The sequence below is a fragment of the Schistocerca gregaria genome, chromosome 7 (assembly GCF_023897955.1).
Source record: "Schistocerca gregaria isolate iqSchGreg1 chromosome 7, iqSchGreg1.2, whole genome shotgun sequence".
NCBI lineage: Eukaryota > Metazoa > Arthropoda > Insecta > Orthoptera > Acrididae > Schistocerca > Schistocerca gregaria.
The window spans coordinates 217,100,521-217,244,699 of record NC_064926.1 but is presented as its reverse complement, the minus strand read 5'-3'; the positions used below and the strand labels follow the sequence as shown (position 1 = coordinate 217,244,699).

The 144,179-nt window shown below is 39.9% G+C and overlaps 2 protein-coding genes and 1 long non-coding RNA gene across 3 annotated transcripts; 1 reads left to right on the top strand and 2 right to left on the bottom strand.

The window, feature by feature from the left end:
• Positions 1–14,545: 14,545 nt before the first annotated feature.
• On the bottom strand, positions 14,546–34,630 carry LOC126281497 (NADH dehydrogenase [ubiquinone] 1 alpha subcomplex subunit 9, mitochondrial). The gene is made up of 7 exons (XM_049980504.1): positions 34,287–34,630; positions 32,424–32,635; positions 28,636–28,929; positions 27,763–27,896; positions 22,407–22,568; positions 15,400–15,586; positions 14,546–15,311 (listed from the first exon to the last, which is right to left on the bottom strand). The coding sequence occupies exons 1-7, from the start codon at positions 34,324–34,326 to the stop codon at positions 15,132–15,134; spliced, it is 1,209 nt and encodes a 402-aa protein (XP_049836461.1). The 5' UTR covers positions 34,327–34,630; the 3' UTR covers positions 14,546–15,131.
• Positions 34,631–51,084: 16,454 nt separating this feature from the next.
• LOC126281496 (uncharacterized) lies at positions 51,085–52,585 on the bottom strand. Its single transcript, XR_007551278.1, has 3 exons — positions 52,512–52,585; positions 52,010–52,144; positions 51,085–51,388 (listed from the first exon to the last, which is right to left on the bottom strand). It is a non-coding gene; the product is annotated as an uncharacterized LOC126281496 (long non-coding RNA).
• A 30,705-nt stretch (positions 52,586–83,290) lies between these two features.
• On the top strand, positions 83,291–137,745 carry LOC126281495 (mitochondrial genome maintenance exonuclease 1-like). The gene is made up of 5 exons (XM_049980502.1): positions 83,291–84,474; positions 113,959–114,181; positions 122,129–122,264; positions 124,766–124,939; positions 137,542–137,745. The coding sequence occupies exons 1-4, from the start codon at positions 83,691–83,693 to the stop codon at positions 124,937–124,939; spliced, it is 1,317 nt and encodes a 438-aa protein (XP_049836459.1). The 5' UTR covers positions 83,291–83,690; the 3' UTR covers positions 137,542–137,745.
• The last annotated feature ends 6,434 nt before the right edge of the window (positions 137,746–144,179 follow it).

Sequence of the window (144,179 nt, the reverse complement as noted above, 5' to 3'; positions counted from 1 at the left end):
TTAGTATGTCATCCTTCATCTCATTGCAAAGTGTAATGAGGTTTCCAATGACCTTTTCATGACCTCTCAGTGCATTTCCTTGTCAATCCAGGAATCTGATAGAAGTGGTAATTAGAAGTAAAGCAGCTCTAGCTTTCTATTGATTGGCAAGCAAATGTTGCGTATGTTGGCAGGTTGCAGGTGTGCTATTTTTCGCTTGCTGAATTATTGTAACAGACTCATGATAAAAGGCAGTCGTAACAGAGAACACCCTTTTTTCATAATGTAAACACAAGTAAGATACAAACCATTTTGATTTGCAAGGTCTTCAATTCCTTCAGGGAAATTTATGACATGCTAGAGGGTTGTTCGAATTGTAAGATGTGTGGTGGCAACGAGCTTGGCAATCAATATACACACAAAATTGACATTAAGAAAATGAATGAGTTTATCTCTTTGTGTTGATTATTGTCTTTGTTTTGGTGTTTCATTATTGTTTCATATGTTTATTTATTAGCCATTCAGCATGTTTGCCATGCAATTAGCTCCTTCAAAATGCATTTTACATATTCATAATAGCTGTTACTAATTTTTACATTATGCATGTATACAGGGTGTTACAAAAAGGTACAGCCAAACTTTCAGGAAACATTCCTCACACACAAAGAAAGAAAATATGTTATGTGGACATGTGTCCGAAAACGCTTACTTTCCATGTTAGAGCTCATTTTATTACTTCTCTACAAATCACATTAATCATGGAATGGAAACACACAGCAACAGAACGTACCATCATGACTTCAAACACTTTGTTACAGGAAATGTTCAAAATGTCCTCCGTTAGCGAGGATACATGCATCCACCCTCCATTGCATGGAATCCCTGATGCGCTGATGCAGCCCTGGAGAAAGGCATATTGTATCACAACCATCCACAATACAAGCACGAAGAGTCTCTACATTTGGTACCGGGGTTGCGTAGACAAGAGCTTTCAAATGCCCCCATAAATGAAAGTCAAGAGAGTTGAGGTCAGAAGAGCATGGAAGCCATGGAATTGGTCCACCTCTGCCAATCCATCAGTCACCGAATCTGTTGTTGAGAAGCGTACACACACTTCGACTGAAATGTGCAGATGCCCCATTGTGCATGAACCACATGTGTCGTACTTATAAAGGCACATGTTCTAGCAGCACAGTTAGAGTATCCCATATCATGGCAGTGAATCGAGGAAGTACACTACATACTGACGAAACTAAAATGAGCTCTAACATGGAAATTAAGCGTTTCCGGACATATGTCCACATATCATTTGTTCTTTATTTGCGTGTGAGGAATGTTTCCTGAAAGTTTGGTCGTACCTTTTTGTAACACCCTGTATACATAGTCTTCTTAGCAGTTAGTAATTCTTTACATTTTGCACACATCATCATTTTACATATACATAAATACATATAAATATATAAACTTCTTACTAATCAGAAGATTTCAGTAACACTCATTATACAGTTTAGATTCATGTTTAGACATTCCTTAAAAATTACTTCAAAGATATTCTTAAACTAAGTAGTTTGCTTTATTTTTAAACCATGTGTCTAATACCTCCTTAAATTTTAGGGTGAGGGTTTTGACTGACTGGGGCAGTTTATTACAGAACTTTAGAGTTAGGTGTTTCTGACTTGTGTGTCAATGACAGCCTATAATTTGGTACATAGAGCATGCTGTGCAAATGTAAATTCATTCTCTGTGTAAATTATTGTATATTTTTATATAATAGAGGGAAACATTCCACGTGGGAAAAATATATCTAAAAACAAAGATGCTGTAACTTACCAAGTGAAAGTATTGGTATGTTGGTAGGAGACAATAAAAAACACACAAACACACACACAAATTTGAAGCTATCGCAACCCATGGTTGCTTCATCAGGAAAGAGGGAAGGAGAGGGAAAGACAAAAGAATGTGGGTTTTAAGAGAGAGGGCAAGGAGACATTCCAATCCCGGGAGTGGAAAGACTTACCTTAGGGGGAAAAAAGGACAGGTATACACTCGCGCGCGCGCACACACACACACATATATATATATAAGCCCAGGCTATCCGTGATCTGAAAGCTGACCGATCCATCATCATTCTTCCGGCTGACAAGGGTTCCACGACCGTGGTACTTGATCGTCGGGAGTATGTGGCTGAGGGACTGCGCCAGCTTTCAGACAACTCTACATACAAAGTTTGCCAAGGTAATCCCATTCCTGATGTCCAGGCGGAGCTTCAAGGAATCCTCAGAACCTTAGGCCCCCACAAAACTTTTCCCCTGACTCCATCAAACTCCTGACCCCACCGACTCCTCGCACTCCTACCTTCTACCTACTTCCTAAAATTCACAAACCCAAACATCCCGGCTGCCCCATTGTAGCTGGTTACCAAGCCCCCACAGAACGTATCTCTGCCTACGTAGATCAACACCTTCAACCCATTACATGCAGTCTCCCATCCTTCATCAAAGACACCAACCACTTTCTTGAACGCCTGGAATCCTTACCCAGTCTGTTACCCCAGGAAACCATCCTTGTAACCATTGATGCTACTTCCCTATACACAAATATCCTGCACGTCCAGGGCCTCACTGCAATGGAGCACTTCCTTTCACGCCTATCACCTGCCACCCTACCTAAAACCTCTTTCCTCATCACCCTTTGAAGGCCAGACATATCAACAATTAAAGGGAACAGCCATGGGTACCAGGATGGCCCCCTCATATGCCAACCTATTTATCGGTCGCTTAGAGGAAGCCTTCTTGGTTACCCAAGCCTGCCAACCCAAAGTTTGGTACAGATTTATTGATGATATCTTCATGATCTGGACTCACAGTGAAGAACAACTCCAGAATTTCCTCTCCAACCTCAACTCCTTTGGTTCCATCATATTCACCTGGTCCTACTCCAAATCCCATGCTACTTTCCTTGACGTTGACCTCCATCTGTCCAATGGCCAGCTTCACACATCCGTCCACATCAAACCCACCAACAAGCAACAGTTCCTCCATTATGACAGCTGCCACCCATTCCATATCAAACGGTCCCTTCCCTACAGCCTAGGCCTTCGTGGCAAACGAATCTGCTCCAGTCCTGAATCCCTGAACCATTACACCAACAACCTGAAAACAGATTTCGCATCCCGCAACTATCCTCCTGACCTGGTACAGAAGCAAATAACCAGAGCCACCTCCTCAACCCCTCAAGCCCAGAACCTCTCACAGAAGAACCCCAAAAGTGCCCCACTTGTGACAGGATACTTCCCGGGACTGGATCAGACTCTGAATGTGGCTCTCCAGCAGGGATACGACTTCCTAAAATCCTGCCCCGAAATGAGATCCATCCTTCATGAAATACTTCCCACTCCACCAAGAGTGTCTTTCCGCCGTCCACCTAACCTTCGTAACCTCTTGGTTCATCCCTATGAAATCCCCAAACCACTTTCCCTACCCTCTGGCTTCTACCCTTGTAACCGCCCCCGGGGTAAAACCTGTCCTATGTACCCTCCCACCACCACCTACTCCAGTCCTGTAACCCGGAAGGTGTACACGATCAAAGGGAGAGCCACGTGTGAAAGCACCCACGTGATTTACCAACTGACCTGCCTGCACTGTGACGCTTTCTATGTGGGAATGACCAGCAACAAACTGTCCATTCGCATGAATGGACACAGGCAGACAGTGTTTGTTGGTAATGAGGATCACCCTGTGGCTAAACATGCCTTGATGCACGGCCAGCACATCTTGGCCCCCAGGGATCAGTGTTGGGACCACTCCTGTTCCTTATTTCTATAAATAATATGTCCTCTAGTATTACGGGTAACTCTAAAATATTTCTGTTTGCTAATGACACTAGCTTGGTAGTAGTGCAACATTGGCTCAGTTTCAAATAGTGCAGTTCATGACCTAAGTTCGTGGCTTGTAGAAAATAAACTAACGCTAAATCACAGTAAGGATTTGTTTTTACTGTTTCTAACACACAATTCGACAAAATCTGACATTTTAATTTCACAGAATGGGCATATGATTAGTGAAACTGAACAGTTCAATTTTCTAGATGTTCAGATAGATAGTAACTGTCTTGGAAAACCCATTTGCAGGATCTTGTTCAAAGACTTGATGCTGCCATTTTTACTACTCGAATGGTATCTGATGTAAGTGATCATATGACATGAAAATTAGTCTACTTTGCTTATTTTCATTCGCTTACGTCATATGGTATTACATTTTGAGGTAAGTCTTCCCATTCTAAAAGGATATTTTTGGCTCGGAAACGGTTGGTTCGGGCAATAAGTGGTGTAAGTTCACGAACCTCTTGTCCACCCCTGTTTACAAGTCTGGGTATTTTGACATTGGCCTCTCAATATATATATTCCTTACTGTCATTTCTTGTTAGCTTATTCCCAAGAATAAGCAGCTTTCACTCAGTTAATATCCAGCAGAAATCAAACCTGCATTTGGATCAGACTTCCTTAACTCTTGTGCAGAAAGGTGTGCAGCAAACTTCTGTATCCATTTTCAACAAGCTACCACTCGAATTCAAAAATCTTAGCTGTAATCGATGCACTTTCAAATTGAAACTGAAGAATTTCCTCATGGGTCACTCCTTCTATTCTGTCGAGGAGTTCATTGAAAAATTAAGCTGATTCTTGTAGTATTGTTCATTGCGTTTACATAAACTTATAAACTGACTTTTTTGGGTTCATAAACATTTTTTTTATCCGTTGTTACACTTATGTTGTAATTTCATGAACTAACACGTTCCATGACCCCCCCCCCCCCCCCCCCACTTGATTGTACCCCACTCAGACCCCACATCACAGCCATGCTCAACATTGCAAATAATGAGCTTTTGCTGTCTGTGAAATGAAATAGAGGTGTCAAAAATGCCAGCGGAGGTGTCCTCAGATGGGTTGTGTAATATGTCAACCAGGGGACAGTGATCCATGTAAACAGTAAGAGGTATGGTGATTAGCTCATGGTCAAAGGTTGACCACTTACAATGCATATCTGAAAGTTTGAGAGAAAAACCACAGAGGCTAGGGTACGCTGGTTACCTTCTGTCTTCACAGAGCACTAATAGCGCGCTCATTCTCGCCCACTGTTGTAGTAACACTTGAAGTCCGGTATGTCATCTTCCACCATGGGAATCAGGAGGTATGCTGTTTTACAGTCAATAACCCTGAATGTTTTGGTGGCAGCTAACATTTGAGTGAAGTCCAATAAGTTAGGTACTGGATAACTGTCAATCATAGTCCGGTCACTGACCTACAAGTAGTCGCCACACAGGTGCCACGATTTTTATTTATAGGGGACACCCAGGGACTGTCTGAAGGGCAGGCAATGTCTGCCTCTATTAGTTTGTCCACAGCAGCCGTTGCACCTATTAAGTATGTGGGGAGGGAGGTGTTGAGGTCTATGTCAGACAGGCAGACCAGGTGTACTGTTTATATGATAAACAGTACCACTGCAAACAGCACAAATTGCTTTTGGCCTGATAGTAGGGTGCACAGCTGTTGCAAGAAACATGCCAAATGTAGAGCTGTGTCACTGGGCAGAGCAGTGGGTACATTGTCAGAGTCACACGTTGAAGATGGATACAGCATTTCATTAATCTGTTCAGATTCCTTACAGATAGGCTCTGGAAGTATGTTGGCATCCTCCAAAGAGACAGACATGCAGTATGGCTGTTGCAAACATTGTAGAACAGCAAAATTGTGCTTGACAGCGTGAAGTGTGTAGTGTCAGCAATGCGCTGCTGAAGATCCATGTGTTTGCATCTCCTAATGTCATTTGTGGTGCGTAGCAAAGAATGGTTGGACATCTGAGAGCGAAGCTCATTGATGAGAACTGAGCAATTTATGAGGTGGTCCAGTGTTTTATCTCAGTGTGATTAAGTGGACAGCAGTGTTTGGTGAGAACTTCGCTGATAACACCAATGATTGGCTGCTGACCATTATGGCATAACAACAAACCATGGGCAAGGTCAGGAGGCAGGTGATAGTAATGCAGAAAGTCTGCTCCCAGGACCAGCTCAACCATCTCAGCGACAAGGAAGCAAGGAAGGTCCAGTGCATGTGACTCTGCCCCCAAGTCCAATGTGATTGAGTCAGTGCTGGTAACCATGACGACAGTGTCATTTGTGGCTCTTAATTGGAGCTAAGATGGCAAGAGAGTAGTCAACGCTAGAGCTGGCAGGAAGATGCTGATGTCAGCACCCATGTCGATGATAAAGTAGATTCAACAGTAACAAACAAATAAGCATGAGACATTGAAAGGGCAATTTGAGGTGGCAGAATTGTGCAGGTGCGGTCGATTAAGGTGCCTTGTGGTTGTAGAGTGGCCTGATGTGCCTACAGCAGGCCACTGCTTGTTTGGGTAAGCACAAGGTGCTGCATATGCTAGCACCCTGATCGAATGTTCTATGAAACCAACAGTATCACTTGGCCATCTAAGGGGTGGAGGCAGGTGGTGGTGTTCTCTGAAGTGGCATCTGTTTGTACTTAGTGACATGGAGGAGGAAGGGACAGCAGGCTGGGAAAGTGAGCGTACTCACTGTATTGTTCGGCGATTGTTGTGTGTCGGCACTGAAGGTCGCACAGCGTGACATTGGGAGGGGGCCTGGGCCGGATCGGCCAGTCAGTTTACCTTGGATGTGCCATGGCTGCATGGAGCAGACGCAGTGATGGCAGCCGGGTGACTGGGGAGCTTGATCCGGCTCAGCAGTAGGATGTTATCGTCAATCATGTCAGAGTAGCTATTGTTGAAAGTAGAGTTCAGTCTGTGAGGCATAGTCTGGCATCGAAGGTGTCATCCTTGTGAGACAGCTTTACGGTCTGGACATGTGTGGGAAGTTTCAATAGCCACAGTGTCTAGAACATGCAGTCAGCGTAGGATCAATCTGTGTCCATAGGTAGCGCCAGAGTAAGGACATGAGGTTGTCTCTGAAGGTTTCTTCGTGCATAACTACGTGTAGTTGCTGTTCTAGAGAGTGTGAGATGTGCTGGAACAGCAAAGTCTTAGTTGCCTTGTGCTGTTGTCAGTAGGTGATGACAGGAATTGGTACCGGATTGACTGCATTGTCGCATTGGTGGCTGAGTAAGATCACAAATCTTGCATCATCATCAATTATCCCATGAGTGGACATCAAGCAATCTCACAGAGTGAACCATACAGCTGGTAGGTCAGTACAGAACAGGGGCAGTTGAAAATGAGGCTGGGTGGTGTGGAGCCTGGGTTGCATATGCCTGGCCGGCCAGAGCATGGCAATGACTGACACATGAGTGACAGAGCATATAGTATGAGGGTGCAGTTGCTGCATCACTTGGAGGTGCCTGTCAGCGACAACGTGGAAGCACGTGACGTGGATGGTGCGGATGGCACATTGTACATAACATAGACCTTGGGCGACGTACCATACTGGTGGGGTGAATGCAGAAGTGTGGTGTTGTGTGGGTCAAAAACTGAAGTAGCAAGCATGGGTTGTATAATGTGTCCTGTCTTCGTGAGCAGCATACGAGATGTCAAAAGTGCGCAGCACAGTTGTGACGTCAAACATGGATTGGCATAATGTAGATAAAACCTGAAGTGGTGGATGCTGCAGAATTTCTGGTCTGTGGAGCATTTAGCACTGTATGCAGAATGCACCTGAGAGGTGTGAGGCGGTGGTTAGTTAAAACATTGTATGTGGCATGGGAGGTGCAGCAGGAATGTTCAATGGACGAGGATCACTTTTTAGCAGAACGAAGAGTGTGGAAATAGTTGTCACATGAAACTCAGACACTACGGCACCATTGGCCATTGTAATTTGCTGTTTGTACATTGAAGCAGTAGATGAGATAACGACAGGAGTATTTGACAGAATCTATTGTTGATGCGATGGAAAGGTGCCATTAGGAGTGTATGTATAGCATTGTGACTGGAGAATATCACTCAAGAAGTCACTGGAAAGTTTAGGAAGTCTGTGGGTAGCTGCAGGAGCCCAAACAGAGGAAAAACTAGGAACACATGAGGTAATAGTTGCAGAATAAAGAGTATGTCATTGTTCGTTACTCTATTCGGCATTGTCTCTGTCTAAATCACTGCACTGAATTTCCTTTAGTCCAGGTTGAATGTTAATTAGTAAATTGTCATACGGAATGTTCGTACCACATTGTGGTACCATTTGCGAAATACTGTTGGCGCTGTCAATGATGTGGTGAAGCAAACAATGGCAGCATTGTCTAGCACCCAACCAGCACGGCAGATTCACACAGAGTCATGATGTGGCGCAGTAAATGGGGTCCCCACTAAGAAATATGGTGCCAGCAGGAATGCATATGTAATAAACGGTACATGGAGTGTGGTAAACAAATCCTTAGTTTATTTGCTTGACTGAATTACATTGTGGTCCACAATAGTCAGAATTTTGACACATACTAAACTGTCACAGGTAGTATTGTTCACTCTATTGCACAGGGCAGCGATGTTTATTTTGTCAGACAGACATCACATATAGTCAACACTATGTCACCACACTGTCAACCAAGATAAGTGTTTGTCTACATTACTAGTGAAAAGTAGAGTGAAGTGTTTAACAAAAATAGTTTTGTGAATCACACCATGTAATTAGGAACACATCTGGTATGCCCTGCAAAACAATTCAATATTACTCTGTTGCAAAAGGAAAACAAATACACAAATTGGAAGGTGGAAGACATCACGAGTGAGCCTCTTTGACGTCACCACAAAGTGACATACAACATGGAGCACATGGGTTTTGCACAGCTTTTTAGTGGCGTTGCACTTAAGCAGTGGCTCCGCTAACCAGAACATGACCAATAGTATGTGTTACTGTCTGGCCCTGTCCTATGCTTCGAGTACATGGCTCGCCAGGCCGATCCACCACTCTGATTATCACTTTATTAATTGATGGTCATGCTGTAAGGATAAGAATTTCTGACAGCAATACTTGCATATTTTCTAGATATTTGTCATCCCTTACAGATACCTCATGCTGATACCTACTTGCCAATTTAACTGGTTGCCCTCTGATCCCTGGATTATTCAGTGCTTATTGTGACACCAGCTTGTATACCCTTCCCAGTAATCTACCTGAATGACTTGACTCAAATAACAGATATTTTACACGACATGGTTTTATTTAAGTAATTTTGTTTCTGGAAAAGTATTAAAGGCCAATCATGGCACACTTTGTTCTCACTCCCTTGTTTCTAGAAACTGCTTCCTTCAAAAGAATAGTCTTTTTTAATTTATTTTTTATTTTATATTTTATTCAACCTATGTCTACGAAGAGTAAGGTTTCCTCAACTTTCATAACAATGACGACAACTTTGTTGATCCTTATTGGGATTAAAAGATGTTGATAATCCTGCAAGTTCAGGATGCTTTATCTGTCAGCCATACCAGGAGTTTGCAGAGGTCCATGTGTCAGTGAAGATTGCTTCTACAATACATATTTTTGCAAGTGCACATGCTATGTGTGAAGAAAGGCTAATCCGTAGACCCCGCGTGGAAGTTTTGACGCCATGTAAAATTCCTTCCATGGAAATTTCTTGTACCTGCAACTCTGTCCAATAATATGCTAATACCACTTCAAGATTTTCATCTAAATTTGTGGGTTTAAATGGGAAATCTGCCATACCAAAGTGAGGTCTGTCATTTATTCATGCTATTCTTGTCAAATATTTGGGACTGGTACGTTTCCAGTAGGGGATCAATATAAATTTCATTGTTCCATTAGGGATACTAGCTTTGTGAGCTCAGAAAGGAAATATTCATATGCTCCACCATGATGCCTTAGCTGCAGTTAATAATTATGCCCTTGAACCTTTTGAAGATTGATGTCGTACTTTCATGTACAATTGTACTTGAGAATTAAGTGAATAATTTCTGCTTACTACTACGAACAAGTATGGGTCCTCTGTTGTTGAATGAGATAGTGCCAGCAAGATCACAGCTACAGACTGTGTGGCACGGGCACCTCGTGAAGTGGTGCTGAGCCAAGTATTCTTGTGTCCTGATAAGTGACACATTGTGCCACAGAATCACATTACAAACTTATAAGACACTGTACAGTTCACTTAAGAACATATAGTTGTTAAAATTTCCATATGTCCACATAACTAGACAAGTCATTGCTGTATTTATTACTGGTCCAACTACCCTTAACAACAAACTCTCCCTCTCTTAGATTTTTGCAAGAATTTTACAACTATGTAGTGATTCTGTGTAGGCAAACACCATTTAGCCTCGCACATGCCATAGACTTGGAGCCAACCTTGTTTGACCAACCTCCAACGGGGAAGGCCACCTGTGCCAGTTGTTTAGATGAAATGCAAAGCAGCACAGCTGCGCAGGTGAGATGAGACAGTTGCCCCCTCTTTGTGAAAGAGGCACCCTGTGTTTTTCTGCAGTTTAACACCGGTATCAGATCCCGTGGTATGTAGGGAACCACCCCCTCCCCCTTTCAAGATCTGGGGACCATGCTGTGTGTACCTCATGTTAAAATGTTGAACATAACATTGAGCTCCAAGACCAATATAGCATTAAAGTAACTACCATAAAAGTATTAGTTACATGCAGGGACAGTGGTACTACTCACAGTATCTCGTATTATTGTAAAAAAAAGTGCAATACTAATAACAAGACATGGAATGTAACTACATTCAACAATCACATGGACAAGTCATATTCATGTTCATGTGTCTGCTCCTTGCTGCACACTGTAGGATATTGCCCAAGAATTTGCATGAATTAGACCAAGGCAATTTGCAAGTGTATATGCTACTGCCTGTATAATGAGTTTGTGGCAGTACCAGAAAGTGTAATTTGGCTCGGGCTACCTTGTCTGGAAGCTGGCCACTGCACAGTTGCATCGGGCACTGCCTTTTCACACAAAGTGTACAAGAGAACAGTTTCAACTTATTCATTTAGTTCCATCAATAGTCATTGAAACAAAATAAAGACTGACAAAAATAATGATTAACATTCTTGCCGATGCCCCTCTGAGGAAGATACCACACTTTTTGTTAAAAATATATTGCTCTCTACCTCTCACCTAATGTACTATACCTGAAACCAAGAGCATCACAGGTAAGTTTGTCATCAGAAGAATGCTACCGCTGCACATGGAGATCACCAACCCAGAATGATAAAAAATGGAGGAAACTTATGAAAGTACACAATTAAGGACTGAATTATAAAACACAGGTGACTCACCAAAGAGATGAGCTATACATTTAATTCAGTATTATTGGTGACTTCGTTCATTATCAAGAGGGGGCATTTAAAAGTCACTAAAGATATTAAAGTCATGAAAGTTAGTTTCTTAGTGGCAAAGTACTAACACTGAATTTCAGACCATTGTGAGATGTTTAGGTACCAGCCATCTCACAAGCATGAGTCAAACACCTAATGTACCTTCACTATCTTAACACAAATAGGAATTAGTGATCATGGCTAAGCTGAAACTAATGATGGTGAGCTAATTGCTCACGCCACTGTTCTGGTTATTGACAATGTGTGTTATATTTACATATATATTGCACTCTTAGAGTATGACTGTTGAGCTATACACTTATTTTGTATAAAATTTTGCTGCATTTTTTACAAAGTAGTAGTTGTGGTCTTCAGTCCTAAGACTGGTTTGATGCAGCTCTCCATGCTACTCTATCCTGTGCAAGCTTCTTCATCTCCCAGTACCTACTGCAACCTACATCCTTCTGAATCTGCTCAGTGTATTCATCTCTTGGTCTTCCTCTACGATTTTTACCCTCCATGCTGTCCTCCGATACTAAATTGGTGATCCCTCGATGCCTCAGAACATGTCCTACCAACCGATCCCTTCTTCTAGTCAAGTTGTGCCACAAACTTCTCTTCTCCCCAGTCCTATTCAATACTTCCTCATTAGTTATGCGATCTACCCATCTAATCTTCAGCATTCTTCGGTAGCATCACATTTCCAAAGCTTCTATTCTCTTCTTGTCCAAAATATTTATCGTCCATGTTTCACTTCGATACATGGCTACATTCCATACAAATACTTTCAGAAATGACTTCCTGACACTGAAATCTATACTCGATGTTAACAAATTTCTCTTCTTCAGAAACGCTTTCTTTCCCATTGCCAGTCTACATTTTATATCCTCTCTACTTTGACCATCATCACTTTTTTGCTCCCCAAATAGCAAAACTCATTTACTACTTTAACTGTCTCATTTCCTAATCTAATACCCTCAACATCACCCGATTTAATTCGACTACATTCCATTATCCTCGTTTTGCTTTTGTTGATGTTCATCTTATATCCTCCCTTCAAGACACTATCCAATCTGTTCAACTGCTCTTCCAAGTCCTTTGCTTTCTCTGACAGAATTACAAAGTATTTAATGTTTATTAAGGATAAATTGATGACAGTCCCTCTCCCCTAAGCCTAGCCATAACTAGTAGAGAACGAGTTATAGTATATTTTTGTACCGTGCTATGAATATCACTATGAGTGGAAAGTTAGGTTTCACAAAGTTAATAAATGTAAGGAAGAATCCTTGATGTCAGATAAGGTGTATAATTTACTAATTGTTTAAGTGAAGTAGTGGGAAACTCGATACTTACAATACTTCCTCCTGATTGTGGTTTTACCTCTTTTGCTGTGAATAGTTAAGTGATCACTATTTGACATCCCTTTAGGAAAAATGCCTACTGTATCCACTGGAGTGGTGTCTGCTACCTTTCTATTCTGGTACCAGGAGATCCATAGTCTGTAGTCACATGTCGCTGCAGTTAATTTTTGAGTCCTCTACCGTTATTCCTTATTCTACTGCCAAGTGACTAAGGTCCACTTTTTCCTTTGCCATCTGTCAATGAGAGGCTAGTCTGGATTGACCTGGGCTACGTCAGTGACAGTACCAGTTCTTTCTTACTGCATCAGCCAATAATTGAGGTATCATTCCTCCCTTGTCACAGTATCCGTCATATACTCCCCGAAGATCTATTGTGAGGTATGAACAGTATCTCAGGCGGATAGTCAAGCAAATGGCTTATGTTAAACTAGTTTATCGATAATTAATCAGTAATTGCTTGAGCAACGAAGGACATATTACTATACCATTCATGCATTCTCCAATTTCATGGACACCACATCACTTGTGGACGAAACTGTTCTTAAACAGTTGACAAACACCTCTGCATCTTTGTGAAAATGTGGTGAACCTTTAACACCCTGCAGCTTGCCACTCAATTTGCAGTTCGTTTGTAACACCGTTACTGGCTCTACATCCCCAAGCCTATGACAAGACAGTCCAGTGTCACTATTTAAGTGTGTTTCATTTACCTAGGGCAGATACGTGGTTGCTGATTACACTGACCCTCCACAGGCATGCACCTAGCACAGAGTCCCTGAGATTTTCCTAGCACTTACCTCCAATTCGTCTTCATGCTAAGATCTGCCCTACCACCTTTCATCTTGTCCATACAGAAACATCCACACCTCATTTGTACACTAGTCACTCCATCACTTCAAACAAGTTGTAGTGACACTATTCACACGTAACACATCCTCCTATGAACACACAAGTCCATTCTGGGACACTTTACAGAGATTCCCAAATGTCGGTAACCCTTCCCCAATTCTCGTTTCCATTTTTCGGTCCAGTCAGCAACATATGAGTTACAGTTATCAATTCCAGTACTGATATGTGAATCAGTGCCACTATCAGTGTGTCCTTGTGAGTTACCATACCTGCTCCACTGTAACTGCCAGCAATGCTTCAAACTACTTGTTTCGGTTTTGCTGTATGCAGAACTGGAATAGCACTTTGCATACTGCGCATCAGGGCTCCAAATGCCTTTGCACCTCCTTAAGGACCCATTGAATAGGTCCCCACTTCACTGAGACAGTAGACACTGACTTTTCCACAGGTTATCTGTCTACACTTTAGTTTTGATAGCAATGATAAAATCTGTCCAGCTATGAAAGCCTACAAACAATGTCAGAATATTATGAGAAGGATATTTGCAACAGAGATGCTGAATCAAATATTGGCAAAACAAAAAGACTTGTCAGAAAGTAAACATTGGGTCCACAGGGCCTTTATTGGAGGGGTGGGGGGAGGGAAGGGGAGGGGGGAGGTGGGGGTAACAAATGCAACTCTTACACACATGACCACAGCCTGGCTGCTGAGGCAACGAAAATCAACAGAGATGTGGGGTGGCAGCAGCCTTAGTGATATTGTTGAACCTCATGTTTTGTTTGTTGAGCAACACATCAAGTGTTCTGTGCAAGTTTATTTACACAAGAATTTGTCACCTGTAGAACTGTAAGCTGTTGTTGAGTATATGTCCATTTGTAACATCAGTTCAATTCTGATTACTTCTGGATTCAGGTGAACAGCTGTTAAAGCATGGTAGATGTTCATAAAAAACACAGGACAGAAAAATATTTCTACAGCTGTCAACATGACTTAGTTTTATTACTCACCTTCAACGCCACAATCTGAAATCGCCAATTTAAATCTGTGCATGACATCAACTACCAAAGCTTAATCTGTGAATGTAACATGAATGCTTTATTCAGCTATTGCAGAAATAAAAGTGCTGACCTTTGTAAATAAAGCCTAATCTGTAAATGTGTGATGATCCTGTAGATTCTGAATGACAAATCTGGGGGAAAAACTGTCACATAACCAGGTAAATATGGTATGCACTTTTTTCTCAACCAGTGATTTCTTCAAAGTAACAGAAAATTTTTTTTATAGTGTTTTTTATCTTGTCCTTGTTCACTGCTCAAAATTCCAAGTGAAATATGGCATGCCAAGCAAGCTAATGCAATTCCTTTCACTACTTAACAAACCTCAATCTCTTTGGGATCAAAATATGTGTTATTACTATATACACCACTTTGTATTTATCATTTAATATCACAACATTAACATAAGATTATTATATTGTGGAATCAAAACTAGATTTTGGAAGAAACTTCTGTAGATTTTCCAGGAAAATTCAAAGTGAAAAATCAAATTCTCAATGTGTTAAATACCATGGTTCCAATCAGAAGGACCGAAAATAATTTACAAAATTAGAACTAGGTACAGTCTAAATGCTGTTAAAAGTTGTTCTGGCAGAGCACTACACAGGTATAGAATTTGGGGGAGCAGGAGGGGCAAATTCACCCAATTCTTCATGGTAGTAAGCTCCAGCTCTGAAAGGTCTTAACTCCCATGGAACTTTATCTTCCATGTGTGTCAGTGTAACGCCCAAATCCTCTAAAGTGGGAACCCCACTCTCCAAAATATCTGTTGTATGCTCCTAGGGGAGAAAAGAAAAACAGTTCAGAAAAAAATCTTAACATGGATGATCAGCAAAGGGCATGTACAAACATGAAATCACAACTCACCTTTTCAATACCCTCCCAATGCAGATACCCCACAGGCCAACTAGGACACAACATTTCTGTTAAAGTTACTCTCAATGAAAACAGGGGATCGTATCGCATATCATATCGCCAGTAGCCCCACTCTTCATCGCGTCGCATTACACGATGAAACCAGTCCACCAGCTCAGACAGCAAATAGCGTTTTGGACTGTAAAGAGACAAGAAAAATCTATCTCAGAATATGTACTTTTATCCCTGTATGTGTTTATGCCATTAATTGACACACACCCTGCACTTATGCATAAAGAAAATAACAACTGCAATCGATAATGCATTTAAAATAGTATAAGAAATGTTTTGTACGGTAGGTGAAGGTAAGTAGGCTTTAGATAAGTCACATTTAGTACCACGATGTGTATCATCTTAATGAGACATGAAACAATTCACATTAATTTACAGGGTAAGAGTATTAACAGCAGTGAAAGTCACAACCATCACATATGATAAGGATGATGTAGAAGGTAAGCTTTCGCTTCCCGCAACCACCCTCCCAACCTGGTACAAAAGCAGGTAACCAGAGCCACTTCCTCATCCCCTCAAACCCAGAACCTCTCACAGAAGAACCCCAAAAGTGCCCCATTTGTGACAGAATACTTCCCGGGACTTGATCAGACCTTGAATGTGGCTCTCCAGCAGGGATACGACTTCCTAAAATCCTGCACCGAAATGAGATCCATCCTTCATGAAATCCTCCCCACTCCACCAAGAGTGTCTTTCCGCCGTCCACCTAACCTTCGTAACCTCTTGGTTCATCCCTATGAAATCCCCAAACCACCTTCCCTACCCTCTGGCTCCTACCCTTGCAACCGCCCCCGGTGTAAAACCTGTCCTATGTACCCTCCCACCACCACCTACTCCAGTCCTGTAACCCGGAAGGTGTACACGATCAAAGGGAGAGCCACGTGTGAAAGCACCCACGTGATTTACCAACTGACCTGCCTGCACTGTGACGCTTTCTATGTGGGAATGACCAGCAACAAACTGTCCATTCGCATGAATGGACACAGGCAGACAGTATTTGTTGGTAATGAGGATCACCCTGTGGCTAAACATGCCTTGATGCACGGCCAGCACATCTTGGCACAGTGTTACACCGTCCGAGTTATCTGGATACTTCCCACCAACACCAACCTATCTGAACTCCGGAGATGGGAACTCGCCCTTCAGTATATCCTCTCTTCTCGATACCCGCCAGGCCTCAAACTCCGCTAATTTCAAGTTGCCGCCTCTCATACCTCACCTGTCTTTCAACAACTTCTTTGCCTCTGTACTTCCGCCTCGACTGACATCTCTGCCCTTACTCTTTGCCTTCAAATATGTCTGCTTGTGTCTGTGTATGTGCGGATGGGTGTGTGTGTGTGTGTGTGTGTGTGTGTGTGTGTGTGTGTGTGTGTGTGTGTGTGTGTGTGTGTGTGTGTGTGTGTGCGCGCGCGCGTGCGCGTGCGCGCCCGCGCGAGTATACACCTGTGCTTTTTTTCCCCTAAGGGAAGTCTTTCCGCTCCCGGGATTGGAATGACTCCTTACCCTCTCCCTTAAAACCCACATCCTTTCGTCTTTCCCTCTCCTTCCTGAAGAAGCAACTATCGGTGGCGAAAGCTAGTAATTCTGTGTGTGTGTGTGTGTGTGTGTGTGTGTGTGTGTGTGTGTGTGTGTGTGTGTGTGTGTGTTTGTGTGTTTTGTTCATGTGCCTGTCTGCCGGCGCTTTCCCGCTTGGTAAGTCTTGGAATCTTTGTTTTTAATATATGCTGTTCAAATTTGACATCATTCTGAGCACTGTTTTAATTATGTGCACCCTGTACTTATTCTGTTCATCACTCATCAAAGCTCTAACAGACCGATCTTGTACTAGCAATAGTGCATTTCATATACAGTTCTCACTGTTTTGTTCTTAGCTAATGTTACATTAAACAAATATTTACCACATTGTAATGTTTCTCATGCTGTATTTTTATTGGCTTGTGTGACTTTTAGATTGTACCAGTGTTAGTAAATTACCAGAAGTTATTTGAACTGGTGGGTGATTCTATCTCAAATCATACAGACCAAGAGTGAATGTTTGCTGAAAAAAATGTGTGTTGAAGTTCCACTCCACAGGATACCTCTCCAAAACTACAATATTTTGATTTTCTGACGATTTGTTAAAATGTTACAAATCTCTCTAAATGAGAGTATTTGTGAAAATGTCACAACGAAAGGGAAAATTGAAAAATTGTAATAAAGAAACCAAAAGGGACAGATCTGAATTTTGACTAAATACTTTGTTCCAAATACTATGAGACATGATTAATACATACACACTTCCGAGTTTTTTTTTAAATAAACTATAAAAATGTGTAACTTTTTGCGAATTTCAAAATTATGTTTTGAAAATATGAGTAGTCACAGGGTGTCAACTGTCTTGAAAATGGTGAAGTGGAATGACTGCTAACTGTCAGCTATGACATTAATGCATGAAATTCTTAAACTGTCAAAATATTTGTATATTTGTACATAAAGATGGAAGAATCAGAAATTTTTTGGTTATTTAGAAATCATTTTCGCCAAAATCTCGCATCCTAAATGTTCTAAAAATTTCATTGTATGTTAGTTTATCATTGTACCAAGGGAATGTACAATCAGAATGGGCAATACTTGTATGTACAAAATTTGAGATATTTTTTAGATAGTCCTAGCTCTACTCTCAAGGTAAAAAAAGTCATGGACACTTAAATATTTCAACTGAGTGCTCATTTTAAGTAAATTTCATGCAAAACTGGTATTTCTGAATCAAAATAATTACTTTACAATGTTATAAGTGGGTGGGAAAGTAATTCATAACCTTGTCTGAAAGCATTCTATTACACAAATGAGATATATACTCATTGTTCTTTTCATGATATTATCCACAAATTATTATTGTCTTCTGTCATGATTTTACTTCTTCATGACTTTCTATGAATTAAAATGGCCTACACTGTAACAGTCAACACTGCACTGTTGAAAAGAGTTCATTCTGTTTTGTTTTTTTTCATCTGTTTCTCATTGAACTAGTAGAGCCGAGCTGAATTTACACATGGACAAGGATGATCCAAAAAGAGCAGTACTTGGGAAATGGGAACTGCATACTAATCTTTTGATAATGGCCATTTGAAAGCTTAGCACGACCGAGAGGTGTCAAAGGTGGCAGTTGTATCCTGCAGCTCATGAGAGGCATTTGTTATCGGTCCCACCCAGCACTGATTCTCATACAAAAAATGAAGTGTCTCATTACAAAGTCTTCTAATGTATAATGTGGTCTCTGCATTTCAAACACAGTAACAGACTGCATTTTGTGGAGAACTGTGGTTGCAATGCATGTGCCACTCCATGATGCATCCCACTAGTGACTTGGTTGAATTCCTACCACAGGCTTCATAGCAGACCACTCTTCTCTCTTTTTTAAACATAATTCCCTTTATGTACTTTCATTTAGAATTAAGAGTTTCTTGTTTGTCACTAATGTTGATATGGTGTGTATAAATTCAGTAGCATCTCTTATAATATCAACAGCTTAATGCTGAAGATTAAATCTTGTTGCAAGATGTTTACAGGTACCTACCCCATCACATGCACTTATTCCATGACATGTTGCTAAAATATCCATTTTTTTTCTTCATTCCTGTACTACATTGTTGACCAAGCTCATAGAGCTGAAAGCACGTTTTAAAATGAGATGTTGCACCATCAGCCACATACACTTCATGAATGAGATCATCACTGACAATAACAAAACAGTGTGATGTTTGAAGGAAATGAGCAACATGTGAATATTGATACCTGTGATGTATGCCAGTGGTAGCTTTGAATTTCGTTCTGCAAAGAAACAGACCAGTTCTCAGCAAAGTCGAAATGAACAATTAATGTGTCAGTATTCTGGAATGTAACTGATTTCACTTCTCGTATGGCCTATCTCTGACTCCTCCAAATATGATGGTGAGCTATTCCTTTCATGACCCAATGCCTAACCTCTGTAACAAACTTCTCTGGCTCTACTGTCTTCTTCACTAACTATCAAAAATGTGTGTGAAATCTTATGGGACTTTAACTGATAAGGTCATCAGTTCACCAACTATCCTCCCTCTTGCAATGCATAGGTTACTTGCTTCAACAGTCATCACTTCAGCACCAGGACACATTGCACACTCCTGCAACCAAAATTTTTCTTGTGGTTCTTGACATATGCACAAAAGCATCAGGTCCATTTTGGTGTACTACTTTCCTATGACACTGCTTATAGTGAAACAAACAAGCTTCAAATTAGTGCAGCAAATACATAAGCATACTGCCTTCAATGACTGGCATTTTACCTATTTTCGTTGTAAGGAGTAGAATTTTTTGAGACCAACTTTTAAATTCAGTTTCTCGGTTTTCATTAGGAGATATGGTTCTCTTATTGGTCTTGTCACATATCTTTTTACCTTTTTAACTTTTTCACCATTTTCACCAACAGAGATAACATCAGCCTGGTTAGGACTTTGCCTGCTGAAATCTTTGTCATCACTTAGGTGATATTCCAGAGCAATCGTAATCGTATCACCTTGCAATGGATGCCCACAATAAGAATCTGGGCATACCCAAATATCATTCACAATATTTCACATGCTTTTGAATAAGGTGATGGAATGGATATGTATTTCTGTATCTGCTGCTCAGAGTAACTGCCTGGTATCAATGTCAGTAGCTGTGCCCTCTTAGTATAGGTAGCTGCTGAGATAGCAGTATTTAGGTTTTGAAACCACACATTACATTTCGTGCACATATCACCAAATGCATCTACATTATACACTTCACAAAGTTTTGAAGATGTTGCTTGTGTAAACCTTGTTTCAATTTCTTCCACTTTTCTTTTTACATACTGTTTTCTTCCTGGAGATTTATGGGGAGATATACAATAGGGGTTGCAGGAGAAATGCTTACATTCAATGCATTAACAACTTCACACCCATGAATATAAACATCTGCACTGTCTTCTTCAGTTTCACATTTGGGTTTTGGTGATCATTTAGGTAGGGTTGTCACTAAATTTCTTCTTGTAATGAGTGTAGCAATTCCTGCACAATGGTGTGATGCTAATGACGTTACTTGAGGACAAAGATATTTCTGCAATACATCTGACGGATTCCAACAACTGTTAAGTGTTTTTCACTTTTCTTGAACACCACCTCTTTGTGTCTGTTTTATAGTCCACACTACTGTATTTCTACACTGACATTGTGTCTAACAAAAGGTACAAACCAAACACAAAACTCGTTGCAGAATGGTTTACGTATAAGTTCTCATTTGTTTGTTATAAACAGAAGATTGCTGGAAACAGTGTTGCCAACATGCATATTTTACACTAGAAATTTAGTGATGCGAAATATGCAGAATGTTGAAAACTTTTAAGACTTTGCACAGAAAAATATCACCCACTGTGTCTGCACTGATTAATAACATATTAGCCAAACAATATTTTGTGTAGTTCTCAAAAGTTTTTGAATGGGGGTTTTCAAGTAAATAATTTGTAAAAACTCATAAAAATGCAATTTTTTTACATTTTTTGTAACAAATATTTACATAATACAGACAGCTGGAGCAGAGATGATACTGTTTATAATTACATTAGTAGCATCAGGTAATACGATAGAAAATATAGTGTTCTACGACTTTCCAAAATTGGATAAAATAGAAAGAAACTTCCACATGGGAAAAATATATTAAAAACAAAGATTCCAAGACTTACCAAGTGGGAAAGCGCCGGCAGACAGGCACATGAACAAAACACACACACACACACACACACACACACACACACACACACACACACACACACAGAATTACTAGCTTCCGCAACCGATGGTTGCTTCTTCAGGAAGGAGAGGGAAAGACGAAAGGATGTGGGTTTTAAGGGAGAGGGTAAGGAGTCATTCCAATCCCGGGAGCGGAAAGACTTCCCTCAGGGGAAAAAAATGGACAGGTGTACACTCGCACACACACACACACACACACACACACACACACATATCCATCCGCACATACAGAGACACAAGCGCTTGGATATGTGTGCATGTGTGTGTGTGTGTGTGTGTGTGTGTGTGTGTGTGTGTGTGTGTGTGTGTGTGTGTGTGTGTGTGTGTGTGTGTGTGTGCGCGCGCGAGTGTACACCTGTCCTTTTTTCCCCCTAAGGGAAGTCTTTCCGCTCCCGGGATTGGAATGACTCCTTACCCTCTCCCCTAAAACCCACATCCTTTAGTCTTTCCCTCTCCTTCCTGAAGAAGCAACCATCAGTTGCGAAAGCTAGTAATTCTGTGTGTGTGTTTGTGTGTTTTGTTCATTGTGCCTGTCTGCCGGCGCTTTCCCGCTTGGTAAGTCTTGAAATCTTTGTTTTTAATATTAGAAAAATTAACTTAAATTTTGTACTTTTGTCTTAAATTTGTAAGCTAAAGGAAACCCATAAGTGAGCACGTGTCAACTAAATTTCAACATGCCAAGAGGGAGCTTTAACTCAAACCATCGGCCAGGTCTCCAGTACTTTTGGTTTAATAGTCAATTAGGACAAAACGAAAATACTTTATTTCTTAACACTAATGATATAGAGCTCTAATATATATTTTTTCCAGAGAAATTCATGGCCACGAGTTGACATGGCCTATATGATTTGAGATGAAATCACCCTGGTCTGCAAAATGCAATGTAAGCAATTTACTACTACAGAAATTTCATCACAAAATACGTATTTAATAAAACACTAAAATTCTAGTTTTTCACAAATAGAATGAACTGAATTAATACATTTGGGAACAAATTCTTCATGCATCTGGATTACTAAAATTCTAAACAGAGTATTAACATGAACTGTCACAAGGCCACCTACACCAGAACTTCGCGCCTTGTGCTGACAGCTGAATTTTGTCAATGTGCTCATAACGTTTAGAATAAGCACTTACTGAACTTGCAATTAATATACTTACCCAACAGCCTGGAACACTTTCCCTGCAGCATCTGGGTCTTTCACAGCATTGATAATTCCAGCTGCAACATCACTGACAAATACTGGTTGCTTTATCGTGTGCTCACCCTTCTTCCACAATGGTAAAGCTTGGAACTGTCTTCTCCAAACATGAGCATAATACCTACAACAGAAAATCCAACAACTTATGAGTACACTTAACCTCTTCAACCCCACACGTCATATACAACACGCAGAACTCTTCGCTTATGTCTGCGTACAGATACCATGTAATGTCCAAGATACACATGCCAATAGTTTGCTCACCTTCCATGAGATACCATGACCTACCATCGCAAGTTTCAGCACTCTGAGTGATCAGTTATTGAGATCAGCTATAGTTAACATAACATCTGCAGTGGAAGAAAAATAAAAAAATGTTGAAAACGTGTAAGTGTGTGTTTTTATTCATGCCTTAACTACGTTGAACTGATGCTACTTTATTGTCAACAGACTGCTGATGGAATATTAGCCCTAAGCACTAAGACAGCACTTTCTAATATTTTGTTACAAGTGTTTAACATGTGTCACATATGACAGTGGATTTGTATTTCATAAAACTGTTAGTTCATTTGTAAATATACAGCAGTAATTTGTTATCAGTACTGGTACTGTTGAGTGGCGGTAAGTGAAGTAGACACAATAATAACACACAACAATAATAATATTAACAAAAGAATAACGACTTGATTGGTGACAAAAGAGTAAAAATTTTTCGTTAGTGTAAAGAGATGAGATGCATCATGAGCTGGAGAAGCCATTCAACTTGAATGGAAATCTACACAACTTGATGAAACGTCAAGTAGTGATGAGGGTGGTCAGATCTTTGTCCCACCTACAGACAAGTCAGTAGTTTTTTCCTCTCATGACAACTCAAAAGTCAAGGATCCACAATTAATTTGGCCACAATGATGAAGTAATCCTCCTTGGCACAATGCAGATGTGTCTAAATCCCAGCCACTTGCTCCAGCATTTGATGAAATATCTTTTTTTATTTTAAATCTACCCAATAATTTTTGTAAATAATTACATTTTCTTAATATTGTTGGTCAAGTGACTAAATGTGATAGAAATATTAGATTGACATGCATATTTTTCTGCTAACAAATCAGAAGACGTTAATAAAGATCTAGAGCTTTCATGCTGCACAAAAAATAATATCTCTGAAACACTTTAAAATGGTCCATTTGGGAAAAAGAGATCCAGTAATAAAGCTGAAGGTACATAGTCAATTGTGTTGAGATAGAAATAACATTCGAACAACCATCCAAAATAATGGGACCAAATATAAAGTAATTTCCCACAAACTAAGAAGCAGAACTGAAAAAGCTTGATGTAAAATATTATCTGCACTCTCATTTTGTAGTCAATACAAATGACTATTTCAGATGCAGAAAATCAAATTATTGATAAACATACCTTCATTACATAACAGTATCATTGGAATTAAAAGGACGATTTACACTCCTGGAAATGGAAAAAGAACACATTGACACCGGTGTGTCAGACCCACCATACTTGCTCCGGACACTGCGAGAGGGCTGTACAAGCAATGATCACATGCACGGCACAGCGAACACACCAGGAACCGCGGTGTTGGCTGTCGAATGGCGCTAGCTGCGCAGCATTTGTGCACGGCCGCCGTCAGTGTCAGTCAGTTTGCCGTGGCATACGGAGCTCCATCGCAGTCTTTAACACTGGTAGCATGCCACGACAGCGTGGACGTGAACCGTATGTGCAGTTGACGGACTTTGAGCGAGGGCGTATAGTGGGCATGCGGGAGGCCGGGTGGACGTACCGCCAAATTGATCAACACGCGGGGCGTGAGGTCTCCACAGTACATCGATGTTGTCGCCAGTGGTCGGCGGAAGGTGCACGTGCCCGTCGACCTGGGACCGGACCGCAGTGACGCACGGATGCACGCCAAGACCGTAGGATCCTACGCAATGCCGTACGGGACCGCACCGCCACTTCCCAGCAAATTAGGGACACTGTTGCTCCTGGGGTATCGGCGAGGACCATTCGCAACCGTCTCCACGAAGCTGGACTACGGTCCCGCACACCGTTAGGCCGTCTTCCGCTCACGCTCCAACATCGTGCAGCCCGCCTCCAGTGGTGTCGCGACAGGCGTGAATGGAGGGACGAATGGAGACGTGTCGTCTTCAGCGATGAGAGTCGCTTCTGCCTTGGTGCCAATGATGGTCGTATGCGTGTTTGGCGCTGTGCAGGTGAGCGCCACAATCAGGACTGCATACGACCGAGGCACACAGGGCCAACACCCGGCATCATGGTGTGGGGAGCGATCTCCTACACTGGCTGTACACCTCTGGTGATCGTCTAGGGGACACTGAATAGTGCACGGTACATCCAAACCGTCATCGAACCCATCGTTCTACCATTCCTAGACCGGCAAGGGAACTTGCTGTTCCAACACGCCAATGCACGTCCGCATGTATCCCGTGCCACCCAACGTGCTCTAGAAGGTGTAAGTCAACTACGCTGGCCAGCAAGATCTCTGGATCTGTCCCCCATTGAGCATGTTTGGGACTGGATGAAGCGTCGTCTCACGCGGTCTGCACGTCCAGCACGAACGCTGGTCCAACTGAGGCGCCAGGTGGAAATGGCATGGCAAGCCGTTCTACAGGACTACATCCAGCATCTCTACGATCGTCTCCATGGGAGAATAGCAGCCTGCATTGCTGCCAAAGGTGGATATACACTGTACTAGTGCCGACATTGTGCATGCTCTGTTGCCAGTGTCTATGTGCCTGTGGTTCTGTAAGTGTGATCATGTGATGTATCTGACCCCAGGAGTGTGTCAGTAAAGTTTCCCCTTCCTGGGACAATGAATTCACGGTGTTCTTATTTCAATTTCCAGGAGTGTATATAAACTATGGATCCTTAAGCACTACTTTACACAAAAAGAAAAAAAAGGAAGCAACTTCGCAGATACATTCAACATTGGAAACTGAGTTGTGAAGCAGCCACTGAAATTGAGCCTGTTGTTCTCATCTGTGGGATGTGGTCAACTTCATTGTGGCAACAGTTTGGCTGTGGTCGTTCATCCTGAAGGGCAGTCTTTGCAGCAGAGTTGGTATACGACATGCCTGGTGGCTTGACCTCTGATGGGGATATGATCCCTGTGGCAAAGAGCTAGGATGGCATGGGAAGGACCAGTATGTTGCTGCATGGGAGGATTTTTTTGGTGTGGGATGGATGGCAGCTGTCAAAATCAAGGTACTGTTTGGTTAGTGGGTTCAATGTTGACAGAAGTGGGGATGGAGCCATCAGTGAACAGATGGTCAACATCTACGAAGGTGGCACACTGGGTTGAGGAGGACCAAGTGAAGTTGATGGGAGGGAAAGTGTGGAGGTTGTGATGGAATGGGGACAGGGTGTCATGATCACCAGGAGGAATGGACATCCCCAAACTGTTGCCAAAACCAAAGTTGGACACCTAGTGGCACAAAATGCAGCTCAGTATGACATGCCACCTCATTCTTTAAATGCCTCCCGACTCACAGCTACTTTTCCTTTGAAGGGAAGGTATACAAACAAATCTGCAGCACAGCCATGGGCACCCATGTGGCACTCTCCTATGCCAACCTCTTTGCAGATAATGTAGAGGAAACTTTCTTAGCTTCCCAAATCACCCAACCAATAGTCTGGTTCAAGTTTATTGACAATATCTTCATGATCTGCACTCAGCACCACGACACCCTATCTTCATCCCTTCACAACCTCAACACTATCTCTCATCCACTTCACCTGGTCCAAAGTGGCAACTTTCTTGATGTTGACATCCACTTCTCAGCTGACTTCATCCACAGCTCTGCACACATTAAACCCAATAACCACAAAAAATACCTGAATTTTGACATCTGCCACCCATTTCACAATGTCCTAGTCTATCCCTATGCCACTACCATTCCCTTGTTACAATTCACCCAATTAGCACTTCCTGCTCCAGTCCTGTCACAGGTTTATTCTACTCCATCAGAGGCTGGGCTACCTGTGAACACAGCCATGTAATTAACCAAATCTGCTGCAAACGCTGCAGATGTTCTTATGGCAGTATGACTACCAATTAACTATCCACCAGGAGGAATGGACATTCCCAAACTGTTGCCAAAACCAAAGTTGGACACCTAGTGGCACAAAATGCAGCTCAGCATGACATGCCAAGTATCAATGGCTGCTTCATGAACTTTGCCATCTCAATAATTCCCTCCATCTCTAGCTTCTCTGACCTATGCAGACAAGAGTTATCCTTACAACACATCCTCTGCTCCTGTAATCCTCTTGGCCTCAATCTCTGGTAACCAAATGTCCTTACACCCTCCACCCAAAACTTTTCCCTGCCTCCATCCTGCCACCAACTCCCAATTCACATCCTGTTACCTTCAGCGTATGTCACTCCCCACAAACTCCAACACCCACGCATCACATGCGTAGCTCATGTACCTGCCACCTCTCCCTCCCCACATTCCTAGCTGGCAAAAGACTGCCTCCCTCCAAGCTGCTAGCCACTCACCCCCAGTCCCTCTTCCTGCCTCTCCTCCCTTCGACCTATGCCCACCTGACACAACCTCCACCACAACTTGGCCGAAATTTAGCACTGGCATGTTTGTTCACCAGGTGCCATGTAGGGACATCAACTGAAAACAGTGTCAGGTAATACAGACACACAAGATACGGCAACCTTCGAGCAATGCCATGTCTCTTAACAGCATTTTCCTGAACTTGAGTCACACCATACTCAGAATTTTTTATAGAATTACAGCTTCTGTTTCTGTTGAAGATCTGCCAACCTATGGCAATCTTTGCCTTTCGGGAGGTGAAGAAATGCTAAGCCTATAATTGTGTATAGATATTTTTCAGAATACTTTCAACATAAGTAACTGTAATGATTTGTTAGTTTTTTCAATCACTAACTGTTAAAGAATGTGCCATTTATTTTGATATACAGTGACAGCAAACACAATTATCTTATGGCATATCTCTATCATGTGACAATGAACACAATCTAGAGAGAATAATACAACGCATCACTATAAATGATTAAGAAAAACAAAAAAAATAAGTGTGATGTTAATTTAACTATGTGGACAAATGTACTATAGTTCTCAACATTTATACTATGAACATGAATGACCTTCAAAATCAGTTTCATCTAAATTACGGAGGTAATGGTCTAGCTATAAATTAGTATGCCTTATTACTGCCGCAAATTCAAACATGACAGAAAATGGCTCAAGATACCAAGTATGAACAAAATTGTAGTGTCATTTCAATCTGGCAATAAGAAAAACAAATACCTGAGGAATCTGTCTTCTTGACCATAAATGACTGAAGGACGAAATATAATTGCTTCAGGAAATGCTTCTCTTACAGCACATTCGCCTCTCCATTTGCTCTGATAAAATTTTGAGCCTTTTGGGATAACAATAGGCTAGAACAAAGAGAGATTAATATATTGTGTTAACTGTTGACTACTTATTAGCAGAATGGTTATGCTGTTTCTGCTAGCCCTGTAATATATTTATGCACTTTATAAGGTAAAAGTGGACTTAATTGTGTATGTGGCTTTTCGGCTAAAGTGCATTTATGGTGTCTTTTGTAACATGCTGCAGTTGGTAACTGCATGATGCATTATAGGAAGTGAACACCAGCATTTGTATTCAATATGGAGAGCAGGAAGGAAACTAGATGTGGTGACAGACTGACCTGTAGCAAAGCCTGAGGCTGAGCTTAGGCTCGACTGTGATAATTTGGTTTTGAGCTGGTGCGGCCAACAAATCTCAACACAAAAAATGACAATTCATTGTGTTCACTTCCCATCATGCAGCATGCAGTTACCAGCTGCAACATGCAACAGAAGACACAGGAATGCCACCTCTGCACTTTTGCCCACTTGTCTGTCCACATCATTTATTCCAAACAAATGATATGACGAAAGCACCTCCATTTCCATAAAATGCTTAATATGAAAATTAGCATGGTCAAAAACGAACGTTCATGATTGCACCTGTAAAGAAACTTATTAACTGCCATTACCAACATTTCCCTAGTGGAAGACCACAGTTAGTATGGTAATGTCTGTCAACTTTAACATCATCATCATCTGTTGTGGAAGATAATGTAGCTAAATCATTTGACCACCATACATTATTACTGAATATTTAACATACCTCCGGATTCTCCGTTGCATTCAGTGCAGACAGGTGGATCAATTTTTCTACTCCAGCTTCACGGGCAGCATTTGCAATAGTTCTGGCGCCTTCCACATTAACATCATCAAACTTGAAATTCTTTGTCTCCCAGTCACGGCCAACAAGATTAATGACCACATTGGAATATTTTACAGCTTTGAAGACAGATTCCTTATCTCTGAGATCATAAGGCACAAACAGCACTTGACCTAAATCTCCAACAAGTTTCAGCCTTAGTACATCATAGTGGTCCCCACGATATGGTATTATCAGCTGTGACAAAATCATGAATTATGAGAAACAAATCTGACACAAAGGAATATCTTCACATGGGATTGCTTAAATAAGTAAATACTGCAAAGAAAACCATAGAATGGTTTGTAGAATAAGCAAGCTGTTGCTTACTACAAACTAAATGAAAGCTATACTAACACACACATGAAGGGAAACAAAGTGAAATGACAAGCAGCATGTCTCAGTGCAAATAACCTAGCAGATGTTGCATTTAGGAGTTACATCAATTAATGAATACAACTGCTAAGTTACGCATTTTGTGTTGGAAACAGATCTACATGATGAATTGGAGCACTAAAATTCATGTCTTATTATGTCCAGTTTTAGCTATTACTAATCCCTCAATTCATTTCACTCACTGATATGAGTAAAAATGCAATCATCGCAATTATTCTCTGGAGAATACATAATTTAACAATTAATAATTTAATCTAAAAACAGACAAATCTATTAGTTACTGAAATCATGGTCCCATTTGCATGTCTATAAGAATGAGGTCTTGTCGGGAAAACAGAAGAGTGCGCCAATAATTGATTTTATGTATGTAATTACACACATGTCACAGTGACAAATTTTGTATCACCAGTCTTCTGACTAATGCAATGAAGCCTGCCAAAAATTCCTCTCTTGTGCCACTCTCGTCATCTCAGAGTAGCACTTGCAACCTATATCCTCAATTATTTGCTGGGTGTATTCCAATCTCTGTTTGGCTCTACAGTTTTTGCCCTGTTCAGGTTCCTCCAGTACCATGGAAGTTATTTTGTGATGTCTTGATAAAGGTATTGCCATTTTGTCCATTCTTCTTGTCAGTGTTTTCCTTATACTCCTTTCCTTGCCAATTCTCTAGAGAACTTACTCATTCCTTGCATTATCAGTCCACCTATTTTTCAACATTCTTCTGCAGCACCACATCTCATACGCTTCAATTCTCTTCTTTTCCAGTTTTCCCACAGTCCATGTTTCACTAAAATACAACACTGTGCTCCAAACATACATTCTCAGAAGTTTCTTCCTCAAATTAAGGTCTATGTCTGATACTAGTTGACTTCCCTTGACCAGGAATGGCCTTTCTGCCAGTGCTAGTCTGCTTTATATGTTGTCCATGCTTCGTCTCCCATGGGTTATTTTGTTCCTTGATAGCAGAATTCCTCAACTTTATCTCTTTTGTGGTCACCAATCCTGAGGTTAAATTTCTCACTGTTCTCATTTCTGTTATGCTCATTACTTTCATCTTTATTCGATTTACTCTCAATCCATATTCTGTGCTGATTAGACTGTTCATTCCTTTCATCAGATCCCATAGTTCTTCTCTACTTTCACTGAGGATGGTAATGTCACCAGCAAATCTTATTTTTGATATCTGATCACTTTGAATTTTAATTCCACTCTTGAACCTTTAAAAAAAAATATATTTATTTCTGTCACTGCTTCTCCGCTGTTTAGATTGAACAGTTGGGGCAAAAAGACTACATCCCTGTCTTACACCCTTTCTAATCTGAACACTTCACTCTTAGTCTCCAACTCTTCTTGTTCCCTCTTGGTTCCTACGCATATTGTATATTACCCGACTTCCTCTATAGTTTACCCTTACTTTTCTCAGCATTTCGAACATTTTGCACCATTCGACATTATTGAACGCTTTTTCCAGGTCTACAAATACTATGAATGTGTCTCGATTTTTCTATAGCCTTTCATCTATTATCAACCGTAACGATAGACTTGCCTCTCCGGTGCCTTTACCTTTCCTAAAGCCAGACTGATCTTCAACAAATCCTCAATTTTCTTTTCCATTCTTCAGAATATTATTCTTGTCAGCAACTTGGATGCACGAGTCATTAAGCTCATCGTGTGATAAGTCTTGCATTTGTCAGCTCTTGCAACCCTCTTGCAACCTTCGGAACTGTGTGGATGATGTTCTCCCAAAAGTTAAAAGGAATATCGTCAGGTACACACATTTTAGATACCAATGTGAATAGTTGTTCTGTTGCCATTTCCCCCCAATCATTTTAGAAAATCTGATGGACTGTTATCTATCCCTTCAGCCTTACTTGATCTTACATCTTCCAAAGCCCTTTTAAATTCTGATTCTAATACTGGATCCCCTATCTCTTCTATATCAACTCCTGTTCTTCTTCTATAGTGTCATCAGAGAAGTCTATTCCCTCATAGAGGTCTTCAATGTACTCTTGTCACCTATCCACTCTCTCCTCTGCATTTAACAGGGAATTTCCATTGCACTCTTAATGTTAGCACCCTTGCTTTCAATTTCATCGAAGGTTTTTTCGACTCTTCTACATGCTGAGTTAGTCGTTCCAACAATAATTTCTTTTTCGATTTCTCCACACTTTTCATGTAGTCATTTCATCTTAACTTCCCTGCACTTCGGATTTATTTCATTCCTAAGTGACTTGTACGTCTGTATTCCTAAATTTCCTTAAACATTTTGTACCGCTTCCTTTCATCCATCAACAAAGTATTTATTCTGCAATCCATTGTTTCTTCGCAGTTATCTTCTTTGTACCAATGTTTTTCTTTCCAACTTCTGTGATTACCCTTTTTAGAGATGTCAATTTCTCTCCAACTGAATTGCCTGCTGAGCTCTACTCATTCCTGCAAAATCTACCGCTTCAGAGAAATTCAAGTGCATCTCTTCATTCCTTACTACTTGTATATCCATATCCCACTTCTTTGCACATTAATTTTTGCAGACTAGCTTCTTAAAACTTGAGCCTACTTTTCATCTGTACTAAATTGTGACCTGAGTCTCTATCTGCTCCAGCGTGCACCTTACAGTCCAGTATCCGATTTCAGAATCTCCGCTTGACTGTGATATAATCTAACTGAAATCTTCCTCTGTCTCGCAACCTTTGCCAAATATACTTCCTCCTCGTGTGATTCTTGAATGGAATATTCACTATTACTAGCTGAAATTTATTGTAGAACTCAGTCTATCTCCTGTCTTGTCCTTGGTATCAAGCCCATATTCTCCTGTCAAATGCCAATATATCTTCTCTCTACCATAACACAACCCAGGGGTAAGCAATGGATTTGAATAAAGCAATAGTCAGCAATGCATTGCAATAAACTCTCCTGTCCCCCCACATAATCACAACTTCATGCCAGTCAAATAAAAATAAAAGTTCTAAATAAAGGTGGAGAGCATGGAATGGACTCTGGACAATCTTATAATTTTGGCAGAAACAAAAGTTGCATTTACCATGCCTCTAACTGGTTACTCTGAAATTCTCCTCTCCCACCTTCTTGTAACAAATGTATTGTCATCCTCGATGCGGTAAAAGCTGTCCTGGCTGGCAATTATACTACTCTCATCACTTGCTATTCCCATATTATTGGTTATTTATACTACACTAATAAAAGAGTTCGACAAAAAGATTATAATCAACAAATGAGATATTAGTAACTAATATACTGAAATAATATGGTACTGTGGCCTACAGAAGAAAGATATATACCTGTGTACCTATTTTCCCCAACCGATTACAAACATATCTGCCTAGAAAACCACTGGCTCCAAACACTGTTGCTACAACTCCATTGAAGCTTGACCTCCCACCAGTTCCTCTTTTCAGTTGGGATAATTTTGGATTCTTTATTGTATGGACATCACTACTGTATGAAGCCACATGAACAAGGTTCACCGATGTTGCCGCACCAAGCTGATGCCCTACAAAACAAAAAAATATATATATACCATTAGTGGATATGTAATGCCAATCATAAAACCCAAGACAAACAATGCATTTTGATAGCGGAAATCTCAGGATGAAAACACATTAAAACCAGCTGAGACAGGTAAATGCTCACCTGCAGGTAAAACAAATTGAATGTGTGTGCACACACAAAGTTTAAATAACCTTCAGCTTCAAAAATTTGAGGAAGTGTTTTTACTGCATCCAGAGAAAAGACAAAAGTTCAAAAACCAGTCGATTATTTCATTTTTATGTGCATCTATGAACTGCACTGCCTTTCCTTTGTAGGGTTTTTAATTGACGTTAAGTAAATTTGAAATCATCCCATACAGACATACAAAATAAACAGCAATACCAATATTGGAATTCTGCATGGTATATACTTTCCCCAATTAATCTTATAATCAGAACATGCCAATAGTCATATAGCATCCAGTCTCTCTTGTAACATCCTCAACCAAGATAGCATGTTTAATAAAGTGGAATATTTGTGCTTATTATCATTAACATCTTGTTAGCAGAAGTGTCACTAAGATAAAAAAAAAAGATAACAATTTGGATTACATTTTCTATGCACCTTTGTAAAATACCTTTTTGCATTAGGATTGCCATGGGGCTTCAGTAAGAAATATATCACCAAGTGTCTCGTCTGTTAATGTTTGTTACACCTGCCAGCTCAGCTGTTTGACTTGGGGGAAATACCAAACCAATAAAACTTTTATGACATGAAGTTTCTAAACACATACTGTTACAAACAAACTATACTCCAGGGCTCATCTCAAAACTTTCAGAATGCACTGCAATAATTTGCATGTAGCAATGATAACTCCTATTTACCTACATTTTGAGAAAATATGTTCTCTTAACAAAACAGAACAATCCATCTGCAAAGTTCAAATATATACAAGAATTTAGACAGAAAGAAACATTATAGTATGATAAACGTACTTTATTAGATTTGTAATGTTGATGTTGGGGGCGTAGGAATATATTACGATTAGCAAAATCCTTGGGTATCACATTCAGCCTATAAGGCTGACTGATAGTTTTAAGCAACAACTGCTACAATTTTATTTTCTTTCAGCATGGGAATTAGGGCTATCAATAATAGCACATTAGCTCCCCCACACACCCAAGTCTGTTTTCTAGCAAATGTGTCTTCCAAATGTAAAATGTATTCCCTATGTCTGAAAACAAGTGGAAGAAACAAGTTTACAGTATGTAACAGATGTATTTCTACAGTGCTGTTTGGAAGACTGATCTGAAACACAGTTATTTACATCGCAAGTGTTAAGGTAAAGCAACTTTAAAAATCGGTGTTTCCCTGGGCCGGATTAATGTATGATACTTGATCATATATTTCTTGTACCATCAGAAACGTTGGTCGGAAGCGTAAACAGTGGAATGGAGCTCGTGTAACTCTCCAACTACTGTCGCACTTTACATTCTGTCGTGTTCTTGGGGAAGGAAAAGGAATAACCATAAACAAAATCTTCCCATATCGCCTACTATTATGCTCAGAGGTGATCATCCTGTACCTTTCTCAAGCGTAATTACGTGTTTACGAATGGTCATTTATTATGTCAACAAACCAATGCGCACAGATTTATTTTCGCCCATACTCACTTGCGCTCAGCAGAACCGTCTGCACGGCAAACCCTGCCATTTCTGTCAAAGATACCGTGGGTCACCGCGGTATGGAAGATAACCTTCTCGTATGAGAATCGTATCGCTATCGACTCGCTCATCATGGCGACCAAGGTATCTATCTATTAAGGTCAATTCACACTGGTCCGTTCGTCATGCTACGACAAAAATTCCGTTACTCAAAGGAAAATCTATTAAAAATTAGAAAAAAAACAGGACAAATGTGCAATGTGAACAGAACTTCCCTTTAAGTCATTGTTTTAAAAAGTTGTGGTAAGATTAGTTTTTGTGTGATGTAATCTGGAACGCAATCAAACAAGAAACTGTAAATGTTGGACAAAAACATCTCGAAACACATATTAAGACCAATTAACACTCTCCGTCAACGACACCGTCACGTCAATGTGTATTCGCACTTACTACGTTTACAGGTGACATCTTCTGAAAGACGAAAACCGAATTTCGCAAACCGTTTTCCGCTGTCGTGTTTACTTGTTAAGATCTGAAGGGGTGATGCTAGCCGAATTAAATATGGTGCCTGGAAAATAGCTGACATAGTTTGTGACTTAGCCAGCACACTCGCTATTTACTCGTATCTTCAACTAGATGAGGTGCCAACAGTTTCAGTCCAACATTTCCTCTGATCCTTCATTGTACAGAAAGCCACTCCCTACAAATTTGCCGAAAATTTTTAAAAACAAAACGAAATCTGACACCTGAGCATGTTTCAAAACGGGTTGGGTTTGCATGGAGGCGAAAATCGATTGCGGGATTGGAGAATAGGCAATCAGAAACGGATTTCCAGAATCGATTTTGAACTGTTTACGTGACCACCCAGAAGTGGTATTGGGGAATCTGTTTACGAAACCCGGTTTTGGGAGCCGTATGTAAATGGAGTGACTGTTCGCCACGTCACTGCGCGTCGATTCATGTCACGTGATCTCAACTCGCAATGCTGCCCTCAATTGTTCTTTTCGCGAAAATTACGATCTTCACCACAGACCACAGATAACATATATTGGGCGTGACGTCCTTACACTGAAACCGAGGCCCACGAGAAAGACAGGCTGCGGCGCGTGCGTCACGAAGGTAGGCTGAGTTGACTCGCTCAACTCAGCAGAAAAACTGCGTTACCATACCTTTTAACTCGGAATTGGGTTTGTAAGTACAAAAGAGAAGTGCATCTTCTACTGGAATCCACTATTATGGAATTTTACTGTTATTAGTCCTGCAATGATAGAAAATGCATGGGCCTAGTAATAATTTGTCACAGCTGTACTGCTGCATAATAAAATTAAAATCATGTTAAAATCATTATCAGTTGCATGAGGCACCACATCTTGCATCAATTGAGGACTGTAATGCAGAAGAGACTAAATGCTACCAACAAGACTTTATACCATTTATGACGAGAACTGATTTTAAATTTTGTTGTGCAAGTACCAATCAGTAAGACTTTATAACATCAGATTCCAGTAGAAGATGTAATTCTCATTAGTACGTACATACCCAGTTAACAGATTTAGAAACGTATTTTGTCTGCTGTGTAAAGCGAGCGAGCGAGCGAGCCTGCTCTGGCCTATCTTCGTGACGTACATGTCGCGGCCTGTCTTTCTCGTGGCCTTGACTGAAACCAACATCTAAGTTATGAGACTCAGGGCAAGAAGCAGAGTTTCTGTTATTAAGCACTGTGGGAGGTTGAGCTGACGCAGTGTTTCTCATTTATAGCTGAAATGAAGCATTGATTTATACAAGAAAATAATTTGCCTTAGTGTTGTTGCAAATGTATTAATGCATTTAATCAGATTTCTTCGAAATTCCTAACATTAATGAGATAGTTACCATTTCTGCTTGTGGCCTGGTGAAACGTACTGACAGTTCTGTTTACAAGTAACAAAATTACAGTTCTTCATTGAATATATCCCCAGTAAACTCTAACCTACACTTTTCACAAACAGATGAAAATTTCAGTTGTGAAAGGGAACTATTTCGAAATACTTGCAGAGGTATTTCCATGAGTTGAAAGTTAGCATGGATTTTGGTCCTTGGATGCAAAATTTGATTATTGATTATGATTTTAAGACAATACATTGGTAATATCTAGCTCACTACACGAGTATAATCAACGTTTTGTAATATATTACGCTTCCTATCTTGATATCGTTTCGGTATTTGTACTGGATTGAGAAAAAGTCAGAAAATATGTGAACTTATTTAGTGTAAATATCTTACATTGTGCATGTAAACGAATTTCCTTTCTTACAGAAACATATAACATTTCACACACATTCTTGTGAAATCGTTAGAAAACTAATGGTGTATGCCGAATTATTATTTTGTCTTCCATTCCAGTGGACATGGCGAACTACAAGAACTCACAATGCCAAAAAGAGTATTCACTAAACAACAATTATTCTGTCTCTTGTTAACAAGAACTGTCAAACATGTAAAAACGATAACCATTGCTTTATTATCAGATATTTCAGAGAAACCACGTTCATTGCAGTACTACATGTGTTACAGTAGTACGATGGCTCGTTGAATTGTCAAAATCAGTGCTTGATTTCAGCTATAAATGGGAAGAATTGTAACTGTCACCTCCACTTCACACAGCGTTTAAAGACAGGAATTCGACTTTCTGCGCCGAGTCACGAGACTTAAATGTTGGTTTCGAGTCTTTAACACGCCAAAGATAGGGTCATGCGTTGTCTATGTTATATATGGTCTATAATCTTCACACTATGATTTCCAACTGTTTTTACGCTCGAAGTACACATAGCCAACGCGGTGGCTTACATAAGTGGATGCTGGAGTCTCCATTTGTACGAAAATGACATTTATTGGACTCAAATGGTCTGCAGTTTGCAGGGCTAGCATGTATATTAGACAAGGGAGACAGAAGGGCAAAACAACACAAAGCAAGTGCATGGGTAAGCAAAAAATGTGATTATGTGGTACAGAAGAGGAATTTTGTGCACTGTGTAAGGAGTGTGAGAAAGAGGAATCTGCATTTTGTATTTTAGAGAGTCGTAGCATCAGTTTTTCCATTTGTTATATCAAATTACAGCCAGAATTACTAAATCGAACACTGTTACGAGCCACCATCGCATCCTATCAAAATAGTTCGAGTGCCTTATTTCTACTGGGGTTAGCTCTCCGCCCCGCTAGTTGACTTGTCAGCGTAACGGATTGTTAATGCTCTGGGCCCAGGTTCGATTCCCAGCTGGCTTGGGGAATTTTCTCCGCCCAGGGACTGGGTGTTGTGCTGTTATCATCATCATCCTCATCGACTGCCGGTCGCCGAAGTGGCATCAGATTGAAAGACCGGCACCTGGCAAACGGCCTGCCCAATTGGGGACCCAAGCCACACGATTAAATAAAATAAACTGGGGTTAGCTAGTGAAACCACGCAAAAATTAGTGTAGTGGCAGCCGCGAGCCGAGAAGACGCGCAGCAGTAGCAGCACCTGTCTGATAAATAGCAAATTAATCTAGTCTTTTTTTTCATGCGCTTCCACAAAGAAGTGAATTACATATGTGTATTTTACTGTGCGGACTAGTGGTTAGAAAATTAATCGTAGTTCTTGTTTTTGCGTAAGTCTTGTGAATATCCTTGTGAAGGTGGCTTCCTAGTGTAAATTTTCCCTTCGCCAGAAACTTCGTCATGCGACAAAGTTTTAATTTTGCCCTAGTAGACAGCATATAGTTTAGATCAGTGTATTCTAGTTTGAATATTTAACTCATGCAGTAACTTTTCGGTAAACAAGATTTCTAATAACAGGTATCTGTAGATACATTGACTTCAGTAGAGAAATATATTTCTGTTTAATAGCTTGCGGTATAGGAGTACAGTGAGAAATCTGCACAGCAACTTTTGGTGTTACTTAATTCTCCTTTGGCATATTTTGTACACATTTCAAACTCAGTAGCGCCATTTGAGACCTTATATCTATTTTATACTCAGAACGGTATGGCTAGGGACTCTGTTTGTTGTGAGCTGACAGAATTAGAGTTGGCTGCTGTCCGAAAACAGCTGGAAGCTGCGTTGACTACCGTCGACAAGCTTCTAGCCAATGCTCTAAGTTGCGGTGACGTCGGGGCGCCAATGACGATACCTGCGACGCCCTTGGTGCCACTGGAATCCCCTGGCGACCCCAACGTCACTGCGGCTTCTAATACGCAACATCTAAACAGTCCAAACTCACTCCAGAGTGGGTGGCAGACAGAGGTTGGTTCGCATGTCACTGGGCAGAAGGCGAAAGAGATAGCAGGCTGTGCGACTGGCTCCCTACATCTTAGCGATAGGTACAAGGTGCTACCCAGTGTTGGGTCGATTTTCCTGTCCAGTCCAGACAAGTAAAGAGGATGGGTACACTTGTCATTGGGATCTCCAAGGTTAGGCTGGTGCTGCAGCCACTCAGGGAGATAGCAGGCAAGGCGGGAAAGAATCCCAGTGTGCATTTGGTATGTTTTCCGGGAGGTCTCCCTTCCGTGATGTGGAGGAGGCACTGCCGGCAGCTATCGAGCGCACTGCGTACAATCGGCTGCATGTAGTAGCACATGTTGGCACGAATGTTGCCTGCCACTTGGATTCTGAGGCCATCCTCGGCTACTTTCTGCTGCTGGCTGATTTGGTGAAGGCAACTAGCAATGCACGCAGGGTGCAGGCTAAGCTGTCTATTTGCAGCATCGTACCCAGGGTTGATCAGAGTCCTCTGGTTTGAAGCAGAGTGGAAGATCTAAAACAGAAGCTCAGACGACTCTGCGTCGTTAACGGATGCGAATTTCTCGACCTCTGGTATCGGGTGCAGAATTGTAGGATTCGTCTTAAAAGGTCAGGCGTGCACTACACACAGGAAGCGGCTACTATGGTAGCGGAGTACATGTGGCGTGCATATGGGGCTTTTTTCGGTTAGAGAAGCCCTCCATTGGGATCAAAAACGATTTGCCTGTTAAATCAGCCACAGTGACCTCAAATAATGTTGATCTATGTAGATCAGAGATAGAAAAGATTAATACGATTTTAGTAAATTTCAGGAGCATCCAAGGAAAGACCCCAGAATTAGTATCACTTACTAAATGGTATAATGCACAGATAGTATTGGGAACAGAAAGCTGGTTAAAACTAGACATCAATGATAACGAAATCATAAGTTCAGATTGGAATGTTTATCGTAGGGATATGTTAGTTGCCAATGGTGGCGGCGTGTTTATTGCAGTAAAACATCCGATAAAATCTAGCGGGGTTATCATGGATTCCTAATGTGAATTAATCTGGGTCAAATTGAGTATCAAAGAACGCTCAAAAATGGTGACTGCATGCTTCTGTAGATCACCTGGGTCAGGATCAGTATATGTAGAGCGCTTGCAGAATATTATTAGTAATTTTCCTGATCATGCCGTTGTAAGATGGGGTTACTTCAGCTTCCCAGGTATAGATTGCGAATGCCATCAAAACTGATGCCAGAGACAGGAATTCGTGAGGCATCGTTCTGGATGTTCTGTCCGAAAATTAGCTTGAGCGGATAGTTAGAGAACCAACTCGTGAGGGTAACGTCTTAGACCTGGCAACAAACATACCTGAACTTATTGAATCAGTGAACTTAGGGGAAGGTATCAGTGATCATAAGGCTGTGACAGCATCTGTGATGACGGGTCCTACAAGGAACGTTAAGAAAGTTAGAAAGATATGTTTGTTCAGCAAGGGTAACAAGATACAAATTTTAGAACATCTCAGCAGCCAGCATCAAATATGCAATGATGAGGACGAAGATTTGGAGAAGAAATGGAAAACTTCAAAGGCATTGTTCAATATGCCCTAGACAAGTATGTTCTGAGTAAGGTTATAAGGGATTGAAAAGATCCACCATAGTTTAATAGCCATGTTACAAAAGGGCTATGTAAACAAAGAGCACTTTATCTCAGATTCAAGAGAAGTAAAAACCTAGCTGACAAACAAAAGCTGAATGAAGCAAAAATGAGCGTGAGGAGAGCAATGAGAGAAGAGTTCAATGAGTTTGAAAGTATGACGTTGTCAACCGACCTGAACAAAAACCCTAAGAGATTTTGGTCGTATGTAAAATCAGTAAGTGGGTCAAAATCATCTATTCATTCTCTCAGCGGCCTCACTGGCACCGAAATGGAAGATAACAGACAGAAGGCCGAAATACTGAATTTGGTCTTCTGATGTTGTTTCACTGCAGAAGATCGTAACTCTGTCCCTTCTTTCAATCGTCATGTGAACGTCAAAATGGCAGATACTGAGATAACCGATAGCGGAACTGAAAAGCAGCTACAGTCGCTTAGTAACTGAAAGGCGTCGGGACCAGATGAGATACCTATAAGATTCTATATAGATTATGCGAAATAACTTGCTCCACTTCTAGCAGTAATTTATCGTAGATCGCTTGAGCAACAAAAGATACCCAACAACTGGAAAAAGCGCAGGTAATTCCACACAATTATAGGCCTATATTGTTGATGTCAATATGTTGTAGAATTATGGGACATGTTTTATGCTCAAGGTTCATGACGTTTTTGGAAAAATCAACATCTCCTGTATAAAAAACAAGATGGATTCTGCAAACAGAGATCCTGCAAAACTCAGCTCGCTCTTTTCCTCTATGAGATCCACAGTGCAGTGGACAACGGTGCTCAAGTTGATGCCGTGTTCCTTGATTTCAGTAAGGCATTTGACACCATCCTGCATTGCCGTTTAATGGAAAAAAACAGACCTTACGGAGTATCGGAGCAGACTTGTGATTGTATTCAAGACTTTATTGCAGATAGAACGCAACACGTCGCTCTTAATGGAACAAAGTCGATTGTTATAAAGATAAAATCTGGATTACCACAGGGAAGTGTGATAGGACCGTTGCTGTTTACAATATATATAAATCATCTAGTAGGATGCATCAGATGCTCCTTAAGGCTATCACAGAATATGCAGTTGTTTATACCAAATTAGCAACACCAGAAGATAGTAAGAATTTGCAGAACAAACCTGCAGAGAATTGATGAATGGTGCAGGCTCTGGCAGTTGGCGCTGAACGTAAATAAATGTAACACATTGCGCATACATACTACAGTACAGCCACGCTATTGATGACAAACAGCAGGAGACAGCGTTGGCTGTAAAATATCTAGGCATTACTATCCAGAGCGACATCAAGAGGAATGACCACATAAAACAGGTAGTGGGAAAAGCAGACAGCAGTCCCAGATTCATCGGAAGAATGTTAAGGTAATGTAACTCATCCACGAAAGAAGTGGCTTATAAGGCGCTTGTTCGCCCGATCCTTGAGTATTGTTCATCTGTCTGGGATCCCTATCGAGTAGGACAGATAGAGCAGACAGAGAAGATCCAACGAAGAGCGGCGCGTTTCGTCACAGGATCGCTTAGCTGGCGAGAGATGCTAAGCAAACTCCATTGGCAGGCGTTACAAGAGAGGCGTTTTGGATTACAGAGAGAGAGTTGCTATTGAAATTTTGGCACAGTCCCTTTCAGGAGGAGTCGGACAACGTATCACTTCCCCCCACATACATCTCGCGTACTGAGCCAATACAGAGGTTTACCGGCAATCATTCTTCCCATGCACTATTCGCTAGTGGAAATGTTGGAGGGATCAGTGGTTCCGAAAGTACCGTCCTCCACACATCATTAGGTGGCCTGCAAAATATGAAGTAGATGTAGATGTAGATGTATTGACCAATTATGCTTGCGAAACTGTTTCACACACAATTCAGAGAGCTGCTTAACAATAAATAGCTTTGCGACAAATACGTATTTAAACAAACAATTGCAGTTTCTGGACAAAACATATGGGAATTTTGGGAAAGACACTATTCGCAACATGTTATTCTGTGTGAAACTTTGCACCAGTGTGCAATACTTCGTGGCTCAAAGTAGCCTCTTTCGATATATGCATTCTGTCTTCAGTTACTGGATAATGTTTTGGAGAATATATGCTGGGAACATGTATAGTATCTTCAAAACACAGAAATGAGCTGTATGAATAGTAACACCGTAAAGTATTATTCATAAAGTTAAAAACTCTGACAGTTCTGTGTGATACACGTATAACAACAAAATGTGTATAAGAAAAAGTCTTAATGTGTACACCACAAACAGCATAATACATGACTATGCAACAAAAAATTCTCAAAATATTGTCTTATGTGGAACAACATATTCTGCTGATTTTTGTTTATTCCAAACTAGTTATCTGCCTATTCGACCATCTTCAGAAAACAAGTGAAGTGGACACTAGTTTTTAGGTTATGAAACTCTGTGAGCGAAGATACAATCCCCTTGTATAGAGTGTTTTGCATCAAACTTGTTCCTTAACATTGAGATTACAATTTACACAATGTACAATGTTAAGCACAATAAATAATTAAACTACACAATATTACAGGTTAACTTGTTATAATGCTAAATTTTTTAGATCTCAACATTGGCTCAGAAACTATTAAACTGAAAGCTCTTCATGTATCTTGTGCAACGAACATGAGTTTAACATTGTAAACTAAAACTTAGGCAATGGATAGTATTATGTACAGTAACTAAAATACAAAATATTACAGTATTATGATTTATATACAATCATTTAACCAGTAAAACTGTGTAGTTTAATTATTTATTGTGCTTAACATTGTCTATTATGTAAATTGAAATTTCAATATTAAGAAATAAGTTTAATGTGCAACACTCTATGCAGCTGGATTGTATGTTTTCTCATAACGTCTAGTAACCTAAGAACTAGTGTCTTTTTCTGATGCTGATCAGTTTTTTCCTGAAGATGACCATGATCTGTAAGCTAGCTTGAAATAAACAAAAACAGGTAAAACAAAAACCGTGTACTTGTTATTCAACTTTAAAAATGAAATTGTTCTACCAAGAAGTACCGAAAGAATCCGTAAATAAGATGGAATTGTGCGTTATATCAAGGAATAAAATTGTACAATAGACTACCACAAGAAATAAGAGATGCAAATGATCCCCAAACCTTTAGCCAAAGCCAAAAAATAATAATAATAGCTACTACACTGTAAATAAATATTGAAAATAACTATAGATAGTGTTCATGAACATTGTACTATGAAACAGTTTGTGGAAAAATACAACCAACAAGTAAGTATAGTAGCTATAAATACTGTAAGAGGACTTAGTAATAATAAGAATTATTGTACAAATATATTCTGATACTAATACAATGTATATTGTTCTAGAGATGAATAAATGAATGAGTCAATCAATGAGGCTCACAACTGTCAATCTGCAGAATAGCTTCAATTTTTGAATTCCTTGTGCTGATAACCTGTAGCAGCATAATAAATGGTTCATTACAGTATGATACAACATTGACACTTCTTACATTTTCACACACATCATTAAGCTTGTGATCACATTTTTTGTGAGATACTCATAATTTCTCTTGTGAAGATCTTCCTGTTGCTTAAGAGTTCGTTCATTTTAATCTTTTCAAGACTCTGATTTAGCTGCTTTACGTAAATAGTGTGGTAGAGTAGAAAAAAATTTTTGGAATCGTAACTTCAAATAATTTTGGTTCAGCTCGTGGGTACCTCTGCACATTTCCTTGTAAACCTTTACAAGTATAATTTCTTATTAACGCCCTCCTCTTCAAAAAGTTTTGTGTGAACTACAGATTTCTTGGAAACTATTCGGGTTTTCCATAGGACTGCTGTGCTTGTGTCTGTCTCTGTTGAGAACCAAAATACCATGGTTTACTCTTCTTGGCACTTTTAAGATGGGTGATTTCACATTTTGAGACATATTATTTGTCTGGTATCTGGGGAATGTCATTTAACTAATCATAATGTATATTTACTGCTTATAACACACCACATTTTACTATAATAACAAGTTCCATCTATGCCATTTACTACATGGCTTTATAGTCTCATGTTGTCTTTAAATATTGTGTATATAATAAATAATCAATAAGAAAATTCTTCTTTACAAACAAATCAGTGGTCTGTGCAGGTCTAAGGGAACATTTTACCAGACGTTGCACATTTCACAACAATTTAAGTTAAAATTTTCACAATTTGTATATACAGAAATACAAAACTTCATCAGTAGTGAGCTGTCTTCACAGCACTGCCACTTCTCATGTCTCTGTCCTGTGTATGGACAGTTGTGGAATGGCCATCAATGTGATAGAACAGAATAGAGCGAGACAGAACAGAATGAGGCAGAATGTGTCATCAAAGTCAAGGTTATTCTGCTTTTCTTTATTTTCATATCGACCAACTAGTATCATGTGACAACTTCAATTCCTCTTTTTTCCCTGTCGTTTTTTGTTTTTACAGTACTCCTTCACCTTCTCCCCATGTTGTCTTCAATTTTCTTCTGTTCATGTTGTTCCTGTTTTCTTATTCTTTCTGCTTGAATGTCTTCTAAATTTAGTATTTTATTTTTTTAAATTATTTCAGTCTGTTATTGCTGATTCTTGGATTCTGTACCTTCCTAGACCTTTTCTTACTTCCTTATTTAATTTCCTTTTAGCCAGTACTTCTGATATTGTCTCTATATTCCTGTAGATCTCCTCATTACTTCTTTTTTGGCCATATGTAGTTTTTATTGCGCCTATTATTTTTCTGACTAACTGCCTGTCAAATACCTCTTTTCTGTCCAGCTTGTAATTCTATGTTAGGCATTCTCATCCATATAAACAGTTTAGTTGTACCACTGTGACGTAATTATTTTAGGTTTGATTTTCTAGATATGTAGTTCTTTTTGTAAATATTCTCCATTTTATCAATTGTTGCGTCTACTGCAGATTTTTCTAATCAGTTCTGTTGTGTAGTTTCTCCAGCTCTGTTTTACCTATTTCTGTTTCTATTAACTATGGTGCATTTTTATTTTTCTCACAAATGTTGTTTTTTCAGCTGAAATTTTGAGACCAGTTCAAATTTTTATTTCTTTTAAAAGATTTATTTGAGTAACTGAATCCGTCAGATTTTCTGAAAGCAAAATCATCTGCAAAAGCCAGGTAATTTACTTAAATTCCATTTTTTCTTTCCCAGAGTTATTGGTTCAATTTTGTGATTCCTCAGCTCCAAATTTCATATCCTTACATTTTTTGTAAAATGCAATAAAAGTGATAAACCGCCTCCTTATCTAATATCAGCTTTTATTTCAAATGGTTGAGATAGTTCTCCTGTAAATTTAACTTTAGATATTAACTTTTTACAGTTTCATGAGCTATGTTTGCAAATTTTGATTTGTATTTGTGAAACATTACAAACGTTTCGTCACTGCTCTAATATACAGGGTGTCACTAACTCTTTCCACGTAGAATAACTCTGAGTGGTCAGTGCCATGTAATGTCATAGCTAACGGCCCAGGCTCGATTCCCGGCTCAGGGACTGGGTGTTGTGTTGTCATTACAATCTTCATTTCATCCCCATCGACTCGCAAGTCGCCAAAGTGGCGTCAACTCGAAAAACTTGCTTGAGGCTAACGGCCTACCCGATGGGAGGCCCTAGCCACACAGTGTTTCCACTCCACTAGTAAGATAGTAGCTGAAATGTTTGTGGGACAAAAGTTACACGAGACAACGGGAGCCATAATATCACGTTGGTTTTTTGTTGCTAGGTGGGGTTGCTTCAGAGATATGAAGGTCCACATTGTTTTTTTAATGAGATGCTACAGTTTGGTACTTATTTTCTGATATCAGCTATCAAGACCTATCCAATAATGTGTAACAGTAAGGTCTTTGAAGGTAAATGAAGGTCAAAAAGGTGGTATCATTGTCCATTTACAGAAGGTATATGGAGTGGTGACGATTGGTATCAATGCAGTGCTGCTATCATCTTATCATGGATTGAGTGATATTCCTTATCACTTTGGTACTTATGGAAGCACATGCTCTGAAAATTCTATCATACTTTTGGACTTATTCTTGGTGGCAATAGTTAGTGACTCACTCTGTATTTTCCATTGAATATCCTTCTATGAATGAGGCTATATACCTGAAAGCAAAAACAATTTGTTTTACAATACCCGGATCAACTAAGGCCTACACTGTGTATAAATCAGAATATAAATTGTTGAAGCAACTTAAATTTATTAACATTTTAAAAATGAAAAAGTTAGGTACATTGAAGTAGAAAATACAGTCTTTCTAACCTTATTTGGTACTTAGAAAGAAGAAACCCAATAAATAAAGAGGCTCTATGTATTGCCTTAAAATATTGTGTAATGTATTTGCTTGCAAATATTTATGCTAGAAAATAAATATCAGTGTTTGGAGATGTTTGGATGACACTTTTAGTTTAAAAAGAACATCTGTCATAAAGTCTTTAAACTGTATTATTGCTGGTTTCTTCACTCTGATAATATATTATGATTTTTCTAATCACTTTGAGTACTGAACTAAGCAGTACTGACATTGTGTCGATGTTTCATCCAGTGTGAACAGAGCACCATTGACAGTGATGTTTCCTGGTGTTCTGTTGTAATCTAGAGTGAACTGGGCTTTCAGCCTCGTTTCCATAGGCAATGAAAACTTGCTCTCACCTTGCTTCACCACACCACTGGCTATTAAACTGGCCTACATTAATTCCCTGCTGTTTTACTGTCATACCAGATGGTAAACTGTTTAACTTGCTGGCCTTGTGCACCTACCCCTCCCCCCTACCACCCAATAGCTTGAGAAACAGCTGTATAGTGTATTACCTCTCATTCTACTATCATTCATTGACAGCACACACCTTCATTCATTTGTTGTGTGTAGAACAGCTTGCATCATGGCAAAAAATGGGCTCTGTCTTCAGCTAAGTAAATAAATACTTTCTATAGTAGCTAAATGTTTTTAAACAGTGTGATAAGAATTTCATGCTACCCTTCAGAAAATCCTTATATTCACTTCCTTTTTAACAGAGTAGTACAGCAACGCAATATATGCCAAAAGTGTTGTAACTGAGAATGTAGACTGCCAGCTGTTCACATTACTGCAGAACTATGAATATTACCAAGGCATTTTGAAATCTGGATAGTGATGATAAGTTTTTACTTTAGTCATTCAGACTGAATATTACAATGATCTGCAGTAAAAAAATGTATGTATACCTTCAACAGCTTCAAGCTAATCTTGATCTGAATAAAATTCTTTATAAATAAAATAGCATTCTTATAGTGGAAATCATTGAATGACAACTAGGTCTTCACAACAGTTTAAAGGTTGGTTACAAAATTAAGTACAGAACAGTTATATTTACAGTACTTGTGACTTCTCAGATCACTAATCCCAAAAATAAAGTAGAAATGTTGATATAATTAAAATCATTACTTTCTGGGGTACATTTGTGTATTATAAATATCGTCCAAAACTTAACTTATAGTAATGCCTGTTAGTAATGCCTAAGTATACAAATGTAATAATAAAGAAGCATCCAGTTGCTAGGTATCTCAGTGCTACTTGTTACCAAACACATACTGCCGTGTCATCTCTCATACAAATTGTAGGGGTTGCTCACTGCCAGGATTGAAACCCCTACTGCTTTGTCAGGATGCAGACCATCGACCTGTTTGACACTGTTAGAGGCAGTAAAACAGTATTCAAGATTATTCCATTTATTACTCAGAATACAAGTCGTTGCATGTCTTCTAGGATGGTTGCTGGCTACATAATCCAGATAGGAATCCATTGATTCTGACAAGGGAATCATAGCTGCTGAGGATGCTGCATAAGCTCAAAGTGGAAGTCGATGACACCCTGGTGTGGCGTTTGCCGCCCACTAGTGAGGTAGACACAACCTGTCAGTAGCTCTGCTTGGAGACGACTGTGACCGCGACATGTGTGTTTCACTTACAGTTTTGGGGGGTACTTATTCCTTCCAGATCACTGCCAGCGTAGTCCCCTGAGGAGCACTGCGATTCTGGATGCTGTGATGTTGAGTTGAATGCTGAGCTGAACCTGGCCCACAGGTATGGCAGACCATCTGAGTCACGTGACACAGGAGTTATAGTGCAGCTTCTCCTCTGGATTGGAGCCATATTGGCATAATCCTGGACTATCCATCAGTGCTGGCACTATGCTGACTTCAGTACAGAATGGGCCGGTTGTACAACGCCCAGTTAGCAGCCGGTTAAGCTCTAACCCCGGAATAGAGCGAGAAAAGCGTTGTACGAACCCGGGCTAACGTCTAACCTGAGAATAAAATAGAGGATAGCTTAGCCAGTGATTTCTAGCTGGTTAGCGAGCTTAACCACGGAATAAGTTTTAAAGATGGCAGGAATACCCATAGATTGAGACAGCAGTGACGAGTTTTTGGCTGAAGTGTTCATAAAAATGAGGAAGGAGAAAAAGTGAGACGCCGCCCGAATTATTTTGATGAATTCCATGACTCAGAATTTGTGTGCAGATTTCACTTGTCAAAGGAAGCTCTGCTTCGTCAACATTGTACGTCAGAAACTGGAGCATAGGGTGGACAGGTGAAACTATTTCTTTGTTTTCTAAGATAATACTGTTAAATTGTGTAAAATGTATTTCCTTTCCGTACTTCGTGAATTGAGTTGTGTTATTTCTGTAAATTAGGCACATTAAAACGACGATTCGTGCCAAAATAGTGTTGCGTATCTGGCGTGATACAGTTGTTGCAGTATTAGAAAGGACTGACTCGTTTTAATTAGAAGACAGTGCCATAACAGACTTAACGAAAACTAAAATCCACCCCAGTTATGGGTACTATTTGTATGGCAGTTTTAACAAAAACGTGAATTCTCATGTTGCAAAACGCTTTGATAAAACAGTGTTATCCCAATTTCAGACACATGATGTCAATATTGACACACGATATTTTCTATTGGAAATAACCCTTTTCGTAAACACCACAGCAGCCTCAGAACAACTTTATTTTTTTTAAATACATAGTGTAATTACTGGGTTGTTATAAAATCTGCAGTGTTTGTTGCTCTTGATGATCAGCTCTTTGACCACTGCAGATTTTATAATAATACCACAGTAATTACACAATGTATTTTTGAACCATCTGTGTGTATTACTTTTCTTCCTTGACGATGGTTGAAAAAACCGGAAGTGGTAGAGAATAGAGTTACAATGTACAGCTGATGCCAAGAAAATGGATTGTTTCAAATACATAACAGCTGTTGACAGTTACCTTAATAAGTTAATAAGAACAACTTCAGCCTTTAGCGAATATATTTGGATGAGAGGCCCATTTTTGCTTCAGAGCAACAACATTGTATCTAACCATTCTTCACTGAAGTCTATGAACTATTTTTGCTTACTCAAGCCAAGTTTAACACAGTAAGATTATCAGGAAAGTATGGAACATAGCTGTTGTGTTTCTCAACATTAGTATTATCCGCACCAGCCCAGCTGAAAACAGCTTGACCTCTCCTTCAGTTTATCTGTATATACTTTATATGACTTCCAGATGTTAATTTTGAATAACTGTTTTAAACGGGCTTTGATTTTGCCTATACAGTCAATAGTGATCTGTCTAATATCACGTTAATGCTTTATTTCAAAATAGTAGCTGTGTAACTGTAGAAGGGAATTAACTGTTTTCAAAAGAAACTGTATTCTCCTAAGATACATATTTGTAAAGTAATTTTCATGATAGATTATCACCATTTGGAATGTGTTGTTCGTCTGGTTTACCAGAATTACCTTCTTGAGTCCACTTCTGAACCTTAACAACTTGTTCCACAACCTTCCATGCTCTTTATGGCAGATTTACAGAAGTGTATGAATTAATTAGTACTTGAGTCTTTGTGAGTTTAAAACTGAAAGAATGGGTGTTTCAGCTTCAAAGGAGACTGTAAGCACCATGCTTACCTTGAATTATGTATTAAGAAAAAAGCTCAATTGTTACAGATTACTTTATTCCTTTTTCTTTCCTTCTTTCTTTCTTTCAGGAATGATGCTGTTCCACCAATGAACCAATTACTATTAACACTAAGATATTTTGCCTCAGGCGATTTTCTGATATCTGTTGGAGATTTCGCTCGAATCGACAAGGGGACAGCCAGCAGAACTATTAAAAAGGCATCAGTGTGCATTGCTTGCCTAGCACCAGTATTCATCAAATTTCCGAACAAGCAAGAGGAAATTGCAAAAGCACAGGAGAACTTCTTCAGAATACCGTCATTTCCAAGAGTTTGTGGCTCCATAGACTGTACACATATATGAATTAAGTCTACAGGTGGTGGCAATGCAGAAGAATATAGAGGAAGAAAAGGGTATTTTTTTTTTTGAATGTGCAAACAGTGGCCAGCTATGATTTGAAAATATTGGACATTGTCTGTAGGTGGCCAGGTTCAGCACATGATCAGACCATTTTCAGTAATTCTAGGCTGAAAGCTCGGCTTGAAAGTGGCGAAATGGGTAATTGTGTGTTGTTGTCTGATTCTGGTTAGGCAGCGTGTCATTATCTTCTTCCTCGGATAACCAATCCAAGGACAAGAGCTGAAAATCTTTACTATGAATCATATGTAAGAACAATAAATGTGGTAGAGAGGTCATATGGTGTTTGGAAGAGACGTTTTCCAGTTCTCTCTAACGGAATAACACTACAGACTGAAAGAGCTGAGGCAATAATTGTTGCATGTGCTGTGCTGCACAATATGGCAATAGACATGAATAAGGGATTGCCTCCTCTCGATCGTGTATTCCAGGCAGCCATTGATATGTCTATTGCAGATGAAAGAGGCTAGGATGCACAAGACAATGGACAGCAAGCCACAAGAGACACATTTGTTAATTACTTAAATTCTCTTTTGTAATTAAATGAAAATTTATTTTATCTGACTTAATTGAAAATAAAATGTTTACATGAATTTGTTTTTATTGAGACAATAATTTCTTTAGTTTTCTTTTCTAATCTTAATTTTCAGCTCTAGGCTTTCTTTCTTTAATTGAAAGAGCTCTTCTTCTCTCCTCTGGGACTTGTCATGCTGCTTTTGGAGGAGCACCAGTTGCAGTTCAGCTAACTCTCTCTTCGCATTGGCCCATGGACCCAACTTTTTAGCTGATACAGACAGTGATACCATCTGCCGTTTCCACTTGCTTCAGCCTGACTGGTCTCCTGCAATAAATAAATATTCATGTTATTGTATCATTGGAAATGAGTTAAATTCTACGTCACACCTTTGTGGCTATAACTGTTAATGAATATGCATCAGTTTTTAGAAAGACATGATTAATTTCTTTAGAAAGGCAGTATATTTTATGATGTGGATTGTGGGCATTAGTGTTACACTTGTGCTTATGTGTTGGGAAAACCTGGAACTCAACTACAGCATGCAAAGAACATTATTGTGAGGTATCTGATACATGTGTAGCTGATGGACCACCTCCTGGATAATCTGCCATCAACTATAGAAGAAAAGAATTAAAAATGTTTGTTTCACAGAAATGACAGAATTTTAAATTACATTTACCTATCTTTTTAAGTTGACCGGTGTGAACACTGCAAGCTATTAAAATATTTACATTTAACATCAAGTATTGTGCTGCCAACAAAATATTATTTTGTGAAACTATAATTATAAGCACTGCTGACCCTAGTGTAAAAATAAGTTTAGGTTGCCCCTACATAAGATTTAGATTATGTGTGGCAGAGGATGATGTCAACAGGTAATGCAATATTTGAAGTTTACATTACAATACTGAGAAAATTTATGAACAAAGTAATTAATTTGCTTACCAGTTGTTTCATTTTACAGTAACTGCAAGCTTGCAAAACTAGAGTCAGATTCATGTAAAGAACTTTCATTTAAATCCAATGTAGGATGTAGTGGGCTTCTTAAAACTCGTATTGGATTTTTGCAAGTTGTGTTATCTGAAATCAAATCATGCAGTAGACAATAACACAAAAAGACATTAGATTAGAGCTACTTTGTATGCAATTCACATTTTGTAGTGTAGATGTTAACTAATCTGCAGTGCTCAACTCCTTACATCATCTGATGGACTACAGCTCAATGAGTTGCACACAGTTTAACTAATTTAATTCAACAAGAAAACTGTTTGCATTGAGGTTATGCACGAGACACAACATATCTGTAAATGAATACATCATTTGAAACTACTGTTTTCATTATGAACGAAAATGGGGCGATGTAATATTACGACATTCACTTGTGAGACAACTGTACGAAGTGCTACCTTATAATGACTTATTTTGAAGTAGTTTTCATGTTTCTTACCTGTTGGATGTGTCTCCACCAGCAATGGCATGCTTACTTCAGACATTTGTGAATAGGGGTTTATAATATGAAAACAAAAGTTACACTTTTAAGTAGAGATTATTGTAGAAAACGAGGAAGAACAGAGTGAAGATCTTACATCTCCAGTTACGTCCCCCTCCCCCTATATTACACATAGATGCTAGAATAATTGTAAAGCCATAATTATATATTTAAAAGCAACTGTTACTTATATATTTAGAAGACATTAAATTACAACAGCATCTAGTTAAGAAATGACCCATAAGTACATTAACGATACTCCAACAAAATAAAAAGGTTTATGGCTGTCCACTATAAATGTTGACAACCTATTGTCCATGTGTATCCCCCAATAAAATATTTAATTATCACCTTATCATAAAAATGGTATTTGTGTGTGGAAAAAAGAAGGAGCAGGAGTGGAGGAACAAAAACAGTGTTCAATAATTCAGTAAATGTACTATACTTCCTGTAAAACACCCATTGCTACTATAGTGAATTAATAATTCCTTAATTTAATTACAACAGAGAGCTAGTCTGTAAGTAATACATCTCAAAATTATCAGGCAAAATTAAACTCTGTGACGCCTGTGTTGTCTCTGGTTGTTGCGGTCTCTGAAAAGATGCCATGACGTTCATTATTTCAAAAAGCTGATTGCCTTTCAAAATAGTTACTACATTAGCTGCCTACGAAAAATTCATCGTCTACCATATTGGACGGAATATTCTTACTAGAAACGTTGCGTCAGAATCAAAATGAGTAGTGTGGCCATCTGAAGAAAGTTTAATAAAACTATGTATTTTCGTGTACACAATGGTTTGATAAATCTGACTCAGTCTGTCATATATAAATCTTATCTGTAGAGGAACATTGCCCCAAATGTGTACACATACAACTAGTTGACATTCAGTACATTCCCACATTAACAAATTTGTATAATCATTGCCTCATAAATATATAGCCATACAGCAACATGCAATTACCTCTTTTTAGCACTGTGTCTAGTTATTTTCAACATGTGATGTACTCCCTTATAAGTGTGATAACTATAATAAGGCCTTTGTGGTACTTACCTATGTAAAGTAGTGTTTCCTCATTTCCTGAATTTCAGTTTGCATCTGTAGGAATAGCAGTTGCTACCACTAACATATACACATGTAAAACAGGTAGATACATATAATATTAAATTTTAGTCTTAGCATAAAATCTAAAGATATGACGTTATGCTGAACTCATTTGACCATCTGAGTTTAACAGTGGAGATATGCACATTAAGCTATGTTCATTCCATAGATATCCCTAGTTTAAGTACATAACAAGACGTAATATGTCTGGGTGATTTGAAACCTTTGTACAGTTTGCTTTTAGTTCTCAAATTATAGTCGTGCTTTACATTTTATTTATTTGTAGGAAAGATAAACATCATTACAGCAAAGGAGATTAGGGAGTATATAGATTGTGTGGTGTCACAAGGATTAGGCCTCTCCCACCACTCATTAAATCGACCAAGACTTATACGAAAAATTGTAAGAACGGTTATTATTATTATGTTCTTTAAGTTCGTTTTTGGGTTTTCAGAAATATTGTGGGAAGAAAGTTTGTTTATGTTGCAGATGACATGGAAGACGTTGCCCAACGATCACCACGAAAGTTCGACGTAGGGGCAAGTGGGCAAGGAAAAAAACGAATGCTGCAAATTACCGCGAGCCATGGAAGAGCCTGGGCCGCGATGGCGTCGAGCTTCCTAGGTCGTTGTTGCACAACGTCAAAGGAAGAGATATTCTGATTTCTCTTTGTAAAACAGATCGATTGAGTCTAAAAAGGTTCTTGTAAAACGTGTAGGCGGGTAACACATTAGCTGGGACCCGATGCCTGTAATACTTCCACAGTTATTAAAAAGGTGTTAAACGGCAAAAGCAATAGTTCATCATTTATATAGATTAAAATTAGTAAAGATATAGGAAAGGAAGAGTTGTGGCGTCAGAACGGAAGGTGCTACATCGCTCAGCAACGAAGAAGGACGTAAACCGCTGGCGTTACATTGTGAAAACAAATCAACTGATGAAACTGTAACTAAGCATAAAGCCACGTAACACTGCAACTGATTTGTATTAATTGGCATTTGACAGTGATGCACCAACAATAGCCTGACATTGTCTACTACCGTTGCATTTCCATTTCCATTGGGCCAGTTCTCAAGTAAGAAATTTTCCTAAAATGCAAATTTACCCACTTCAAGGAACAAAAACATGGCTCAGACAATACACAAAATTAATATCAGAATTTTACATTTTTAGAGACATTAAGAGAAAGGTAAAATACAGACAATACTAAGACACTACTAGACTTGCTGCCTATCTACAACCTAAGATAAAAACAGATATATACACCAGAGTAAGAAACATAGTGAAACCATTGTTGATTGCATAACATCAAATATACTACCACTTTACTACAACATTCAGGTAGTAAACTCCATACTAACAGACCATTTTGCCATGGTGATAGAGATTAACATTAAGCATGGTGGAATCAAACAGAAAAGGCACGCTAACTCACAATACATCATTCTTCTTTTAAATAGTCAGTGAAAGAAATGTGGGAAGTAGCATATTAAGCAAATACCAAATAGGGCCAGGTTTTTTTTATTTGATTACTGTCACATTGTTGCATGTCCTCTCAACAAAATGTTAGTAAAAAGTGCCATAAATTAAAATTTGGGTGACTAGAGAGGTAACCGTACAGGGAATGTATTATGGCATTTCTAAGCAAAAAAGGGACTGGTGCCTACAGCATCTGTATAAAATAATATAACAGTGTAGATTCATCAGAGAAACAAAGGTCATTTTCATTAAGACAGCTGTAGATGAAGCGGAGAACTATTCAAAAGATTTACGGTCTTCCATAAATGAAAAGAGAGGAACAGTGGCGAAATAGGCAGAGGATATGTGCCAACTAAACGTTGGTGGAAGTAATGTAGATCCTGAGAAAATATACACATCAAAAAAAGTTTTGCGTCACCCCAGTTCCCAGAACTCTTGAAGATAGACATTGACTGTGGATATTGTATCACAGACACAGTCCCTTTAACTGTCCAGAGATGTCACTAAACCCGCCCAAAGATGTAAACAACCATGCGTGAGCAGCGTCTATTAGACAGCGGGGAACGGGTTGAGTCCGACAGCCGATCAGTTCCAGTCATTTCATCAGAAAGGAGGCACACAGCTAGTGTTGTCTGTAGTTCAACCATGCTTAGACAGTCAATACCGTGGTTCAATCGCGTCCGCATTGTTACTTTGTGCCAGGAAGATCTCACAAAAAGGCAAGCGTCCAGACGTCTCTGGGTGAACCAACGCGATGTTGTTCAGACGTGGAGGAGATACAGAAAGACAGGAGCTATCGATGACATGCCTTGCTCAGGCTGCCCAAGGGCTACTACTGCAGTGCATGACGTTACCTACGGATTATGGCTCGAGGGGCACCCTGACAGCAACACCACCATATTGAATAATGATTTTCGTGCAGCCACAGGACGTCGTGTTACGACTCAAATTGTGGGCTATAGGTTGTATGATGGCAAAATTCACTCCCGACGTCCATGGCGAGGTCAAACTTTGCAAACCATGACACCATGCAACGCGGTGCAGATGGGCCCAATGACATGTCGAATGGACCGCTCAGGATTGGCATCATGTTCTCTTCACGAATGAGTGTCGCAATAGCCTTCAACCAGACAATCGTCAGAGACGTGTTTGGAAGCAACCCGGTCAGGCTGAACGCCTTAGACACGCTGTCCAGCGAATGCAGCAAGGACGAGGTTCTCTTCTGTTTTTGGGTGACATTATGTGGGGCCGACGTACGCCGCTGGTGGTCATGGAAGGTGCTGTAACAGCTGTACGATACGTGAATGCCATCCCCCGACCGATAGCGCAACCATATCGGTAGTGTATTGGCGAGGCATTCTCGTCTTCATGGACGACAATTCGCGCTCCCATCGTGCAAATCTTGTGACTGACTTCCTTCAGAATAATGACATCACTCGACTAGAGTGGCCAGCATGTTCTCCAGAAATGAACCCCTATCGAACATGCCTCAGATAGATTGAAAAGGGCTCTTTATGGACGACGTGGCTCACCAACCACTCTGAGGGATCTACGCCGCAACGCCGTTGAGGACTGTGACAATCTGGGCCAACAGTGCCTTGATGAACTTGTGGATAGTTTGCTACGACGAATACAGGGATGCATCAGTGCAAGAGAACGTACTACTGGGTATTAGAGGTACCAGTGTGTACAGCAATCTGGACCGCCATCTCTCAAGGTCTCCCTGTATGGTGGTACGACATGCAGTGTGTTGTTTTCATGAGCAATAAAAAGGACGGAAACGATGTTTATGTTGATATCTAATCCAATTTTCTGTGCAGGTTCCAGAACTCTCGGAACCGAGGTAATGCAAAACTTTTTTTTTATCTGTATAACAATCATCCTCAACAGGCATTTTGTGATTGTAGCAGATGAGTCGATAAGGCAAAATAAAACAGTTCAAGCGAGTACAATACCAAAAACTTTACATGTAAGTTTTATTTACTGACTTGCTTATTTTCCGTTACTCTTATGCAGATTACAGGGCTTCGACGAAGCTCCACCAGCACGCCCAATTTTGGGCGAGGATCTTCAAGTGTGCAAATGTTTTCCTTTCCTTCTGAGACTCTTCATGCACTGTTATCCTCCGTGAGTTCCAGCAGACAGCATGTCTCTCTACAGCAACCTGCTTTTTGAGAGGGTGTATCTTTGATCCAGCTCCATTTCCTTCTCTTGACTTGAATGGTGATAGGTTTGATAGATTCTTCTCTAGTTCTATTCTAAATGTCTTCGATGGATATCACATTTGACCGAAATATTTTAAGGATTTTTCTAAGACATCTATTTAAGAAGAGAAGTAGGGGTAACCTCCCAAGTTTCAAAAGCGCATAGCAGTCCTGCTTTCATATTTGTTGTAAATATTCATAGTTTAGTTCTTACTTTAATCTCTCTTGCCCTCCATAATGATTATGGCTGGGTGAAGGCCCCATGAACCTTTTGTATTCTTACTCTGAAATCAGAAGCTGCTACTGGACCTTCGGTAAGTACACTTTCAATGTATGTGAACTGGATTAAGTTTTCAACATCATTCGCTCTCTCTTTCTTGTATATCTTGTACTGATTTTCATAATCTTCATTGTGGTGGGATTCTCTTTCAGCTTAACAACCTTGGCTTCATGTTCATCATCCTGCAGCTCTTCTTCCATGTCAGGGCGGTTCCATGAGAAGAGAAAGTTGTTGTTGCAAAACTCAAGATCTTCCAATTGCTCAGACATCCCTATTATATACCTTTCTTCTTCTTCTCCACCACTTCTCTCGTTACTTCATCCAGCACCAGTATGAAAACAGTCGGAGATAAAACTACAGACTTAACTTTGAAGGCCTCCATATCTTTACCCCTGAGTTAATGTAAGTCTCCCTGACAAACTTTACTATCTTCTCTGGTATTGCATGCTTTCCCAAAGATTTCCACATGTGACTCCTTTTAATGGAGTCAAAGGCCTTCAAAGTCTACAAAAAGAATGTGGAAAATATTGATGAATTCATTGGATTATTCAGTAGCAAGTGTGGTTTTTGACAAGAATGGTTATTCCTAAAACTGGTTTGATCCTTTCTTATCTGCCACTCAACTTGCAACTTGATTCTGTTCAAGATTATCTATCTCAACACTTTGCTTGGAATCATAACAAAAGGTGATTCATCTCCAATTATGGCAGTTCGTGATGTCTCCTTTTTTTGCACAATTTGATGAGGTGTCCTCTCCACTCCAGTGGTATGTTCTCCAAGTTCCAGATCTTTATCAAAAGAGGATGGGGAAGATTGGTGCCTATGTCTAGGTCAGAGGTCAGATGTCCTGGTGCAGTGTTACCTGCCCCTGGGGCCTTTCCACTCTTTAACTGCTCGATTGCTGACTTGATATCTTACTTTGAAGGTTGCTCCAAACTAATTGTATTTTATACCATTTCAGGATGATCTTCTTCTCTAGGTTCTCTTTCTAGTTCGGACTTTCCCTCATCATCTTTATTCAGCGTCAGCGTCTGAAGTGCTACACCATCTTCCAAATTGTGTATTATTATTGGCAAGCAGATTCATTGTTTCATAGGTCGAATGGATGTGACATTCGTTTTTGGCGAGGGTCCTTGTGATATTGTAGACTGCTTCAGGTTGCCAGCATCTGCTGCCATCCCATCCTGCTCAGACAATCTGACACTCCCTTCCTACGATTAGCCTGATCACTTTTTTCACTCTTATGTTCTTAGGTTTATAGTGCTTCTGTAGTGTAATTTTCTGGAACCTTGTCTTGGTACTTTTCAGTTTTAGTTTATATATCTACATTGTTCAATATAATTCCAGATTGTTTCTATCATCCATTCCTTTTTTCATGTGTTCCTGAAGCATATTTTCAGCTGTGCCTGTAAAGGACATTTTTACCTTCTCCCAGTGGTCGCCAATGGCCCCTTCTTGAGCCATGTGAAGACCCTCAAACTGGTTTCTCAGTTCTAGTTTGAAGTCTTGGCTGCTATTTTCGTTTTTCAGATTTCCAACATCAAATCTCTTCTTTTGAGTGTGGAAATATTTTTTTGTGGTGGCTGTCTTGATGTGATCATGTGCAGTCATAAAATGGTAGTCATTACCAGTGTCTCACATATATAAGGGATTTTCTGGGCTTTCTGCGAAAGGCTAGATGATTATATTAAGTCTGAGAATGAAGATTTGGAGAATCCCATGATACTTTATGACGTTCTTTATGAGGGAAGACTGTTCCACCATATAATTACCTCATTATTTCCACATAAATCCACAAAAGCTCTCCATTATTGTTCATGTTGCCAACTCCAAGTTGTCCCGTCACTTGCTCCAATGGTAGATTGTCTGCACCTGCCTTTGCATTAAAATCACCTGTTGTAATTCAGATCTATCCTGCTGGTGCTCTACTGTTTCCTAGAGTTTTGCATAAAAGCTGCCTTTAAACTCTTTACTAGCTCATCCAGTTGATGCATAACTATGGAGATGCTTCTCACTCTTTCCATGAAACAAGAGAATTATTGAAGACGTAAGCTTCCAGTTCATGAAGCTGCTCTTCATTCTTTTACCCAGGAGCAATCCAACTCCCTCCCTCCATATGTGAATCATCACTACTTGACTCTCCAGAATACAGAAATTTATGCCCACTTAATATCTTCATTTCTCCAAATTCATTCCATTTCACTTCGCTTACTCCCAGAACATCGACAATGTATCTCTAACAATAAAAAATCCAGGACGGAATGTAACAACATTATGAAAGGGATAGGTGCTACTCACAATACAGCAGAGATGCTGAGTCACAGATAGGCATAACAAAAAAGATTGACGCAAAATCAGCTTTCAGCCAACAAGGCCTTTGTTAAAAATTAAGCAGACACACACACACACACACACACACACACACACACACACACACACACTTACGCAAATGCAACTCACATACACATGACCACCGTCTCTGGCAGCTGAAGATAGACCTTGTTGGCTGAAAGCTCATTTTTTTGATTGTATCTTTGTTGTCCCTATCTGTAACTAAGTATCTCCGCTGTATGGTGAGTCAGTATCTCTGTTACTTCTCTGAGTTGCGATAGCTTCCCATCTTGGTAAGGTTCTAAGAATCCAGAATCTGATAATCATGTCCTTTTTCATGCAAAATGTTGTTATTATTAGGTCTGTCCAGCTGCATCTCATAGTTTCTTTAATATATTAATTTTAAACAGTTATTAGGCTACAACAGCCAATTGGTATGGTGGGGCTGCCACCTCTGAGCTTTGAGCTTTACCACTTGCTTCCACTAAAGGCGTTATAGGTGGGAAGGCTATGGCATTTCCTGCAATTCCCTTGTATAGTTTCCTTATACCACCAGTACTCAGTCATTATAGCCATGTCTATGGTAATGGGGCACACCATTGGAAGGTGAGGTTGACGTCTGCAACAAGAGGCTATCTGAGTTGCGTCACTGTACCACACATCCTACATATAAATCACGCCATTACAGTCATCACCAGCATCTGTGATAGGATGGTCCAAAGTGATACCACAGGAAAGAGCCGACTTCAGTGTATCGAAAGTCTCATGCATGCCTTCTGGAGTTAGAAGTGTTTAAGGGTATCAACGATGGGAGCCTGAAGTGATGCAGCATGAAGAATGTGTCGTCCATAAAAGTTGATACTGCTGAGAAACCGCCGCAAGTTGCTATAGTCACTGGGAAGGGGAAGATGTTTAATCAAACCATCCTACTCCTAGGCAGGACAGATGCCATGCACTGAAATTGCGTGGCTGAGGAAGGTTCAAGTGGTTCAAATGGCTTGGAGCACTATAGGACTTAACATCTGAAGTCATCAGTCCCCTATAACTTAGAACTACTTAAACCTAACTGACCTAAGGACATCAGACACGTCGAACCTGCGACTATATCGATCGCACGATTCCAGACTGAAGCGCCTAGAACTGCTTAGTTGTTTAGATTTCTCGTAGTTTATCTTGACTCCATTACTAGGGGACTCCATTACTGGGGCCGTCAGAGTCTGACCATAGGCTTTGCAGCAATCCAAAACATAGAATATCTGTGCACCACTAAGCAGCAGAACAGTGTCTTGTATGTGAAGGATTGAATAGTTGTCTTGCAATGAGAATTAAGCGCCCTGCAATCACCGCGGAGCCTGGACAAATCGTCTTTCTTTTGCGCGAGGTATATAGGAGACCAGTTGCTGCCTAATTAGTGAACAATGCCCGAACTAAGGAGCTCACTAACGATAGAATTGGCCAGGCGGAGGTTTTTTTTTTTTTTAAAAAAAGAAAGATTGAGCTGTAGGGCTCTGTGGCGAATAGGAGATCCCTCAGTGGTATTGATTTTATGGTAATAGTGCCCGATAGGCAAGAGTCATCTGGCACTAAGACGGAAAATTCACGAGCTGGGGGAAAATGCTGTAGTTGGAACCAGAAGGTGTAGTGTTACTGACCTGAGTAGTTAAGACAGCTGCTGTGGGGTCCACACTCGGCACTGTCGTGATGGAGTTGTGACATCGTTGGGTAGGTGACAGTTAACTCCTCAGATACCACATCGATCCGTTGCCAGAGGAAGCTTTTTTGCTTACAGAGAGCGTCAGTTGCAGCGTGCTGGGCAGTAGAGTGAGCAAGCAGTGTCGTAAGGCGAGCCGTTAAGATGAACACTCGACCGAAGATTGCGTGAGTGGATGCTCGACAGCGGAAAGGCGGAAGGGAGGGCCAGACAACCATTGAATTAAAGTTTCTGAAGCATGATGCAGCAAGGCAGATTCTCGAATATTTAGCGAAAAGCCGAAATGTTTTAGAAAGTCCATGTCTAGATGGATTGGTCAACATCAGCCACATGGAAAGTCCACGTAAAAATGATTCCAGGAGCAATGTGAACTGAAAGTTCAGGTGCGTCGAGGACGTCAATAATGGAGTTATTTGCGGCACATAATGTCAATTTAGTGTGTGTCGATTTTGTCAGAGCTAGTGCTGCAGCTATGACACTGATGTCAGCTCTCGTGTCGACCAAAAAATTGTAGATGGGGAAACCATCCAAAATGTAGAAGCAAGCACTGGTGGTTCTCCTGACAGACGCCAACTGTTGAATCTATAGGCGTCGAGAGGAAGTCACACAGTCCAGCGTGACTAAACCAGACCATGTGTGAAGTTTGGTAATGAGCAAGGCGAACGACAATTACGTGCAGCATAGCCGAATGTGGAATGAAAACAACACCATGGCTGGAATTGGTGTGGGGTGGTGGCTGCTGCGTATGTGCCATCTGTTGGTAGAGTGGTTCGGGTAGCAGCGCTGCCTGATTGTGGTTCGGCAGCTCTTGGAGAGGATCAGGGGCAGGCAGTGGGCGTCGGCTACTGCCTGGTGGCTGCGTGTTGCACATGGGCCATGCGCTCACTCTTCCACATCCTCTTCCAGCAAGAGGGGGAGGGGTGAGAGGGGAGCGGAAATTTCCGCCTGTTATTTCTAGATGTCGATGACGGTATGGGCCAACTGATAGAGTCAAAGTAAGGTGCAAGCTTGGTCAGTGAGGTGCAATCTGGAGTCTAGATGTTCTGACACACTTGACAGCAAATGAAGCTGCAGTTCAGATGTAAGTTTAATGAACCAGACGGTTAATAGAACCAGATCCACCACGACGGCGGCATCAAGAAGGGCTCGAAGATGGCGCCACAGCTGTGAAGAAGTTCTATCCCCCAGAGACTCTTCATGTATAATTTGATGAAGCGCTTCTGATGAAGAACAGGAAAGGTGCTTCATAATTGTGTTCTTTGTGACAGAGTATTTATGATAGGAGGGGGCTTAAAGGATCAAGTCACTATATAGGTCTGTATGGTCGTGGAGATGGGTGATTGTGCACACAAAGTGAGTATTGCTATCCAATGTAGTATGCAAGTTGAATAAGGTCTCGATGAAAGCAAACCAAATATGTGGGTTGTCCACTGAGAGTGGTGCCCCTGAGTGAGTGGTGTGAGTAAGCAGGCCACCGTTGGAGGTAGCTGGGCTGGCGTTGAGAGGTGAAATAATGTTTGAGTACAGCAGGTTGACAGTTGTGGAGTCATCACCCTGGGCCGCCATGATGTAGTGCTCACCCAGGGGAGTAGTAGCCATGGAGACAAGGGCGACTTAAATCGTAGAAGGTGGCCCCCTCATCAGATGTGGCAATGGAGAGCATACAAACACATCACAGAGTGAATCTCAGTTCGCTGGTCTCAGTTTGGCGGTAACAACATGCAGGGCACAGAACAGGAGTCGAACCGACATGTTCGATTGGCGCAGCTGAGGCGATTGATATCGCTAGGTGTGACTAGGGTGAAAGAGTAGTCAATGCGATATGTGATGCATTGCCTGAGATCCCAGTGCTGGGGGTTAGTGTGCAGAAACGTGGTTATCCAGTGTGGCAGGCATGGTCGTGACTGCCGATAACGAAAACAGAATGGTAACAGAAAACAGAAGATGTGTGCAGAGTGCAAGTAGCCTCAAGCACAGTATAAGGTCCATGTGCATAACAGTTTGTGTGGTCCTGGCCACAAAACGTCTGTTCCAGAGAGAAACACAAACTGCAGCCACACTGTATGGCAACGTTAGGTCTGAAACACTCGAGACGGAGGTTGAGGCAGTTCAAGCAGAGATGTGCAATGTGAGATGCAAAAACCACGTTGTTGTGAAATCATATAGTTTAGCCCACGTGGATATGGCGAAATGCACATTCATGTTCCATTTGAATGGTTGTCTGCATTGTATTTTGCACTGGGTTTTCATAATCTTGGTGTGAAATGCCTTGTGGAAGCACTTGCAAGTGTGTTGGTAATGATGGGAGGTCCATTGAGCATAGTAAACAATGCTGCTGATAGAAAACTTTTCACGGAGACAAAGCAAACGATAGTTAATCGCATAATGATTAGGACAGATTTACTCTACATGAGAACATAATAAAACACAATATTTCACAAAGCATAGGAAGAAAAATTCAGGGAAGATAGAGGAACCAAAGAAGTCAGCATAGAGTTGAATACAAAACCAGTGGTTATGCTTTGCCATAGTCGACACACCACAAATCTATCTAAACTATTTGAATGAGAATCTTGAATCTTTCCAATTAATGGAGAAATTTTATTGGTACGTGATTTGAAAAAAATGCCGTGACTTAATAAGATCGTACATGACTTATACCAGGCAGTGTCCTGAAATTAAGCATACCAGTGAAGGAAATAAAATTAATTGCATATCTGAACTACTAACTGTCAAACATGGAATGCCAATGGCGTGCCAGTACTATGAGGGCATGCTGAAAAGTAATGCCAGTTAATTTTTTATCTAAAAACTCCTTAAGCTTCTTAAATAAATTTTATAAATATAAAAATAAAAGAAATGTGATTAACAGTCTACATCCTTACTTCATGTTTACAAATTATCGGGCCTCTGTCACTGGAGAGCTCCAAATTGCAGTGTGTAACAAGGTGGTGTGTAATGTAACTATATCCATGTGTTAGAAACAGCATGTTCTAATTGAGTTTTTAATTCAAAGAGTTCATCAATACATGGATCACCCTCTCCTTCAGCATGACAATGACCCGATCATCTTCCATAGGGTCCTGACATGGCCCCATTCAATTTTCATTTGTTTCCAAAACTTAAAGAACATCTTGAAGGAGTTTAATTTGAAAGTGATGAAGCAGTGCAAGCAGAAGTGAGGTTATGGCTCCATGAATGAAGTCAAGTATTCTACAGTGATGGTATCAAGAAACTGGTTTCTCATTGGGAGAAATGTGTTTGTCGCTGGGACCACTAGAGTGAGAAATAAATATGTAGACATAAAGATGTAGAGTGTTAATAAAATTTGTTTCATTTAAATAGGTTTAAGAGCTTTCACATAAAAAATTCAGAAGCATTACTTTTCAGCAAACCCTTGTACTTATTCTCTAGCTATATGATGTCCCAGACAACGTAACTCAGAAACTAAGAATGTATGATGCTGCAGTCTCACATATAACAGATCCTGTTATAGAAGTATTAGACAAAAGAAACTCTGTGTCTGTCAGCCTCTCAATTTGTCTAAAGCTTTTTACACAGTCACCCATACTGCACTAACTGAAAAACTTCAAAGCCATGAACAATGGAGAAAATCGTATAACAGTAACAGAAAACAGGAAGTGACAACAGAATCTGGTTTCAGATCTGAAATTAGGAATATCAAGTTTGGTGTGCATCAAGTATCTGTAATTCGGCCCACTTCAGTTCAACTTATTTATAAACAATCCTGAAACAGTGGCAAGAATCAAAAAGTACTCGGGGCTACTGACATGACATTAGCAAATCAGAAGAAAATCTGGAAATACTGGAAAAAAAGCATACTTATATCGACAACTAACATGGAACAGTGGCTCACACAGAATAACTTAATTATAAATCCAAAAAAGATAATGTTCATTTTGTCCATGAATAGAGAAAAGAAAGATCACACCAATATGTTCAAAGATTAAACAAAACTGGAACAGAAACAAATTTTCATTCTGCGGCGGACTGTACACTGACACAAAACTTCCTAGCACATTAAAACTGTGTGGCTGACCAAGATTCAAAGGCGGGACCTTTACCTTTTGTGGGAAAGTGCTCTACTAACTGAGCTACCCAAGGACGGCTCATAAACCATCCTCACAGCTCTACTACCACCAGTACCTCGTCTCCTACCTTGCAAACTTCACAGAAGTTCTCCAGTGGAACTTCTGGGAATAGCACTCATGGAAGAAAAGATATTGCAGAGAGATCGCTTAGCCACAGCCAGGTGAGGAATTTCCAGAATGACATTTTCTATCTGCAGCCTAGTGTGCACTGATATGAAACTTCCTGGGATATTAAACTGTGGGTCAGACAAAGGCTCCTGAGGATATTTTCCTTTGGTGGGCAAGTGATCTACCAACTGAGATAGCTAAGCATGGCCCCCAAGCTGTGGCTAAGTGATGTCTCCACAATATACATTCTTCCAGGAATCCTAGTTCTTCAAGTTGCACAGGAGGACTTCTCTGAAGTTTGATAGGTAGGAGACGAGGTGCTGGCAGAAGTACAGCTCTTACGACAGGTCATGCATTGTGCTTGGGTTGCTCAGTTGGTAGAGCACTTATCTGCTAAAGACAAAGGTCTCGAGTTCGAGCCTTATGTTTAGCACACAGTGTCAGTCTACCAGGAAGTTTTACATCAGTGAACACTCTGCTGTCGTTTCTTCCAGGAGCGCTGATCCCACAAATTTCATGTGAGAACGTCTGTGAAGCTTGAAAGTTAGGAGACAAGGTACTGGCGGAATCAAAACTGCGAGGATGTTCCATTGTAACAGCCTCTCAATATACTACGGCATCATCCGCAAAAAGCCTCAGTGAACCTCCGATGTTATCCACAAGGTCATTTATATATATTGTGAATAGCAACGGTCCTACGACTTTCCTCTGCGGCACATCTGAAATCACTCTTACTTCGGAAGACTTCTCTCCATTGCGAATGACATGGTGCGTTCTGTTATCTAGGAACTCTTCAATCCAATCACGCAACTGGTCTGATAGTGCATATGCTCTTACTTTGTTCATTAAACGACTGTGGGGAACTGTATCAAACGCCTTGCGGAAGTCAAGAAACACGACATCTACTTGGGAATCCGCGTCTATAACCCTCTGAGTGTCGTGGACGAATGATGCGAGCTGGGTTTCACACGATCGTCTTTTTCGAAACCCATAGCACAAAGCAATAGATGATGGCATGAACAATTCCGAGAAACAGGTTGTTTGTGTAAAAACAAGAACTTGTGGAGTTCTGTAATTTCTTCTTGATAAGATGAAAGATGACAGTTTTCTTCAATTTAAATGGAAAGGTGAACCCTCATAATTGGAGAATATGGGATACAGAACAGCTACATGAGTTTGTACAACATGAGAGAGACTCTCCTAAATTTGATGTGTTTTGTACAGTTTCATGGGAGAAGGTGTATGTTCCATTTTTATTTGCTGAGAACACTATTACAGGAGGCACATATCTCAATATGCTTGAGAACCACCTTTTCCCACAGTTGGAAACTGATTCGATCGACTTCATTTACCAATAGGGTGGGGCGCCCCCACACTGGCATCTGGAAGTGTTGGATGGATTGGTCGCACTGGACCAAATGATTCAGCCTTACATTACTGTCCTCCAAAATCACTGGATCTGACTGTATGTGATTATTTCTTGTGAGAGTTTATGAAAGACTCTGTTTGTGTTCCTACATTATGAACAACAATGAATGAATTAAGCCACTGCATAATAGCAGTGGTGGAAGCAGTAACTCAAGACACACTCGCTGCAGTGTAGGAACAATTTGAATACCACATTGGCAAATATTGTGCATCTCAAGAGGGGTGTATTGAACACCTATGAAAAGGTATTTAAAAAAAAAACTCTTTGAGTTTCCTGATCATCAAAAAAAAAATCATTGTGTATGTTTATTAGTTTCAGAAATATAGGTGTGCCAAATTGGATGGTTCTTTTTGATATACCCTGTATTACTAGAAAAAATGCACATATTCGTTCACATGACACAAGAAATATAGGCCAGGTGAGTGTACCACACAGAAAGTAAGCTGCTGAATAATATCCTCAATTCTCAGGTGTACAAATGGTGAAACATTTTCGTAAGTGTCTACAGGACAGTACAAGTGAAAGGATATTACAGAAACTTCTAAAGGATTACTTGATGGAAACAGAATTGTATAGTGTAGAGAATTATGTATGTAAAGAATGAAAAATCCTATTCTTAGTTGTATGTTTGTAGTACTGTAATCACTTGGAAATATTGTAGTATGATGATGTAACTAACTTGTAAAGTGCTGTTGTTAATTATAACATATAGATTGAATATTTTAAGAAATAAGGTTAAGTTGAACTGTCTTGTATTATAAATACTTTCTCTGTACATAATATAATCAAATGGGACTAAATAAAAATCAAATCAATCAGTTATTGTTGCTGTTAAGATGAAAGAGGAGCTAGAAAAGAAATCAGTTCTAAATACTGAAAATGCAAATAAGCACCAACTACAAATCAATAACTTTACAAATCATTCTAAAACCATGTATGCAATATTTCATACTTAACAGACACATATCTAAAATGTAAATGCTAAAATAAATAGAAAGGCAGTTAAAGAGGGTAGCAGCACAAAATTCCTCAGAACTACTATGGATAAACTATTTCAATATTAGAAAAAGGACAGATTGCTACTCACCTTAGAGATGAGCTACTACTGAGTTGGAGTCAGGTGCAATGATAAGACTGTTACACATTATAGTGTTTGGCCAAAGCCTTCTTCACCAAAGAAAGCACACACACATTTAACAAGCAAGCGCACCTTCCACACACATGACGACTATCACTAGCAGCTCTGACCGGAATGTGACTGTCACATGACTAGCAGTCTGGAATGAGGTGGGGAAGGGTGAGGGACAGCAGAGTATGTGGGTTGGGGCAGAGAATAGAATTGTCTGGTGGGGCATGCAGGGACTAGAGACTGCCATACACAGTTTTGGGAGGTGGAGTGTGGGGGAAAAAACAGCAGGTGAAACAGGAGAGGAGCAGGGACGAAAATGGATGGGCAGGTACATTGGCATAGGGCAACACACAAGGAGGATAGACCATCAGAGAGAGAGCACATCGTGTTCCTACTGCTAAGAAGGCAAGTACACTGTTCATTTCTTGTATATTTTTATGAGCTTCAAATGGGAGCGGCTGCAGCAATGGATAGAAACCGTGATTGGTGTGTACAGATGTGAGCTGAGTTGGCGACCCTTCATTTACAGCTCCAGGCTGTGTTGGCTTCCACCACACAGCTTGAGGCTGCTGTCAAGGGGCATTACTGTGGGGGGTCGGATATGAGGATTTGAGGGACGTTGAGAACATCTCACGTATCCCCTGTTCGGTCCACTGCTGTAGCCGCCCCGTGCTCTGCCTGCACTGAGATTGACCCCTCACCTGTGGTCGAGTGCTTGATCATTGCAATGTCTGGCACGCAGTGGAAAACTTTCTGAGGGGCCGATCGTAGGGCCTCCCTGGTTCGTTTGATGAATAGGTTTCAGACGTTATCTGTGGCTGACGATGTCTCTGAGCCAGATGCAGTCATCCACACTCTTCCAGAGGAAGCTTATCGGCCCTCAAGGTCTGGGCGTTCATAGAGGGTCGGACGTTATCTGTGGCTGACGATGTCTCTGAGCCAGATGCGGTCATCCACACTCTTCCAGAGGAAGCTTATCGGCCCTCAAGGTCTGGGCGTTCATAGAGGGTGGGTTCTCTGGTAGTTGGGATCTCCAACATTAGGCGTATAAGGGGGCCACTTAGGAACACAGCTGCCAAGAAGGGGAAGGAAGCCAGAGTGCACTCCGTGGCATACTGGGGGGGGGGGGGGGGGGGGAATGATTCCGGATGTGGAAAGGCTGTCTCTGTATGCCATTAAGATTACAGGGTGCAGCCAACTGCAGGTGGTGGCTCATGTCAGTACCAATGACATGTGTTGCTTTGGACTGGAGGAGATTCTCTCTGTTATGGGTGGCTAGTGGAAAAGGTAAAGACTGAAAGTCTTGCTTGCGAGATTAAGGCGTAGCTCACCATCTGCAGCATCGCCAATAGAACTGTCTGCAGTCCTTTGATACAGAGTCGAGTGGAGGATCTGAATCAGAGGCTCAGGCAGTTCTGTGATCGTGTAGGCCGCAGATACCTTGACTTGCGCCATCGGGAGGTGGGTTTCGAGGTTCCACTTAATAGGTCAGGAGTCCACTACACACATGAAGTGGCTACACGGGTAGCGGGGGCTGTGTGGAAGGGACGGGGCGGTTTTTTATGTTAGAGGGCCTCAGGGAACCACAGAAAGGGCGTCCGTCTAAAAGGGGGGCAGGTAAAACACAGTAAGTTAGTTGTACAAACTATCGGTATTGTAGTTATAAACTGTCGTAGCTGTGTTGGGAAAGAACCAGAGCTCCAAGTACCAACAGAAAGCACTGAAGCTCAAATAGTTATACGTACAGAAAACTGGCTAAAACCGGAAATAATTTCAGCTGAAATTTTTTTTCAAACGATCTAACAGTGTTCAGAAAGGATAGATTAAATAAAATTGGTGGTGGAGTATAGATTGCTGTCAGAAATAGTTTGCCTTGTTATGAAATAGTATGGATAGAGGTTATACTTGACAATCGGAATAAACTATTAATTGGATCATTCTATCGACCCCCCCCCCCTACTCAGATGCTATAGTTGCTGAACAGTTCAAAGAAAACTTCAGTCTCATTTCAAATAGGTACCCCACCCATACAATTATAGTCGGTGGTAATTTGAATCTACCCTCGATATGCTGTAAAAATTGTATGTTTAAAGCCAGCGGCAGGCATAAAACGTCATCCAACATTGTACTGAATGTTTTCTCAGAAAATTATTTTGAATAATTAGTTCATGAGCCCACTCGAAGTGTAAATGGTTGCGAAAGCATACTTGACCTCTTAGCGACAAATAACCCTGGACAAATAGTGAGTATCGTGACGAACACAGGGATTAACGACCACAAGGCAGTAGATGCCAGGATGAATACCGTAACTCCTACAACTATCAAAAAGAAACACAAAGTATATCTATTTAAAAAAGCTGACAAAAATACTCTTAACACCGTTTTAAGAGACAGTCTGCACTCCTTCCGATCTGATCTTGCAAGCATAGAAAAGTTGTGGAATGATTTCAAAGAAATATTATCGTCAGCAAACGAGAGATATATACCACGTAAATTTGGTATTGATCCCTCATGGTGCACAAAACGGGTCAGATCGCTGTTGCAGAAGCAGCGAAAAGAGCATGCCAAATTTAAAAGAACGCAAAACCCTCAAGACTGGCAAAGTTTTGCAGAAGTTCGAAATATAGCATGTACTTCAATGCGAGATGCTTTCAATAATTTCCACAACAAAACTCTGTCTCGAAATCTAGCAGAAAACCCAAAGAGATTCTGGTCATACATAAAGCACTACAGTGGCAAGACGCTATCAATACCTTCACTGTGCGATAACAACGGCGATGTCACTGATGACAGTGCCACTAAAGCAGAGTTATTAAACACGGTTTACCGAAACTCCGTCACCAAAGAAGATGAAGTCAATATCCCTGAATTCCAATCAAGATACAATAGCTCCATATATAGCAGTTACATACAACCGCTCGCTCACAGAAAGATCCGTACCTAAAGACTGGTAAATTGTTCGAGTGACATCAATACCCAAAAAAGGAAGTAGGAGTAATCCATTGAATTACAGGCCCATATCATTAACGTCGATTTGCAGTAGGATTTTGGAACATATACTGTATTCGAACATTATGATGTATCGTGACAAAAAATAAAAACACCTACAGCCATTCTTATGATTTTATTTTATTTTGTGGCTGCCAGTTTCAACGCTTCATTGCATCGTCTTCAGGCTGTTTTGATGCGGTACAGGTTGATACGATACCCATGCATAACCTATCGGTTGCCAGTATTACTAGATTCGCAGATAGTGTGTCAGCACTACAACCATTACATTAAAAAAAAAATTGTCACGATAGTAAACGGCCGTCGTCCCAGGGACGTCCTGCTAAATGGATGGACATACAAAAGCATTATGAAGTACTTCGAAGAAAACGATTTATTGACACATAATCAGCAAGGATTCAGAAAATATCGTTCTAGCGAAACACAACTAGCTCTTTAAACTCATGACAAAATGAGTGGTATCGACAGGGGATATCAAATTGATTCCATATTTTTAGATCTCCAGAAGGCTTTCGACACGGTTCCTCACAAGCGTCCTCTAACCAAACTGTTTGACTATGGAATATCGCCTCAGTTGTTGCGACTGGATTCGTGATTTCCTGTCAGAAAGGTCACAGTTCGGAGAAATAGACAGAAAGTCATCGAGTAAAACAGAAGTAATACCCGGCGTTCCCCAAGGAAGTGCTATAGGCCCTCTATTGTTCCTGATCTAACGACATGGGAGAAGATCTCAGTAGCCGTCTTAGACTGTTTGCAAATGATGCTGTCATTTACCGTCTTGTAAAGTCATCCGATGATCAAAACGACTTGCAGAATGATTTAGATAAGATATCTGTATGGTGCGAAAAGTAGCAATTGACCCTGAATAAAGATAAGTTGAAGTTATTCACATGAGTACTAAAAGAAATACGCTAAATTTCGCCTACACGATAAATCACACAAATATGAAGGCTGTAAATTCAACTAAATACTTAGGGATTACAATTACAAATACCCTAACTTGGAACGATCACATAGATCATGTTATGGGTAGAGTAAACCAGAGACTGGGATTCATTGGCAGAACACTTAGAAGGTGCAACAGGTCTACTAAAGAGACTACTTACACCACACTTGTCCGCCCTATTCTGGAGTATTGCTGTGCGGTGTGGGATCCGCATCAGGTGGGACTGACGGATGACATCGAAAAAATACAAAGAAGGGCAGCTTGTTTTGTATTATCGCGAAGTAGGGGAGATAGTGCTACAAACATTATATGTGAACTGGAGTGGCAATCATTAAAGCAAAGGCATTTTTCGCTGTGATGGGATCTTCTCATGAAATTTCAGTCCCCAGTTTTCTCGTCCGATTGCGAAAACATTCTGTTGGCACCCACCTACATAGGGAGTAACGATCATCACGATAAAATAAGAGAAATCAGAGCTCGCACACAAAAGCTGGCCGCTGTGGCTGAGCGGTTCTAGGCGCTTCAGTCTGGAACCACATTGCTACTACGGTCGCAGGTTCGAATCCTGCCTTGGGCATGGATGTGTATGAAGTCCTTAGGTTAGTTAAGTTTAACTATTTCTAAATCTAGGGGACTGATGACCTCAGATGTTAAGTCCCATAGTGCTCAGAGCCATTTGAACTATATGAACAGAAAAATTTAATGCTCGTTTTTCCCCTCGCGCCGTTCGAAAGTGGAACGGTAGAAAGACGACAGCTTGATGGTGGTTCATTGAATATCAGAGTAATCATGTAGCTGTAGATGCAGAAGTAGAGGATGAGTGAGTATGGAAAGGGAGGAGGTGATAGGACGAGGTGTTCGAAATTATTGGGCGAATGGTGTGGGGGCAGGAGGTTACTGTAGGTTGAGGGCAGGATAATTTTTGGAGTGAAGAATGTGTTGTAAGGATAACTCTCATCTGATTAGTTCAGAAAAACTGGAGGAGGGTAAGTCCCAGATGGCCTTGATTGTGATGCAACCATTGAAATCAAGCATGTTATGTTAAACTGCCTGCTGTGCCAGAAGATGGTGTACTTTGTTGTTAGCCGTAGTTTGGCAGTGGCCATTCATCCTGATGGACAACTGGTTGTTAGTCATACCCCTATAAAAACTGTGCAATGGTTGCAGGAGAGCTGGTGTACACCATGGCTGCTTTCACATGTGACCTGTTCTTGATGAGTTAAGATAAACCTGTGACAGTTCTAGAATAGTGAGTGTTCAGTGGGTGAATTGGGCAGTTGTACCTACATCTCACACAGGGATCATGTCACTGTGGCAATGCATTGGGAGTGGTGTAAGGATGGATTAGAATGTTTTGGAGGTTCAGTGGGTGATGGAATGCCACTTTAGGAGGAGTGGAAAGAATCTTGTGTAGGACACCAGTAATTTCAGGGCATGATGGCAGACAATCAAAGTCCTGATGAAGGATGTGATTCAGCTGTTCCAGTCCGAGATGGTATTGGGTGACAAAGGGGCCACTCTTTTGTAGTTGGCACTTCATCTACATCTACATGACTACTCTGCAATTCACATTTAAGTGCTTGGCAGAGGGTTCATCCAACCACAATCATACTATCTCTCTACCATTCCACTCCCTAACAGCACGCGGGAAAAACGAACACCTAAACCTTTCTGTTCGAGCTCTGATTTCTCTTATTTTATTTTGATGATCATTCCTACCTATGTAGGTTGCGCTCAACAAAATATTTTCGCATTCGGAAGAGAAAGTTGGTGACTGAAATTTCGTAAAAAGATCTCGCCGCGACGAAAAACGTCTTTGCCGTGATGACTTCCACCCCAATTCGCGTATCATATCTGCCACACTCTCTCCCCTATAACGTGATAATACAAAACGAGCTGTCCTTTTTTGCACCCTTTCGATGTCCTCCGTCAATCCCACCTGGTAAGGATCCCACACCGCGCAGCAATATTGTAACAGAGGTCGAACGAGTGTAGTGTAAGCTGTCTCTTTAGTGGACTTGTTGCATCTTCTAAGTGTCCTGCCAATAAAACGCAACCTTTGGCTCGCCTTCCTCACAATATTACGTATATGGTCTTTCCAACTGAAGTTGTTCGTAATTTTAACACCCAGGTACTTAGTTGAATTGACAGCCTTGAGAATTGTACTATTTATCGAGTAATCGAGTTCCAACGGATTTCTTTTGGAACTCATGTGGATCACCTCACACTTTTCGTTATTTAGCGTCAACTGCCACCTGCCACACCATACAGCAATCTTTTCTAAATCCCTTTGCAACTGATAGTGGTCTTCGGATGACCTTACTAGACGGTAAATTACAGCATCATCTGCGAACAACCTAAGAGAACTGCTCAGATTGTCACCCAGGTCATTTATATAGATCAGGAACAGCACAGGTCCCAGGACGCTTCCCTAGGGAACACCTGATATCACTTCAGTTTTACTCGATGATTTGCCATCTATTACCATGAACTGCGACCTTCCTGACAGAAAATCACGAATCCAGTGGCACAACTGAGACGATACCCCATAGGCCCGCAGCTTGATTAGAAATCGCTTGTGAGGAACGGTGTCAAAAGCTTTCCGGAAATCTAGAAATACGGAATCAACTTGAGATCCCCTGTCGATAGCGGCCATTACTTCGTGCGAATAAAGAGCTAGCTGCGTTGGACAAGAACGATGTTTTCTGAAGCCATGTTGATTACGTATCAATAGATCATTCCCTTCTAGGTGATTCATAATGTTTGAATACAGTATATGCTCCAAAACCCTACTGCAAACCGACGTCAATGATATAGGTCTGTAGTTAGATGGATTACTCCTACTACCCTTCTTAAACACTGGTGCGACCTGCGCAACTTTCCACTTGGGCGTGGTGGGACGATTGGGGGTGTGTGAGGAAATGATACATGAAACCTGTTTGCAGACTTTGTCCATGGGATAGCGTCTGTCTGTGAAGGCCTTGGTGAGACCTTCAGCCCACTGAAAAAGGGAGTTCTTGTCACTGCAGATATACTATCCTGGCCAATATGTATGGGAGGGAGTTTTTGGCGTGGAAGGATGGCAGCTGTCAGAATGTAGGTACTGTTGGTGACTGGTGGGTTTACTGTGGACAGCGATGTGGATGGTACAATCAGAGAGGAGTAAGTCAACGGCTAGGAAGGTGGGAAATTGGGTTGAGGAGACCCAGGTGAAGCATATTGGAGAAAAGGGGTTGACATTGTGAAGCAGTGAGGATATGGTGTCTTGGCACTAAGTGTAGGTTATGAAGGTATCATCAATGAACTTGAACCAGACCCAATTATTTTTAAAAAAAAATGTTTTTAATTCATTCCATATTCGTTTAAACATTTCTACAGGCTTTTGTATCCCTACACTATAGACGACTGATGCCTGTGTGAAGAGCAGTATTCAACTGCTTCTTTCATCTCATCTGTTGTGAAGAGCTTTCCATCGAGAAACAAATGAAAATCTCTTGGCACCAAGCATGGACTGCAATATGAATAGACAATCTGTTCCCATCCAAAAGATCTGCTCAAATTTTGGGAGTGAGTGACAAAATGTGTTCTGTCATTATCCTGCAGCAACAAAACTCCAGACGTCAAAAGGCCTGACTTTTCGAATAATTCTTGTATGAACAGAGACAGTACAACACGAAGAATTAAGGCCAGTACATAATATGCAACAATAGATCATCACGTCATGTCACACTGGACGTCACGTCACGTCACATCAACTCTTCATGTTTTAATCTCTCTGTTAATGCATATCGATTAAATAAATGTCGCATTAGACTAACATGGGACTGCTCTATTTAATACGCACGTAAAATTACGTGTTAAAAATAATTTTGTTTATAACAGGAAACAAACGGGCGCTAACCATAGACACTGAGAGTCGCAAGAAAGACGTGATGAGTGCAGAAGTTCAAAATGGCTCTGAGCACTATGGGACTTAACATCTATGGTCATCAGTCCCCTAGAAGTTAGAACTACTTAAACCTAACTAACTAAAGGACATCACACAACACCCAGTCATCACGAGGCAGAGAAAATCCCTGACTCCGAGTACAGAAGTACTGTTTGGGCTGACTGCAGCTACGGATTGCAAAAACGAAATTGCAAAAATACATGTGGAAACATCAGAGAAAATGGTCCTGACTGATCTCATGAGGGTTACCCTGCATGTACAGACAGAGTCACCCAGACCTTGCAGCGCAGATGTTGTGGAAATGGAAAGTGCTGCTGATGTGTGGCTTTCACAGAGTGGATTGGTAGCCAGGGGCTCGCACTGTTGGCCAATAAACGGATTGTAATAATACTTATAAAGGGTATTTTTGCGCATACACTGAATTTTTTAAATGGAACAATGCATGTTGACATTAACAGACTCAATTTGGGACAAATTAAAATATCAGTGGTGTTTGTTGCACGATTCTAGTGTGAATCGTTTACAAGATATTGTATTTTAAAAAGTTCCCACACTGACACTTTTACGATACCTGAGGCAGCACACACTAAAGAACAACACAAGTGCATACGCTAATTATATGAATTCGGACCAGTACCGAGACAATTGACTATCACAAGTCTTGTTCAAAATGACCACAGACAGCGACAGTACAAGCTTCCATTACTAGTATGACTGTGAACCCTCTGCCAAGCACTTAAATGTGAATTGCAGATTAGTCATGTAGATGTAGATGTAGATATGGAACAACTGTTGCACATGTGCTAGCTTTTCAGCGGAAATATTCAGTATTTGGTATATGGAAAACAAGCCTATGTGCTGCTGTTTCACTATCCCACACCATATGTGAACACTTCATGGACTCTGACATTCCATCTGACAAAGCCAACGGGGATTGTCAACGGACCAATAGTGCATGTTTTAACGATTTACCTGGCCATGATTCGTACACTTGGCTTCATCACTAAACAAGATGCATGATACATCTGGAGTATGCTCTTTTAATGCTCATGTACAGAAGTTAACATGATTCTCATAACCGTTTCCACACAGCTCTTGATGGAGAGAAATGTGTTAGGGATGGAACCTACTGTGAGTCCAAAAAGTATCAGTCTAACTGCATATCTTTTAGAAAACAAAGCCTGTGTAACATGACAAGAAATGTATACAAAATCTAAAGAGACAGTCATGTAAGAAGTACGGTGGTGAGTCATTTTTTGTTGAAAAGCAAGGAAAGAAATACATCCAAAGCGTCAGCAAGGTAACTAAATTGAAAATGTAATACAAGAGCTAGTTCATAAAGTATTCGTCCACCATCCGAACATTCCGAAATTCTACGTGCAGTGATTAAATTATAACGCTAACCCACGGCACACACTAGAGTCAACCGTGTGCGGCCCCACTCTATCACCTGTTGTAGTTCTGAACGGCACCGATCCAGTGCAATTAGCGTCATTGGCCGTAAGTGTAGTGAGACGACGCTGATCGAAAGGAAACTTATTCTGCGCTTACATAATGAGTGCAAATCTTATTACGAGATTGCTAAAGTAGTCGGTAGACGTAGATCGACGTTTCAGTCGATAATAGATCGATTTTGCACAACAAAATCATTAAGAAACCAACCACATACCAGATACCCTCACACTTTCACTGATGCAGACGTGAGATTTATCGCGAGGGAAATGAAGAAGAAACTTAAAATCAGCGCTCCTAAGTTGGCTGCAGAGTTAGTCTAGGGGAAACAAGGTATGTGCCAACACAATCAGAAATACCTTCAAAGCATATGGGTATATGCTTTTTTTTCCAGTCTCTGATCACAATATCAATTATTTAGACGATGACCGGTTTCAGTCCGTAATGACCATCCTCAGATCTTTTTTACACCATGTCCTAAATTGATATGGCCATAATGGCATCGTCAAAATATATAAATATAATCAGCACAGCAAATATAATCAGCAGGTGTAGAATAGGCCACATCGTCCACACAGTGATTATTGCAATAATCACTATATGGACGATGTGGTCTATTCTACACCTTATTTTAGATCTATGTGACGATGCTGTGCTGATTATATTTATATATTGTGACGATGCCATTATGGCCGTATCACTTTAGGACATGGTGTAATAAAGATCTGAGGATGGTCATTATGGACTGAAACCGGTCATCGTCTAAAGAATTGATATTGTGATCAGAGACTGGGAAAAAAAGCATTTGACAGTATTGGATCACTGTTTATATATACGATTATGTCGCACTTGGTGAAACATATGGGTACAATGGCCGGGTAGCACACAGGAAATTTTGGGTCAGTGAACAGAATCGAAGGAAACGTCTTCATTTTGCGATGGAAGATAGATTCAAAAAGAAAGACGTCTGAAATATAGTAATATTTTATGATAAAAGTAAATATAAGGTATTCGGGTCAGATAGCAGGCGAATGGTATGGTGGAAGAAGAATACGGAGATGTTGCCATGCAATCTTGTGCCAACGGTTAAACACAGTAGTGGCTCCCTGATGGTATGGGGTTGATGAGTGCTGTGGGTGTTGGAAATTACATTTCGGAGAAGGTACAATGGATCAACATTTGCATATCAACATAATGTGAATCCTAATGCCAAAAAATTTGGCCTGCAAGGAAATTACATTTTTCAATAAGATAACGACCCAAAGCATACAGCTCTAAATACAAGGCTGTGGCTCCAGTACAGTAACCCAAAACAACTTAACACCCACCTCAGATCCCAGACATTAATCCTATTGAACATCTTTGGAAAATACTGGAAGATAGCATCAGGAGAAGACACATTTGTAACAAGAGAGACCTAAAAGAAGCACTTAAAGACGAATGGGACAAAATTCCAGCCTCTCTGATGGCAAACTTGGTCCAGTCGATGCCCAGTTGACTACAAGCAGTAATAGATGCAAAGGGAAACCCCACTAAATATTAATTTTGTAACTGAAGTCATATTTACAGATTGTAAATTTTTAAAAAAATGAGTGGATGAATACTATTTACAGATTGTAAATTTTAAAAAAAATCTGTGGATGAATACTTTTTGAAGTAGCCCTAGAATAAATTCTGCATTTTGTCAAATTTGCTCTCCTATGAATGTATTTATTTCCTTGTTCATCAATAAAAATGACTTAACAAGGTTCTTTGCATATGACTGGATGTTCACATTTTATGTTCCCTTCCTTTCATGTGACATTTACTTAGTTTTTTTTTTTAAATTACAACTAGACGAATACTTTTTGGACTCACTGTATGTCAGAGGGGAATGCGCAGGAGACTTGCCTGAGTCCTGCCACTTCCTCGTGTGATCGCATGAGAGCTAACTTGTGGATCGACTGCAACAGCACCAAGGACATTAACTTCCCCTCTTCTGTCGTCACTTGTTTCCTTCTGTTAAGTTGTCTAGACATTACAATATCACTTTCACGTAACTAGTTGAAAAGGTTGATGAATAATTACTGAGATGGTTGATGTCTATTAGGATATCTTACCGCATACACTGTACATGAATGAACTACGTTCATCCTACACTCTCCATACACCTTGAGCATGTCGGCTTTTTATGCATTGTTAAATCCCATTGTCCACTTACGACCTTCTGCTTATACTGTCACATTCTGACCAACAACTCACAATGTGGTGAAGGAACACACTGGCACACTGTAAGCAAACATAACAACATCGAACCTAGCAACTATGCAGGTTAAATGGAACAAGCAAGTGGAAACTTTTCGAAATACGATATCTCAGAAACAACTGGCACTGGAATCCTGTAACAAACATCAGTGACATTCTAATTTACCCTACTTTTAGTTTGTTAATCTCAATAAGTTTAAAAAAGAGTATGTTTGCACAAAAAATGCACTTTCTAAATAGTATTACAATCTGTTTATTGGCTAACAGTACGAGTAACTGAATACCAATCCGTTCTATGAAAAATACACATCAATAGCACTTTCCATTTCCGTAATATTTGCGGCGTAAGTTTTAGGTGATTCACCCTGTACATGTAAAATGGTAAATCTGCCTTTTTTTAAAATTTATTTATTTGGACTTCGTTACTGTGACTATGCAACATTTGTCTTACTCTGTCTGTATATAAATTTCATGATACACCTACTGCTCTCAGTGTGAAGTTATCAGTTGTAATCCATAAACAAAAAGAAGGAAAGCACTGACGTGGCTAGTTCTCATTCAAATATCTCCTCAGTTGGCATCATGAAGCTGAGTGGGCCCTGTTCTGGTCCTCCTACCAAGGAAAAAATTCCTCGCAGTACCAGGAATAGAATGTGGGTCCACCACATGGCAGTCAGCAACAATGACTGCTCAGCTACAGAGTCAGTCTAGAGTCCATGGCGAGAATAAATAAATGTGAATTTTTGAATTTATTTGTATTTTTGTAGGAGATGGAGACACAAAGTGATTTTCTATTGCTCTATTGAATACGCACGTAAAATTACGTGTTAAAAATAATTTTGTTTATAACAGGAAACAAACGGGCGCTAACCATAGACACTGAGAGTCGCAAGAAAGACGTGATGAGTGCAGAAGTTCAAAATGGCTCTGAGCACTATGGGACTTAACATCTATGGTCATCAGTCCCCTAGAAGTTAGAACTACTTAAACCTAACTAACTAAAGGACATCACACAACACCCAGTCATCACGAGGCAGAGAAAATCCCTGACTCCGAGTACAGAAGTACTGTTTGGGCTGACTGCAGCTACGGATTGCAAAAACGAAATTGCAAAAATACATGTGGAAACATCAGAGAAAATGGTCCTGACTGATCTCATGAGGGTTACCCTGCATGTACAGACAGAGTCACCCAGACCTTGCAGCGCAGATGTTCTGGTCCTCCTACCAAGGAAAAAATTCCTCGCAGTACCAGGAATAGAATGTGGGTCCACCACATGGCAGTCAGCAACAATGACTGCTCAGCTACAGAGTCAGTCTAGAGTCCATGGCGAGAATAAATAAATGTGAATTTTTGAATTTATTTGTATTTTTGTAGGAGATGGAGACACAAAGTGATTTTCTATTGCGACAACACCGTAGAGAGTGTGTAGACACACGACAACTTCGTATTCTCGGTCCTTAAACGTCAAGTGCTATGTACAGGATATTGAGGAAGCAAGGACGAATCTGAATTTGCGCTATTTTTTCATACGATGGTTAGCAGCCGCGGTTTGTTATCTGCAACCTTCACATTTGCAGCCTGAAAGCTTGTGTATGGTGAGAACCGTTGTCTGATGTTTATTTTCGTCCTGGATCAGATAACTACCGAGCAACGTATCCATTTGAGAGAAAGATATTAGAAAAACAGTGGAAATCCCACGGCAACCGTCCGTGAATTGCGTGTGACACTCGGACGTAATGCAACTCCAAACGAATCATCAGTTCGGAAGTTGATCCAGAAGTTTGAGGCCACAAGTTCTGACTCCAAGATTAAGAAAACAGGAGGACCACATTCTGTTCGAACACAAGAAAACATTGCTGTCGTGCGTGACAATGTGACTGTAAGCACCAGAAAATCGGTTTGCGGATGAGCTCAATTGATATTATCACCAAGTTCACTGTATGAAATTCTTTCAAAAGGTCTGAAAATGTTTGTGTACAAGATTCAGCTTACACGAGTTGAAGCCTGCAGATCGCGGAAAGAGACATTGATCTGCTCAGTGGGTTTTGGCTTGACAAGCGGACAAAGAGAACTTCACAAAAAGTATAATTTTCTCAGATGAGGTGCAGTTCCAACTGACTGGACACAACAATAACCAGAACTGCAGAATTTGAGGTAACGAAAATCCGCGAGTGACTGTGGAAGGTGAAATACATCCAAAACGCACGTCTGTGTGGTGTGGGTTATGGGCAGGACTAGTGATCGGCCCATACTTTTCTGAAAATGACGAGGGAGCTGCGGTCACTGAAAATGGCGACTGTTACTGAAACATACTTTCTGAATAGTTTTCCCCTCTTATTGGCGAAAATGCCTGTTCTTGGTTTGAAGAAGATGGTTCAACATGTTACAAATCTCATGAAACGGTTGCTCTGCTGAATGAAAATTTCTTCGAAAAATTATCTGTTTGCGTGCTAACTGGGAATGACCTGCCATATCATGCGATCTTACACTTTGTGATTTATTTATTTTTTTTGTGGAATTTTGTGAAATCTAAAGTTTGCAAAACAACAAACAATCAGCAATTGACCAATTAACAGCATCCCATCAGATGTTTGTGAACGCGTCATCGAGAATTTCAATGAGCCCCTTGCCACACGGCCTTGGGTGGTCATGTGGAGAATATAATTTCTCATACATAAATGGGAGAAGTTAGTTAATGTATTTTGTAAAAAAAACGTTACATTTTCAAGAAATTTGTCTATTTTACTTCAAATTATATATATTATGAAGCAGTTGTCTAAATAACGAATTCGTTTTGTGATCAGTTTGTTCTCTCAAAGGCAGGACGCTATCTATTTCTTTAATTTCGTAGGCCTCAACATATTAGATAGTTAGATGCTCTCAAATTTTGTGGTAAGTACTGAATGGTATGTACTGAATCTTCCTAAATTTAATCAAAATCTGTCTTGCACCATCGTTTATATTTTCAAATATTTACTCATCTGCTCACTCCCAAATACACGGAGCAGCATTATTTTATTCCCGCTCTTGTGTCTAGCGGAACAGGGACATATGTTTGGTCAGAATGTGATCTAAAGTTTTAAATTGTTAAGTGACACTGTAACGCCGTGTTTGTTGTCAGTGGCCTAAACTTTAATTAGGGGCGAAAATACGTTATACCAAAAATTTTAATGTTTGTTGTCACTGGCTTAAACTTTATTTTGCAGTGAATACCAATTGTATAAAAAATTAAACTGTTAGATAGTAGAATGCGTAGAGTACACGTAATGGTTACTATTTTCAACGCTATTCTTATCGCTCCAACACTGACATTTTACTCTTTTATCTGTGAATATATTGTCGACCGTTTATACGCGAATCTCTGGTTATTAGTAAACAGTATGTGGGCGTATGCATTGCCGCGAAGTGAAAGTAGTTGTGCAGGTCAAGCTCGTTTGCATGCAGCTCGTTTGATACAGTGGATCATTGGCGAGTAGACACCAAATAACATATGGCAGTAAGATTTTGCCGACGAAAACCAGAAGCTGATCGCTTTGTCCACAGCTTATGCCATATAACGAGCGGTTGTTTTGAAATAAATGTTTTGGGGTCACAAATTTGTGACACTAGACAAGTAACCTAAATTGTTTTTAAGGCACAACAGTTAAATGATGTTGACACGCAAACTGCTCAGTAAACTTCGACCTGTAGCACGTAATGGTTACGAGCTTCATACGTCTGTGTCGTATAAGAAAAAAGTGAGCAGGGAGGTAGGAGAGGCGATAAAAAGATTAAATAAAGAAAATAAAAGCTTGTTTGGTGAACTTTTGGAAACAAGAAGTCAGAAACGAGTCAACGTAAAACGTAACAAAAATTTATTTGAAAATGCACAAGAAGATAAGAAGAAAAATAGTGCTACTGGAGAACTCCAGTGGACGCTGACGAGAAGTACCAAGAACATAACCAAGCTCCGTCAGCTGAGTAATCCTCAAATCCAGATTATAGTCAGGAAGGCGTCAAACCATGTACAGAAAACAGAAACACCACCGACAGCAGCGAAACCAAAATTAACCACTGTTTCCGAACCAGACAGTAAAGTTACAGAGGATATTGAAGGGCTGCTTCCAAAATTTGATGATTCCAATGTTCCACCATTACCCAGTGTAACAGAAAACTGTAAGAAACATACCTTGTTGCATTTACCAGACAATGTACTGAAAAGCATACCCTCCTTTCCATTATTCAACAATAAGAAAATTGAAGAACTCTCGACATGTGGATCAGAAAAAGCCATAGCTGAAAATGCTTGGAAATCCGAATACTATAAATATCCAGCAGTGAGTAGAATACTAAATGCTACCATGTCTGAAAAGTCACGGGTTGCTCTACGGCGATGGCAACAGAGGATGATTGCTGAACTTGGCCAGGAAGGATTCATGGACCTCTACACTGGTAATATGCCATTACAACATTTTATTTACAACATTTGAGTGATTTAGGTGGATTATTTACTCACATCAGTTTATTTGCCAAATTAAACATTCTAGCTATCAGAAGTGATACAAGAACCCACTTGTTTTGTAATTGTTCTGGAAATCCTAAGTGTAGACAGCTATGTTGTTTTGTTAATTTGAGTCATCGTCTTATAATTTTAAGTTTCCAAGATGGATGTCAATTCAAAATGTAAGATACAAAAATTGCAGTTGTATGAAGAATGATAATCACCTTCCCGAGAAATCAATGAAAGTTAAATAATAAATTTTGAATGCAGTAACATTTAACCATACATATGATCTGTTCATATTACAGTCTTTCTTGCTAATTATAAATGTTAGTGTGGTGTGAGATGAGGTATTGAACACTGAAAGGTGGTAAATTGAAGTAAAATTGCTTATAATCAGGATAAGTGATAAGTGTGTGCAGTAAACATGGTTTGGGGCATATGGAGTGTAAGTAGTGAACTGTGCCAAAAGGAGGAGGAACTAATGCTTCACTAGTTTCTCCTTAACCTAGACCTTGGGCTACATTATGGATCAGTATGCCACCATATCTGAGATTTTGCCAACTTGTTACCAAACTGTCGCCTTCTAACCTCAACTAAACCTTGGGCTACTCTGTTACAAACTACATATCTAAAACTGATATTATTGCAGAAGAAATATTTTCAGTGTACTGTTCTTTTTCTGTTTTTGCATATATGACAGTACATGCGGCATCACCATTACATTATTGTGTATTAATTGGTTCAGTTGCCATGAGGGTCACAATAGGTGAACCATAACTGAAAGATGGGCACAGAGGTCTGTAGCATATATCAACTTTAAAAAAGGTGGTGCAGGGGGCACACTGTGTAACACGTACCGAAAGTAGAAATTAAAACCTTCATCGAGCTAAAGCAAAGACATAGTGGTGTACAGTGGTCCAGGGAAAACTGCCTCAGGAGTGACATAAATGAAAAGCCATAATTATATGCAGTGTCATTTCTCAGTGCTTATTTTTCCTGTTCAGTTTTTTGGTCTGTATTTTACCTGGTGTGTATTGTAGACACACTACCACAGCTGGTAGACATCATTGGTTCATTAAGTTTACCAGCTGGAAAGTATGTGTGATAGAATGACTGAGGTCTGCAGAATGTGCGTCCCTCTTTTGGTGAATTGCCGAAAATTGTTGTTAGTAAGATGGTATCAAGTCCAAAATGAGTCATGTCTGGGGGGGGGACTGGTCATGAGGGACTCACTAGTAAAAGGAAGAGAGAGCCAACTTTCTACAAATTGGAGTATAGAATGTCAGAAGTTTTGAATTTGTAGAAAAATTGGAGACGTTGAGGGAGCAGATGAACAGTAAAGTTTAGTGATGGTTATGTATGTTAAATGAAAATATATCAGACAGGTGTGAACAGGTCAGTATGGGATAATGGCAACAATAGCCGTGACTGGTGTAATGCATATTGTGAATAGGAAAGTGAGTTGCACAATCAGCACCACCAAGCAACACAGTGATGAAATTATTGTTCTATGTGAACATGTTTTGCATATGCACAGCACTAGGATGTGTTAGGGAAACTGAGAGACTGATAACATATATGAAAGGGAAATTGAATGTAATACTCTTGGGTAAATGGAATACTGCAGCAGGAGAGAGAAAAGGAGTTTGAACTTCTAGACGATATTGAGTGGAAGAAAGAAATGAGTGAGGAGAGTTTCAAGCAACTCGAGTACACACTCTTCAAAGCTCACAAAAGTAGGTATGCTCAGAAAATACTGGAAGATACAAGCTGCAATTCCTTATTATTGGGCGAAAGTTTAGGAATCAGAAGCTAAAGTGCAAGACTCACCCATATAATCAAATACTGACTTGGATCCCAACCTAGTTGTGGTGAACATTCAGTTGGAATTTAAATGCGGAAACGTGAGCTATGGTGACAATACAAGACCAACATGCTCTTATTCTGGTCTTGAATGCTGAAGGATAAACAGCAATACACATCCAGTGTTTAGGGGCCAGCACTTCTCTTGAGAATCAACAATGCAACAAGTTTGGTCGAGATTTGACGCAAGACACTGGTTGATCTGAAACTTATGCAGACATTACGGCAACTCAAGTGGGAGACACTCGAGCACCCACCCTGTAGCCCTGATCTCTCCCCATGTGATTATGATGACTTTGGTTCCTTAAAAAAGGCCTTGAAGGGTCAATGATTCCTGTCAGACGAGGATGTTGTAGCAGGCAGTTACAGATTTCTTCATGCAGCAGGACACGGTACTTTACCAGATGGGTAACTTCAACCAGGTGCATCAGCGGGATGATTTCCTCGGTGGTTATGGTGATTTTGCCTGATTAGCATACAGATTCTGGACTGTGTGGCCTTTGAATGAAACTTTTTTATTGTGCCGAATAAGTACAAAATTTGGGAGAAGTTAAAAAGTAAAGATGTTAACCTTTGAATTGCAGAATTGGAAACCTTTGTTAAGCATGGAACAAAGGACACAAAAATGTTTTTGTAACTTCTGACTGTCACGCTGTGGAGTAAAGAAGGGAGCAAGATTGATTTGAAAGATGTAAATCATGAAATAATATGGTCACAGACAACTGCATGATTCAAACTCAAACGAATCATCAAGAGTGGATGAGATATCTTTGAATGTGCTAAAATCAGTGGAGGTACAGGGACTGCATTGTTATTTTATCAGCTGTACAGACTCTATTAAACAAGAGGTACACCATTATCTTTTCAGAAAATTATAATCTCATCCTACTGAGGTAAGTACCAGTAAATAAGTGTGAAAACTATAAGGTGACAGGGGCAGGCTCACTATTAAATTGCTGACCAGAGTATCAGTCAATGGAAAACAAAGAAAGTTAAAAAAAGGTTGGGATACGATTCTTGAAATCGTCTATACAAACTGGATGAAATACGAAGATATATGAAGAATATTTTTTAAAAAAAGTTGATGCAGAAAGTTCCAGAACTAAAGAAAGACAAACTCCTATTCAAAATGATGTAAGGCAGGACTGCAGTTTATTGTAAAGGGTACAATGAGTAAACTTAAAGATAATTTGTGAATGGAAATGAAACTGTAAAAACCAGTAATGAAATACGCAGGTGACAAAGCCGTTGGAGCTGAAGGAAAGGAAGATTTTAAAACAAGTATTGCATGTAATTGGTAGGTTACATAAAACACAATTTGTGTTAAGGTTGAATGAAACAAATTAAAAATCATACAAACAGGCAGTAAAATGTGCTCTTAGCATCCCGTTGATGCTGAAGTCATTAGAGATGGAGCACAAACTGAAACTGAGGAAGGAAATCAATTATGATCTTTTCAACAGAAGGGTCCTGACTTAACATAAAGTATTTTAGGGGAATCGACAACAAATCTGGATAGTAGGGCAGGGATTTCAACCCCACTCACAAACCACTGTGGCAGACACCTTGCTCAATGAAAGTACTGAAGAGAAGTAGAAAAGCAGGTAATGAAGTTAAGATTTTAGAAGAAATTCATTAATTGTTTTATCTATGAAACAAGATTGCACACAGTGGGCAAGTAGATTGGTTTAGGTGAAACTTTAATGACTTCCCATGTTGGCATAGAATTGAGAATGAAATAGTGAGAACTATACATCTGGAGCATTGCTCTATATCAGTAAGAAACACGCACCTTAGAAAGAAATGTATTGCTACAGAGGGACGTTTAAAATGTGACAAAGTATGATCTAGGAGATACTCTACATCTACACCCTCCAAACCACCATGAAGGGCATGGAAGAGAGTATAACCCATTGTACCAGTTATTAGGGCTTTTTCCCATACCATTCACTTATGGTATGATGGAAGAATGACTATTTTAATTCCTCTATGTGGACTGTGATTCGTGTAATCTTATCCTCACAATCCATGCTGGAGCTACATGTATAGGGTTGCATTGTGTTTCTAGTCATCCTTTAAAGCCAGTTTTTGAAACTTTGCAATTAGAATTTATCAGGATACTTTACATCTATCTTCAAAGTCGGGCAGTTCAATTCTTTCAGCATCTCTGTGACACATTCCCACATGTCAAAAAAATCTGTGGCCATTTGCACTGCTATTCTCTGTAAATGTTCATTGTCCTGTGTTATTCCTATATCATATGGATCCCACGCACTTGAGAAATGTTCTAGGAGGGGTTGAATAACTGATGTGTGATCATTCCATTTCATATCCCTATGAAGTATAACACCCAGGTGTTAGTATCAGTTGACCTATTTCATCTGTGACTCAGTAATATTATAGTCATAGGATACTGTGGTTATTTGTTTTGTGATGTGCACAGTTTTACATTTCTGAACATTTAAAGCAAGTTGCTAGTTGTTGCACCACTTTGAAATCTTGTCAAGTTTTAACTGAGATTTTTGTGGCTTCTTTCAGACAGTATTTGATTATAGATAACTGCTGCATCTGTGAAAAGTGTGAAGTTACTACTAATCTTGTCTGCAATGTCATTAACATACAACGTGAACAGCAAAGATCCCAATGAACTTCGCTGGAGCAAATCTAAAGTTACTTCTACACCTATCAATGATTTTTCATCTAAGATACTGTGCTGTGTCCTCCCCACTGACTAGTGCCCCATACGGTCATACTTTTGATAATAAGTGTAAATGTGATACTGAGTCAAATGCTTTTTGGAAATAAAGAAATACTGCATCAACATGACTGCTTTGGTCCAAAGTCTTCAGTATGTCAGGTGAGAGAAGTGCGAGTTGGGTTTCACGTGATTGGTGTTTTTGGAATCCATGCTGGTTGGCTTGGAGGAGGTCATTTTGTTCATGATATCGCACTGTGTTTGAGCTCAGAATATATTCTATGATTCTACAACAAATGGATGCTAAGGATATTGGATGGTAGATTTCTGGATCGTTTTTGCTGCTCTTCCTGTAAACAGAGGTGATCTGTATTTTTGTCAATCTCTGGGCATGTTTTTTGTTCGAGGTATGTGTGATAGATTATATAGTTAAAGGAGGAACTAACTCAGTCCCAAATTCAGTATAGAATCTGATAGGGATTCAGTCAGTCCCTGGAACTATGTTCAGTCTAAATTATCGCAACTGTTTCTCAATGCCATTGACACTATTATCTGTTTGACTCATCTTTACAGTGGTATGAGAGTTAAATTAGGCTAATACTCTTTGTTTTTCCTTTTTAAAAAATCTGAGTTAGGATAGCATTTCTGCTTTTGCTCTACTGCCATCAATATCAATTTCTGTCTTGTCTGTGACTGGACACTAACTTTGGTGCCACTAACAGAGTTTACATACAAGTAGAACTTCTCTGGGTTTTTTGAAAGATCATTTGACAGTATTCTGTTATGATAGGATTGAAGGCTTCATGCATTGCCTTCTTGTCAGTCAAATGTGTTTCATTCAGCATCTCTCTTTTTATAGCCCAATGCTTTGTTTTACACCTATTATGCAGTGTTCTGTTTCACTGGGTACATATATATCCAGAGCATTGTCAGCTGCTGTTTTAAACTTGAGCCACAGTTCCTCTACATGCTCCTGTCCTGAGTTTCAAGTATCCCATTGAGATACGACACTAGGTGCTTCTTTATGTAGTCTGCTGAAAATATACATATCTCCACTTGTTTTAGTCGCTCTTTGTACTTGGTAATCATTGTTGCTACAACTACCTCATGGTCACTGATACCAATTTCCATATGGATAACCTCAGAGAGATCAGGCCTATTTATTGCCATTAGATCTTATATATTTCCATCATGAGTGGGTTTCTGAACTATGTGTTCCAGGTAGTTTCCCGAGAAGTAATATTTGAAAGGATTTTTTTGTCATTTCCAACACTGACAAAACTGTAATCACCCCAATTGCTTGCTTGATGATTAAAGTCTCCTCCAGTGAGTTCAGTGTGATTGGGGAACTTACAAACAAGTGACCTGAAGCTTTCTCTAAAGTTTTTGCCCCCATCAAGAGACGAATCTGGTGGTCGATCAAGGGATCCAGTTATATTTTTTACCCACTCCTGATATTTATTCTTGATCAAACAATCTCACATGAAGCTGCAATTTCTGTCTTGGTGGATTTGAGGTTCTTGTTTGCTGTGACAAATGCACTGCCTCTGTTTCCAATTAGCCTTAATCCTTTTGATATAAGACACTTAAATGTTTCCCAAAAATAATTCTGCTGTCAACTTCAGGTTTCAACCAGCATTCCATTCCTAGTATTGTGTAAACTTTGCTGCTGTTTAGAAGCAGTTCAAATCCTGGCACTTTGTAGTGAATGTTTCAGCAGTTAATGGCTAGGACTTCAATGCTGTTGCCTGTGGGAGACATTTGTTTGGATCTTACATAAATACTTTTGAGTCTTCTACACCTATTGTTATCTGGACTGGATGGAGAGTTGCCTAATCTAAAAATCCCATGTGTGTATCCCGCACACAGTCAGCTACCTGGGCAGCAGCCTCTGTTGTGGAGTACATACTAGACCCATTTAGGGGTACCCTACAGTTCTCAGCACAAGTCTAGAAAGTCACAGAACCTTCACAGTCTCTGGTTCTGTCCTTCCTCTCGACTAAGGATGAGAGGGCCACAATGTGTTCTGCACACAGTGCTGTAGGTTAAAACCTCTGAAGCAAGACTGGTGTTCTCAGCCTTCTCTGCCAGTTGCTAGAATGATCCAAATACGAAGTGCTATCCAAAATTTTCGGAACTGGTACTGTCATCTGTTGGAAACCTTACCTTTGACTAATGGTCACCATGACCCTCAAAGTAGTTCCCATCCGCATGTACACACCGGTCCCTATGCTTCTGCCACTGGTCAAACATCTTCTGGAAGTCCTGTCCTTTGAGGTTGTTTATCACAGCCAGTAATGCTTCTTGAATCCTCTCTAAAGTGTCAAACCAATGGCCTTTCAACTTGAGTTTCAATTTTCGGAATAGCCTGAAGTCACAAGTTGCCAAATCTGGCGAGTACGGTAGGTGGGGTGCAACCGCCATGTTGTTTTTTGCCAAAAAGGTCCCGGCGAGGAAGGATGTGTGACAGGACTTTCTGTCATGTTGCAGCAGCCAGTTCCCTTGATGCCAAAGTTTGGACCGCCGTCACCACATGTTTTCACGGAGCCTTCGCAAAACGTCACGGTAGTACGCAGAATTCACTGTTTGGTTGGGTGAGACAAATTCTTTGTGCACAATTCCCTTGGTATCAAAGAAATCGATGATCATGCTCTTCACTTTGCTCTTCACTTGTCTTGCTTTATGGAGTCTTGGAGAGCCCAGGCTCTTCCACTGCGACGATAGTTGCTTTATCTTTGGGTCATAACTGTCAAACCAGTTCTTGTCGCTGTTGATAACCCATGACAAGAAGGTTTGATCATCAGATGCGGTCTGACGAAGGTCGGTGCACACTTCTACACACTGCACCTTCTGATTGGCATTTGAGATCTTGGGCACAAATTTTGCAGCGACATGATGCATACATACCCAATTCATCAGTCAACATTCGTCGACATGTCCCATAACCAATACCCTCTTCATCTGTAAGGTCTTGAATGGTTCGACATTGATCCGCATGAATCAATTATTGAAGTTTGGCAACAATTGTCTGGCGTTGTGCAGCTAACAAGCCTTCCAGTCTGAGCATCATCTTCGACGTCTGTATGGCCAGCCCTGAACTGAGTATGCCACACAAACACACACATACGACTCAAGCTCTGTTCACTAAACACTTGTTGAATCATTGCAAGGGTCTCCGTAGCACTTTTTCCGAGATTTGCACAGAATTTGATACACATGCGCTGTTCTGTTCACGGATCCATCGTAAAATTGCCACATACCAAACACAGAGTATTACGGAAATCACTGTAGACACGCAACACGTCCTCGCAGCTGAATGCCACTCCGCTCACTGACTCATCAGATCTGCAGCTCTCACCAAGTAGCGGTGGAAAGATATACTACTCCTACTTTCCAGATGGCAGCACCAGTCCCGAAAATTTTGGATTCCACCTTGTATGACCTTGGAGCTCATATGACAGTGATTTTCTGTTTCAAAGTGTGGCACAATCTGCAGTTGGTTACAGCCTGTTCCTTCAGTGGCTGCCACAATAACCTCTTAGTGTTGAGTCAGACCCCATGCATAAAAACTGAAAAACAGTACACAAGAAAATAAATATAGGATAAGTATTTAATGGAATGAACAGTTCAATGGGGTACAAGTTAACAGATCCTGGAACAGTTAACATGACACTGCAAATGTAGACAAATATTAAGCTATATAAAACAGTCGTTGAGATTGTTGGGTACAATATGAATGCATAAATGAACAGATTAGTGCAAGATAGCAGTTGAAGAACTGATAACTATTGTAAAAGAAAGTCTTGCAGGAGAAACTTGTGATTACACATCTCATCCAGGAGAAGAGAATGTGTTTGTATGTATATATTTGTGTGTGTGTGTGTGTGTGTGTGTTTTTTTTGGGGGGGGGGGGGGGGGGGAGATGAGATATCGCCTACAAGAAAAACAAAAGTCAAGAGAGAATGTGATTTTTATATCTTTCAAGTGTATGTATGTATAAATCATGTAAGTGGTTTCCTGTTTCCAGGTCCCCCAGTTTGTGTTGAGCTCTATAAGATTCTTAACATAGTAGATGATAATTAACTAATTAATGGAAAATCTTATATAAAGATGTGAAACAATTACTAACAAAGAGATAGAGGGGCTGGCCAGTACTTACCTCAGCTCAGTACAGCCGATAGAAACACAAAAAACAACCGAAAGTTTAAGTTCCTAGCTTTCGGAATAAATGTTCCTTCATCAGGGAGGAGAGAGGGGAAAGAAAGGGAAGAAGGGAAAGTGGATTTAGTTACTCACAACCCAGTTTATGAAGCAACAGGGAAAGGAAAACAGGGAAGGTAGCAAGGATGGAGGCATGGTTGTCAGAGGGAAGCCAAAGATATTCTACTGTAGGTACTGTGCCAGCTTCAAACCAAAGAGGATGCATACAGAAGTAAAGACCTCCCCACACCACCCAGAGTTGCCTTTCATCGTCCCCCTAACCTCCGTAACATCCTTGTTAAACCCTACAATATTCCCAGACTACCTTCTCTACCCAGTGGTTCCTACCCCTGTAACCGACCCCGCTGCAAAACCTGCCCCATGCATCCCCCCACAACCACCTACTCCAGCCCCGCTACTGGTAAAACATACACAATTCAAGGCAGGGCCACATGTGAAACTACACATGTCATTTATCAGCTGACATGCCGGCACTGCACAGCCTTTTACATTGGTATGACAACTGAACTGGCTGAGCACATGAACGGACACAGACGAACTGTCTGCCTAGGAGATGTCCAATACCCAGTAGCGGAGCATGCCCCCCAGCATAATTCTAGGGACCTAGAAACGTGCTACACCGTATGTTCCATTTGGCTTCTCCCACCCAACACCAGTCCCTCTGAACTGCGGAGATGGGAACTTGCACTCCAGCACATCCTTTCATCCCGCCATCCCCCTGGACTGAACCTACGTTAAACAACCTCACTGCCATTTACTTTTCAGTCTTCTCCTCTTTCCCTTTCCTCTTTAGCCATTCATGCATCTTTTCATCCTACATCTTTATACTATACACCTCTTTACTTCTGTATGCATCCTCTTTGGTTTGAAGCTGGCACAGTACCTACAGTAGAATATCTTTGGCTTCCCTCTGACAACCATGCCTCCATCCTTGCTACCTTCCCTGTTTTCCTTTCCCTGTTGCTTCATAAACTGGGTTGTGAGTAACTAAATCCACTTTCCCTTCTTCCCTTTCTTTCCCCTCTCTCCTCCCTGATGAAGGAACATTTATTCCGAAAGCTAGGAACTTAAATTTTCGGTTGTTTTTTGTGTTTCTATCGGCTGTACTGAGCTGAGGTAAGTACTGGCCAGCCCCTCTATCTCTTTGTTAGATGATAATTATTACTTTTTTCATGATTTTCAATGTTCTATTGAAAATATTCAGTTTTATATTTGTAAATTTAATTTTTTAACATAATAAAATATGTTTAATCCTGTGTTTATGTTAGTCATCTGAGCATGGTACTAGAAATTAAGTCTTTTTGTTTAGTATTTGGGAATTTATGTTTTAGTTACATTATTTCACTGTACTAATGATCCATATCTGTGAACATATGTGAAGATACCCAATTTAATTCTTTGCAACTTCTCTTTATTTCCAGAGATACTTGCAGAAACAGAAGTCAGTGTTAATATATGTGGCGTAGCATGATGGACTGAATTTTAGTCATTGTGTACAAGACAGTTCTTTCATACAAGAGCTACAAAGATAACATTAATTTGTATTTTATCTTTCAGATTCAACAGTTCCTTTGCAGAAACAGACAAGACTACCAGTTTGTGTATGTAACAACAAAATTTTATGTTTGGTAGAATGCGCCTCCTGTTCAGCTAATTGTTATTGAATCAGAAAAAGTGTTATGCATGCATAAAGAAGTACGTTTCTGGGTTAATTCAGTTTCCAATAACATTTTTGTTTACAGCTTACAGTACCCATTACAAAACACCCTCCACTCACTGTATAAATCCATTTTGCAATTTTTTAACTTTTTATTTGTATTCCTAAGTGTTCATCGAGTGAGCATTAGAATTAGAAATGAAGAATCAGCCCACCATTCAGCTAAGTTCATGATTAAGAACCTCAAAAATCAGTCTTATTCTTATTTTTGTGGTAACTAAGATAACTGTCTAGTGATGGATCGGTGGTGAAATGCCAGACTGCAAATCCAAAGGCCTGGGTTTCAGTCCACAGTCAGTCCTCGTCATCTATTTCACCTCTGTCAGTTTTTCCTAATGTGAAAAATGCTGAGTTGAAGTATGGTTCAGTATCCATGTTTAACATTATGCCCCCATATAATTGGCTGATCAGACTATTTCAAAGGTGAGAGGAAGACAAGGGCATACCAACAGGACCATGTATAGTAAATCATTGTGATGTTGAAACCAACCTTCAGGTCAATTAGTGTTTTACTTTTTTAATAATTGTTTTATAAAGGAGGTGGGGGTCAGGGGTAAGGGAGACTGATTTGAAATGCTGGCACTGTATTAATGACAGTCAACTTAGTACATCAACCAACCTGAGTGTGGCTTATAACAGGAGGAGGGGGGTAATTTCCTTGCTTATCTAGACAAAAACTGATTTGGTTTCACAGCTAAAATTACAAACAACACATAAGTAGAACGTGAAAACACTCTTTATTGGAGATAGGAACTGGCTGAGTTTTTTCCTAGCTCTGAAGTACAACAAACAAAGAGAGAAAACATGAAACACACTTGTATCACAGGCAGATAATGCACACTTTTCCTCTGATATTAAGGTAAGTGACGGTGTAGCAATTGGACTGAAATCTTGCTACAGAGAGCAATAATAGGTAATTCCTGGATGAGTTGGTTTCCATCACGTATGGACCCTGAAGGTGGGAATAATTCCAGGAAAGAGAGATTAAGGGGGTTGGGTGGGAGAGAGAAAAGCTGGCTAGCCAATATGCATCGGTGCGTCCTCTCTGTGTAGCAGCTGTGTTATTAAATTACTTTTACTAGCACTATTTTCTTGCAGTTGCACTTTCCCCATTCTGAATTATATACTTCTATTTTTGGTGTGTATTATTTCTTGTATTTTCATCATAGGTGCTGCAGTGTGAAAAGATATTACAAGTGTAAAATGTTTTTTCTATAGGGCCATTAATAAAATGTTATATGTTTAATGTTATTTCCTGTAGCAGATAACTTTGCAGAACTGAGACAAAGCTGAAATTAATATCATCATGTTGAGACTATGACTTTATTTGTTATGGCTTAATGTAATATATGTTACAACTAACTTGTGTAGTGTTTAGCTCGAGTAGAATGAGGGGCAGGTGCCGTCATCCCATTGGACAACTGTTGCAGCGGGTCAAGCACCGTAGTTACTTTACCACATATTTATCTTCAAGTGTACTATGTAAGAGCAGGCAGAATTGCTACTCTCTCATGATATTTGCAGCACATTAGCTGAACATAGAATTATTACATCCATTAAGGAAACCTGACTACTGGCTGTGAACATTTGATATTCATCCTTCAAGGTTGGAGTGATTCATGTATGTTTCTTATTTAACTTAAAATATAGTTAGCTGTGGGCACTAAGGTAATAGATCTGTACAGGCAGTTTGACATAACAACCAAATTAAAATAGTAATTTTGTTTGTCTTTTCTTTTTCTCTGTGTTGTGTAAGTGGCAAAGAGATAATGAAAACGAAAGTTGCAGCAAGGCCTTCATCAAAAGTAGACGACACACACACACACACACACACACACACACACACACACACACACACACACACACACAGTCTTGGGTGGGGGTAGGAGGCTGGGGTGGGAGGGGGAGGGATTGTAGGGTAGGTTTGGGGGACAGTGAAGTGGTGCTGGGGAATGCACATGGAGGAGGTGGAGAGAAGGTAGGGCAGCTATGTGCAATAGGGAGGTTAGATGAAGGGTTGGGGAGAGGGGGACATTCTCTGCAATATGTCATACATTCCTGTAACCCTCATGGTCTCACTTTTGATAGTCATTGTCCTCACTCATCCGACCCCTTCCCTGTTCCAATTCCAGCATTACACAGCCCTCATTCCACTATCGCATTCAGTCTTCTTACTTCTTTCCTTTTCTGCTATCCCCCACCACGTCTCCCTTGCCCTCCGTCTAACCTCCAAACTGCACATAACTGCCCTACTGTCTCTGCACTTCGTCCCTGCTTGGTCCACAGCAGCACTTCACTATCCTCCACTCTTACCCTACTATCCCTCCCCCACACCAGCCTCCTCCTTACTCCCACCCAGTCACTACCCCCATCATGCACAGGTGCTGCTGCTCACAGAGAGGCTTCAGTTGCCGGAGACTGCAGTCATGTGTGTGTGTGTGTGTGTGTGTGTGTGTGTGTGTGTGAGAGAGAGAGTGCATTTTGTGTGTGTGTGTGTGCGCATGTGTGACTGTCGTCCATGCTTGACAAAGGCCTTACTGAATGAAAGCGTATTTATGATGCTCTTTTTGTTGTGCCTGTCTGCAACTCAGCATGTCTGCTATAAGGTAAGTGGCAACTTTAGTTTTCATAATATTGTTACATTCCATCCTGGATTTTCCATTGTTTGATTTTTACAAAGAGATTAGCTGTTAATGAATCTAGACTACATTTAGTTGGGTTCAGCTGCTTGTGGAATGTGAGACATCTTGAATAGAAAGTTTAGTTATAAGTATTTTGCTTATCATTAATGAATCTGGTTAGAGGAAACTCTGAAAATAGTTCATCACTTGTATAAGAGCAGAAAATTAAATAGAAATATCACTCTGGACATTTATGTGAGAGCTACAAGAACTTGCTTGTATGTCTACATCAGTGTTTCTTTTATGCTTGTTATGTTTTCTGATCTGCTATATCTCAACAGTATGTAAACCTTCAGTAAGATTGTCATTCATTGTTTTGTATGTGATATGACGGCGATCTCCTCTTAAATTTGACTTTTTTATTACAGAATTAGTTGGATGATAAGCAAGTGTCCTCATAACTTGAGAGCGCCATTTTAGAAGTTTTATATTGCATAGCCCAGTCGCTTAGTGAAAAAAAAATTGAATGTTAATAGTGGTGTTGATAATTTACTCAGAATTTGATTGTGTTGTGGTCTCACATTTATCTTCAAGTGTAAGTTTAGTGCCAGGCATACAACTCCTACAATTATGATACACTTTTTAAATTTGACTTCTGGTCAGGTGACTACAGGGTTATAAACACAAAATCAAATAGGGGTAATGCAGGAGTAGGTTTAATAATGAATAGGAAAATAGGAATGCGGGTAAGCTACTACAAACAGTGTAGTGAACGCATTATTGTGGCCAAGATAGATACGAAGCCCACACCTACAACAGTAGTACAAGTTTATATGCCAACTAGCTCTGCAGATGATGAAGAAATTGAAGAAATGTACGATGAAATAAAAGAAATTATTCAGATAGTGAAGGGAGACGAAAATTTAATAGTAATGGGTGACTGGAATTCGAGTGTAGGAAAAGGGAGAGAAGGAAACATAGTAGGTGAATATGGATTGGGGCTAAGAAATGAAAGAGGAAGCCGCCTAGTAGAATTTTGCACAGAGCACAACTTAATCATAGCTAACACTTGGTTTAAGAATCATGAAAGAAGGTTGTATACGTGGAAGAACCCTGGAGATACTAAAAGGTATCAGATAGATTATATAATGGTAAGACAGAGATTTAGGAACCAGGTTTTAAGTTGTAAGACATTTCCAGGGGCAGATGTGGACTCTGACCACAATCTATTGGTTATGACCTGTAGATTAAAACTGAAGAAACTGCAAAAATGTGAGAAATTAAGGAGATGGGACCTGGATAAACTGAAAGAACCAGAGGTTGTACAGAGTTTCAGAGAGAGCATAAGGGAACAATTGACTGGAATAGGGGAAATAAATACAGTAGAAGAAGAATGGGTAGCTCTGAGGGATGTAGTAGTGAAGGCAGCAGAGGATAAAGTAGGTACAAAGACGAGGGCTGCTAGAAATCCTTGGGTAACAGAAGAAATATTGAATTTAATTGATGAAAGGAGAAAATATAAAAATGCAGTAAATGAAGCAGGCAAAAAGGAATACAAACGTCTCAAAAATGAGATTGACAGGAAGTGCAAAATGGCTAAACAGGGATGGCTAGAGGACAAATGTAAGGATGTAGAAGCTTATCTCACTAGGGGTAAGATAGATACTGCCTACAGGAAAATTAAAGAGACCTTTGGAGAGAAGAGAACCACGTGTATGAATATCAAGAGCTCAGATGGCAGCCCAGTTCTAAGCAAAGAAGGGAAGGCAGAAAGGTGGAAGGAGTATATAGAAGGTTTATACAAGGGCGATGTACTTGAGGACAATATTATGGAAATAGAAGAGGATGTAGATGAAGACGAAATGGGAGATACGATACTGCGTGAAGAGTTTGACAGAGCACTGAAAGACCTGAGTCGAAACAAGGCCCCCGGAGTAGACAACATTCCATTAGAACTACTGACGGCCTTGGGAGAGCCAGTCATGACAAAACTCTACCAGCTGGTGAGCAAGATGTATGAGACAGGCGAAATACCCTCAGACTTCAAGAAGAATATAATAATTCCAATCCCAAAGAAAGCAGGTGCTGACAGATGTGAAAATTACCGAACTATCAGTTTAATAAGCCACGGCTGCAAAATACTAACGCGAATTCTTTACAGACGAATGGAAAAACTGGTAGATGCAGACCTCGGGGAGGATCAGTTTGGATTCCGTCGAAATGTTGGAACACGTGAGGCAATACTGACCTTACGACTTATCTTAGAAGAAAGATTAAGAAAAGGCAAACCTACGTTTCTAGCATTTGTAGACTTAGAGAAAACTTTTGACAATGTTGACTGGAATACTCTTTTTCAAATTCTAAAGGTGGCAGGGGTAAAATACAGGGAGCGAAAGGCTATTTATAATTTGTACAGAAACCAGATGGCAGTAATAAGAGTCGAGGGGCATGAAAGGGAAGCAGTGGTTGGGAAAGGAGTGAGACAGGGTTGTAGCCTCTCCCCGATGTTATTCAATCTGTATATTGAGCAAGCAGTAAAGGAAACAAAAGAAAAATTTGGAGTAGGTATTAAAATTCATGGAGACGAAGTAAAAACTTTGAGGTTCGCCGATGACATTGTAATTCTGTCAGAGACGGCAAAGGACTTGGAAGACCAGTTGAACGGAATGGACAGTGTCTTGAAAGGAGGATACAAGATGAACATTAACAAAAGCAAAACGAGGATAATGGAATGTAGTCAAATTAAATCGGGTGATGCTGAGGGAATTAGATTAGGAAATGAGACACTTAAAGTAGTAAAGGAGTTTTGCTATTTAGGAAGTAAAATAACTGATGATGGTCGAAGTAGAGAGGATATAAAATGTAGACTGGCAATGGCAAGGAAAGCGTTTCTGAAGAAGAGAAATTTGTTAACATCGAATATAGATTTATGTATCAGGAAGTCGTTTCTGAAAGTATTTGTTTGGAGTGTAGCCATGTATGGAAGTGAAACATGGACGATTACTAGTTTGGACAAGAAGAGAATAGAAGCTTTCGAAATGTGGTGCTACAGAAGAATACTGAAGATAAGGTGGATAGATCACGTAACTAATGAGGAGGTATTGAATAGGAATGGGGAGAAGAGAAGTTTGTGGCACAACTTGACTAGAAGAAGGGATCGGTTGGTAGGACATGTTTTGAGGCATCAAGGGATCACAAATTTAGCATTGGAGGGCAGCGTGGAGGGTAAAAATCGTAGAGGGAGACCGAGAGATGAGTACACTAAGCAGATTCAGAAGGATGCAGGTTGCAGTAGGTACTGGGAGATGAAGAAGCTTGCACAGGATAGAGTAGCATGGAGAGCTGCATCAAACCAGTCTCAGGACTGAAGACAACAACAACATTCAGTGACACAAATTTTTTGAATGATGCATATAATGCCACTGTGATCATTTGAAAACCAACTAAATAACCAACTTGTTTCTTATTATCCCTTTCGTGATAAAGTACAAGGTAACACTACTATGTTTCAAAGTTGTGTCACAGTAAAAAAATTGTGCTAATTACACTACTGATAATGATGCAGCCCTAATTAATTGTAATATAAGGCATCAGACTAACACAAATTCCATGAATGATAACAGGTGCATGCAGCAGAGCATGACTAAAGACAAGCTAGTCTCCTAGTGAGCGGTGTAAGAAGTGGTGCATTGATCAATGGTAAATATTATTAAGGTTTCGGTCATTGTTGCCACCAATGGCAGCCTTTAACTTATTCCATCTATCGGTCCATGCATGAAAGTACGTGGTACCAATTTGTTCCAAAAAGCCACACACAAAAATGCATTTTCAGGGGGTCTTAACATGGGTTATATTGATCATAGAGATAAAAGGTCAAGTGTAGTGGAGAGCCCCTGGCTTAGTGACCATTGGTATTACTGTCAGAACAACAGCCATATTGTAACTATCCTATGGTAAAGAGTCAAAATTTAAACCTTACACATTTCCTACAGTCCAGGCAAATTGAACAAGTTCTTTTTTTTTCTTTTCTTCTTCTTCTTCTTCTTCTTCTTCTTCTTCATTAGGTGTGGTGTAGGGTGGACTTTAGGTGGCTTATGAAAGCACAATTTGTTTGTCGGTGGCTCCTGAGAAACCACCAAAAAAAAACATGATTTTTGGGTGCGAAAAGTACCAATTGTGGGATGGCCACTCTATAATTTATATTCACGAAAGGTTGTCAAAATTTTTACCAAATGTTCTTAAGGTGATATTCTCAGGGAACTTCAAAACTTTTTTCGATATAAGTATCTATTACTGAGTTCTAAAGGCTCAAAGTTACTGTTCTTTTGCATAAAATTGCAAAAACTGGTTTTTAATCATTTTGGAACCATGGACTGCAATTACCTAAATAACTAACCATGGCTGGCCGGGGTGGCGGAGCAGTTCTAGGCGCTACAGTATGGAACTGCGCAACTGCTACGGTCACAAGCTTCGAATCCTGCCTCGGGCATGGATGTGTGTGATGTTCTTAGGTTAGTTAGGTTTAAGTAGTTCTAAGTTCTAGGGGACTGATGACCTCAGATGTTAAGTACCATAGTGCTCAGAGCCATTTGAACCATTTTGAACTAACCATGGCAGATGGCTCAGATTTTAACTGTATGTTCTTTAGACATTCATCTAAAAATGCAATGGTCCCCGTTTTCAGAAATCTATATGTGTTATCAAGGTACAGCCAAAAACCACGATTTTTGATTACAAAAAGTATCAGTTGTGGGGATGGTCACTTCTATAATTTCTCTTCAAGGCAAATCATCAAATTTGTATCACATATTCATAAAATGATGTTCTTGGGGAGCTTCTGAAACATTTTCATTTTTCTATATCGTTTTCCATGACCGAGATTCAGAGGTTCAAAGTTACAATACTTATGCACATAACGTGTGGCCTGAGGCATGAATGTAGCTTTAACTAACATAATGAACACATGGCAAGGGTTCTAGGATCATCACAAGGGTTCTGTGGTCAACAGACTGTTTTTAGTTAGCATTTTTTTACCAAGAAAACTTTACGATGTGCTGTCTCTGTATAATGGACTCTTCATGCCTATACAAATACTAGTACGCTCAAAGTTGTACTGTCAAGACAAAAAATGGCCAATGGTCTTAATATTCCTGTAAAGAACTTAAAATGACAGCCAAAAACAGTGTAAAATTGGAAAGACTGCAAATTCAACATAAGCTGGGCATTTCCAATGAATTGTGACTGATGAGCAAAGTGTCCAGAAAAAAACTGTAAAGCAAACAAATTTGTGTTAACCTTATACTACTTGTTTATGTGTGTCAAAGCCCACACACAATGAAAATATTTTAGACCTTGTAGCTAAAAATAGGCATGACCTTATCGGCCGTGTCAGTACAGAGACAAGTTAGTGTTCACGATGTTGTCATAGTGTTGATGGTTACTAAAGTTAATAAATCCATTAAGAAGTCTAGAAGATTATTTATGCTAGAAAAAGCAAGTTAGCAATTATTAGCATCCCACTTGAACAATGAATGGACATCATGTAGTTTGAATATGACGGACTTCAAGGAATTAGCATATACACACCAGTGGAAAAATGTTTCTCTTAGAACACAGGAAAGGTGAATGTTTTCATCTTTGAAAGAATAAGACATAAAAGTGGGAAACCAGCTGCCTCAATCATCATTTTACCAACCTCACCAAATATTTTTGCATGTGAACATATTCACTTTCTTTTAACAGAGGACATTCTGCATCTCCCTCTCACTGCCACTGTGTATATATGTCTCTCTCCCACTGTCTTCTCTTTCTCCAATTGATTTACAGTATACCACACTGCTGTCTCTCCTCTCTCAATTACACTGGCTCTGTTTGTCTTTCTTTCACACTGTCAATGTTTGCACCATACCTCCGCAGCTCAAAAATTCTGGCGATCCAACATATGAGGGTGAGTCAAATGAAAACCTTAAATATTTTTTAAAATATTATTTATTGTACAGAAGTGGTACAGAGTTGTATTACTTTTCAACATAATCTCCCCCATGCTCAATCCAGCACTTACAAAGTGCATAAATTCCTTTAGAAAAATGTTCTTTTGGTAGTGTGCGCAACCACTCATGCACTGCGTGGCGTACCTCTTCATCAGAATGGAACTTCTTTCCTCCCATTTAAGGACACCTGCTGACACAGTCCACGTCACTTTGATTTGATTGCTGGCCGCAGATAATTTTTTAGGAGATCTGTGTATGATGCACGGGAGACAGTGGTCCCTCTAGGCATGTAATGCTCTAAAATGATGCCTTTTTCATCCCAAAACAGGGTCAGCATAACCTTCCCTGCTGATGGTTCTGTTCAAAAACTTTGGTTTTGGTGATGAGGAATGGCGCCATTCCTTCCTCACTCTCTTCATTTCCAGTTGGTGGAAGTGAACCCAGGTTTCGCCCCCAGTAACGATTCTTGCAAGGAAGTGGCCACCTTCTCATTCAGAGTACCGAAGAAGTTCTTCACAAGCATCAACACATTGTTCTCTCATTTCAGGAGTCAGCTGCCATGGCACTCATCTTGCAGACACTTTGTGAAACTGGAGCACATCATGCACAATGTGGTGTGCTGACCCATGACTGATCTGTAAACATGCTGCAATGTCATTCAATGCCACTCAGCTGTTTTCCTTCACTATGGCTTCAACTGCTGCAATGTTCTGTGGAGTTACAACTCATTGTGCCTGACCTGGACGAGGAGCATCTTCCACTGACATCACACCATTTGCGAACTTCCTACTCCATTCGTACACTTGTTGCTTTGACAAACATGCGTCACCGTATTGAACCTTCATTCGTTGATGAATTTCAATAGGTTTCACATCTTCACTTTGCAAAAATGGAATAACAGAACGGTGTTCTTCCCTGGTTCAAGTCGCAAGTAGGGTGGCTATCTTTATACTAATACTGCAACAGTATGTGTGCATCTGCACTAAACTGCCACCTACAGTCCATTCTGCACGCTGTTTGTAGCACACTTACCAACTTACAGGATAACGGTGCGAAATTTCGATTTGTTATTACAAATTTAAGGTTTTCATTTGACGCACCCTTGTACTTTCCCTCTACACACACTTGATTAGTATTTCAGTACAAAATGTTTCCTCACATATGTTAGATGTTAGAGTTTGCCATTGTGGAAGGATAAACCCCCCAAGCCTATGTATGGTTTCCACCCATCTGTATTATTTATTTCCATTTTCTCCTTTCTCTTTTGCTCCCACTGCTTCTATCTCCACCCATAGCTCTTTCTCTTTTACTGCCATTGCCCCTCACTGGCCATCAGTTTAAACTAATTGTTAATCATGTTCTTGAGACATATGAGCCAAGTAGGTGTATTAAGAATGGAAAAGAACCCTTGTGGTTTAATAATCAAATTTGGAAAATGCTGAGGAGTGGAGATTGTTGCACTCGTAGTTCAAAATAGAATGCACAAATGTTGACAGGCTAAAGTTGGTAGAAATTTGTGTGCCCATAAGAAGATCAATGCAAGGCTCACAATTTCCATTGTCATATTTTAGTGGAAGGTTTTTCGGAGAACATGAGAAAATTCAGGTCTTACATAAAACCAGTAAGTGGGCGGAAGGCTCCTACCCAGTCATTCATCAACTAGTCTGGTGATTTCACATTTCAGAAATGATTTACACAGGAGGGTCATACAAACATATCATCATTTGACTGTCCCATATGGAGAATACAGACATAGGCATGCCTAGTTTAGAGAAGCAACTGAAAGTGTTGAAAACAGGATCCAGAGGGAATCCCAATTTGCTTTTACAGAGAATACTCTGGGGCATTGGTCCCTTACTTAGCTCGCATTTATCATGAATCTCTCTCCCAGGGCTAAATCACAGGCAACTGAAAAAAAGTTAAGGTGACTCCTGTGTATAAGAAAGGTAAAAGGAAACATCCGATAACTGCAGCTCAATATCCTTAACATCGGTTTGTTGCAGACATTCTGAGTTTGAATATAATAAATTTCCTTCAGACTAGGAAGCTTCTGTCCACAAAACAGCATGGATTTGGAGAACACTACTTTTGTGAAACTCAGCATGTCCTTTTCTCACATGATATCCTAAAAACCGTGGATGGAGGGCAACAGGCAGATTTCATATCCCTAGATTTCAGGGAAGCATTTGACTTGGTACTCCACTGCAGACTATTTTCAATGGTCCAGGCACATGGATTAGGTTCCCAGATAAGTGAGTGGCTCAAGGACTTTTTAAGTTATAGAACTCAATATTTTATCCTTGATGGTGAATGTTCATCAGAGGCACAGGTATTGTCAGGAAGTGTGATAGGACCATTATTTTTCTCTGTATACAGAAATGATGTGGCAGACAGGGTGAACAGCAATTTACAGCTGTGGTGTACAGGAAGGTGTCCTCCTTAAGTGACTGTAGAAGAATACAAGATGGCTTAGAGAGAACTTCTAGTTGGTGTGATGAGTGGCAGCTTGCTCTAAATGTACAAAAATGTAAGTTAATGCAGATGACTAGGAGAGAGAATCCTGTAGTTTGAATACAGCATTAGTAATGTGCTACTTGGCACAGTCACATCAATTAAATATCTAGATGTAATTTTGCAAAGTGATACAAAATAGAATGAGCACCTTGAATTGATAGTCAGGAAGGTGACTATTTGTCTTCATTTTGCTGGGAGAATTTTTGGATAGTATAGCTCATCTATAAAGAAGACTACATATGAAATACTAGTGCGACCCATTCATGAGTACTGCTTGAGTGTTTGGGATAGAAGACACAGGAGCAATTTAGAGGCTTTGTTAGCAGGTTCGATCAGCATGGAAGTATTTTCGAAATGTCTTGTGAACTCACGAGGCACTGTTGTGGAAATTTAAAGAACCATCATTTGAAGCTGACTGCAGATCAATTCTACTTTAATTCATATGTACATTTCACATAAGTACCACAAATGTAAGGCGAGAGAAAGTAGGGCTCACATGGAGACTTATGGACAGACATTTTTCCATTGCTCTATTTGTGAGTGGAACAGGAAAAGAAATGACTAGGTGGTAGTATGTGGTACCCACTGCCATGCACTGTACAGTGTCTTGCAGAGTATGTATGTAGATGTAGATGTTTATACAAGGGCATGCTAAAAAGTAATGCCTCCCAATCTTTTGTATGAAAAGTCTTACGGAATTTTAACTAAAGCAAATCTTATTAACATTCTACATCTTTGTTCTTCTTGCCCACATATTTGCAGCCCCCCTGCCACTAGGGGAAAATAATTTTTTTGTTGACTGCTGAGGTGTGGTGGGAGGCAGTGGCAGTGGGAAAGAAAGACAAAAGAAGCCAGAGAGGAGAGAGTGGCAGTGGGGTATACTGCAAATCAATTGGAGAAAAAGGAGACAGTGGGGGAGACACACATATAGATCGTGGCAGTGAGAGGGAGATGCGTATTATGAAGACTTATAACAAAAAGAGGCTGGGTAAAAGGATTTAGAATGTCCTGTGTTAAAAGAACGTGAATATGTTCACATGCAAAAATATTTGGCAAGGCAAGCAGAATGCTGATTGATGCATCTGGTTCCTCATTTTTCTGTTAAGAGTCATTGAAAAAGGAAAATATTCACCTTTTTTCTGCTGCAACTGAAACATTTTTCCACTAGTGTACATATGCTCTCTAAAAACTCACAGACTTGTGAAACACTGACAAGCTGTGAACACATGAAATAGTAGCAATAATAATATGTACCCTAAATGAACATGAACTAATAATGATTATTAATGTATCCCCCAAAGCAACATGTGGTCATAGCAAGCTCACACAATGTAAAGCAGTAGAAAGCGAGAGTGATGCCGTCCTTTCACATTAGTACAAGAAAAAATAAAACTCTTAAATCATCCATGAAGACCTGGCAGTTTTTCTTTTCTTTCTTTCTTTTCTTTTCTTTTCTTTTCTTTTCTTTTCCACTGGCCGCTAGGATGCTGATCAAACATAAGATCTTTCCCAAACTAAACTGATACTTCATTATTGTGGAAGTCATATGATGACTACAACTAACAATTTCCTCTCTCAGAATCGATCTTCGTTGCCCCCACACAGCATCTTCTCACAGCAGCTGTAGAATGTAGATTTCATGCACAATCCTGCTTTGGAGCAAGCATTTCTCTGAATAATCAACAGTTTGCAGTGCTGAAACTGGCCATTGCATGCATAACTACTAATGTTAATTTACATTTCTTACTAACTAATCCAAGCATCTTAGTTGCAGGGTATTCAATGTTCTCATCTCCTTGACAAAGGAGCACAGCATAAGTTATTAATATGTACAGGAATTATTTAACTCATTGGGGCATATACATATGTAATCATGGGCTAGAGTATTTCCGGTAATAACATTTTTTAAACAAATCTGTGCTATTTATGATAAAGAAAGGTCTAAAAGTGAGTGGCCTCTAGTGCATAAACAAGAGTGAAATTATTGCTAAGCTTTTGGTCTGTGTCCTTCATCAAAGCTAACTGACACTCACATGGCTACACTGTCTAGATTGGGCTTATTGTACCAAACACTGCAGCCCTCCTGCAGGATGAGAGATTGTGTTGAATGGAGCAGCTAAGAGTAACAAGGAGATAGTGGTTTAGAGAAGGATGGCTGTCAGCTGTGGTGAAGAGCCAGGGAGGGAGCAACAAAGAAATGGAGAGAACAGTGTCCAGAACTGGTCTAAATTAGGGGAGTGAGATGGGTGGCATGAGGTCAGAGGTGGGGGCAGATGTGCGGATGAAAAGGACTATGAACTGATTTAAATTAGTTAGCATTTGACGTTTAAGGTTGAAAGTAATGCCACTCTTGTGACAGGTACCGTCCGCAGGCAGCTGCCACAGGACTCCTGTCTCTGAGGTGACAGACAATCACTTTAAAATCTTTCTCCAAAAATCACATAAAATTTTGAAATTCACACAAATAGATCTCTGTACTGTCTCCAAATATGTAAAATTAATCTGTTCTTAATATAAATTTGGGTCGGAGTATTTTAATTTTTTTGAAATGGCTAAAATTTTGTCATTTGAAAAACAACTTCAAACTTGTCACATCATATCTTGAAGGCTCTTTGAATTATTTTTTAACTCATTACTAAAATACCTTACTTGACAATGAATCTTTATGAGACTATGTCAACTATTGGACACACCACTGTCTGCAGCTCGTGATACTGCTCCTGCATTTGGCTTAATACATTAAAGCTCACTAATGTAAAGAAATCTCTCTTCACTTTGTTAATAAAAAATATCATGAGGACCAATATTCTGCCACTTGGGGAAAATCAGTAATGATTCCACTTCTTAAACCAAGGAAGGATGAAACACGTCCTAGCAGTTATTACAGAGTTGGTCTGGACCCTAGAACTTAGGAACCTCATAAATCACTTCCAGTGTGGGTTCAGAAGAAATCATTCTATCCTTTTATAATCTCCCCCTACTGGAGGTGGCTATACAGGAGGCTTTCCTACTTAAGACTCATATCATAACAATCTTTTCAAGATAGAAAAGGCATACAACTTTACAGGGAGATACAGTATTGTCATTCAATTCCATGAATAGGGGTTCCTCCATAGCCATGTCTTCATTCTTCTCTAACAAATTTCCTCAATTTGACAGCATCCTTCCTGGAGGATGTTTTAATGATGACATTATTCGCAGATGTGATCAGTAGCATATTATCTGATGTGAGGAGGCCTTTGAATGACTCTTTATTTGTGGACAACTTCTCCATTTTCTGCTCCACAACTAGTTACAGTTATTCTCTCGCCAGTTAGAACAGACACTTGAGAGACTGGGCACTGGACCCCCCTCGGGAGGACAGTGGTTCAACTCTCCATCTGGTCATCCAGATTTAGGTTTTCAGTGATTTCCTTAAATCGCTTAAGGAGATGTTGGGATGGTTCCTCTGAAAGGGCATGGCCAAGTTGCTTCTCCTCCCTTCCCTAATATGAGCTGTTGAACTAGAGTGACCTTGTTGTCCATAGGACATTAAACTCTGGTCTTTCATCCTTCTCTCTTTAGGAGACTGGAAGACTGGTCTGCTAAAATAGATTTTAATCTCTCTCCTTAGAAAACAATTTTCTTTTTAATTCAATAGTGGGGTACTACTTCACCATTTAAGGACTTGGCGAGGTACCTTGATCTCTGAAGAAATTAAAAATAAGAGATCTTAAAATGTGTGACATTGTGAAATGTTTGAATGTGAATTACTGAAAAGGGGGGGGGGGGGGGGGGGGGGTAGACAGATCCTGCTCGTTATAAAAGTTTTGTGTATTCTCATGTAGATTATGGTTGCACAATCTGTGGCTCAGCATGGCAAACGTACCTAAAACTGCTGGATGTGGCACAATGAATATTCAGAGATAGGTGAGCCACCATTATCTGAGCAATAGAGGCTCCTTTTAGCAAAACAGCATTTGAGCTCCAGTCATTTTCAACATAGCTGGCCGTCCATGCAGCAATTAATATCTGTGCAATATTGCAGTGACTTTACATATATGAGAGACAAAACTATTTGGTATATGAGAAAAATGTGTCTCATAGTAACATACACCAGCAGATTGGAGTGGAGTTTCAAATTTCACCCTCATTGTTGATTGCAGTAACTAAGTAATACACGAAACTGATCCAAGTAACTCAGATATGACATTATTGATAAACCTCTAAACAATATCAAAAATAAGCCTCTTGTGACTCCACACATAACAAGACAAAAGAATCATATAGAATGTGCAACATAAGCAAATCACAGAGCAACTGATGTGAGCAATAGATACTAAAATTACATAGTGAGGGCGAGTCAGTGCTGCTCCACATGTATGTAGGCATGAGTCGCCAGTAGATGGCGCAGTGGAGACTGCCAGCACGCACTGATACAGTTGGTGGCTGATTTAAGTACACATTCTGGTGTCACTGCACTTGGTGCGCTCACACTCATATGCACTAGTAGCAGAGTACAGCATTCATGAAGCATGGGACAATTATAGACTTGACAGAGTGCAACAAACTGTCACTCAGAACTATATTTTTTAGGAGGAATTTCTTAACACATTAAATGAATATGGTTTTAATGTAGTAATATACTGATTGGTCAAATAGGGGACACTGTTGGCTGTTCCATCATTTTTCCTAACTGTGTCTACCCAGTGAGATTAGTATGTTTCATGCCAACGCTCTATGATTGTGAGAGCTGTGAACCAGATGAGACATGATCAGTGGTTGAAATTCCTCATCTCCTACAATGTTGAAATTTCTCATCTGCCACAATTCCCTCAGTTCTCCCCAGACCATCTAGCATAAGTCTGTAGCAAATAAAATCATCAAAATTTTCCAGGATGGCCTTGTCAAGTCGCTAAGACAGGAGGAGAACGTGTCATTCTGTTGGGTTCCAGGGTACATGGGAAACTGTGGAAATGAGGTAGTGGGTACCCCTGCCATGGAGTCATATATTCTATCCAGTTTCATCCACAGCACTGTTCTCCTACATTCTATTAAGTAATTGCTAAGAAAGTCTGTAAAGCATCCATGGGTAAGAGTGGCTGGGTATGATGAATAACAAGTTGTTACCAATAAATGGAGCTCTAAGACCACGGTGTACCTCCTTTCAGTCAATTATACATGATGAAGTCTGATCAACATTTCTTCAAAGAGAACAGAGGATTAGCAGACCTATGCTCAATTGTAAATGATGATGAGATAAATGTGGCATATGTAAGAGTATGCATCATCGTTACCTTTTACCTAAACTTTTAGGCTCAAGATTTTAGTGTATGCCCAAGGTGATTAGGTCATCCAATTATTATGTGGGTGAACAGCCAGTCACCACCTTCAGCATCAATATTTTGTGTCTTTTCTAGTCTGTTAGCTGTATTTTAATAGTATTCTTGTATCTTAAGATACAGACTGTGTTAAGAGTTTCCAGTTATGTGTCTTTGAGTGACTGATGTGAGAAACAGTGGGAGAGGACAAATGTGATCTTTTCTAGCTTTTGGCATGGCTGCAGGTCATGTATTTTAACCAAATTCATCTCATGAAGAATTCATAAAGGCATTGATAAGCAAAGTCAACAACAGAAGTTGTACTGTAAATTTTTATTACAGCATTGATTATGAAAATGGCGACACCAACAAGAAAATGCTAACAGGAATGAAATACATACCACTTAGTAGATATGTGTCAGTGCACAGATTTTTACAGTTGCAGAATTGTACATAATCTCAGACTTTGAGAATTCAGTATTATATGGAGCCTCCGTACACTGAAGTCAGAACCTAATAAATGCCACTGCAAGAAAGCAAAGAAGGCATGGATAAAGTAATGGACACCTTGGTTTGTGTATGGGTCCACAGAGCATCTGTAGCAGTTGCAGGTGGGCTGCGATAAACATGATTCAGGTTTAAATAAGACTTACTTAGAAACATGCTTTACGCCACTTAGCATGCCAACAATGGTATTTACATGCCCATAGCACTCTGAGGATGGACAAATCTGTAAAGTCCATTAAATTCGTGAAGACAAGACAGTGGTCATCCTATATTGTGGTCATAATGAGTGGTCCAGAACATGTGTGTTGTAGCACTTGTCCCTCTTCCATCAGTTGGTTCCGTACACATATCACTGCATAACAGTCCACTCTGTACAAACTGAAATGTCATGTAATGTCTAAGCTTCTTCCCAGAGGGTGAGCATTCTGCATCATTAAATCTTGCTTACTTGCTTTGACATAACCAATTGCTTTGACCTTTCCTTCATTTAATGGTTTTCCAATTCATGAAGTTGGACCTTTCTGGCTGTCCAAAGAGATAGGTTGCTGTGCTTAATTGTGCACCATCTGTGGGAGATTTTAATAAAATTCTTTTTGGATGTTTTAATGTTCAGTGTGTGCATCTTAATGTATAATTAATTTGCTTTTTTTTATTTATTGTATGGCACATAGCAGCCGGACATATACAAATATTAATACATTAATAAACAAAGACACAAATGCACAACATGTATAAGAGAACATAAAACACATAATAAGTACCACATAACACACAGAATGAAGATCTGCAGCATGTGTGACTAATTAGCTGCACATTGGTGTCCACGTCTTGTGTGCACTTCATAACATAAGGTGTGGCTTTTGTAAAGTCCTCAGCCAATCTGCCATATTTTCTTATATGTTACTCTTTTATGACATCATCCAGGACATGCTCAGGCGCTCCAGAGTCACAATATGGACAGTTCACAAGTCTCCACTTAGAAAGCACGATTTTGCATCAGGTGTGGCCACTTTGGATATGAATGCATTTAGTCCAGTCTTTCTTTGGGAAGTTGAACCCTTGCAGTTGTAAGGCAATGATTACTGAGTTCTTCCAGTGCTTTTACCCCATGTCTATTACATTAAAGGTGTTCTGTCCTCTTACATCATTGTTCTTCAATATTAGTTTCTGTGATTTAAAGCATGTATGTGGCAAATTTCTTACTACATCTAGAATAGGTAGTTTTTTTGCACAGTTGGCAGATTCATTACTGCATCTTGAGCAGGTAATTTTTTATATAGTTTGTGTCTAGTACTTTTTCCCAATCTGTAACAGTGTTTTTTACATCACCTCAGCTTTGGTGGAGTATGTTACTGACGACAGACAGCCACAGTATTGGAGTATACCCGAATATAACAGTAATTATACATATAGTTTCATGGAGCTATATGTGTATCTTGGTGGAATGGTGAGTTCGTCACCATACTGGATCACAGTATTCTGCAGTGGTGAAGGCTATTGACATTGTTTCTGTTTGCAGTGTGGATGCATCTGCACCTCAAGAACATGTAGACTACCTCCAAAATGGAACACCCTAGCCAGTGTTTTTCAGGGACAGGACGGCAAAAAGTCTGCACATATGGTGACCGTATTAGAACAGTGATCTCCCATAGTCTTGATCACCAGCAGCAGAAACAAAAATTTGCTTCTCTACTGTAATAGCTTTGCCACTATATAAATTGCTATGTTGTTGCTTACACATCAGATGTGTATTTCATTAGTGTTTCTCTAACAATTTCATAAGTGTAAGACTTTATTCCACTACCAATATTTTTGTTTGAAGCTTTTTTCTACAGGCATTTAAACACAAAATAATTTACATTTTGTATTCCTGAAGCATTTTTTTCAGGTATTCACATGAAATATATGTTTTTGTAGGTTTAATATGTGCTGTTTAATAATTATTGACTGTTACCATCTAATGGCGTGCCAATGGTTTTTGAAAAGTACTTCCATTCTTTACAGGTCAGCTGTCACAAGGGGAAGAGTTTCACACGGCAGTATGTTCGTATCTGTCTGGTATTCCAGAGAGTGACTTGGCGCTGAAATCTGAGGCCGCTGAAGGGTGCTGGCACAGTGTGCGTCACTCAGTATTACAGGATATTAAGGCAGCATCTCTGCTGGAACAGCCAGTTGTGCATCCACAGTTGCGATATCAAGGCATAGCAGATTGTGTTGCCTGTTACAAGTAATTACTTCTTTTTTGTAAGGAAAATAGTATTCATACTTTTAATGTAAGATTATTGTTGCTAGTGATTGCACATTTTAATAAAATTATTTTTCACTAACCCTGAACAAAGCTGCGTTATTGTACTACCATGTCCAAAAATTTTAGTACTTTAGGTTTCCACTGCCTACAGTGCCATAGTAGGGCAGTTTGAACATTGTAGGGCAACCAGTTGGTATTTGAGCTTTGTTGTCTGCCTGTGTAAAATACGATTGTGTTCAGTGGGTTAGTGTACAGATAGCAGCTTTTACCTTTCATTTTTGAGGCATTGTTTAGTATGTATCGCCTTCACCTATTTCAAAACGCCTTCAGAGATAGTTTTTATTTTTCTTGTTTAAGTTTTGTATATATCATAATTTTATAACTGTAGATATAAGCTACCAACAGCACTGCAATTAATAGTTTTGACCTCTTGTTCAGTCTGCATGTAGTTTCTTAACCTTTGTACTTTGGCTAGAACATTTTTCCCTTATGTAACTTTCATAGTGGGTAATTGATGTGGACTGTGCTTGTTGTGTGCACATTCAAGGTGTATTGGCCATTGTCTGGAAACAGCTAGAAGCTGTGTTGGCCATGGTCGACAGCTTTCAGGCTGCTGCCCTAAGCTGCACTGATGTTGAAGCACCTGTGGCAACCCTTGGTGCTGCTGGAATCACCTGGCAAGCTCTTTGTCACTGTGTTTTCTGATACACAACATGTAACCCTCATTTGAGGGTGACAGGTGGAAAGTGGTGAGTTGGTGTACAGTATTTTTCTGCGTAGAAAGTGGATGTGGAACCTAGTTGAATGGGTGCATCGTTGGACGTTAATATCAGACATGAGCTGCTACCCAGTAGCAACAGATTTGAGTCAGCATGGAGTGACAGGAAACAAGTTGCAGAGTGTGTACGTGGTCAACATCAGATGTGTTGATCTGAGTACAAAACATGAAGCACAAATGGATGAAATTTAGAAGCACTGTTCTGTATGCCACAGACGTGAATGCGCCACACAAGATTGTAAGGGATGGGAGAGTCACTCTGGTACAATGTCCTTCTTAGAAAGCCGCTATGACAGCAAAGTCACAGATTTAAGCAAATTGAAGGCCTTGTTGAGAAATAAAAGCTGTATGAAGCCAAACTCATCATAAGGAGACCAATGTGACAAATGTTCAATGAATTCAAAAGTAAAATACTATCAGCCAGTCATACCAATATTATTAAGAAGATTTGGGCATACTTAAAATCAGTAAGCAGATCAAAGTCATGTATTTAGTTGCTCAGTGATCGTACTGACACCAAAATATAAGAGGAGCCTAAAATACTGAAATTGGTCTTCCAAAATGATTTAACTGTGATAAGGTCATAATTCAGTTCAATCACTGCATGAACTTGGAAATGATAAATATTGAGATAATTAATCATGGAATAGCAAATGAGTTGAAACTGCTCAACAGGCGGAGACGCATCCGGAGCAGATGAGATACCTGTGAGATTCTACAGAAATTATGTGAAAGAACTTGCTCCCCTTCTTGCAGTAGTATGTGAAAGAATTTGCTCCCCTTCTTGCAGTAGTTCATTGCAGGGCACTGGAGCAATGAAGGACACTAAGCAATTGTGAAAGTGTGGGTATTTCCTGTTTTCAGAAGGGCTGTTGGACAGCTGCACGTAATTATAGTCATCTATCACTGATGTGAATCTTTTATTGAACTAAGCTACAAATTTTATGCTCATGCATTGTGATATTTTTAGAGAATGAAAATCTCCATTTTCCAAATTAAAAAGAATTCTGCAAGCAATAATCTTGCGAAAGTCAACTACTGTATTTGTTCATGCCATAACAATCAGCATCCAGGTTGCCGTCATGTTCATTGACTCCTGGAAACCTTTTGATACAGTTCTATCTTGTCATTTATTCAAGAAAATACAATTACTAAACACTGAACCATATTTTCTGATGGGATTCAAGTCTTCCTTAGGGATACAACTCAACATTTTATCGTCAGTGGGATGTAATTGACATAAAAAGGTAATCTGCAGTGCCAGAAAACTAGCAAAAAGCAGGAATACCCTAACAGGACTGATGATTTGTGCAGCAACTGGCAGTTGACTGAATGTGAATAAGTGAATTGTATGTACATAAATAGGTAAATAGCCAGTAATGCTCAATTACACTGTTAGTTATGTATCACTGGAAACAGTAAGAACCATAAAAAGAAACCTGAATGAATCATCTGTACCTACCAACAGCTGAATGACCATCTAAAACTGTTTGTAGGAAAAGCAGATGCCAGGCTGAAATTTATTGGGAGAATCTTAAGAAAATGTAATTCATCCATGAAAGGAGCAATTTACAAAATACTCATGCAGCCAGTCATTGAATAATAATTGTGAGACTGGGATACTTATCTGGTTGGATTAATGGAACGAATAGAGAAGATCAGCAAAGAGTCACATGTTTTGTCGCAGGATCATTTAGTAAGTACAAGAGTGTAATGGAGATACTCAGCAAACCAAATAGGTGTTCGGAGAGGATTACTATTGGAATTCTAAGAGCGTACATTTGTAAAAGAGCCAAGCAACATATTTCTTCTCGCATGTGCATCACAAAATGACCAAGGGAGAAATTAGAAATCATATAGGTAGTGACTGCCAATCTTTTTTCCAGTGCTCTATTCTTGGATGGAACAGGGAGAGGAAAGCAATAGTAATTGCTGAGGTACTGTCTACTACATGAAGAAAGGTGGCTTGTGATTATGGGTGGAGATGCAAGTAGAAGTCTGTTGTTTCAACAATTTAATTTGACTGTATTTCCTATTTTTTGGGAAATATTTGCTGTTGTGTAGGAGAACATAATTATATATAGGCACAAAGAAACAGAATCTGTTGAAATTAGTGGGCAGTTACACAATAATTTTTACATGGTTCTCTGCTGCAGTGTCAGTTCTAAGGTCGTATGAGTAGCTGTGGTGCAGAAGATTCATATGTCATCAAACAGAAGCACACTCTGTAAGATGAAATGTTAGTGAAAATGTATTCAATATTGTGTGCAGAAGTGGAATATTGAGAGCACAGAAATCTGTATGTAGAGCCAAAAAAAAAGTTGTGTTAAAAGGTTGTCGTGAGTAATTGCAGTGGATCATGTGCATATTGTAACTCACCACAAAGAGGCAGGCATTTTCTTAGAATTTTATGAAAATTATTAAGCAAAATGACAGTTTGTTAACAAATCACTGTGGGTGTTCAAGTGACATTTCGTGTACCTGGAAAAGTCCACAGATGTAATGTCTGTACTTTTGAACCTGAGGAAACCCATCCTGTAATTGAGATTGAACATGAAAGTCCAAAAGTATACATGTATTTTATCATTTCTAAACAATAATTTCTAAACTAATTTTTCGTCACCAAAAGAAATATAATCCCTGCCTCAGTAGCTTAGTGATCGTTGCTCCTGACTACCACACAGAGGCACACAGAGGACATAGGTTCAATTTCCAATACTGCCAGGAATTTTCTTCCATGGCAGAAAAATTGGAATAGTGTCCACTCGGCCTCATGATGCCATTAGAAGAGCTACATTGATAAGTAGTGACAACAAGGTTTGGAAATCCATGAGAGCAGTGTGCTGTCCCCAAGCCCCCCCCCACCACCCCTCCCCATCCTCCATAATGCACTTGAATGACACCGTATGGGAGAGTGTGATGTGCCAGTCGGTTGGCATTGCATGATCCTCAGCACTTGAGCATGGAGACAAGAGAGAAATATAATATGTCCCATGTACTTGGACACGTTGGGAGATTGGATAACTCACAACTGATGACAGAGGAGAGGGTCAGAAAGGTATATTTTCTTATTTTACAAGAAGGTAGGCTACATGACATTGGCACTGGTGATGTCTCACAGTTCTTAAATTTACACCCACCAGGTCAGTAGATTGGTTTGCAAATAATACTTTCTACACATTGCCAACAACTGTCCTGATCTTTCGATATATGATCTCTCTCTGTGGTTTGTTTGAGGATAATGTTAATGCCCCTTCACTTTTTATTGATATTGACAGCATGGGAAAAGTACATTTCCACCGTTATTGAGAATTCATGCCAAACCCACTGAAGATAACTTGTCAAATATGAGTTTACCACGTCAGCATCAGTGGTATTGCATTTGAAGGAAGAAAGATTAAGGTTTAATTTCCTCTCAATGATGAAGTTACTAGCACAGACTCAGATGGGAGGCAATCTGAGTGAGAAAATTTACTGTCTCCATCATAGCATTTACCTCAAAGTGATTTAGAGAAATTGCAGGAAATCTAAATTTGTATTGCTGTACAGGGATTTGAAGCATGCTCCTCTCAACCACAAGTCAAGTGCCTAAAGAATCAAATTTTAAATCCATTAAAGAAACCTTTGAATGTCCCTCTTTGTGAAGGTGGTAAGATAATTCATGTTCAGTGTTGATGAAAAATTGGAATGGTTTCTTAAGTTACAATTCACAAACATTAATTTACAGCTAAGTGTTTAATGATTGTGCTTTATTTGCATGACTTGAACTAAATGTGAAAATTTGATTTGGTTGGTTGACAGAAAATGAACAAAATGATTAAAACAATGTAAAGACTCAAGTATTGAAAAAATGTAATAATCTGAAATTGATCTTACTTCGAAATGTGAGAATGATCAAATTATGAGTAGAATAGGGGATGGGTAGGGTAGGATGGAAGACTAAAGACTGTAAAATAGAACAAAATTATTGTTTTGTTGGTGACAAATGAGTTTGATATCAAAACCGCAAGAGTTTCAGAAAAATAGTAATTGATAAGAAGATTGTTGAAGATGACAGAAGAAAGTTTTATCTCGCACTTCAGACAGGTGCTGAGGTAATAAGTGTTTGGATGAGAAGAATGGATGCATGCTGAGTTTATTGGTGTAGATAGGCACATTGAATAAAAAGTGCTGCAGCTGTTGTAATTCTTTCTTAAAGGAATGATTGGTTTTGTAATTTAAATTACATCATGAGGTGGGAATTATATTGATCAAGCTGCGCCTAGAGTCATATCCCAACCTTTCTTTAAAATTTGGGAAATTTTGCAACAAGTGATAGTCATGAATTAAAATGTGGCAATGAAACTGGAACCTCAGCTGAAGCTGTACGAAGACAAAATGCTTCAACTGCGATACACAGACTTCATTGCTTATCAGTCTTATCATGGAACACAGTAGCAATCATTTCTCATTAAGCATACACTGTGAAACAGCTCACTGTTGTCTGTCTCAATTGTATAAACACTCACTTAGTAACACAACTGTTATTGAAGTTATGGCAGTTAGAACAGTATGCTTTAGCTGTAAATGCATTTAATGACAATAACCACATTATGTCAGTTGTATGGACAGCATCTGAATTTTAAAAATAATGTAAATACTAACTACAAATACTGTGGCTGTACAGTTAGAGAATTCAGAAAAAATACTGTTATATTTATGAGCGGAACAGTGTAAGTGATGATAATCATAACCAGAAAGGTCACTGAGAAGTAATTGTTTGCTAAAGTACTAACTATATTCAAGGTAATAATACTTCATGCACCCAGAGATGATATGTCTATTATATTTAATTTAATAATATTTCTATTATATTTAATTCTATTATATTTATATTATATATATTATATGTTATATTTATATATTATTTAATTATATTATATTTAATATAAAAATGTTGTTAATGAATCTGTTTGAAAAATCTCTTGCTAAGTGTGGGAAAACTTCCTACAACCTTACAAAACATGTTCCAGCTGAGTTAGACTCTAAGTGAAAGAGGCAAAATATTATTAGAACTCAAAGCCTAAACTTTTTAAGGGCCTGTAGTTCAATAAAACAATCACAAAAAGTTAAAAGGAAGCATTAGAAGAGTTCACTTGTGCATGAAAGTGAACTTAGGGAAAAACAAATCCACCACAATGTGAGGGAAACGTAATACCAGGTATCAGGGGCAATAGATTGCAGCTCCATTGCCAGAATAAATGACTCTTTAAAGAATTGAACTTCCATGTGTAAAACACATTCAGATGGCTGTTTACTTTACAAATGAGTTAATGTACTTAAATTTGACATCAATTGTGTATAACCCTTATGGCAGAAGACGTGAAACACTAATTATTTTTTGAGGCTGTAAGTAAGAAAAAGTTAGAATATATATGAAATTATACTTAACATATGGTGGAAGTTATTAAATGATTTCATTATCAAACACAGTCTGGGTAATTTGCACTCTATTTTAATTAAAGTTAGTTTTTCATGCATCTCAATGTTTGATGTCTTGCACTGTGTCGCACAGTGAGACAGCTTTGCAGGTGCATTGAGTGGCATGTGTGGGTACTATCTGGAAATTGTGTTGCAATACAGTTAACAGTAAAGAAGTAACAAATTAAAAGATTGTGCCACATGCTGAAGTTTTGCTGCACAAGTAGCAAAAATGTAATAGGCGATAAACTTTTTTCTTTCCGTATTTTGTGAAGGGTGTCAGAGAGAAAAGAGTTCTGAAAGGTTTGAAATTATGTGTCAAGTTTATTGGAAGTTAATAAGTGCCCTCAGTCTCAAATACTAGTTGAATATCTCTTGGTGATTTGCATACTGTAAGTTATGCTGCATCAGTACATATACACATATTCTAACTTTAATACTTGATTCGCTGTGTTAAGCCTTTAATGTCAGATTTTGCTTCTTAACAGATACAGTATGACGTCATTTTAAACTGTTAAATTTGGTCAATAATTATTTGAAATACTGAAACTTATACTTTTGTTGCCCCTGGAAGCCATTAGATAAGCAATGTACAACTGTGGATGTACACAATTTTGCTGTTTAGTAATGCGAAGATCCAAAACAATATTAAAGGGAAAAAATACTTTTTCACCTCTTCAAATGAGAAGAAGAGAAGCAGAAATAATACAATTTTAATTCTTCGGTGTATTCAGGAGGACAATGGTTCAAACCCACGTCCAGCCACTGTTATTTAGGTTTTCTGTGATTTCCCTAAATCGCTTCAGGCCAGTTCTGGTATGGTTCCTTTGAAAGGGCATGGCTGACTTTCTTCCCCACCCTTCCCTAAACCAATGGGATTGATGACCTCGCTATTTGGTCCTCTCCTCCAAATCAACCAACCTAACTCTTCAGTGTGTTGGTTTTTATTATGTTTTTGTTTCAGTAAATTAAATAACATTCTGAACCTGCGTTATGTACTGTCCTGAAAATTTCCTGTTTGAGCCTTGCGTTAATTAATGTTTATAAAACCATTTGAAATGATAGAAAATAATTGATAACATATTTATGATACGTATATTTTAAATCTATTAGGTTATCTGTTATTTATAAAACAGCTATCACCAGATTCATTTTTCAATATAATCTTCAAATAAAAACGCTGTCTGTTATGTGCTTTATAATTTTCAGGTGTTTTGTTTTTTGTTTTTTTTTTTTTTTTTTTTTTTGCTGCTGCTTGCCAATTTTAATTGTATAGTCATTGCGAAGCATCATACAGATTTTCTCCTTGCAGTATGCCACAACAGAAGTGACATAAAAATGGCAGTCCACATGTGGAACCACACATAAACATTAACATGATCTTGCTTTGAGTAATAATGGATCCAAAGTATGAGTTAAGTTATGCATGTTGACTTCATTAATAATTATACTGAAAACTTCTCCTGTCTTCTTGCTGCAGGTAGAAAAATTATGTTTGTAGGAATATTATTGCAATGTAACATCCTTTCCCTGTGACCAGACATATTTGTTGCCTCAACAAAGCAAGTAAGCTTTATTCCCTTAATTTTAATCATGTGCAATTTATTTTTTTTTAAGCTGTACAGTAATTTGTTTTGAGAGATGCTTCTCTGTAAAGATGACAAAATGTGACTTTGCTTCGCCTTCAGGGGTAAACCAGTGCTGATAGAATGGAAGAAATCAGACAAACGCAAGTCATGTATTGAACGAACATATGATGCACCTCTACAAGTATGTGCATACATGGGAGCACTTAGCTTTGATCCTAGACATGCCCATTTACAGGTAATTATATCACTTAAATGAATATATGTGACATGAAGTACATTACAGCTAATACATGGTAGATAAGCATATTACATAGTGGACAAGTAGACATCACATAGTGGACAGGCCATTGAACTTGCAGCCTTCATCATAGTGGGTACGCATGTAACGCACGCTACTGCTTCTCTCTTTCTCTTTCCCTCCCTCCCTCCGTCTCTCCACCCCCCCCCCCCCCCCTCTCTCTCTCTCTCTCTCTCTCTCTCTCTCTCTCTCTCTCTCTCTCTCTCTCTCTGACTAAAGTGTGAGTGAGAGTAGTGGAGGTTGCACATGGGAAGGAAAGGAGGGTGACAGTTATGATGTAGGAGACTCCTGAGAAAACACTGAACAGGAGGATGGATATACACTATGTGATAAAAGTATCCAGACACTTGGCTGAAAATGACTTACAAGTTCGGCGGTAATGCTGGAATTCAGTATAGTGTTGGCCCACCCTTAGCCTTGATGACAGCTTCCACTCTCACAGGTGCCGGCCGGTGTGGCCGAGCGGTTCTAGGCCCTTCAGTCTGGAACCGTGCGAACTCAACGGTCACAGTTTCGAATCCTGCCTCAGGCATGGATGTGTGTGATGTCCTTAGGTTAGTTATGTTTAAGTAGTTCTAAGGTCTAGGGGACTGATGACCTCAGATGTTATGCCCCATAGTGCTCAGAGCCATTTGAACTATTTGAACCACTCTCGCAGGTATACGTTCAGACAGGTGCTGAAAGGTTTCTTGGGAAATGGCTGCCCATTCTTTATGGAGTGCTGCACTGAGGAGAGGAATTGATGTCAGTCAGTGAGGCCTGGCAAGAAGTTGGTGTTCCAAAACTTACCAAAGGTTTTCTGTAGGAATCAGGTCAGGAATCTGTGCAGGCCAGTCCATTCCAGGGATGTTATTGTAGTGCAACCACTCCTCTACAGGCTGTGTATTATGAACAGGTGCCCGATCATGTTGAAAGATGCAATTGCTATCCCCGAATTCATCAGTGTAGGTCTGTGCTGTGATAGTACCACACAAAACAACAAGGGGTACAAGTCCCTCCATGAAAAACGAGACCACACCATAACACCACTGCCTCCGAATTTTACTGTTGGTACTACACACGCTGGCAGATGACGTTCACCGGACATTCGCCATACCCACACCCTACCATCGGATCGCCACATTGAGTACCTCAGTTTGTCACTCCACACAACATTTTTCCACTGTTCAATCGTCAAATGTTTACGCACCTTACACTAAGCGAGGTGCCGTTTGGAATTTTCCGGCGGGATGTGTGGTTTATGAGCAGCCGCTTGACCATGAATTCCATGTTTTCTCTCCTCCCACCTAACTGTCATAGTACTTGCAGTGGATCCTGATGCAGTTTGGAATTCCTGTGTGATGGTCTGGATATGTGTCTGCCTATTACACATTACGACCCTCTTCAATTGTCAGTGGTCTCTGTCAGTCAACAGACGAGGTCGGCCTCTATGCTTTTTTGCTGTATGTGTCCCTTCACGTTTCCTCTTCACTATCACATTGGAAACAGTGGACCTAAGAATGTTTGGGAGTGTGGAAATCTTATGTACAGACGTATGACATAAGTGACACACAATCACCTGACCACATTCGAAGTCCGTGAGTTTCGCTGAGTGCCCCATTCTGCTCTCTCACAATGTCTAATAACTGCTGAGGTCGCTGATATTGAGTACCTGGCAGTAGGTGGCAGCACAATGTGCCTAATATGAAAAACATACATATTTGGGGGGTGTCCAGATACCTTTAATTGCATAATGTATGTACCAAATCCATACTCAGTCACGTTGATTTGCATGAGTTCTCCTACATGAGAACAGGCTAAATGGCACCTGTCTCTGTATCAGAAACACCACAGGTGCTGTAAGCATTAACTTAATTTGAATTGGGGGTAAGTAAAGGTCATGCAGCAGACTAACTTTAGGAAATCTCTATAGAGATAAAGGAGTTTGCATGAACAAACACACTGGTTGGACTTAAAGTTTAGTAATGAGTTTTTTTGTTACAGTCAGATGGTAGGCAGTAGGGTACATATCATTATTTTTGTAGAGCTGCTCAACTGAAATTTGACAATCTTGTATTTAGCAGTGATGATATTTGCTGTTTTAACATATGCTCATGTGCATTTGTAACCATCAGTGTTGTGTTTTGTATATGTGAAACCTCAGTACAAGAAGGTAATCATAGTAGAAACAATGAATAACATTTAAGAATCATGTGCACAGATCACGAAGAAACTTCTTATACATTTATTTGTAACTGCTTGCTTTTTGAAGAAAAAAAATAATGATTCATATTTGTGGGTAATGTGTGTGACACATGTATAGTGAGTCAGTATTGAAGTGTTCATTTTTTGTATGTTGTATTTTATACTGATAGGAAGTAATTACTTGAAGTAGACATTTCCCCATGGAAGAATATGATGAGTGTCATTTCATCTAACATTGTATATGCCTGATACAGGTACAAGGTGGTCTCATTGTGGTTGCTTATAGTGATGGCTCCCCAGCTAATTTCTTTATGCTGTCAGTTGATGATTGCCAGAAGTACTGGCAGCAGTGGCTTGCACGTCTCCAACAGTACTGGCTGCGAAACAAAGAGGTGGTAGAAAATGCTGTTCTGGCAGCAGCTGAGTAAGTAAGTACATGTTCCACCTAACAATTTATAAAATTCAAAACTTCACCATTAATTAAGTAGTCTGAAAATTAGACACATTTATTGTTTAGTAGATGATGTAACTTGGGTGTGTGGCATACTGTTTCATTTGTAGGCGTTGATTTTAGATGTTTTAGATGTTGGTTAGATAATGGATGGGACAAATGTACTAACCAGTCAAGAAAATGTCTGTTTATTTTTACATAGGCAACAATATGTGAAGGCTTTGAAAGGTAACTTATTAAGAACTTCAGGGAGAACCATTAGTTTCATCTTAGTGATGATTAAAAGGGTCAGCCAAGGTGATTCTCAATGTCCAACCCATGTATTCATGCCATGCAGCTGTTATTACTTGTAAGTCGTCTTTATAGCTTATTTGCGGCAATAGATATGGACCAACAGAGACTGATATGGGTGGGATCTCAGTGATACATATTGCAGACACCATGTGTGAATCAAAGTTTACTACCCTTTCAATTAAATGTATTGTGGGTCATACAACGTCTGACTGACTGTTTAATGAAAGTATTTTCTTCTTCATCCCAGTTCCATTTACATTATTTCTGCTTCTTTTTCAAATGTTGGCCTGTAATGTTTTAGGCTCATAAAATATCGTAGACTCTGCTATAACCCTGTACATAATTCTTTAATATGCACCACAGCACCAGGACACTGATGCTCTACACTTTGAATATACCACTAATGGCCTCTGCACATGCCCTCTACCACAGGTTACCTGCGGTGGACTGCATGACTTGTGCACATGGCATGGCATTCATAACACCATCTACCAGAGCCCTCCACTTTATAAGCACTGTGCAACAGGCATTCTGCCTCATATTGTGTTCCTGTTTATTGTTAGCAACTGCTTGTATCAGTACCTGGATTGTTTCCGTGTTTATGTCTATGTTCTCAACTGTTCTTCGCTTGTATGAGGTAGATGAATAAACTTTGCGTAATTGTGGCTGTACTGTTGTTTGTGCCTTACGTTATCACAAATTCCGTTACTACATCTGGTACAGCAACTGTATGTAGAATATTTGAATTAAAAAAGGTCTTGCTTACAATATATTAACCACATGTTTTGCCTTTGTGAGGAGTCTTCAGATTATCTTAAAATTTTCCTTTTACAATATTTAAAAAACATAAAAAGGTTCTCTGTTATATTGAAGTATGCCTTAGATCAGATGAACCTGCAGAGAAATTAATAAAATTGTTCCAGTAGGCCAGAATGGTGCAGTGGTAGGACCACACTCTCAAAAAAGTACACACATTTAAACATAATACACAGAGATGCCAACATATGCCATACTCCTGCCTTGAAGTTACAGTGGCATTGATATTGTATTATGTTTAAATGTGGACACTTGCTCTTGACCAAGAGAGATGGTGCAGTGGTTAGCATTCAGGAGGATGACCGTTTAAAGCCACGATCAGCCATGCTGATTTAGTTATTCCGTGATTTCCCTAAATCTCTCCAGACAAATGCGAGGATGGTTCTTTTGAAAGGACATGGCTGATTTCCCACCTCATCCTTAAATCAGTTCAAGCTTGTGCTCCGTCTCTAATGGCCTTGATGTCAACAGGACATTAAACACCACCCTTCATTCTTACCCTTTTGTGAGTGTGGTCCTATCATTGCACCATTCTGGCCTACAGGTACGACATTATTAAGGTCTCTGCAGTTTCATCTGATTCAACACGTGCTTGAATCTAGCACAGAGACATTTTACAGTGGTTAAAATTTTGTGAAAGAAAACAATTTTAAGATAATCCGAAGGTGCCCCATGAAGGCAAAATGCATATTTGGTAAAAAAATAAATTGCAACTAAGATTGTTTTTAATTCAAATGTTTTAGCCTTTGCTGAGGATCCACATCATTTCCTGAGGTATCCAAACTTTTTCAGACAAAATGAGTCAAAATTAATACATAAGACAATTGGTTCAGAAATCTTTTTCTCCTGACACAATTGTCATTCCTGCTGAAATAAATTCCTTGTGTACTGATTTGACTCACATTGATCATTGCAAAATATGTAACGACAGACAAACTGTGCACATTTGTGGTAACACTGCACAAAGTTGTCAACTTATAATGTTGACTCCACCTTTTGTGTCATCAATGCAAGTCTTTGTTCCTTCCAATATAGTAATGGACATTTTTCTTGAGTACTTTGTTGTCGTCATCATCATCATCATCATCATCATCATCATCATCACTGCCTTTTTTCTTTGTTTATGAATCTCCCAGCCAAACTAAAACTTCATCATCACAATCTGTGTCCATTTCACCTACAAAATCCTCTTTAACTTCATTATTATCCATTTCAAACAATTTACATTTGATTTCTTCAATATGTTTAATTTTTTGTTGTTGTGGTCTTCAGTTCAGAGACTGGTTTGATGCAGCTCTTCATGTTGCTCTGTGCTGTGCAAGCCTCTTCATCTCTGAATAGATACTGCAACTTACATCCTTCTAAATATGCTTAGTGTATTCATCTCTTAGTCTCCCTCTTATGCTTCCCTCCAATACTAAACTGGTGATCCCTTGACACCTCTAAATGTGTTGTACCAACAGATCCCTTCTTCTAGTCAAGTTGTGCCCCAAATATCTCTTCTCACCAATTCTCTTCAGTACCTGCTTATAAGTTACGTGATCTACCCATCTTATCTTCAGCACTCTCTTGTAGCATCACATTCCAAAAGCTTCTATTCTCTTCTTGTCTAAACTATTTATTGTCCATGTTTCACTTTCATACATGGCTACACTCTATACAAATATTTTCAGGAGAGACTTCCTGTCACTTAAACCTATACTTGATGTTAACAAGTTTCTCTTCTTGAGAAAAGCTTTCCTTGTCATAGCCAGTCTTCATTTTATATCCTCTCTACTTTAAGTGTCTCATTTCTTAATCTAATTCCCTCAGCATCACCTGATTTAATTCAACTACATTCCATTATCCTCGTTTTTCTTTTGTTGGTGTTCATCTTATGTCGTCCTGTCAAGATACTGTTCACTCCGTGCAACTACTCTTCCAAATCCTTTGCTGTCTCTGACAGAATTACAATGTCGTCGGCAAACCTCAAAGTTTTCATTTCTTTTCCCTGGATTTTAATACTTACTCCAAATTTTTCTTTTGTTTCCTCTACTGGATGGTCAATATAAAGACTGAATATTTTTGGTTCAGAAACGGGCGGTTCAGGCAATAAGTGGTGTAAGTTCATGAACCTCTTGTCGACTCCTGTTCACGAGTCTGGGTATTTTGACATTGGCTTCTCAATATACAGGGTGTTACAAAAAGGTACAGCCAAACTTTCAGGAAACATTCCTCACACACAAATAAAGAAAAGATGTTATGTGGACATGCGTCCGGAAATGCTTAATTTCCATGTTAGAGCTCATTTTAGTTTCGTCAGTATGTACTGTACTTCCTCGATTCACCGCCAGTTGGCCCAATTGATGGAAGGTAACGATGACTTCGGTGCTTGTGTTGACATGCGACTCATTGCTCTACAGTACTAGCATCAAGCACATCAGTACGTAGCTTCAACAGGTCAGTGTTCATCACGAACGTGGTTTTGCAGTCAGTGCAATGTTTACAAATGGGGCGTTGGCAGATGCCCATTTGATGTATGAATTAGCACGGGGCAATAGCCGTGGCGCGGTATGTTTGTATTGAGACAGATTTCCAGAATGAAGGTGTCCAGACAGGAAGATTTTCGAAGCAATTGATCGGCATCTTAGGGAGCATGGAACATTCCAGCCTATGACTCGCGACTGGGGAAGACCTAGAATGACAAGGACACCTGCAATGGATGAGGCAATTCTTCGTGCAGTTGACGATAACCCTAATGTCAGCGTCAGAGAAGTTGCTGCTGTAAAAGGTAATGTTGACCACGTCACTGTATGGAGAGTGCTACGGGAGAACCAGTTGTTTCCGTACCATGTACAGTGCGTGCAGGCACTACCAGCAGCTGATTGGCCTACACGGGTACACTTCTGTGAATGGTTCATCCAACAATGTGTCAATCCTCATTTCAGTGCAAATGTTCTCTTTACGGATGAGGCTTCATTCCAATGTGATCAAATTGTAAATTTTCACAATGAATATGTGTGGGATGGCGAGAATCCGCACGCAATTGTGCAATCACGTCATCAACACAGATTTTCTGTGAACGTTTGGGCAGGCATTGTTGGTGATGTCTTGCTTGGGCCTCATGTTCTTCCACCTACACTCAATGGAGCACGTTATCATGATTTCATACGGGATACTCCACCTGTGCTGCTAGAACATGTGCCTTTACAAGTACGACTCAACCCTCTTGACTTTCATTTATGGGGGCATTTCAAAGCTCTTGTCTAGGCAATCGCGGTACCAAATGTAGAGACTCTTCGTGCTCGTATTGTGGACGGCTGTGATACAATATGCCATTCTCCAGGGCTGCATCAGCGCATCAGGGATTCCATGCTATGGAGGGTGGATGCATGTATCCTTGCTAACGGAGGACATTTTGAACATTTCCTGTAACAAAGTGTTTGAAGTCACACAGGTACATTATGTTGCTGTGTGTTTCCATTCCGTGATTAATATGATTTGAAGAGAAGTAATAAAATGAGCTCGAACATGGAAAGTAAGCGTTTCCGGACACAAGTCCACATAACATTTGTTTTTTCTTTGTGTGTGTGGAATGTTTCCTGAAAGTTTGGCCGTAACTTTTTGTAACACCCTGTATATGTTCCGTACTGTCATTTCTTGTTAACAGTATTAGCTTATTCCCAAGAATAAGCAGCTTTCACTTGGTTAATACTCGGCAGAAATAAAACCTGCATTTGGATCAGACTTCCTTAACTCTTGTGCAAAAAGGTGTGCAGTATACTGCTGCATCCATTTTCAATAAGCTACCACTCGAATTCAAAAATCTTAGCAGTAATCCAAGCACTTTCAAATCAAAACTGAAGAGTTTCCTCATGGGTCACTCCTTCTATTCTGTTCAGGAGTTCCTTGAAAAATTAAGCTGATTCTCATTGTATTGTTGGGTTTACTTAAACTTATGGACTGACTTTCTTCAGATTCGCCGGCCGCGGTGGTCTCGCGGTTCTAGGCGCGCAGTCCGGAACCGTGCGACTGCTACGGTCGCAGGTTCGAATCCTGCCTCGGGCATGGATGTGTGTGATGTCCTTAGGTTAGTTAGGTTTAAGTAGTTCTAAGTTCTAGGGGACTAATGACCACAGCAGTTGAGTCCCATAGTGCTCAGAGCCATTTGAACCATCTTCAGATTCATAAACATTTATTTTTATCTGGTATTACTTTTATGTTGTAATTTCATGTACTGAAACGTTCCATGGCCTTGGAGATTTGCTCCTCAATTTGGTCCTGCGGAACTTGACATGTAAATAAAACATAAATAAAATAACATTGTGCTCCCTATATTTTACCCCTGCCACCTTCAGAATTTAAATGAGATTTTTCCAGTCGGCATTGTCAAGACAATTCTCTAAGTCAACAAATGCTATAAACATAGGTTTCTCTTTCCTTAACCTCTCTTCTAAGATAAGTCGTAGTGTCAGTATTGCCTCGTGTGTTGCAACATTTCTACAGAATCCAAACTGATATCCCCCAAGGTCATCTTCTAGCAGTTTTTCCATTCGTCTGTAGAGAATTCGTGATAGTATTTTTCATCCATGATCTATTAAAACAGATAGTTTGGTAATTTTCACACCTGCCAACACATGCTTTCTTTGTGATTGGAATTACTATGTTCTTCTTGAAGTCTGAGGGTATTTCACCTGTCTCGTACATCTTGCTCACAAGATGGAAGAGTTTTGTCAAGCAAAGGCTATCAGTAGTGTTCTAATGGAATGTTGTATACTCCCGGGGCCATTTTTCGACTTAGGTCTTTCAGTGCTCTGTCAAATTCTTCACACAGTATCATATGTCCCATTTCATCTTCATCCTCTTCCATTCCCATAATATTGTCCTCAAGTACATTGCCCTTGCGTAGACCCTCTATCTACTCCTTTCACCTTTCTGCTTTCTCTTCGTTGCTTAGGACTGGTTTTCCATCTGAGCTCTTTTCCATCTGTACAGTAAAGCTGCATGCCGTAGGGAAAAATGGCTACAGTTTCCCCTTTCTTTCAGCCCTTCACAGTACCAGCACAGCAAGGCTGTTTTGCTTGGTGTTACAAGGCCAGATCTGTCAATCATCCAGACTGTTGTCCCTGCAAATATTGAAAAGACTGCTGCCTCTCTTCAGGAACCACGCATTTGTCTGGCCTCTCAACATATACTCCTCCGTTGTGGTCACACCCACGGTACAGCTGTCTGTATCTCTGAGGCACACAAGCCTCCCCACCAATGGCAAGATCTTTGGTTCATGGGGGAGAGGAATTTATACACCATAATGTAACTTGCCATGATTAACTGTCTCTCACCTAAAATAATAAAATCCCTATAACATAACACAGTCAGATGTCGTGTATCAATCTGATACTTGATATTCAAACAGCCATAACAAACGATTAAATGATCAAAACAGAAAATAAATGCCTTTTACAATCTAAAATAGCTGTGTGCTATTTATAAAGTTATGTTGACAACCAAATAAATGTACTCTAAAATGAAGTGGGAACTGGCACAGCATATCAGATTGAGCAATCAGTACCTTTCTTGACACCAGGGCTGTCAATATTATGCTGAACTTCACAGTAATGAAAATGGAAGCTGCTAGTGAGCAGGTATCATTAGTGTTGATTATTGAAGAACACATTGCTGCACTGAAACTGGGACAAAGTCTGGTGTTGCGTAGTATTCAAGTATGAAAGGTGTTGTATTGGAGACAGGCACAATGAAAAAGACTGCTAAACATTTAACCTTTCAGATAAAAAAGTCCTTCTGAAATCACACACACACACACACACACACACACACACACATACACACACACACAAGAGCAAAAGGACAACGTCTGTAGACTGCACCTTCATCTGATATGAGCAGCAGTCTGCTGGGGTGGGTGGTGGGTATAAGGAGGAGGCATGGTGTGGAGAGTAGAATTAATAGCAGGGTAGGGGTGGGGGAAGATGCTGCACTGCATCTGGGAACAATCAGGGAAAGGGATAGGTAGGTGAAGGACAGGGAGTGGTGAATGTTTAGGCTAGGGGGGTTACAAGAATGAAGAACATGTTGTAGGGAGAGTTACCAGCCGCACAGTTCAGAAAAGCTGGTGTTGGTAAAAAGAATCCTGATGGTGTAGGCTCTGAAGCAGTCATTTAAGTGAAGCATATTGTGTTGTACAGCATGTTCAGTCACTGAGTGGTCCAGCTGTCTTTTCACCATGGTTTGGCAGTGGTCATGTACACAGATGGACATCTTATTAGTGCTGATGTCCACAAAGAAAGTGGTACAATGGTTGCAGCTTAGTTTGTAGATCACATGGCTGCTTTCAAAGGTAACCCCTTTGATGGGGTAGTACAGGGTTTGTATAAAAAGTAATGAGACTGATTTTTGCCGATGCAACTGTACTTACAGCACACGCTCACCCAGGGGGATTGGTGGTGTGGGGTGTCTGGCCGAAAATGCGCGGCGTGTCAGTCACCTGCGGACTCTTGTCTCAGCAGCATCATGCATTGAGTGGATTCTTCAGCTGTGGTGCAACATGCAGCAAACAATCGAGCAATGTTACTCCATCAAGGTTTGTGTGAAACAAGGAAAATCAGGTATGGAAAGATTGGATATGTGTTGCCAAGCCTATGGCAATCATTGCATGTCAAAAGTTCAGATTTTTAGGCGGGTGAAGAGCTTTAAAGAGGGCCGGGACAGCTTTGAGGACAAGGACCGCTGCAAATGCCCGTCAACTAGCAAAACTGATGAAAATGTTGACCATGTGTGTGTTTTATTGAACACTGACCATCGTATGAGTGTCAGGATGATAGCAGATGACCTCAGAGCTGATAAAATGACAGTGCACAACATTATCACCAAAGAATTGTCGATAAGGAAGATCTGTGCCAAGATGGTCCCAAAGATTTTGTCAGATGTTCAAAAGCAAGCACGTTTTGACACCTGCGTAGACAATCCCCAGAGCCTTTAAGCTGATTTGGAATTTTTAGATAATTTTATCACTGGAGATGAAACCTGGGTGTTTCAGTACAACCCAAAGACAAAGTGCATGAGAGCCGAATGGCACACGGTGGCATCCCCACATCCAGAAAGGCTCGTGTGAGCAAATCGAAGGTGAAAGCCATGTTGATTGTGTTTTTTGTCATCAGGGGGCATGGTTCATGATGAGTTTGTGCCCCAAGGCCAAACTGTCAATGGTGATTTTTATTGCGAAGTGCTCAAAAGACTGAAAGCCAGGGTCCATCATGTGAGACCAGCCATCACCAGTGATTGGAAGCTGCATCATGACAACACACCGAGTCACAGCTGCTTCATGGTGACCAACTACCTGGCCAAGAAAGGGGTTCCAGTGATTACCCAGTCCCGATGAGGCCCCACCAGACTTTTTTTTGTTCCCCAAACTAGAAAGGCAGCATTGTGAGACCCTGAGGGAGGTCCAAGCTGCCACGACAAGGGCTTTATAGGCCATCCTGGACTCAGCATTTGCAGCAGTGTTTGAAGCGTGGTTATCTCGCATGCAGTGGATTGTTGACTCTCAAGGGTCATACATTGAAGAGTACTAAGCGGTTGTAGTGATATTTACAATAAATTTTCACTCACAAGCTCAGTCTCATTACATTTTATACAAACCCTGTACATGCCTGTGGCAGGACTGGAGCAGGTGGTAGCGGGAGGATGTGTGAGACAGGTCTTGCAACGAGGTATATTGCAGGGATATGAGACTATGGGTTGGGAGCAGCGATGGAGTAAGAGTGGATATGGATACTGCATAGTTTCAGTAGGTAGCAGAATACCACTGTATGAGGAGTGGGCAATATATTCCTCATTTCAGGATAGGATAACAGGTAGTCAAAACTGTGGCAGAGATTGTGATTCGATACTGACTGCTGAGTCACGAGAAGAGTGCCCCTTGTGGCTGGACAGCTGGTATGTGGGAGATGGTAGGTGACTGAAGAGAGAAGGCATGGGAGACCTGTGTGTGGACAATGTTGGTGATTTTGGTCTGTGAAAGCCTCAGTGAGACTCTTGGCAGACTATGAGAAGGACTGCTCACCAATACAGATGTGATAGCCTCAGGTTGCTAGCCTGTAGGGAAGGGACATCTTGGTATGGAATCGGTGGCAGTTGTCAAAGTGGAAGTGTTGGTCATGGTTGGAAGGTTTGATGTAATGGAGGCACGATGTAACCATCCTTGAGGTGAAAGTCAACATTGAGAAAGGAGCTTATAGGATTGGAGTACCAGGTGAAGCAAATGGGGGAGAAGATGTTGATGTTCTGGAGGAATCTTCATAGGGTGTTCTCACCCTCAGTCCAGATCATGAAAATGTCATTAATGAATCTGAAGCAGGTGAGGAGCTTGGTATTCTGGGTAGTTAGGAAGAGCTATTCTACAAGTCCCATGAATAGGTTGCTGTACCATGGATTTGTTTTTGGGTGATGCCTTCAAAGGAAAAGTAACTGTGGGTGCGTATATAGTTGTTCATGATGACCAGGTTTTCAGTGAGTTGGGCATTGGAAAAGGTAATGTTCAATAGCAGCCACCCACCTCAGCAGATTTCTGCTCATGTCAGATGCAGTCACAATCCACAGCCAGTCCCTGGCAGTTGTAGACAGTGACAATGTTTATGAGTTGTGCTTGTGTGATATGTGATGTATTCATCTCATTAAGTACAATTTTCAAATCATTTTATTTGATGTATAGGAGACATGTCAAGGTCTACAAAAGAAACTTTTTTAAGAGAAATACAAAAGTTTACATTATATTTTACATTTCTAAGTTACACCTACACATGTACATAAAGTAATAAATATAATACAATCCCTGTGTTCAGACTGTGAAGCTGTCCTCAATGAATTCATTGACAGAATAATAACACTTTCCACCAGAAGAGTAAAGAGCAATTTTTTCAGTGAACCAAGCTCCATTTTAAATATATTACTGCCTTTTATTTTATTGAAAATTTTTAACCCCATATACTCTGGCATTTGGGCATAAAGTTTTAAACGATGTGTTGGAAGTTTGAAGTTATCTCTGTGGCAAGTGCTGTAGTTGTGGTCAAAACAGAAAGTGTCTAGTGTATGTTGATTTTTGTGGAACACCACCATCTCACATATGTAAAGTGAGGGGATAGATAGTATTTTTAAATTTTTTAACAGTGGTCGACAGGGTCGTCGCCCCCCCCCCCCCCTTTTTTTTTTTTTTTTTTTTGTTTTTGCAAAACACGTTTCTAATTACTTTCTTTTGTAATACTAGGCGCCTAGTGACAATTGCTGAATTTCCCCAGAAGATTATGCCATTACGAATAGCTGACTCAAAGTAGCAGTGATAAACTATCTTTCTGGTATCCATGTTTGTGGCACATGACAAAATACACATTGCAAATGCTAAGAATGTGTGAATGTGTGTTTTCTGTTTTTGGAGGACTTACTGTATGAAAGCTTTAATGTAGCAGTCTGTTTCTGTTTTTGGAGGACTTACTGTATGAAAGCTTTAATGTAGCAGTCTGTTTCATTGTGCCTGTCTGTGACTCAAATGGGTTTACTTAAACTTATAGCTTGACTTTTTTTTGTTAATAAACATTTTATTTTATCTGTTATTACTTTTATGTTGTAATTTTATGTACTGACATGTTCCGTGACCTTGGAGATTTGCTCCTCAGTTTGGTGCTACAGAACTAGATGTATACATAAATAAATAAATAAATACCCAAACTGGTGGACGAGTGTGTCAGCACCACCAGCAGTCATTTCCATTTGTGTAGTGAGATGTTTGATTGTAATCCATTGATCACCTCAAATGAGAGTGTCTGTACTCTCCAACATCACAGGACCCACAGCAGTGTGCAGCCAACCAGCACTTGGGAGATAAGACAGGTTTGTGTGGCCTTGTTTCAGTGATCACAGACTCATTGTGCTTTTGTTCACTGCCAGGTCACCATAGACCTGTGAATATCCGTGATGCTCTGATTTCATTGCTTTGGAAAGTAACATGCATTGTTTGGTGAAATTCGAATTTAAATCTCCGTAACACGAAAAAATGCAGCATACATGTTGCTGCACATCAAAAATCTTTCCAAAAAGTGTTTTTCCCTCCTGGGTTTCGTTTTCTAAAGCGCTGACAAATTCTACGTCTGTGTAGAAAACCATAAACATTCTAATAATTGATAAGTTTTACAGTGCCTAGGAAAAGTATACTGTCACTTAACACAGATAAAGTGTATTTTCATCCAGGAGAAAGTGTATTTCCAACCGGGAAATCTGGGGAAAATGTGGAAATTTTTTTTCCTTGCCCATGTATACACCCTGATGAAATAGCTTGTGAGTGCAATGGCAGGTATAGTGGTTATTCTGTATGTACATTGTGCAGATTATTGATGCTAGACTCGAGATTTGGACAGATCAGCAGCTGTTTGGCATGGCCTCACCAACAATCATGGAATTACTTGTGATAAGACAAAATTCCTGTCTCTTACACTGACATGCTGATGTATTGTCATCGAGGATTCCTCTGCCGCAGACATCAACTTAATTACTGTTAGAGTGTGTAAATTCTTTGGCATTTGTATATTATCTCATTCTTTGGCATTTGTATGTTATCTCCATGATACAATGCACTGATTGCACATATAACATACCAGCACATTAGGTAAGACAGTGTGTTAGTGACTCTGCCAGTGAAGATAGTAATCAAGAATGCAAAATATCATTTAAGCCTCATTTGGCAAGAAATGAACTGAATTTTTTCAAAGAATGTTGTAAAAAGCTACATTTCAACTGTACTCCAGCGTAACCTAAGACGAATGTTGGGATGGTCCCTTTTAAAAGTTTTGTACTGTTTCTGTAGTACTGTCTTTTCTCAAGTTCTCAGTTATGGTCTATCATACTTCTTTTCTATTGCTGAAGTATGTTGTTAAAGTTCCATCCCAATCTGCAGTTTGTGTCTTTCTCACTTGAACTGACCGAGCAAGTGGCGCAGTGGTTAGCTCACTGAACTCTCATTTGGGATGAAGATAGTTCAATCCCGCATCCATCCATCCTGATTTAAGTTTCCCATAATCTCCCTAAATCGCTCCAGGCATATGCCGGTTGGTTCCTTTGAAATGACACGGCCGACTTCCTTCCACATCCTTCCCTAATCTGATGAGACCGATGACCTTGCTGCTTGGTCTCCTCTCCAAAACAATCCAATCCAACTCACTTGAACTGAATTCATAATTTAGCTTTGTATTTCTCTTTTTCCAGTTTCTTCTTCTTCTTTTCTTCCTTTTCTTTCCTTGGTCAAGAAAAAATTATTTCCAGCTCCAATGTTGTAAATTTTATCACCTATTTTGTAGTATTATTTAGTTGTACAATTCTGTAATGTGACAGAAATTAAAGTTACAATAAATACCTTAGCATAATGTAAAATTTCTTATATGTTTTGAGTGCCTTATAATATTAACTTCAGTTCTTTGTTTGTTTCAGGATGAGACCTCTTCAGTTGTGTTCAAAGTTATTATCTCAGCAGCATGTTATTGCTGAATCTATATAGAGGAAGCCCGATCTTATTTTACAAAATATTCCACTAAGTCTTAAATATATTTTGTACTGAAGTTTTGAATGGAATCTCTACATCACAATTTTTGTGACTATAAATCAGTTTATATTGAATAAATGTTATTGTATTTATTTTTTGGCATGTTGGTCTAATTTTATTGCATAGGTTGATTGATGTGTTGGTGGGTATGTTTCAGAATGCAAAGAATCAGAATATGATTCCCATTGTTCATATGCTTTTCTCTGATACTTAAAATGATCTTCACACCTAGCAATGCTTTCTCTATGTGAAATAATACCAAGTTGCTTCAAGGCTTGGATTACAAATTAGTCTGTTAAACAGCTTATAAACATGTGGATAAGCTAGTAAAAGGTTGAGGGAAGATGAGGAATTACATAAAACTGTGCCATTTAAACTAACCTTTTAGTTGAAGACGGCTTTACATTTGTTATCCTACTCATTGTATTCCTTCATTCATAACTGCTAATGAAATACAGTCCCCACCAGCCATTGACTGTAAATGCAGTGCGTTGTCACAGCATCACGTTTTCTGCAGTCACCATCCAAATAACATAATAAAGAAATGTTGATTACCAACTTGTTTTATATGGTACCACTGCACATGTTTCAGACAGCTGGCTATGGTTGCTCATGTTCAACAATGAAGTTACATTGTCAAGGGTGCCCACAACTTGGGAGAGGGGGGGGGGCAGCAAAACCCCCACCCCTTGCTTCCAGGAAAAGGAAAAAAATATATAGTGTATTCAGGTTTTTTTCTTTCAAGAAACGGTTTAAATGGCAGTATTAGGCAGGTTTTTAACAGAGTTGGAACTGAAACATTTTTATGGCTACTTACAAGTTGCCATTCATTTTCCAAAATATTGAAAATGCTTCATACCTCCGGCATAGGCTCTCCCCTCAACCCCCCCTCCCCAATCCCCCAAGGAAAAAACTATCATACAGGTGTTGTTGGTGGCTGTTACTTTGCTTCAGTATTTTGGGATTGTGAAACCTTGTGAATAAGCCCTGAGGCACACATACAAAGACCAAAAGTTAGCAGTTTGTGACACAGGGAACTAAACTATGATAGAACAGACTATGTGCATGTTTGGAGAGGGTGGCAAGGGGGGGGGGGGGGGGGGGCAGCAAGGGTTGACAAAGGCCAAGGAAAATGAGGAGGGTACCTACCTCCATTCGTCCATTCATTCATTACTTTCATGGCCTCCAAGGATAGGAATATACTTATGTAAGAAATGGAATTGGCTGTTTATGGGAGCATAATCATCTGACTAGAGGAATCCAATAACACCATGCCTAATACAAATGTAGATTGTGTGTGACTAATGTAAACCAGTGTCCTCTTGGGTTTGAATTTAGTGTATACTAATGTTATAATTTGCACAACTTCTTTCCCATTGTTCCTCCACACCACAAATCATCAGCAAATAACATTGCTGTCCTCCTATCTCCTACCTCTTTTGCCACATTTGTCCTTGTACAGTTCTTTTATCCACAGCACAACCTTCTTCTTTAGCCCTGTATTTGTTAGTGCCTCCCAAATTACTGCTGGTTACCGTGTTGTAGACGTTCTCCAAATCCTGGAAGACCATCAGTAGATCTATTCTGTACTCATATTGGTGATCCTTCAGTTGTCTCATTGCAAAACATAAGATATACAGTGGAAGCCATACTGTTCTTTTGTGAGCTGCTTTTCCAATGCTTTATGGATTTCTCTCTCCAGAATATTCTCAAAACGTTTTGCTCAATGACACATATGGATAATACCCATGTAGTTTTCAAAATGCTTTCTGCATCGCTTCTTGAAGGCAAATACAAGCATTCCCTTTTTCCAGTCTCCTGAAGTTCTTATTTCCTTCCACACAGCTCTCATAACTTTATACAGCCACTTTTTGTCCACCTCTTCTGTTGCTGTAATCATTTGTGCACTTATTTCATCCAATTTAGGTGGCTAACCTCCTTTCATACCCTTCAGTGTCTCCACCATTTCTTCTTCTTCATCTTCTTCCCAAAATGTTTCTGCTTAGGCAGATCATTCACAGAGCCTCTTATAATCTTGTCTTTTCTCCCACAGTCCATTGTTCAGCATTTCATCCCATTGCAGTTCTCTCTGATTCACATAATCCTTCACTTGGTCTGTCCATCTTGCTTGTGGTCTTTCAGATTCTGTTCATTCCAGAGCTCTTCTTGATTGTCATTCTTTAACCATTCTTTTAATGTGCCCAACCATTTCAGCCTGTTTTTCCCCACAGTTCCTTTTAGGGGATTGATTTGAAGTGTATTTCATATTGTTTCATTTCTTGTATTGTCCCATCTCATCTTACTCAAGATCCCTTGTAGAAAGGGCTTCTCTGTTGCTTGTATTGTATTTGAATCTTTCTGTGTCCAGGTCCAATGTTCCTATCCAGTGATCAAAATTGGTAGATAATATGATATGTATATCATGATCTTTACATTGGCAGGTACTTTCCAATTCCTAATTATATCTGTTCCACAATAATAAAGTTTTGGACAATTTTCTGTCCTCCCTGAAATTCTTCCTTGATGTTTCCTTTCCTCATTAACTTACTTCCTAGATATTTGAAAGCATCTACTTCTTTAATAATTTTTCCATTACAATTTACATCTTTCATTTTATCGTTTTCCCTGCTGATTTTTATTACCTCTCTTTTTGTTAAGCTTATTTCCATGCTTGTTTCTTTAATTACCCTCTGCCATGTCTTTGCCTAGTTGTTTTTCGAATCCCTGCTCGTTGCTTTCCATATTATTACACTGTCTTCATATGCTGTTATTTTCATATTATCTGCTGTTTACCCTCGGCCAACTTTGCTTGTGATGTTTTCCATAACTTTATTGAAGAGTACTGGTGAGAGTACACTTTCCTGTAAAACCCCTCAGTCTGTTCTAAACCATTCTGATTTTTTTTTCCAGCCAACATAACACAATTCAGGCAGTTGTTATACATGTTTCTGATTCTGAGATGCATCTCTTTTGGCAGTTCCAGTCTATTCAGATCTTGGCACAACTCTTTCCTTCTAACAGTGCCATTTGTCTTTGTGTATTTATGAACATAACTGTGATATCTTTCCCAAATTCCCATTTTTTCCTACCTGTCTGGCTGTAAATAAGGCACCTATAGTTTATCCTCAAGTTGAAAGTTCTGATTATTGTTCTCTTAAATACAATTCAACCTCGTTCTTGACTTTCCTAAAAATTATCTTTTCAAAAATCTTCATGCAGTGGCACAGTAATGCTATTTCTATGTAGTTCTCACTAAATGCTATGCTACCCTTGTTAATAAATAGGTACAATAATTGTAAATGTCCAATCATAAGGAATATCCCCATAGGTCCTCACTATTCCCATTATTCTATAGAATCACTGAATTCTGATAGCTCCCATAGCTTCGATCATTTCCACCGCGATGACATCTACTCCAGGAGTTGTGGCATTTTTCATTTCTAGTATAACTTTCTCTACATTCAACATCTGCAGGTCTCTTCCTATTTCACCAGGTTGTTTATACATCCTTTCCACTGTAATGGTGTTATTTCTTTCATCTCCCTCTATTTCTTTCCATACATTCAAAACCACTACTTCCTCCCACTCAGGCTTTCCTTCTTTGCTGATGACAGTTGCAGTATTTTCTTTTTTCTTCCTTCTGTCAAGTAATATGTGGTATAACACGTCTTTGTCATCTGTAAAATTCTCTCTGTCATCCGTAAAATTCCAGCTACACAAGTAAAGATGATGCATTGAGTTGCAGACAGGCATGATAAAAGACTGTTACATATAAGGTTTTGGCCAAAGTGTTCTTCAGAAAAATAGAAATGCACACACATTCATACAAGCAAGCACACATCACACCCGAATGGCTGCTACCTCCAGCCACATTGCAACAGAAATGTGTTGAATGGTGCGGGGAATGGGGAGGGATAGCACGGTACAGGTGGGTGAAAAGGAATCAGTGCTGACTGGCTGAGCATGTAGGCTGACAAGCACAGTATTGAGAGGCTTTGGGGAAGGAATTGGAGGGAGAAATGAGGGGTGGAAATGAGAGGAGCAGGGAAGGGGAAAAGACTGGTGGATGTACTGCCAGAGAGAACCCACCAACAGTACCTGCATTACAACAATTGGCATCCCTTCCACACTAAAATATCGCATCCATGTAACCCGGCTAACTGAAGATGATATATCTACAGTGATGGGAGTTCCCTTGCCCAGTATGCTAAAGGTCTCACAAAGGCCTTTACAAAGAGACACTATCCCCACGACCTAGCCCACAGCCAGATTTCCTGTGCCATATCCCCACACAACCTCAATCCTTCCACCATCCCCAAGAACCAGCTAAAAAGAAGCACCCCCTTCATCACCCAATACCACCCTGGACTGGAACAACTGAACCACATCCTTCATCAAGGCTTTATTATCTATCATTGTCTCCTGAAATTAGGGAAATCCTACCCAAGATCTTTCCCACTCCTCTGTTCCTCATTTTCCCCTCTCTCTCCCTCCCTCACAACTTCCTTACACTGCAGTTTTCAGCCCTGCCCTGCCACTTCCACTCTCTACATGATCTGCCAGGCAGTGCCAATCCCTCTTCTCACACATGTAGCCTGCTATCACTTCCCCTTCATCACCCTGATTGATATTGTTGCTCCTGATCAACACATTTCTGTTGCAATCTGTCTGGTGTGGCTGGAGATTGCAGCCATGTGTGTGAGAGGCATGCTTGCTTGTGTTAACGTGTATATGTGTTTCTCTTTTCTGAAGAAGGCTTTGGCCAAAAGCTTATATGTAACAGTCTTTTCATCGCCCTGTCTGCAGATCAGCATGCCATCTTTACAGTGAGTAGCAATACATCCTTTCCATAATGTTGGTAATCCAACCTGAACTTTCCTATGAACAGAAGTGATTGGAGTTAATGCCACACCTAATGTTGAGCTAATCAGATAAGAGTAATGGTGATGTTGGCACTGACGCATTATATCTTTAAATTCTACTGCTTATTTTATGACGGAGTCCCAGTACAATGCTGTGCGGGTCAGTATCTTCATTTCTTTTATGACTGTTACTAAATTGCATTCTGCTGCTTCTGATACATAGTTCTCTACTTTTTTATGTGTGTATTCCTCTCACCATACAGTTACACTTCAAATGAACTGGCTGATACACTTAACATCACTTAAGTCATTCTATACCAGGTGTACCACAAAAGCTGTGTGTTGGACATAGAGAAGTGAATTAGACTAGCTGTAAAAACTGACTTCATATAAGGGACAGTGCTTTAAGGGCCAATGCTCCAATCACTATTACTTCTATTTGATTGGTTAGACAGTGAGTGTGACATTGCCTTCTGCCCCTCGTGTAGCAGCATTAGCTGGAGTGATATGACCACTGTGAAGGGGTGAGGAGCCATTCTTCTTATCTGTCAGCATGGCATACTTGTGCCTCCACATGGGTATTGTGGGTCCCATGGCTGGCGACGGAACAGGTGCCCTTTCAAGTTCAGAATGGCTAACAAGGTAGTGTGAATTCTAGAAAACTCTATTATGTAATGGTGGTGGTCATCCCTGAAAGTCATGCAAGCTGCATGGAAGGCAGCGTGCAGACAAAGTGCACCACTGGTGGCAGTGGTGGCTGCAACAAGATGAAACTGGGGCACCATTCTTGCAGGCTGGTCTAACTGTGGTTAGCACAGCAGGTGGTGGCTAGGCAAAGGATTCACTGGGTTGCACAGGCAACCTGACAGCATCAAACCTTAGTCCCAAGGAGTATGGGTGGGAGCAGGCTGGAGGAGACTGTCTGATCCAGCACACAGGTCCCTTGCTTTTTGTCACAGAACACTTTTTAGATTCCTTCATTGACTCTTCTTGAACTTCTTTATACTTCACCGCTAACAAGTCTTCAGACCTGCACATTTGTAATGTTCTGGCACTGAGTTAATTTGCTGTCTGGCGGCAATGGCACATATCATTGGTTGACAAAACTACTGCATTGATGAGTCATTACTGAACTCTTGCACACATGTTGATGCAACATGTGAGGCAATTTGCAGTTTTCCGTCTAGTCAGCCATGTGCCTTCAGGATAGTATGCGGATCACTGTGTCCCTAAATTCTTCAGTATCATAGTAATTCTGCTTGCACTGCAATGGCATTTAGGGAGCTTTTGCATTGTGCCACTGTTGTCTAGCAAAGGCTTTAGTGGTTGTTTCATCCAATACTTGTAGCTATAAGTGGATTGTTTGTATTGTTGCCTCGGATGATAATTACATGAAATATTTGTCAGGATTTGTAAGCGGTGGGTCATTGAGGTACAGCAATATGCAAAAACCGAGAAGTAAGTTTAAACAGTTTTATTAACAAAAGGCTGATTATAAAATATGCATGCTACGCACACCCATCATCACTGTGCCTGACATCCTAACAGCAGCTAATTACAGTCGTATCAAAAGGCTCCATGTTGAGCTAAGAAAAGAGACATATTCACGCCCGAGGCCATGGTAGTTATCCAGTGTGCTGCGGACGGCGGCCAATCGCTTACTA

Excerpts from the sequence above, each read along its gene's own strand:
- LOC126281497 (XM_049980504.1), bottom strand. The coding sequence starts at position 34,326 with ATGGCAGGGTTTGCCGTGCAGACGGTTCTGCTGAGCGCAA. Across the intron at positions 28,930-32,423 it reads TGGGGAAAATAGGTACACAG|CTGATAATACCATATCGTGG; the intron begins GTATATATCTTT and ends ATTTTGTCACAG. Across the intron at positions 15,587-22,406 it reads AAAGTGTTCCAGGCTGTTGG|TCCAAAACGCTATTTGCTGT; the intron begins GTAAGTATATTA and ends GTCTCTTTACAG.
- LOC126281495 (XM_049980502.1), top strand. The coding sequence starts at position 83,691 with ATGATGTTGACACGCAAACTGCTCAGTAAACTTCGACCTGTAGCACGT. Across the intron at positions 84,475-113,958 it reads ATTCATGGACCTCTACACTG|GTCAGCTGTCACAAGGGGAA; the intron begins GTAATATGCCAT and ends CATTCTTTACAG. Across the intron at positions 122,265-124,765 it reads CTAGACATGCCCATTTACAG|GTACAAGGTGGTCTCATTGT; the intron begins GTAATTATATCA and ends TGCCTGATACAG.